At 35.5% G+C, this 144179-nt stretch overlaps 2 protein-coding genes and 3 pseudogenes across 2 annotated transcripts; 3 read left to right on the plus strand and 2 right to left on the minus strand.

Annotated features, from left to right (window-relative positions):
- Nucleotides 1-22483: 22483 nt before the first annotated feature.
- LOC132297818 (small nucleolar RNA R71) lies at nucleotides 22484-22582 on the plus strand (annotated as a pseudogene).
- A 45429-nt stretch (nucleotides 22583-68011) lies between these two features.
- On the plus strand, nucleotides 68012-70247 carry LOC132287030 (protein RICE SALT SENSITIVE 3-like). The gene is made up of 7 exons (XM_059789494.1): nucleotides 68012-68248; nucleotides 68437-68490; nucleotides 68593-68766; nucleotides 68858-68966; nucleotides 69092-69133; nucleotides 69407-69463; nucleotides 69566-70247. Exons 1-7 carry the CDS (start codon nucleotides 68112-68114, stop codon nucleotides 70052-70054), a joined length of 1062 nt encoding a protein of 353 aa, XP_059645477.1. The 5' UTR covers nucleotides 68012-68111; the 3' UTR covers nucleotides 70055-70247.
- A 3095-nt stretch (nucleotides 70248-73342) lies between these two features.
- LOC132294950 (threonine--tRNA ligase, mitochondrial 1-like) lies at nucleotides 73343-97523 on the minus strand. Its single transcript, XM_059793003.1, has 20 exons — nucleotides 97225-97523; nucleotides 96767-97004; nucleotides 96595-96654; nucleotides 95342-95431; nucleotides 92376-92450; nucleotides 92131-92259; nucleotides 91948-92037; nucleotides 89250-89338; nucleotides 89071-89167; nucleotides 88896-88982; nucleotides 85361-85445; nucleotides 82227-82321; nucleotides 81511-81543; nucleotides 81335-81421; nucleotides 78947-79039; nucleotides 76043-76135; nucleotides 75746-75967; nucleotides 74923-74994; nucleotides 74305-74376; nucleotides 73343-73765 (listed from the first exon to the last, which is right to left on the minus strand). Exons 1-20 carry the CDS (start codon nucleotides 97503-97505, stop codon nucleotides 73670-73672), a joined length of 2184 nt encoding a protein of 727 aa, XP_059648986.1. The 5' UTR covers nucleotides 97506-97523; the 3' UTR covers nucleotides 73343-73669.
- On the minus strand, nucleotides 92461-95329 carry LOC132294952 (uncharacterized; annotated as a pseudogene).
- LOC132294951 (uncharacterized) lies at nucleotides 93959-94531 on the plus strand (annotated as a pseudogene).
- Nucleotides 97524-144179: the final 46656 nt, after the last annotated feature.

The raw sequence follows: 144179 nt of genomic DNA on the forward strand, positions 1-144179 counted from the left end.
CACTAGGATTGCTAGTTTATGGCAACCAAGGTGTCTAAAATCACTTTTAGAATGATGAAGGGGTATAGAGTTTTGTTTGGGTTGTCACTAAAATTAGGAATTGAAAAATGCATAAAACAAAAATGTGCTAGGAAGTAAATAGATAAAGACAATAAAGAAGGGACTAGAGAAGTGAATCCACTACCTATCAATAAGCATGCTAGGACATGATTTACTTGGGGAAATAACATATATATATGACCATGGAATGCAACAACATAAAATTGCTACATTTCCTTCAAGAAATTTATGAAATCAATAGGTAAGAATTACCTATCAAAGCATTACATGTTTTGGTTACCTAAACTAGGATGTAACCTTGGACATGCTCACTAAGCTAAAGATTATTAAGCCCCTAATCTCATAATAAAAGCACATGAAATAGAAATCAAGAATAGTCTATCAAAGGAAGGCCCTAAGTAATAGATTATCAAACTTCCTAAATATCATGCCAATAAATACACTTCCATGAACTCATCTCCATTGTCACTATGAAAATGTAGCAATGTAATCATAAGAGAAAACAATCTAAGATAAGATATTTAACTCAAAATAATCATTTATAGGCATTGAAGTTCATTACATCATGTAAGGTGCTCGAGCTCATGGAAAAACCATATATATACATTATACCCCAAAATTAAATCAAAACTAAGCAATGCTTACAAAATAGGGCTTCATCACCTCCCTAGATAGGGAGTTAGTTACCCACGGATACAAGGAATGAAGAAGAAGAAGAAGCCTCCATCTCCATTTTCGCACCTAAGGCTTCAAGAACACACCAAACCCTCAAACTCATTATTTCTCTCTCTAACTTAGCACAAATGTGAGATGCCCCCAAAAATATAAGCTTCCAAACTCTTATGTAGGCAAAATCCTCCCTCTAACCACTCAATTTCGAGCTCCAACTACCCTAGAAGCCATCAGGACCACAGAAATTGCTTAGGGGACAATATGCAACTTGAAATCAGGAGCAGGTGATCTGCTTTCTGCAGATCGGCGGGGACCCGCGGGGCGCTGGCGGGCGCCCGCAGGTCCTTAGAATCCGAGGGAGCACACTGGGGTGTTTGGCGGGCGCCCGCGGGGCTGCGGCTGGTGCCCGTGAGACACTGCGGGGCCCCGCGGATGACAAGAGGCTACTGGCCCTTTTGGCTGGTGCCTGCAGGGCTCTGGCGGGCACTCGCGGTTACTTGCCTTCCATACATTCAACTCCTTTCTTGAACCACTTAAGATTGGTCTGTCGATGCGATCTTCAATCTGAGCACTATGCTACAAACTTCACACGTATGATGACTCAAGAAGCTTGGCCCAAAAGATGGTCCCTAGCAACAGCATACTTTGATTCTTTAAGAGTTTGTCAAAACCGTTCCTTAAACCCTATTCAGGGGAACCAACCTGAAAATAGAAGAAAATAAACAAATAAATCTAAACTATACATTATAATTAACTAATGCAAATAAGGGTGCTTGAATATGCAATATTCGGCGCTTATCACACCCCCACTTACATTTTGCTAGTCCCATAGCAAAACCAAAATATAGAACCTAACAAAAATGACAACATATGAAATGCTGACAACATGCGTCAATTATGAAGTGCGAAAATACCTACAAAGCTCAAATATAACTTGGAATAACAGAAAATTGGAGACAGATTCATTAAGCAGACTACCTTGCATATATGAAGCCTTGATAAACAATATGGCAAAACACATTTCAACTTTTATGCATTAATCATCATTGTCTATATAAACACTTCAATTGTCATTTCTTGAATAAAAATGAACTCTAACTTCAGTGAAAGTGAACCGGATTCCCAATATGCGACTTTTACCCTCTTTTTCCAATCACAGGAACACAAGCCTTCAAATCATTGAATTTCCTTCTAAATGAGGTCACTAAGGCATGACTTTATTCACAATACAACTTTTGTTACTTGCTGAAAATTTATTATATAACTCAGAATGATACATATTATGGTTGTGCAATGCCGAAGTCCTTTAAGCTTTCTAACCAACCCATGTTGCAAGTGTTAGGCCAACAACTCCCAAACCGGATGGCTTTAGGGTGCTAAGTGCAGAAACACTCCTAGGGCTTAATAACTCGAATTGGCAAGGCTACGAACTCCAATGAACCATATTTATTTATTTATCTTTTTGTGAATGACCGTGCAATGTTTAAGTCCCTTAAGCTTTTTAACCAACCCATGTAGCAAGTGTTAGGCCAACAACTCCCAAACCAGATGGCTTTAGGGTGTTAAGTGTAGAGACACTCCTAAGGCTTAATAATTCGAGTTAGAAAGGCTACAAACTCAAACTGGTCATTGTTATTAATTACTTTTTTTTTTTTTTTTTCTTAACTCAAAATGTTCCAAAGATAATCATCCATTAGGGTCATCACCTCAAATTAGCTAAGTCATGGTCAAGGTTAATTGGGTTGTATACCTCACAATAAGGTTCCCGGTGTGCATCTGTGCAATGTGAAGCATAGAAGAGTATGAAATCCGACGAAAATCTAATTGAAGCATTTATACAAACCGATATGAATCAACATGGTCGTTTCAAATTTTTCTTTATTTTCAAAATTATCATTTGCCTCTATACACAAAGTCTTAAAACACATGTTTCAATCTCCAACAGGTTCCATGATTACACTATCATTGCTTCCAATAAAATGATTTTATTAACTTATATGCGTCAAGTTACAGTCATGCAAGCAAAAATAGTATCTCAAAAATGCAACAATGCACCCCCAAACTTAAATGTCACATTATCCTCAATGTGGGAAGACAAAGAATGAAAATGAATGAAAGAGAGGGTACATAGAACAATAATACCAAGGGAAAGAGGAAATTCAGTGGCGCGGCAAAAATAAGCCACCTCAGAAATTCCATGAGCATGCCCCCAAACTTGGTTTCAAAAACCTGTCAAAAGACATCTATACACAGCAAGTATCATATGAATCCAAAAATGATTATAAATAACTTCAATTTATGTATCTAAAAACTAATATCCATACAAATTAGCAAAAGTAATGCAGTTATAAGTTTAAAATAAGAACAGGAAAGCAAATGCCAAACACGGCCCCAAACGAAGTCTAAAAAGTACTACTAAAAAGGGAAATAAAAACTAAAATCATAAAGTCACTCCATCAACGGAGTGGAGGAGGAACCACCAAGCGCGCCGGGTGCACAGTCAATCAATGTCTAGAGCATGCCTTTCAAAACTTGGTGACTCTCCTAAGTCATCTTAACGGTGCTCTCTATGCTTTCGACGCGCATGTGAAATGCATCAAGGCAAGCACTGAGATTATAATAATGAGCTTGAGTCGTGACAGGCAGCGACGGCGCAACAGGGGCAACCGGAGCAACGGGGGCATCATGAACAGGGGGAGCAGGAGCCATAGGGGGAGCTGGTGCACCCCAATCAAATGCATCCCCAATGTGGGCCTAACGGGACGTCTTAAGTTAGGCAGTGCTCGACTTCCAGACCCCAAGGGTGAAATCAAACACATCTTTGTTTTTCTCCTCATGGCGTGGGGGCCTAAACCCTGCATTCTTGAGCAGCCGGGTGACAAGATATGGAAATGGAAATGCCCAAGTGATGGCACTGCTCGACCTGACCAAAATTAATTCATTGTAAATCTTGAGGATTTGGTCCCAGACAAGCTATGGGACATAAAACCAATGCTCCTTTTCAGCGACATAGAGGGCTTGCAGAAAAATCCCTTAATGCTCGGAATGGCCTGGCACAGGAAGGACGTTTTTGGCCAAGATCGAGTCCAGAAATCATAGTCGGCACGGAAAGAAGGATTTATTGGTACTTGTGGTTCGATTGCCGGTGTATTGATTATGGCAAATCTCCCCCACAATGTCCGACAATAACAACTGAGTCGGACCTTCAACATAAAGGGGCAGGCCCGCATCATCCATCGGCGATGCTAGTGGGCAAGCTAAAGCCGCAGCAAGATCATCGAGGTTAAATTCGAAAGCCTCGCCATCAATGGTGGTCTCGATGATGTCTGACTTTGCACAGGAATGGAACAAGTTTGAGTAAAACTAGTGGACCACACGCGGATAGTATGCACTAGCACGTGGCTTAAAAAAAGATGTAAGGCCACGCTCCCTCAATTCATGAACTGCCCATGCCGTCTCTGGATTGTTTTCGAAACCATGTTCGATGTCGAATCTGGCTTCGGTTTCGATTGGCTAATCAGCCCAATTTGGCGTGGGAGGCACATTGGAAGGCCCCTCGGATGAGTGAGCACGCTTTAAAGATGGTTTGGGTGCCATTGGAATGAAAAAGCTGGTTCAGGAATTTCGACGAACACCTGGCATGCACAAAAATGGGGAAGAAAGAAAAAATGATGTTAGAATGAGAAAATCACAAAATTTGAACCTGCAAATTACATGCAATCATCACCCAACAATCACCAATCCTCCAATGATAGAATCCCAACCTCCATGGATCAAGAATTCAGAGAAAATGAGTGTAGAGGAAGCTTACCCAAATCGGGAGAAACAAAAGCCCTTTATGCTTGATGATGGATGAACTTGAGGGTGAGAGTGAGATAGAAGAGGGAAGGATGGACAAAAGAAGGATAGAGATGGGGAATGAAGAAGAGAGGAAGGATGGAAGGTATGGTGGACGGGTTTTGGGTTTTGGACGAGGGTTGAGAGAGAGAGGAGTTCTAAACTAAATGGAATGGGCTTTACAAACCCATTTAAAATGGGCAGCGATGGGCAGAGGGCGCCCACGGGGCGCTGGCAGGCGCCCGCGAGACGGCGTGAGCTCACTGCCCACATTGGCAGGCGCCCGCAGGGCAACTTCAAATGATGCCTTATGCAGCTTATTGAAGCCTGCAAGGGCCGGGATGAAATCGAAGACAACCTAAACATGAACTTAAAGCGCTTGGAGATCCTAGTAAGCGTATAGAATCGTCAGAACTAGATTAGGTGCTCAAGGTCACAAGTGACGAGGCCGTTTGATATACGCCAAAATAATGTAGTGAATGAACGGTTCAAGAAAAGCCTTTTGAGTCAAGTTTAAATTTATAAAAACCACTACCAAAACTACTACTAACGTAGCAAGAGTGAGTAGGGATCGTCCCAAGGGATTATACGTGTTGGAATTTAACTTCAACTCTAGCGCATCACAAGATTGCAAAAGATAGAGATTGGTTGATTAAACTAGAAAACAATTAATTAAAATGAAAGTAAAATAAAACAAATTAGAGATAGGGGTTTAAGAGATATGAAGAAAGGACTTAGGGTGTTGGAATCACCACTAAGCTCATATAATTAACCACTTGCTTTCCATTAATGGGGAATACATTGTTGTGAACAAAATGCGACTACCAATTGTAATATTAAGCATCGACCATCTAATTTATGTATGAATTGTCTACCTAAACTAAGTGTAGCATAACCCATCAATTTTAAGCATGACCCATCTAAGTAGCAACAATCGTAGCACACATCAATCTAGAGAATAATGGAATTCGCAATAATAAGCCATGGAATATCTAAGCAATCATAGATTGTCTACCTACCTACAAGTATGAATTAAATTGTAGAACAACCCATTAAGCATAAGTATAAACCATCAAATTAATTGACAAACCCATTCAATGAAAACCCATGCTTAGCCATCACTAGATTTTCAATCAACCACACATAGACATGCAATTAATATAGAAAATCTAGTGTAGAGATCAATTCCCCAAATAATCACACATAAGACAACATGTAATTAAAATAGAGAATCAATAGAAAGAATTAATCCATATGAATCATGTAAGAAAAAATTCCTAATTTAATCACATATAGACATGTAAATAAACTAGAGAATTAATAGGAAGAATTAAATCAACAATCACAAGGCTAGAGCACTAATCACAACAATATATATATAAATCCCTAAAAATAGAAATACAAGGGTTTAGATTACACAAGACTTAGGGCTCATCCAAGCCCTAAGTATAGATCTAGCCAATCATGGAGGAGGTGGATGTGGTCATGGAATCAAGCTCTAAATATAGCTCTATCCTCTTCTTCCTCTTCTTCTTCTTCTTCTTCTTTGAAGCTCCAGAGATAGAGAGAGAGTGTGGTCTAGAGATGGATCTTGAGATGTACCTCCACTTCCCTCTTTTCTTCTAACCCTAGTCTCTAACTTTGCTAGAGAGAGAAATAAAAAATACCGTGTAAAAAATAAAAAGATAAAAAGCTTCTTTACAAATGGGTCACTTCCCTTTATATAGAAAGTCCTTTTCTTAGTCACTAAGTCAGGAATATAGCCCCAAAAATATCTAATCCCGTACTATGTGATAGGTGGACTTTTGGGCGCGCACGGAATAAGACAGCTCGCTGCCAGTAATGTTCGATCGATCAGAGAAAAAGTTGGATCGATCAGAGAAGTTGGATCGATCAGAGAAAAAGTTGGATCGATCCAAGTTGGCAGTTTTTCAGCATTAGCCTCCTTTTGCTCCAAATCAGTCTCTTTTTGCTCCGGATCATCGCTAAGACTTAGTTTGACTCCAAAAAGGCCTTAAGAATCCATTTTTAGCCCATTTTAACATTATTGACCTGAAATAGACAAAAACACAAATAAGTATTAAAACGGGTAAATAAGATAGATAAAGGTCCTACAACACTTAAGCTTAAAGGGTTTAAAAGTGTATTTTTCAGCGCTCATCACACTCCCAAACTTAAATATTGCTAGTCCCTAGCAATGAACTACAAAGTAATGAAATGAAATGAACAACTAAACAACTATAACTAGAAAGCAATGAAATGATAGCGCCACTTTCGTAGGGAACACGATTGCACTTAGCACATGCAACAAGCCTTTTAAACCCCTAGGTCATCCCTAGTGGATGAGTGAAGTCTCATGAGGGTTTCTAGAAATGATACCCACAAACATTAAGCTCATTCTTTCAAAAGAGGTACCAATATTACAAACAAGCATTGGGAGAAAACTACCTCAAGTATGCACTTTTTTAACTCTTTCCAAGCAATCTCCCAAAATCTCAACATCAAACAAGCAAATATGGTCCTCCACACATCAAGAAAATGATCATGCAAATCAAAACAACTCTAGAATCCTTTTTGAGTGGTCCGGCATCAATGTGTTGCTATCTTAGCCAACTAAAGAATTAATCACATCCTTACCCTCAAACTAGCATACAAATCTAGTACTGATCATCAAGATAAAAAAAGTGGACCTTTTATTAAAGCTTATTGTTCTAGGTGCGCTTATTATTTTAACTCGATTTTTTTTTTTTTTTTAAATAGGATCAAAGATGGAAGCATGGTACAATGTGTTGATCTCTTAAGCTTTCGAGCGATTCATGAGGTCGAGCTTAGGTTAATGACTCTCAAACCAGACGGCTTTAGGGCACAAGGAGTTCAAACACCCCTACGGACTTACAAGCTCAAATCAACTAGGTTACAAATCAAGACAACCTCCATCTAATCATTTCCCACTTCTCACCTTTTGGGAGAAGTCCTCACTTTTTATTGCTTTTGCAACTTCTTCTTTTCTTTTTCTTCTTTTCTTTTTCTTTTTTTTTTTAAGCAAGTTCAATTATTAACTTAGAGTTTGGGCCCTCCACCTTTCGGCGCGAGAAGTTCAATGCTTGATGAGGCTAGAATCCCGGCTACTTAGTGAAAAGGGGTTGTTATCCACCTTTATCAAGAATGAAAGCTTTCAATGCACTACTAACTCAATTGGGATATAACCAATTCAATAATCAACAAAGCATGTACCCCATATATGAATGCTAGTGTACACCAGTGCTAGTGTAGAATTCTAGAATGAATCTTAAAACAATCACAAAATCAGGATGATGTGGACCACAAGTGCAAGCAAGATATCAATCTTTCAAAAAATTTACTCCTAAATGGCATCCACAAGGCATACAAGGAGTATTGGACTCTCAAGTCAAGCAATTTTTAAATTTTAAGCAATATAGTCCTCAAAAGATCAAAATCATTGCTAATATGGATCTCAAATCTCAATCATGCAATTAAAGCTCAACATTAAGTAGAATGGAAAAAAAAGACACCTTACCCCCAAACTTAAACCGCACATTGTCCTCAATGTGCAATGAGAACAATGGAAAAGATGGAAAAAGTATACCGTGGTGGCAAAAGCATGAAGCCCGGTAGTGATCCAATTCGAAAGACATCTCCCCCAAACTTGGAATCAGCAACCTGCTTGATTAACCACACTAGCAAACTCACATCAAATATCAAATGGGAGAAGATAAGTAAATCAAGCATTCTAAGGCAATATAGCACAAGATGAAAAGGAGATATAAGATTAAGCCCTAGCTAAAGCATAAAGTGTGCATGACTACACATAAGGGCACAATGGTGAAATTTTTTTATATTTTCTTTTTATGAAAGCAAGTATATACAAAATATAAGAAAAACAAAGAATAAAATGTATGAACAAAATGCAAAAAGAAAAATAAAGAAGGCAAAATGCAATGAAAGAATACGTACAATGCAAGAAATGAAAAGCAATATGTACAATGCAAGTATATACAAAATTTTCTTATTTTTTGTTTTTTTTTTTTATTTTTTTTTATTTATAACATAACAAGTATGTACACACACACAAAAATAAAACAAATAAACATGCAAGAAATCAAAATGCAAGCAAATAAGGGATGCAAAAATTTATTTTTTTTTTATTTATTTTTTAAGAAAATATGTACAATGAAATAAAATGTAAGAAAAATAAAGAAATAAAAATGAAAATGAACATGTATGAAACAAGAGATAAATGACACAATGTGTCATTTGGGTGCTAAGTTTAATATCTCTAGCAAAACGGAATGCTACTTTGAAAAACCGTCTTTCTTTTTCTTTTTCTTTTTTCTATATATATACATTTATTATTATTATTATAATTTTTTTTATTATTATTATTATTTTTTTTTAAAAAAAATAAAATAAAATAAAATAACTAAAATAAACTAAATAAAATAAAAGAAATATTTTTGGGATTTTTGAAATATAAACAAAAATAAAAATACAAGAAAAAGTAAAAATAAATTTTCAAAACCTGTAGAGATGCTCGATTGATCTGACAAAATGCTCGATTGATCTGACAGATAGGTGAAAATATACAGGTTTTTGGGTTCAAAAATTTTCTAAGTGCTGGAACTTAAGATCGATCCAATATTGAAGTTAGATCGATCGAAGAATTTCAGATTGATCTTGAAACATTTTCGATCGATGGGACAGAGAGCTTAAATATGCAGGTTTATGCAGGCTTAAAATTTTTCTAAGTGTTGAAACTCAAGATCGATCGAACTTGATGTTTGGATCGATCGAAGGTCTTCTGATCTATCTAACTAAGAACTGAGATCTGAAGATTTTCTTGGATCGATGAGACAAAGAGTGATTTGGATGCAGGTTTGCTGTAGGAATGAAGTTCGATCGATCGAACTCTCATTTAAGATCGATCGAATTTATGCAAAATGCTCAATTTCAACATGAAAGCTCATGCAATCCTTATCACAGTTCCTAGCAATGCATCTGAACCCAAAGCAAATATCTAGGCTTCGCAAGAAAAGAAATTTAAAATAGAAATGAGGGAGGAATAGGGTTGTGAAACTCTACGAATACTAGTGTTTAACGTCTCTAGCAAGACGTTGAGTCAACTTACTAATCAAAAGAATCAAAAACAGGATATGAAACATTCTTATTGACCCTCTTTTCCATTTTCTCATTTAATGTCCTACTTACGACAATAAAATCATCCTCCAAAAGAATGACTTGAAAAGAAATGAAAGAGATGATATTGTTCCTTTCATCCACGGTCTTGAAAACAAAATCAATCATGGTTAGCCTTACCTCAATTTTATGCTCTTAAAGTGTATTCAAAGAATCACTTTCTTTGTGAATTGGCAAGTCAATGTCTTTCAAAAAATCATTTGGAATATCAAGGAACACCTTCTCTTCATCCCTCTTCTCTTCCTCAAAAATAACCATCTCCTCACCTTCCAAGTTAGCTAAGGAGTCCATTAGAGAGTTCACTTCATTTTTAGAGCTTTTAAAGTCAAAACCACAATTTTTATACATTTCAAAAAGGCATTCCTCAAGAGGGTCATTGAAGATAATAGAAGGAAGGCCCTCTTCAACAAGTTCCTCCTCCTTCTCTCCTACCTCAAGTGTGGTCAACATATCCTCACTCTCTAAAGCAGCTATGTCATAGATAAAATCATAATCAAAACAAGGAAAGTCCTCATTAATCATGTTATACTCTATTGGATTAGCCACTAACTCACTTACCACTTCCTCCTCTATACAAGATAGAGTGCTAGGCATTAGCTCACTTGTTTCATTTTCCTCTTCGCTTTCATCATCATCATCTATATACATTAAAGTTCTTGCCATTTTTTCATTTTCCTCTTCCTCCTCCTCTTGACGAGAAAGAGTACTTGCAATTTGCTCAACTTGATCTTCTAACTTGGCTAAAGTTTGAGAATGAGAATTAATAACTGGAGTTGTTAAATATGCACATCAATTAAAGCTAACACTTTTTCTTCAAATCCGGGTGAATACTTAGAATGTGGTGGAGTTGGTTTATCATAAAATGGTAAGGGAAGGGGGGCAATAGTTATAAGAAAGATTAAATGAGTGATCAAGTCCATAATAAGATGATGCATGAAATGAATTGGACTTGATCTCATAAGGATTAAAATATGATGGAGGAGCATAAGGTGAAGGGATATAATTTTTCCCCAAACTTGGATCAAACAATTCCTCCATTCACAATTAAAACCCAAATACAACAAATAATGGCCTCAACAAGGGCTTATACTTGGACAACAATTTAAGCAATAAAATAAGCCTCAACAAGGGCTATCACAAGCATACAAAGAAGTGAAACGATTAAAATACAAGAGTTCCAAGAATTGCTCACAACGGTCCTTTAGCACTTCAACACCAAATTTAGCTTTAACCTCCAATGATTGCTTCAAGTTCCAAAGTTTGCCTACCTTGTAATCAAGTACCTAATTGAATAAATAATAATGAGAACAAGAGAAAAGAATATACAATAGAAAATAAAATAAAAATAGAAGCAATCAAATGAACACTATTGTCTAGTTTAATTCCAACAAAACCGTTAATCCCCGGCAACAGCGCCAAAATTTGACGAGGCCGCTTGATATACGCCAAAATAATGTAGTGAATGAGCGGTTCAAGAAAAGCCTTTTGGGTCAAGTTTAAATTTACAAAAACCGCTACCAACACTACTACTAACGTAGCAAGAGTAAGTAGGGATCGTCCCAGGGATTATACGTGTTGGAATTTAACTTCAACTCTAGCGTATCACAAGATTGCAAAAGATAGAGATTGGTTGATTAAACTAGAAAACAATTAATTAAAATGAAAGTCAAATAAAACTAATTAGAGATAGGGGTTTAAGAAATATGAAGAGAGGACTTAGGGTGTTGGAATCACCACTAAGCCCGTGTAATTAACCACTTGCTTTCCATTAATGGGGAATACATTGTTGTGAACAAAATGCGACTACCAATATTAAGCATCGACCATCTAATTTATGTATGAATTGTCTACCTAAACTAAGTGTAGCACAACCCATCAATTTTAAGCATGACCCATCTAAGTAGCAACAATTGTAGCACACATCAATCTAGAGAATAATGGAATTTTGCAATAATAAGCCATGGAATATCTAAGCAATCATAGATTGTCTACCTACCTACAAGCATGAATTAAATTGTATAACAACCCATCAAGCATAAGTATAAACCACCAAATTAATTGACAAACCCAGTCAATGAAAACCCATACTTAGCCATCACTAGATTTTCAATCAACCATACATAGACATGAAATTAATATAGAAAATCTAGTGTAGAGATCAATTCCCCAAATAATCCACATAAGACAACATCTAATTGAAATTGAGAATCAATAGAAAGAATTAATCCATGTGAATTATGTAAGAAAAAATTCATAATTTAATCACACATAGACATGTAATAAACTAGAGAATTAATAGGAAGAATTAAATCAACAATCACAAGGCTAGAGCACTAATCACAACAATATATATATAAATCCACAAAAATAGAAGTACAAGGGTTTAGATTACACAAGACTTAGGGCTCATCCAAGCCCTAAGTATAGATCTAGCCAATCATGGAGGAAGTGGATGTGGTCATGGAATCAAGCTCCAAATATGGCTCCATCTTCTTCTTTATCTTCTTCTTCTTCTTCTTTGAAGCTCTAGAGATTAAGAGAGAGAGTGGTCTAGAGATGGATCTTGAGATGAACCTCCACTTCCCTCTTTTCTTCTAACCCTAATCTTTAACTTTACTAGAGAGAGAAATAAAAAATACCATGTAAAAAATAAAAAGATAAAAAACTTCTTTACAAATGGGTCACTTCCTTTTATATAGAAGGTCCTTTTCTTAGTCACTAAGTCAGGAATATAGCCCCAAAAATATTTAATCCCATACTATATGATAGGTGGACTTTTGGGCGCGCACGGAATAAGACAGCTCGCTGCCAGCAATGTTCGATCGATCAGAGAAAAATTTGGATCGATCAGAGAAGTTGGATCGATCAGAGAAAAAGTTGGATCGATCCAACTTGGCAGTTTTTCGGCATTGGCCTCCTTTTGCTCCAAATCAGCCTCTTTTTGCTTCGGATCATCACTAAGACTTAGTTTGACTCCAAAAAGGCCTTAAGAATCCATTTTTAGCCCATTTTAACATTATTGACCTGAAATACACAAAAACACAAATAAGTACTTAAATAGGTAAATAAGATAGATAAAGGTCCTAGAACACTCAAGCTTAAGGGGTTTAAAAGTGTACTTTTCAGCACTCATCAACAAGCCATAGCCATGAGATCCAAATGTTATTGGAAATTTGGAAAAGATGAGACAAGTGCCTGAATAACCTTGAAGAATTTCAGAAGTCGTACAACGACCTTTAAATGACAAAGAAAACCAAATGTGACCATGGAATACAAGATGAGACAATTCTGGAAAAGTGCACATTTTGGTTAAACTTAGTGAATTCCAGGAAAATTCTTGGCAATTGACACTTGGAATAGGGAAGCTCGGAAGATGGAAGAATTGTTTCCCATGAGTGCTAAATTTAACGTCGATAGCTAGACTAACCAAGATCACACATTAGTCCTCGTACATTGGGTCTGTCAGTAGGACTTTCTCTGCTTTGCGGATAGGGACTATGCCATCAACATAAGGTTTAAGCCGTTGGCCATTAACCTTGAAGAGAGATCCATCGGTAGGATTTTGGAGTTCGATTGCACCATGGGGAAAGACGGACGTGATGATATATATATAGACCATCCCACCGTGAACGGAGTTTACTGGGAAAGAGTCTCAATCTAGAATTGAAAAGCCAAACTTTTTGTCCAGGGGCAAAAGACTTGTTGACAATGTGCTTGTCATGAAAAGCTTTAGTTTTTGCCTTATAGATTTTGATGCTTTCATACGCATAATTTTAAATTTCCTCAAGCTCAGTGAGTTGCAATTTACGAGTAGAGCCGGCTTAGTTGAGATCAAAGTTGAGCCTTTTTATGGCCCAATATGCACGGTGCTCTAGTTCAACTGGGAGATGACAAGCTTTGCCAAAGACAAGTCGATATGGTGACATGCCAATGGGCGTCTTATCCAGTAGTCCTAAAGTGCATTATTTAGTCTTAATGACCAATCTTTGCGGTCCAGTTGAACCATTTTTTCTAAAATGTGCTTAATCTCCCGATTAGATACTTCCACTTGACCACTCGTTTAAGGGTGGTAAGTTGTGACAACCTTATGAATGACGGAATACTTAGAAAGGACGGATTTGAGATAACGATTTCAGAAGTGTGATCCGTCGTCACTGATGAGTGCTCGGGGTGTACTGAAACGATTGAAAATATTTAATTGAATGAATTTGACCACAACTTTATGATCATTGGTCTTGGTAGGCTCAGCCTCAAACCATTTAGACACATAATCCACCGCTACAAAAATATACTCATAGCCATGGGAAATGGAAATGGTCCCATGAAGTCAATCCCCCACACATCGAAGATTTCTATGATTAAGATGGGAGTGAGGGGCATTATGTCTCTTCTAGACATGGAGTCGAGCTTTTGGCAATGCTCACAAGATTTACAGAAGTTGTAAGCATCCCAAAATAAGGAAGGCCAATAGAATCCGCTTTGAAGGACCTTATCAGCGGTCTTCTTGGCACTGAAGTGACCCCAGCAAACAAGGGTGTGGCAGAAATTTATGACACTTGTGAATTCAGTTTCGGGAATGCATCGCCAAATAATTTGATCCGGGCAATACTTGAATAACTCTGGATCTTCCCAAAAGAAATGCTCAACTTGGGAGAAGAACCGGTCTTTCTCTTGTTTAGACCATTGGGATGGAATATTTCCTACCACAAGGTAGTTGACAATATCCACGAACTAAGGAAGACTTGAATGAGAAATCTGAAATAGTTCCTCATCCGGGAAGGAATTACGAACCGTAGCAAATTCGGAGGATTTCTCAATAAGTAAGTGAGAGAGATGGTTTGTGACAACATTGTCTATTCCCTTTTTATCCCGAATCTCAATATCAAACTCTTGGAGTAAGAGTATCCATCGGATGAGATGGGGTTTGGTCTCTTTTTTGGCGAGCAAATGCCTTAGAGCGGCATGGTCTGAAAAGACAATGACCTTGGATCCAAAAAGATAAGAACGGAATTTATCCAAGACGTACACTACAGCTAGCAATTCTTTTTCAGTGGTGGTGTAATTTAACTAAGCATCAGAGAGAGTCTTGCTAGCATAATAGATAGTATGTGGAAGCTTGTCCACACACTGGCCCAAAACTGCACCTAATGCATAATCGGATGTATCACACATGATCTCAAATGGAAAAGACTAATTAGGCGGTTTCATGATTGGGGTGGATAAGAGAAGAGTACGGAGCTTCTTGAAAGCTTCCAAACGACAAGAAGATTACACAAAGGCCGAGAGATTTTGCTAAAATCTTTGATGAAGCGACTATAGAAACTGGCGTGTCCAAGGAAGGAGCAGATTTAACGGACATAATTTGGAGGAGGAAGGTTAGAGATTAACTCCACTTTGGCTTTGTCAACCTCAATTCCCCTTTTTGAAATGACATGTCCCAAGACAATGCCCTCTTGGACCATGAAATGACTTTTTTCCCAACTTAGAATCAGATTTGTCTCCTTGTATCTTTGAAGCACAAGGGATAGATTATGGAGACACGAGTTAAAGGAGGATCCAAAGATGAAAAAATCGTCTATGAACACTTCCAAGAACTTTTCAACCATATCCGAAAATATGGACATCATACATCTTTGGAACATGGCCGTTGCATTGCATAGCCCAAAGGGCATGCGTCTATAAGCAAAGGTTCCAAAGGGACATGTGAATGCGGTCTTTTCTTGATCTTGAGGATCAATTACCACTTGGTTATAGCCGGAATAACCATCAAGGAAATAATAGTAGCTTTGGCCAGCTAACCGCTCTAGGATTTGATCAATGAATGGAAATGGGAAATGATCCTTCCTAGTGGTAGAATTTAGTTTTTGGTAGTCGATCCACACACGCCACCCGGTGGTGGTGCGTTGTGGCACGAGCTCTCCTGCTGAATTTTCAACAACAGTAAGGCCAGATTTCTTGGGAACAACTTGAGTGGGGCTTACCCACTTACTATCAAAGATGGGGTAGATGATTCCCACATCTAGCAATTTGATCACTTCTTTCATGACCACTTCCTTCATGTTAGGATTCAACCGGCGCTGCACCTCTCTAGAAGGTTTAGCGTCCTCCTCCATATGGATGCGATGCATATAAATAGAAGGGTCGATTCCTTTCAAATCAGCCACTGCCCAGCCAATAGCTTCTCTGTGCTCTTGTAACACCGCTAAAAGACTATTTTCTTGGTCCTTTAAAAGGTCCGATGCAATAATGACTGGAAGAGTTTGACTTGCACCAAGAAACACATACTTAAGGTGGGCCGGGAGCGGCTTTAGCTCAAGTTATGGCAGAGATTTCAAGGAAGGGACCGGAGGAGTAGTGGAAAGCTGAGAAAGTGGTTCTTTTGGCACCTTCCAAGGAGGAAAGTCCATGATAGCACCAATGTCAAGAAAAGAGGTTACTTCTTAGATGGATTGGTCAATATCAAAGTTTGAGAAGTCAAAGTGAGACATACAAGTTCCAAAGGATCTTTGCTTAGAATGAAGGGGAGAGATTCTTTGACCACTTCATCTACCACATCAATGAGGAAACAATCACCCTCTTCAGAAGGATGTTGCGTTACATGGAAAATGTGGAGTTTGACTTGCATATTTCCAAAGGCGATATTAATCACCCTGGTTTGGCAATTAATTGAAGCGTTAGCCGTAACTAAGAAAGGCTAACCGAGGATCACGGGAATATGCTTCTTTGGGTTATGGACCGATCCTGTGTCAAGAACCACAAAGTCTATTGGGAAGTAGAATTTGTCCACTTTAACTATAACATCTTCAAGAATGACTCGTGGGTGCTTGACCGATCTGTCGGAAAGCTGCAAGACCACGGAGGTTGGCTTTAGATCTCCCAACCCAAGCTGTAAGTAAACTGAATATGGAATTAAATTTACACTAGCTTCTAAGTCAATGAAGGCCCTCTCTATCTTGTTGTCTATAATGACACACGAGATAGTTGGGGCGCCCAGATCCTTATACTTTGGAGGAGCACTGTGTTGAATGATTGCACTCACATTCTCAGTTAATCTTACCTTCTTTGGCAAATGATTTTTGGAAGTGCGCTTTTGAGTGCACAAATCCTTGAGAAAATTTGCATAAGGAGGGATTTGCTTAATAACATCTAAGAGAGGCAAATCTAAAAACAAAGTATGCATAAAAGAGAAATAAAGTATAGTGCATTACATCCAGTGTCTAGGCCAACAGACTGGCCGCAAGTATATAACAGTAGCAAAAATATGGCAGATATCATAGATATATAATAGGAGAAGAAGATATGGAAATATGAAGTGGAGAAGGAAGGACGGGCAGGGCGTGCTCCGCGGATGTCTCTGGATAGATCTCGCAATGCGGCTATGACATCCGTACGTAGTGAAGCAATATATGCCCGAATGGAAACCATGCCATCCTCCAGAGTCTGAAGATACTCTCCAAAGCTGGGTATCTGAACTGAAGCCTCAGGTGCTGCTGGATCGGGAGAATGATGATCTTGAGCCTGCTCCTCATCATGAACGGGTGACCCAACTGGAGAGTGATGCTCTGGGTCCTCTACGGGCTGCTCTAAATCAATGTCTATATGCATGGCAGCCGGATCAACTGGTATATCGTCCGTCGCTTGCTCTACTGCTACTGCAGCTACTGCCTGCTCCATCTCCTCTATCTCAAGCTCCTCAGCTGCCTCTGCAGCATCCTCTTGTAGACTCTTGATAAGAGCCTTGTAGCTCTTATCCCAGTCCTTCTTCTTGAACGAGCAGGCCTCAGCCTCAGTATGCTCCCGGTGCTGCAAAGGATAGCGCTGGTCCCGCAATATCTGTGTAATGAGATGGCCAAATGGGAGATACTTAGCTCGTTTGGACTTAGCCTTGCTTATGTGATCAACATATAACTTCAACATAACGCTCTAGATGAGTGCAGGAATGGATAGCCAATGCCCTATATAAAAGGCGTACAGAGCTGTAAGATAGTCACCGCGCCTCTGTATCTTGTGGCCGGCAATGAAAACATTTTGGAATAGCACCGAATCAAAGAACCAAAGGTCGTCTGGCAGATAAGTGCGCGTGGCAAAAGTCTCGCCAGCTGCATAGTGACCTGTGAGTGCCACTGCCATGTCGATATAGGAAGGCCTCCATAGAGTAGGATATGTAGCCTCGAGATCAGGAGGGTAGACATGTGGACATCGGCAAGATATTAATAGAGTGTCCACAGTGATATTGATAGGGTGGCTGTTAATGGTAGTTTGCAGCTCCCTCAGGTTACTCGGGGCAGGTCAGAGGTTCGGGAAGAATATCCGGACAAACCTCAGGTACACTGGATATGTAACAGGGGCTAATATGGCTAAAATGCCCCTCCGGTCTATGTCATCATATGCTGCTCTGGTAAGAACAAACCCGGAGAAGAAGTCTATATCGAAGATCAACTCATGCGCCACCTAAAGGCATGAGTATCTCGGCAATAGCCTGTCTAAGTCCTGGGTTGGCTGAGCTAGTGGTGGTGATAGAGATGGTATATGCTCAGCCTCAGCATCAGCCTGTGAAGAAGATGCCTCAACCGAAGACTGTAGTCTACTGTCAGCAAATGGAAACTGGGGTGGAGTAGGCTCTGCTTGCTCCTCCTGAATATGAGAGGGCTCTAGCTCAAGAATGGGGTCCTGGACGTGAGATAGACCTGCTTGGTCATCTAATCTCCGCCAAGTTCTACGATGATAATGTCCACGTGCAACAGTCTTGACCCTAGCAATGGCCTGTAAAATATAAGGAAACTCAAAAAGGAAGTCAGTGCCAGTGTAAAAAATTAAAGCATAGTTTATAGAATCATGTATGTCAAATAAGATAGACAAAACAGATAAAAAACATAAATCTATGCAAGTGACAAGAAATAAGTGACATGAGGCGAAGCATGCTAGACAGTATAAGTATGGAATGCACCCAATGTGGAAAATACAGGCATTGGGCATGTATGAGATAACATGAAACACAAGAGATGGTGTGTGAAGTGTGTGATGCAATTCTGTGAAGTTCGATCGATCACAAAAATGTGAGATGGATGTAAGTTTGATCGATCTCAAATAAGTGATATCGATCTATTACAAATCAATCTGAGAAAAAGTTCGATCGATCGAACTGTGAGGTGAAATTCGAAAAGTCATAGATCTGTGACGTGGATGGCACGGGGGCCTCCCGACCAAGTTCGTGGGTTCCTCTACACAACAAATCAACAAATTTGGTCACTTTCCTCGGCCTGTGAACTCCAAAATCAAAAATTAAAATAAAAAATATATAAAGTGATATATATGCATATATATACACATATATACGTAGCTTCAAAGCTTCAAAAATGGCAAGAACATCATCATAACATCTTAGATCTAACATGGAAAGTATTGATGCATGAAGATAAAGCTTGAACCAAAAGAGGGATCTCTGATCTTACCTAAACCGAGAGAGAAGGGGATCGAATGAGAGGGAGCTGAAATCTGAGATCCGAGATGAGGGAGAGAGATTCGTGCACGATAGACTCGCCGGAGCACTCGCCGGAGATGGAAGGGAAGGTTGCAGCGGCGAGGGGAATCTAGGGCTTTTTTGGATCGATCTTTGAATCGATCTGAAATAACCCTTGGTCTCTATTTTTAAAAACATTCCCTCTTTAGTTCGATCGATCGAACTGAAATCTTAGATCGATCGAACTAGTATCAATCTCTCTTCACTAAAAGACAAAATTGTTTTTGAAGCTTTTAAATTTTTGAAAATTAAAAATCAAAAATTTAAAATGAAAAATATTTTTTTGGATTTTTGAAAAATAATAGACAAAAATAAAATAAATACAAGAAATAAAAGTATTTTTTGAAAACTTTGAAAAACCCCTTTTTTTAAATTTTTTTTTTAATTCAGAATAAGATATTTTTTTAATTAAATTCAAAACAAAAGTCAAACTTAAAGTCAAAACGGTAAATCAAATAACACAGATCGATCTCTCCAAGATCGATCTCAGAAGAACTCCGATCGATCGAACATGCAAAAACTTGCAAACATGTTCGAACGATGGGATATAGAGGTCTTTGGATGTAGGTTGGATGCAAGTTCAAAATTTTTCTAAGTGTTGAGACTGCAGATCGATCCAAGATGAAGTTGGATCGTTCGAAGAACTAAAGATCGATCTAGGAACAAGTTCGAACGATGGGACAGAGAGCTGAAATATGCAGGTTTTCTTCGAACGATTAGACAGTGAGGTAATTGGATGCAGGTATGGAGTTCGATCGATCGAACCTCCTTGGAGATCGATCGAACTGATGCAAAATGTTCATTTTCAACATGAAAGTGTATGCAATCCTAATCACAGTTCCCAGCAATGTATATGAACCTAAAGCAAATATCTAGACTTCGCAAGAAATGAAATTTAAAATAGAAATGAGGGAGGAATAGGGTTGTGACACCCTACGAAATGCACTAGTCTTTAACATCTCTAGCAAGACGTTGGGCTTTTTTAGCCCGGATCAAACATCTTGTAGTGCATCCCCTCCTTAATGGGGTGATAAGTACCTTGAATTCCACCCAACAAATAGTTCCTTAGAGAACTTGTTGGATTAGGCTCAAAGGAACTTGTTGGTCCTTTTTCAATGTGATCTTCGGGCTTCCATGCCCTTTCAAAACAAGATTTTGAAATAACTTTCTTGGAATTCAGGGTTAAAGATAACCCTTTTGAAATTTTGGTTTCAAGCAAACACTCTATTCCTTTACATTTATGGTCATGATATTTCTCTACAACATTCACTTCTTCATGCTTGTCAAATGAATTCGGGGTTGGATTAAAGATATTCAACTTCACCTTTATGTGGCCAAACGAGATCTTCATTATCCCCATCCTACAATTAATGTTGGCATTCGCGGTTGCCAAGAAAGGATGGCCAAGGATAACGAGAATTTGGCTCTTAAGATTCGGGACCGGTTCTGTGTCAATGACAACGAAATCAACGGGGAAGAAAAATTTATCAATTTTGATCAATACGTCCTCAATGATACCTCTAGGCTTTTTGATGGATCGGTCGGCAAGTTGCAAAACCACCGACGTCGGTAAGTTGCAAAACCACCGACGTCGGTTTTAAGTCTCCCAAGCCTAATTTGACATACACCGAGTATGGAAGAAGGTTAACAGTTGCTCCTAAGTCTAACAGAGCCCGATTAATGACATGGTCACCAATGACACAAGATGTAGTAGGTGAACCGGGTTCTTTGAACTTTGGAAGAGTGTTATGTTGCAAAATAGAGCTCACTTGCTCAGTCAAGACCACTTTTCTAGGTGCTTAGCTTTTGTTCTTCCTCTTTTGGGTGCATAAGTCTTTTAAAAACATAGAATAAGCCAGAATTTGCTTAATTGCATCTAAAAGTGGAAGATTGACTTTCACTTGCCTAAACACATCAATAATTTCATTTGTTTTAGCCTTTTGCTTGTCAATTGAAATGGATCCTTTTAAGGCATCCGGAAATGGAGCTCTTGGCTCAAAAACTTTTTCAGAATTTTTCCTTGAAGTCTCTTCAACACAAGAAGTTTTGAAATCATTTTGCAAATTTTTCTTTTCAAGATCACTTTTCAAATCATTTTTCAACACATTCTCATTTGAATGATCATGCATATGCAATGAATGAGGAATAGGATGTGAAAAGGGACGGGTGTTAACTTATAGTTGCACCGGTTCACTCTCTTCATTAGACACACCTACTTGGTTGTCAATGATTCTCCCACTTCTCAAGGTTGTCACCACATTGACATGCTCAATTGTGTGACCTTCCGATGAGGAATAAATCTCCACAACGCATTGTTGCTTTGGTAGGGCATTCAAAGACATTTTCCCTTTCTCTCTAGCATTTAAAGTACTAGTTATTTGCCTTACTTGGGTTTCTAGCTTAGAAATGGATTGAGAATGAGAATGAAACAATTGAGTGTTCGCCTCTAGAGTGCCTAGAGCGGTCAAAACTTTCTCTTCAAAAGCAAGACTCTTAGAATTTCCTTGAGAATATGATGGTTGATTAGGAAAATGAGAATTAGAAAATTGATTTCCTTGTGATTGATATAGTCTATATCCTTGGGAACCTTGGCTTTGCATCAAAGGCGGAATGTACTTTCCTTGAAAACTACCTTGGGAAGGGTTTGAGCCTTCCCCTTGGTTTCTCCAAGAGAAATTCGGGTGATTTCTCCAACTAGAATTATAGTGATTGCTATAAGGATTGTTCCTTTGATTAAAAAAAGCTGTATTGACTTGTTTATAATGCTCACTTTGCACATGTCCATGGGGACAATTGGAAGTAGAATGTAAAACACTTGAACAAGTCATACATGATTCATTAGATGTATGCTAGGAATGGTTAGGGATGGAAGATACTTGATTTGCCGAGTTTTGGTTGATCAAGAATTGATCAAACCTTTGAGATAAGGATTTCATCTCGGCGGCTATTTCATTGGAATGGTCAACTTGATGTAAGCCAGCACTTTTCCTTCCACTTGAATTCCTATAATTCTTAGAAGATAAAGTTCGAGGCAAAGAATTTTCACTCATGCTCTCATAAAGAAGCCACACGTCATCCTTATGCCTATCAATATAAGAGCCACCTATGGAAGCATCAACCAAGCCCTTATAATTATCGAATAAACTCTTAAAGAAATATTGAACTAATTGCCATTTGGGCATGTCATGATGTGGACACTTCCTAAGCAATTCATTGAATCTTTCCCATGCCTCATGGAACGTTTCCCCATCCCCGTGTGAAAACTCTCGAATTGAGGTTCTCATGGCATTGGTCTTAGAAACCGGATAGTACTTTTTCAAGAACTCTTGTTGCATTTCTGCCCAAAAAGTTATTGAAAAAGGCTTAAGATTGTTAAACCAATATTTTGCCTTGTCTTTAAGGGTGAATGGAAAAATTTTAAGCCTTAAGACCTCTTCCGGCATGTCCATGTATCTCACGGTGGAACATACTTCAAGAAACTCATCTAAATGCTTGTAAGGTTCTTCACTTGGAAGTCCATGATAATTATGAAGCATTTGAATGGTTTATGGTTTGATTTCATAGTGGTGTGCTCTAAATGGTGGGAATTGAATGCATGTGGGTGCATTATATTCATTAGGTACATAGTGATCTCTTAAAGCAAGGGGAGGATTAGCAATTGGAAGTGTAACATAGGCACCTTGATTGCCTTGGATGATGGGAGGTTGTGGAGCATACATTGGCCTAGGCATTCCCAATGGAACTTGGCCTTGTTGTTGTGGTGGGTGAATGAATGGCCTCAGCATACCTAATGGTACTTGCATGTTATCATGATGCACATGGGGTGGAAGATACCTTGTTGGTCTATGTGACCAAGGTCCTCCACATGGTCCTCATTATGTACTTCCATTGATAAAATGGATTGACTAGAACTTCTTCTTCCCCTAGGGTTTCGAACAACCGATTCAAGCTTAAAATTGAGAGGGACAAGAATAGGTTTCAATGATCTACGACCATGCATGCACAACAAAACACAACAAGCAACAAACAATCAACAATCACTTTACCTTCGCAACAAATCAATTATCAAACTTCCTCCACATACAATGATCCCATACTCCCATGCTATCAACAATATGCAAAGAATAATAAAATTGCCTCCACGCGGGCTCACGATTTATCCAAGAATTAAAATACAAGCCTCCACGCGGGCCGACGATTTAACTAGAGATTGAGTTAAGAAAGAGCTCACAAAGGGTCCTTTAGCACTTCAATTCAATTTTCAATTTTAGCCTTGCAAATTTTTTAGATTTTAGCTTCTTCCTTGCTTTTCCTTAGCTCCTTGCTTAAAATGCTCTTTTGCTCACCTTCTAACTCAATGCATCTAGTTAAACAAGAACCAACATAATAAGTAAACAAAATGAAAATGAAAATAAAGTAAAGACACGATCAAAAGAGTACTAATTCCTAATTGATTTCACAAATACGACGTTGCCTTCAATCAATCCCCGGCAACGGCGCCAAAAACTTGGTGGTGGTTAAAGCCGTCATCGCACCCCAAAGCTTGCAAAGTGATGGACTAAAATGAGTGTGGTCAAGTTTTACATTTATAATTTGCCACTACTACCTTTCACTAAAAAAATAGTTAGAACGAGTAAGGATCGTCCCAAGGGATTGGTGGGCCGTATTAGGTTGTGGAATTGAGATTAGGGTTAGTAGGTCGAGTGATCAAAAGATTAGTTGGTGATTGAATTATACTAAGATGTAATTTAAACTAAAGTAAACAATTAAATACAATGGAGAGAAAATAAGAGAGAGAGATATTGGGATTTAGAGATCACCTCTAAGCATAGCTTTTCTACACCCTTAATGAATGATTAATGAGGGGAAAAACATGTATTGCAACAATAGTGTGTGTGTGTGGTTGTTTCAATAAGCATGGATGACTAATTAAGTATATATTGTCTAAGCAACATAGTGGATAGCACAATATATCAAACTAAGCCTTTAATCATTTCTTTAAGCTCACAATCCAAACACATCACAAGTTAGAGACATATACTACTTGTTTTCACAAGTATGGAACATCAAACAACAAGCATGGATTGTCCTCCCATTTAACATCTAAACTATAACTACACTACAATTAAGCTAATGACATGAAATTAAACTAATTAAACTAAGGGAGAGGCATAATCCATCAAGAAATGAGTATAAACCATCAAATAAACCACAAGAGCATTCTATTAAGCACTATGTCTTGACAATCTCTAGATCTATAGCATTAATACACATAGACATGCATCAACAACACAAGAAATAGAGACAATCACATGAACATCTATTCTAGTATACATAGACATATGGATAGAATGAAATGATCAATTGGAAGCATTAAACCACACAAATCATTGAATAAACAAGATCTATGTATATAAAAATGTCAAAACATATATCACAATACAAATCCCCTAAAAAATACATAAATCAAGATGTAGGAAGCATGCTTAGGGCTAACTCTAGCCCCAAGAGGATGTCTAGGCACTCATGGATTATGTCCTCCAATCCTCAAGGGCTAACTCCATGGTAGAAATTGCTCCCCTTCTTGGTTGATGGAAGAACTCCAAGCTTGTGTCTCTAGTTTCCTCTCCTCTTTTCTTCCTCACTAAGAATATATCAATTGTGTCCAAAGTCTATCTATCTATGTATATCAAGAATGGCTCATATTCCTTATATAGGTAGGTTAAAATGTCACCCCCAATGACCTGGGCTTGTACACCAATATTCCTCCCAATGATTGGATATGAGACAACTTTTAATGAGCTGGAAATTGAATTTTCTCACACTTAGGGAAGTTCGATCGATCAAACTTGCGGCGAAATCGATCGAACATGGCTGAGATCTATCAAACTTTGGCTAGATCAATCCTCTATGGCGGCACCTTTTTAGATAAAGACAAATCTGAGATATTTCGGGGAATGAGACAAAAGTGGTAGGTAGGGTGGTACAACAGGATAAGATGGAATCTTTTCGATCGATCTGAGAATTGTTGGATCGATCAAACTTTGTGGGATCTTTGGATAAGGACAAAATAGCTTGGATCCATCTTGAAATGTCTAGATCGATGAACTTTCGATCAATCTAAATATACTTGTGATCGATCGAACCTGCTGAATTCCATACTTTGCTTCAAACTACTTCCACTTTACTCCTTTCTTTAATTCATCTCAAAATTGCTTCAATTATGCTCTTATTTAGCTGGGTTAGCTTATTTTGGGGATAATCACCTAAAAAGGGCAATAACACGAAATTAGTCTAAAACAGGGAAAGTAAGATAGATAAAGGTCCTAGAATACCTAAGCTTAAGGGGTTTAAATGTGCACTTTTCAGCGCTCATCAAAGTAGGAATAGAATGTGAAACGGAACGGGTGTCAACTTTTGGTTGCACCGGTTCACTCTCTTCATTGGACATACTCATTTGGTTGTCCACAATGCTCTCACTTCTCAAGGTTGTCACCTCATTGACATGTTCGATTGTGTGACCTTCCGATGAAGAATAAGTCTCCACAACACATTGTTGCTTTGGTGGTGCATTCAAAAGCATCTTCCCTTTCTCTCTAGCATTCAAAGTACTAGCTATTTGCCCGACTTGGGTTTCTAGCTTAGCAATGGATTGGGAATGGGAATAAAGCAATTAAGTGTTCGCCTCTAGAGTACCTAGAGTGGTCAACACTTTCTCCTCAAAAGCGAGACTCCTAGAATTTCCTTTGGAATACGAAGATTGGTTAAGGAAATGAGAATTAGAGAATTAATTTCCATGTGATGATTGAAAAGAAGATCTAAAACCTTGGGAACCTTGGCTTTGCATTGGAGGTGGAATATACTTGTTTTAAAAACCATCTTGAGAAGGGTTTGAGCCTTCCCCTTGGCTTTTCGAAAACAAGTTTGGATGGTTCCTCCAACTTGAATTGTAATAAGTGTCATAGGGATTATTCCCTTGGTTGACAAATGTAGCATTGACTTGCTCATGGTTTTCACTTGGTACATGTCCATGGGGACAATTGGAAGTAGAATGTAAAACACTTGAACAAGTCATACAAGATTCATTAGATGCACGATGAGAATGGTTAGGGGAGGAAGACATTTGATTCACCGAAGTTTGGTTAATCAAAAATTGATCAAACCTTTGAGACAAAGATCTCATCTCGGCGGCTATGTGGTGGTTATCGCACCCCGACCCAAAGTTTGTGCACTAAAAGATAGTGGTGTAGAGCTATGATAAATGTGGCTAAGTTTTATATTTAGAAATTGCCACTACTACCTTTCACTAAAAATATAGTTAGGGCAAGTAGGGATCGTCGCAAGGGATTGGTGGGTCGTATTAGATTGTGGAATTGAGATTAGGGTTAGTAGGTCGAGTGATCAAAAGATTGGTTAGTGGTTGAATTATACTAAGATGCAATTTAAACTAAAGTATGTAATTAAATGTAATGGAGAGAAAATAAGAGAGTGATCTTGGGGTTTAGAGATCACCACTAAGCATAGCTTTTCTACACCCTTAATGAATGATTAATGAGGGGAAAAACATGTATTGCAACATAGTGTATGTGTGTGTGGTTGTTTCAACGAGCATGGATGACAAATTAAGCATATATTGTCTAAGCAACATGGTCGATAGCACAATATATCAAACTAAGCCATTAATCCTTTCTTTAAGTTCACAATCCAAACACATCATAAGGTTAGAGATATATGTTACTTGCTTTCATAAGTATGGAACATCAAACAACAAGCATGGATTGTCCTCCCATTTAACATCTAAACTACAACTACACTACAATTAAGCTAATGACATGAAATTAAACTAATTAAACTAAGGGAGAGGCAGAATCCATCAAGAAATGAGTATAAACCATCAAACAAAGCACAAGAACATTCCATTAAGCACTATGTCTTGACAATCTTTAGATCTATAGCATTAATACACATAGACATGCATCAATAACATAAGAAATAGAGATAAACACATGAACATCTATGCTAGCATACATAGACATATGGATAGAATGAAATGATCAATTAGAAGCATTAAACCACACAAATCATTGAATAAACAAGATCTATATATATAAAAGTGTCAAAACATGTATCATAATACAAATCCCCTCAAATATACATAAATCAAGATATAGAAAGCATGTTTAGGGCTAACTCTAGCCCCAAGATGATGTTTAGCCACTCATGGATGGTGTTCTCCAACCCTCAAGGGCTAACTCCATAGTAGAGATTGCTCCTCTTCTTGGTTGATGGAAAAACACCAAGCTTGTGTCTCTAGCCTCCTCATTTCGTTTCTTCCTCCCTTAAGAATATGGAAATTGTGTCTCTATCTACTCTCAAGTATATCTCTCAAAAAGTGGCTCATATTCTTTATATAGGTAGGTCAAATATCACCCCAAATGAGCTGGGCTCGTACACCAATATTCCTTTCAATGATTGGATATTAGACAACTTTTAATGAGCTGGAAATTGGATTTTCTCGTGATTTGGGAAGTTCGATCAATCGAACTTGTGGTGAGATCGATCAAACATGGCTGAGATCTATCGAATTGAAGCTAGATCGATCCTCTATAGCGGCGCCTTTTTGGATAAAAACAAATTTGAGATATTTTAAACTTTGTGGGATCTTTAGATAAGGACAAGAGAGCTTGTATCCATCTTGGGATGCTGAGATCAATGAACTTTTGATCGATCGAACATGCTGAATTTCCACCACTTGCTTCATTTTGCTCCTTTCTTTGATTCATCTTAAGATTGCTTCAATTATGCTCTTATTTAGCTGAGTTAGCTTATTTTAGGGATAAATACCTGAAAATGAAAATAATACAAAATAAATCTAAAGCGGGAAAATAAGATAGATAAAGGTCCTAGAATACCTAAGCTTAAGGGGTTTAAATGCGCACTTTTCAGCGCTCATCACTATGTCATTGGAATTGTCAACTTGATATAAGCCAACATTCTTCCTTCCACCTAGATTTCTACCATTTTTAGAGGACAAAGATCTATACATTGAATTCTCACTCATACTTTCATACAATTGCCACACATCATCCTCATGCTTATCAAGATAAGAACCACCCATAGATGCATCAACCATACCCTTGTGACTTTTCGGTAAACTTTCAAAGAAATATTGAACTAGTTGCCACTTAGGTGTGTCATGATGTGGGCACTTCCTAAGCAAGTCATTAAATCTTTACCATGCCTCATGAAACATTTCCCCATCCCCTTGAGAAAATTCACGAATGGAAGTTCTCATAGCATTGGTCTTTGAAACCGAGTAGTACTTCTTCAAGAACTCTTGTTGTATTTTTGCCCAAAAAGTTATCGAAAAAGGTCTAAGATTGTTGAATCAATATTTTGCCTTGTCCTTAAGGGTAAAAGGAAAAAGTTTGAGTCTTAACACTTCTTCTGGCATGTTTGTGTATTTCACGATGGAACACACTTCAAGAAACTCATCCAAATGCTTATAAGGTTCTTCACTTGGAAGTCCATGATAGTTGGGAAGCATTTGAATGGTTTGTGGTTTAATCTCGTAGTGATGTGCTCTAAATGGGGGCAATTGAATGCATGTAGGTGCATTGTATTCATTAGGCACATAATGGTCTCTTAAAGCAATGGGAGGATTCACAACTAGCGGTGCCACTCGAACACCATGGTTGCCTTGCATAATGGGAGGTTGTGGAGCAAAGATTGGCCGAGGCATTCCCAATAGAATTTGGCCTTGTTGTTGTGGTGGAATGAATGGTCTAGGTATGCCTAATGGTACTTGAATATTTTTATGATGCACATTAGGGTGGAGGATGCCTTGTTGATCTATATGACCAAGGTCCTCCACATGGTTGTTATTCAATTCCTCCATTGGTAAAATGGAGTGATGAGAACTACCTCTTCCCCTAGGATTACAAACAACTGATTCAAGATGCAAATTAGGAGGGACAATAGTAGGATTTAATAACCTGTGACCATGCATGCACTAGATAAACAAATAACAAGCAAATAACAATCACTTCGCCCCCACAACAAATCAATCAACAAACATTCTCCACATACATTAATCCCATACTCCCATGTTTGAACAATATGCAAAGTATAAATAAATTGCCTCCATGCGGGCTCACAATCTATCTATGAAATGAAAAACTTACCACCACGCGAGCCGACGATTTAACTAGAGATTGAGTTAAAAAGATCTCACAAAGGGTCCTTAAGCAACTTCAATTAAACTTTCAAGTTTCAAGCTTTACTATGCTTTGTAAATTTTTAGATTTTAGCTCCTTTTTGTACTTTTGCTTAGCTTCATTTGGCTTCCTTGCTTCCTTTGCTCTTTTCTTTGCTTGACTCTTTTAGCTCAATGCACCTAGCCAATCAAGAACAAACACAATAAGTAACAAAAAAAAAAAAATAAAGTAAAGACACGATCAAAAGAGTACTAATTCCTATTTGTTTCCAAAACACAGTGTTGCCAATTCAAATCCCCGGTAATGGCGCCAAAAACTTGGTGTGTTGTCGCACCAACGTCTAAAAATGTGCACTAAGAGTGTGAGTGTGTAATATGGCCAAGTTTTAAATTTATAAAAGCCACTACTACCTCTAACTAAAAATATAGCTAGGGTGAGTAGGGATCGTCCTAAGGGATTATAGGCGTGCTTACAATGGAAACAATGTATAGGGTTAGTAGGTCAAGCGATCAAAAGGTGGTGTGTTTGGTTGATTAGACTACAAATTAAACTAAACAAGTTCAATGCAAGATAAGAAATTTAAATGAAATATAGAGAAAACAAGAGAGTGAGGTCTTGGGGTCTAGAGGTTACCACTAAACATCACCATTCTAGACATTCAATGTATAATTAATGAGGGGAAACATGTGTTGCAATTTGAGAGTGTGTGATTGATTGTTTCAACAAGTATGGATAACCAATTAAGCATATATTGTCTAAGCAACCTAATGAATAGCACAATACATCAAACTAAGCCATTAATCCTTCCTTTAAGCTCACAATCCAAACATATCACATGGTTAGAGAATAATACTACTTGCGTTCATAAGCATGGAACATCAAACAACAAGCATGGATTGTCCTCCCATCTAATAACTAAGGCAACTACACAACAACTAAACTAAGGGCATGAAAATTAAACTAAATAAACTAAAGGAGAGGCATAATCCATCAAGATATGAGTATGAACCATCAAATAAACCACAATAGTATTCTATTAAGCACTATGTCTTGACAATCTTTAGATCCATAGCATCAACACACATAGACATGCATCAATAACACAAAAAATTAGAAATAAACACATGAACATCTATTCTAGCATACATAGACATATGAATAGAATGAAATGATCAATTAGAAGTATTAAATCACACAAATCATTGAATAAACAAGATTCATATATAAAATAAGTGTCAAGACAAGATTACAACACAAATCCCCTCAAAATACAAAGCATTAGAGTCTAAAAGACATGCTTAGGGCTAACTCTAGCCCCAAGAAGATGTTTAGCCACTCATTGAAGTAGTCATTCAACCCTAAAAGGCTATCTCCATGGTAGGAATGACCTCTTTCTTGATGGAAACCCTAGAAAAATGGAAGAACTCCTAAGAATGTGTCTCTAGCCTCTCATCCTTTCCTTTTCGTCCTTTCTAAGAATGTTTCTAAGTATGTATGTATTGAAGATATTCCAAGCTATGTGTAAAAATGGCTCAAAATCCTTATATAGGAGGCTCAAGTGTCACACTCAATGGTCTGGATTCGTGCACTAGGGCCCTTGCAATGATTACACCATGAGACAACTTTTAATGAGCTGGAATTTGATTTAATTCGCACTTGAGAGGGTTTGATCGATCGAACTATGTTGAGATCGATCGAACTGAGGTGAAATCCATCGAATGCTGCAAAGATCGATCATCCTTGGCTGCGCCTTTTTGGATAAAGACAAATCTCTAAGATATTTTGGGAAAGAGACAAGAGTGGTAGGTAGGGTGGTAGGTGGGGATAAGATTGAATATTTTCAATCGATCAAAGAATGGTTGGATTGATCGGACATGCTTAGATCTTTTGGATAAGGCCAATTGCTTGGATCCATCTTGAAGTGTCCAGATCGATGTTACTCTGATCGATCGAAGGAATGTTAAGATCGATCGAACTTGCTGATTTCCACACTTTGCTTCATTTTGCTTCCACTTTGCTCATTTCTTCCATTCAGCTTGGGATTACTTCTTTTAACCTCTTATTTGGCAGAATTAGCTTATTTTTGGGATAAGTACCTAAAAAGGGAAATAACATGAAATTAGTCTAAAACGAGAAAGTAAGATAGATAAAGGTCCCAGAATACCTAAGCTTAAGGGGTTTAATTGCGCACTTTTCAGCCCTCATCAGTACCAAACGGCCTCCTCTGCTGATTAGCCTGTGGCTGATCCTGTCCTACTTGTGGTCCCCCATTCTGCTGCCTCTGAATATGTGCCCCATCTCTGTGAGCATCTGAACCACCCTTGTGCTTCTTCCAAGACTGCTGTACCTGGAATCTGCCCTTATCATAAGTCGATGTCCATTGCCATTCCCTTTCTCAGCTGACTGATTAGCAGAGTCTCTATCACCCCGTTTCTCACCCCTAATCTGTCTGAAGTCTACGGTCAACTGATACTGCTACAAAGCAGTGTTTACCACCTGAGTATAAGTAGTGTAGGTTGGAATACATGTAATAGATCATTTAATGGACCACATAAGCCCCTTAACAAAGCTAGCACGTTTCTTCTCCTCGGTATCCACCTCCTCTGGGGCAAAAAGAGATAAACGCGTGAACTGCTGCTCATATTCTACCACTGTCATGTTCCCCTATTGTAAATTAAGGAACTCTATCTTCATAGTTGTCCTAACTGCGTATGGAAAGTATTTCTCATCGAAGCGAGCACTGAACTGATCATAAGTCAATGAAGTCTTCTCCTCTGCAGAAATAACTGACTCCCACCACTGGAGTGCATCTCCAACAAGCTTGAAAGTAACAAGCATCTACTTCTGAACTTCTGTGCACTTAACAATGCAAAGATGTCGCTCGATATCCTTTTTCCACTGGTGAGCTGCTTTCGCATTGGTGGAGCCTGAGAATTCAGGTGGGCTCCCCTTTGTAAAAGAACTTCTAGCCTTTTCCCAAGGATCTGTCTTAACCACTGGTGCTGGTATAGGTGCCTGCTGGACCTATGGTTGATTTCGAAGTGTAACTGCTACACCTGCTTTTATAACCTGAGCAATGAGGTCATTTATGTGAGGAGGATACTCTGGATCCTTGCCTTGATTATAGCCCCGATCCTGAGACTCCTGAGTCTAATGTACTTCCTCCTACTCAATGTGCAACTGACCATCTTCCTCTTACTCTTACTCAATTTGCTGACGCCGTAGGAAATCCTGCTACCGACGTGCCGCTCACTACCTATTTCTCTGATTGTCCTATCTTCTTCTAGCGTTAACCATTTTGTTAACAAAGAGATAGACATCAATCCAATTGAAGTGGACTATAAAGGAATACAATTAGTCCTAAACTTAGGCTCTAAACAAAAAAATACGCTACGCGGAAGTCTACATACGAAAGATCCATAAAGACACTTGAACCTGGAGTGCTCTGATACCAACTATGATACCTCTCGATTCTGGAGCCACAGGTAATCAAGTCCGAGCACAGAATATAAGGGATATCAAACAATTAATATTTAAACAAGCATTTAAATACAAAAAGAATAATAAATAAATAAATAGTAAGATGAAGGGAACTAAATAATAAATCCTTATTTAAAAATTCTCAAATAAATAATAATTAAAAATACCATAATAAAATCATCAAATCCTCTGATACCAGTAATTAATTAAACTACAACTCGAGAATCCATACTGTGGACTGCTAATAATCTCCTAACTAAAATAACTGAACTGAAATAAAACTAATAACTAAAACATAAAGAAGAGTCTTACGTAGAGTCAGAAGAGTGAATGACTGTCTCTGCTTGGCACGAACAATCTCTAAGACAGGAACTGACAAACACTTGAAAAATAATGGTGGGTCAGGCCCACAAACAAGTTCTAATGTACTACATCCCAAATAGAGACCCGATACACGTACACATCCTAATTAATTCAACAGTAACTAAATAGTCCATATATAGATATATACACACTAAAGAAACCTTACTAGACTATAGAGTTGTCTCAACCTAAATAGTTAGTAATGTGTAAAACGTACATATAGTGGGTATGAGTACTTAGACCTACCAGGGTACACAACTACACTATATCTAGCTACACATCCCTGGCAATATACGCATCCTAACCACTGATCCTGAGCAAATAGAGACCCGATACACGTACACATCCTAATTAATTCAACAGTAACTAAATAGTCCATATATAGATATATACACACTAAAGAAACCTTACTAGACTATAGAGTTGTCTCAACCTAAATAGTTAGTAATGTGTAAAACGTACATATAGTGAGTATGAGTACTTAGACCTACCAGGGTACACAACTACACTATATCTAGCTACACATCCCTGGCAATATACGCATCCTAACCACTGATCCTGAGACTCAAGCTCAAATCATAACATATAATTATATATGTAAAATCTGTCATATCCAATCATCAAAATAAACTATCGAAATATTATTTTAATAATATATCATCCAACTATTCCGTTGACCTGATTGGAAAATAAGTAGGTCTTAACTTTATTAGTTAATCCATTCCTTTATATGGCCCCATCCCATAATGGTGTATTAATTCACAATATAACCACATAAAGGTTTCCATATCCATATAAAGATGCAAACAACTTCTACATCTAATAATCCACATAAACATGATATAAATCATACTTACATCCTTTACATTTAATTGAGCAAAAATAACAATTCTAAATATCATGCATTTAATTTACCTTATAAGAAATTAACATGTTTCTCAATTAATTGCACTCCTCCACAATCTGATTAAATTCATTTAAACCCAAATAATTGATTTAAATAATTTAACCCAACCCTATTTAATTAATTTAACCCTTTAAATTAAATTTCATACTTAGCATGAGTACTTTAAATCATGAAACACAATTATTAATGAATCTATTTAAATTAAATCAATATTTAATACAAATCCATCAATAAAATATAAAAATAAAAAATAAATGTTAATTTAATTTAATTATCAATATCAATTATTATATCAATCATTACTTACTTTATATCAATCATTACTTACTTTAAAAGAAAAAAAAACAAAATCATGATATCCATCATTATTTCAATCATTGCTTAACTTCAAAAAAAAAACCAAAATCATGAAACTGAATTCACAATGCAAAACTGATACACGCCAAATTCTATCTTGCCTCGTTCGGCATGCTTTCTTTAGGAAAAAAAAATTCTGACTTTACATGCATAAACTGATTCATTCCAAATTCTAATTCGCCTCGTTCGGTGTGCCTACCTTGTGAAGAAACATCAATTTTAATTTCACACACACACACACACAAACTGATACATTGATAAGCGTCAAATATTGCATATTTAAGCGCCTTTAATTGCATGAGTTAAGCCTATTATTTGATCTTTGTACATAGATTACCTCCGTTTTTATGTTTTTGTGTTTTTGCAGATCTAATTGTGAAAAATGAATAAAAATAAGGTTTTAAGGGTTTTTGGAGCACAAGGCATATGGGGCCTAAATATCAAGTGATTTTCAAGAAGAAATGGCCCAAATAGGCAATGGATATAGTCAACATTGCAAAAGAAAAGAAGAAATCAAGCATCAATACCTGGCATCCGGACACAGGACCTCACGTCTGGACGCCAAGCATCAGCATTTCAGTAAAAAGGCCATAACTCTCTGCTCCGAACTCCAAATGACAAACCATTTAATTCTATAGAAAGAGAACTCAGAGATCTATGTTTGGTATGTTTTAATGGAAGCCTAATTCCCATGTTTTAGATGTCAAAAATAGAGCTCAAGAGGACACCAACACGCTACTAGGTGGCAGAACTCAGCTTTGCACTCCTGTGGTATTTTGACCATATCTCTCGAGTTATAAATCCAATTGCTAAATGGTTTAATGATTTGAAAAGCTGACCCATAGCACTATATTTTCTATGTTTAGAGGAAAGTTTAATTTGGACAATTGATAGGTCAAAAATACAGAAGAATAACATGCTAATTCTGCCAACATGCTGAGCTGTCACACTTTGTTTTAGTCAAAGTTTGTTTCCTTGATTTTATGGATGTTTCCATCTCTTTTAGAATTTGAAAGGCTCTGAAATATGATCTCTTTAGAGGGCATTTTTAGTTTATATATCAACCACGCATCATTATCTATCTCTAAGTTAAATTGAGTGAAAGATATGAGAGAGAAATATTGAGAAAGGGATAGGAAGAAGAAGGGGCAAAATTCTGAGCTCATGGAGATGGAGTCTTCATCATCAATGGAGGCTTACACCTTGCACATGAGAGGCTAACTCCCTTCCTAGGGATTTGATGTAACCCTTACCAAGTAATTGTGTCTTGATTGTATCTAAATTTAGGGAACTTTATATATTTATGACAAGTTGTATAATCTAGAGATTACACTTTGATGTATTTGTGCTTTATTCAATATATAATATTGTTGAGACTCTTATCTTGTCTTAGAAATTGTTTCTTCATGATTATGCTACTTACATTCTTAGAGTGACAATAAGGATGAGATTATGCAATGGTTATATTGGCATGTTAATTGAGAATTTATATAAGCTATACTTAAGGAAGATGGACCATGCTACACCTTTAGATTAATTTAGTTAGGTAAATGGTCTATACCAACTGAAGATAATTTATGATAAATAATTGAATTTTATGTGCTGCATTATACAATTGAATGACCTTGATAGGCCATGCCTAAGGAAGATGGTTCATACCACAACCTAGTTTAGGTGGATGAACTATGCCAACCAAAGATGGGTTATGCTTAGTCCTGAAATATATGATTTTCTGGAAGATATTGTAGTTGTCTTGCATTTCTACATATCATGATTACATGTATAAGTTGTTCCCCAAGTTAATTATAATTTGGCATGTTTACAAGGCTTGTGGTGAAGTCATTTCCCTAGCCCTTATCTTTATTATCTCTGGTGCACGTCGTCGCAACACTCCAAATTTGTGCAAAATAGTGTGGCTAAGTTTTAAATTTGTAAAAAGCCACTACTATCTCTAATTACTAAATATAGCTAGGGTGAGTAGAGATCGTCCCAAGGGATTATGAGCGTATTTGCAATGGAAATAATAAATAGGGTTAGTATGTTGATTAAACTACTAGCTAAAACTAAGCAAGTTCAATGTAAAACAAATAATAACAAATAAATGATAGGGGAACAAGAGAGAGAGGTCTTGGGACTTAGAGGTCACTACTAAACATCACCTTTCTAAACACTTAATGTATAATTAATGAGGGGAAACATGTGTTGCAATAATAGTGTGTATATGATTGATTGTTTCAACAAGCATGGATGACCAATTAAGTATATATTATCTAAGCAACCTAGTGAATAGCACAATATATCAAACTAAGCCATTATTCCTTCATTTAAGCTCACAATCTAAACATATCACATAGTTAGAAAAATATACTACTTGCATTCATAAGCATGGAATATCAAACAACAAGCATGGATTGTCCTCCCATTTAAGAAACTAATGCAACTACACTACAACTAAGCTAGGAACATGAAAATTAAACTAAAGGAGAAGCACAATCCATCAAGAAATGAGCATAAACTATCAAATATAGCACAAGAGTATTCTATTAAGCACTATGCCTTGACAATCTCTAGATCCATAGTATCAATACACATAAACATGCATCAACAACACAAAAACTAAAGATAAACACATGAACATCAATTCAAGCATACATAGACATATGGATAGAATGAAATGATCAATAGGAAGTATTAAACCACACAAATCATTGTCTAAACAAGATTCACATATAAATCAAGTGTCAAGACAAGAATCATAATACAAATCCCCTCAAAATACAAAACATCAAAGTCTATAAGGCATGCTTAGGGCTAACTCTAGCCCCAAGAAGATGTTTAGCCACTCATTGATGTAGTCATCCAACCTTAAGGGCCATCTCCATGGTAGAAATGCTCTTCTTCTTAGTTGAAACCCTAGAAGAATGGAAGAACTCCCAAAATAGTGTGTCTCTAGTCTCTAGCCTCTCCTCCTCTCTTTTCTTAGCCTCTAAGTATGTATGTGAATGAATGTTGCTCTTAAAATGGTTCCAAATCCTTATACAGGTAGCTCAAGTGTCACACCCAATGGTCTGGACTCGTGCACTAGGGCCCCTTCGATGATTGCACCATGAGCCATCTTTTAATGAGCTAGACTTTGTTTTAATTCGGACTTGAGGAGGTTCGATTGATCGAGTTTAGATGAGATCGATCGAACTATGGCCAGATCCATCGAAGTTAGGCCAGATTGATCAATCCTTGGCGGCGCCTTTTTGGAATAAGACAAATCTGAGATATTTTTGGGATATTTTAGGAAAAAGACAAAAGTGGTAGGTGGGGATAAGATCAAAGGATTTTGATCAATCAGAGGAAAGTTGGATCGATCGAAGATGGTGAAATCTTTTGGATAAAGACAAAGGCTTAGATCCATCTTGAAATAGGTAGATCGATCACCTCCAGATCGATCGAAGAATTGTTGAGATCGATCGAAGATATGGTTTTTCCACCACTTTGTTTCCACTATGGTCCTTTCTTCCATACAGCTCAAGATTGCTTCTTTTATGCTCTAATTGGGCTGAATTGACTTATTTTGGGGATAAGTGCCTGAAAATGGAAATAACATGAAATTAGTCTAAAACGGAAAATTAAGATAGATAAAGGTCCTAGAATGTTCAAGCTTAAGGAGTTTAAAAGCGCACTTTTCAGCACTCATCACACCCCCAAACTTAAATATTGCTAGTCCCTAGCAATGAACTACAAAGTGAAGGAATGAAATGAACAACTATACAACTATGATCTAGAAAGCAATAAATAGATAATGCCATTTTCGTAGAGAACATGATTGTATTTAGCATATGCAATAAGCCTTTTAAACCCCTAGGTTACCCCTAGTGGACGAGTGAAGTCTCGTGAGGGTTTCCAGAAATGATACTCACAAACATTAAGCTCATTCTCACTAAAGAGGCACCAATACTGCAAACAAGCATTGGGAGAAAACTACCTCAAGTATGCAATTTTTCAACCATTTCCAAGCAATCTCCCAAATCTCAACATTAAGCAAGCAAGTATGGTCCTCCACACATCAAGAAAGTGATCATGCAAATCAAAACAACTCTAGAATCCTTTTTGAGTGGACCGGCATCAAATATGTTGTTATCTTAGCCAACTAAAGAAATGATCACATCCTTACCCTCAAACTAGCACATCCTTACCCCGGCAACGATGCCAAAAAACTTGGTGCGCGTCGTCGCAACACTCCAAATTTATGCAAAATAGTGTGGCTAAGTTTTAAATTTGTAAAAAACCATTATTAACTCTAACTACTAAATATAGCTAGGGTGAGTAGGGATCGTCCCAAGGGATTGTGGGCGTATTTGCAATAGAAACAATAAATAGGATTAGTAAGTCAAATGATCAAAAGATTGTTTGTTTGGTTGATTAAACTACTAGCTAAAACTAACCAAGTTTAATGTAAAACAAATAATAATAAATAAATTATAGAAGGAACAAGAGAGAGAGATCTTGGGACTTAGAGGTCACCACTAAACATCACCTTTCTAGACACTTAATGTATAATTAATAAGAGGAAACATGTGTTGTAACAATAGTGTGTGTGATTGATTGTTTCAACAAGCATGGATGACCAATTAAGTGTATATTGTCTAAGCAACCTAGTGAATAACACAATATATCAAATTAAGCCATTATTCATTCCTTTAAGCTCACAATCTAAACACATCACATGGTTAGAAAAATATAGTACTTGCATTCATAAGCATAGAACATCAAACAACAAGCATGAATTGTCCTCCCATCTAAAAAACTAAGGCAACTACACTACAACTAAGCTAGGAACATGAAAATTAAACTAATTAAACTAAGAAAGAGGCACAATCCATCAAGAAATGAGCATAAACCATCACATATACCACAAGAGTATTCTATTAAGCACCTTGCCTTGACAATCTCTAGATCTATAGCATCAACACATATAAACATGCATCAACAGCACAAAAACTAGAGATAAACACATGAACATCTATTCTAGCATACATAGACATATGGATAGAATGAAATGATCAATAGGAAGTATTAAACCGCACAAATCATTATATAAACAAGATTCACATATAAATCAAGTGTCAAGACAAGAATCATAATACAAATCCCCTCAAAATACAAAACATAAAGGTCTAGAAGGCATGCTTAGGGCTAACTCTAACCCCAAAAAGATGTTTAGCCACTCATTGATGTAGTCATCCGACCCTCAAAGGCCATCTCCATGATAGAAATGTTCTTCTCCTTGGTTGAAACCCTAGAATAATGGAATAACTCCCAAAATAGTGTGTCTCTAGTCTCTAGCCTCTCTTCCTCTCTTTTCTTAGTCTCTAAGTATGTATATGAATGAATGTTGCTTTTAAAATGGCTCCAAATCCTTATATAGGTAGCTTAAGTGTCACACCTAATGGTCTGGACTCGTGACTAGGGCCCCTTCAATGATTGCACCATGAGCCATCTTTTAATGAGCTAGACTTTGTTTTAATTCAGACTTGAGGAGGTTCGATCGATTGAGTTCAGATGAGATCAATCGAACTGTGGCCAGATCCTTCGAAGTTAGGCCAGATTGATCAATCCTTGGCGGCGCCTTTTTGGAATAAGACAAATCTGAGATATTTTTGGGATATTTTGAGAAAAAGACAAAAGTAGTAGGTGGGGTCCATCGAAGATGGTGGAATCTTTTGGATAAGGACAAAGACTTGGATCCATCTTGAAATGGCTAGATCTATCACCTCTAGATCGATCGGAGAATTGTTGAGATCGATCGAAGATACTGTTTTTCCACCACTTTGCTTCCACTATGCTCCTTTTTTCCATTCAGCTCAAGATTGCTTCTTTTATGCTCTAATTGGGCTGAATTGCCTTATTTTGGGGTTAAGTGCCTGAAAATGGAAATAACATGAAAATAGTATAAAACGGGAAAATAAGATAGATAAAGGTCCTAGAATGTTCAAGCTTAAGGGGTTTAAAAGTGCACTTTTCAGCGCTCATCAATCTCATTTTCTTATATTCAAATTTTATTTTAGTAATTTTAGTTAAATTCAGTTTATGTATGTAACAAACAAAACAATCCATCAACTATATTTCACAAATCAAACCAGAAATTAATCTTACAATCTTGATTACCATAAGCTAGCATTCTTTGTGGTTCGACAAACCCTTATAATGGCCTTATTCTACATTGATATATATATATGTGTATGTGTGTGTGTGTGTGTGTGTGTGTGTGTGTATGCGCGCGCGCGCGCGTGCTACTGTTATAAGTGGTAATTTAAAGTGGTACACATTTGTGCACATCAACTTTTGGCGCCGTTACCGGGGATCGAACCCGGGTCACCCGCGTGATAGGCGAGAATACTCACCAGTATACTACAACGACTGTGATACCCCTCAGATCCGAGATACGGGTTAATCAGGCCCAGGCCCAAACCCGAGGGATATAAAACAATTAATATGTTAAATCAAACACGGAATACAAAGTGCAATAAGAAATAAAATTAAATAGCTGGAAGAAACTAAATTAATAAACCTTGAATTATAAATATTTTAAATCCAATAATCCAAACCACCAATCCATATAACTCAGGAATCCCTCTAGAAGACCCCTAATAAAAAGTCTCGAACTAGAAATAAAACATAAAGCTAAACATAGAGAGTGGTCATACGTAGTCGGTGGAATGGAAGTCTATATCTGCTCTGCATAATTAACCTCTAATTCTGGAACTGCCGAGCACCTGAAAAATAAAGGAGTGCGTCAAGCCCACATGCAAGTCCTGATCTATTACGATCTAAACAGTAATCCAATACACAGATACATCCTAGAAAGATTCAACAATATCTAAAGTAGTCCATATATGTATATATAGTACACACTATAGGACGCTCGCTAGTCTAGTAGGTCTGTCTCAGCCTAAATAGAATGCAACATGCGAATACGCACCCGAAGGTGGGTATAGGTACGTAGACCTACTAGGGAACAACACCTATGTCCAGTTATCTATCCTAGGCGATATACGCGCCCTAACCATGGTCCTGAGACTCAAACTCATACCATGGTACATATAATAAATATATAAAGTCCGTACTCCTAATACAAAATATCATCCATCTGTATAGTGGTCTGATATATGTATAACAAATCCATCCTGAAACCATAATAGGTCATTCAATTTATTTGATTGACATGACACAAGTAGGTGATGGACTTAATCTTTATGGCTAATCCATACCTTAATCCAAATTAGGTAGGACTTAGTGTTTTGAACTAATCCATTCCCAATATAGGTAGGTCTTAGTGTTTTGAACTAAGCCATCCCTAATATGACACCGTCCCATACCGGTTCATATATATCCATATAAGTAGGACTTAACCTTTTATGGTTAATCCAACTCATTCCAAATTAGGTAGGATTTAGTAGTTGAACTAATCCATACCTAGTATGTCACCGTCCTATACCGGTACATACAATCATCTAGTTAACATAGTTAACAAACAATATTAAATAATCATCAACCATTATCCATAATTTGCATAAATACCATTTAATACATATAACAAGTCAATAGGAATTGTTACAGAATCCAAACATCACATTTTAATCATTTAAAATGCTAATACAAGTTATAGTATTCCAATCCTCCATAGAATCCTTAAATTGATAGAATTTATAAAACAAACATATCAATTTATTCCCAATCAAGAATAGATGATTTCAAGCACTTACTATTCTTATACTTCTGTTTAAATATAATTAAACAATAAATTGTGTAATACAAAAATTCCAAACTCCAGTACATAGTTTAATGTTCAAAATAGTCGATAAATCAATACAATTATAACAATTTGAGTATCCAATTTAAACCCAAACTAGGTATAGTTAAATATAAGTAATTCACAATACTTATAATACTGGAATAATATTCAATTATACATATTTAGATCATATATAAAAACCTTACCAGATTTCAGTAATTAAAACCAATAAGACAGTGTGCAAGCTACCAGTTTTCTCTTAGGTTCTTCTTGCTCTATTCTTCAATCCAATTATGAATTTATATTTTTCCATCATAATATAAATCTTATATAGTCCTACACATCACTTTAAACCATTTAAACAAAGTGCAGAATCCAGTTTAGCCCAAACAGCCTTTAAAATAAACAAAACTATGCGTTTTAAAAGAGAGCAGGCTCTAGAAAAATTGGAGCCTGCTCTTTTCCATCTAGAGCTGGCTCTAGAGCCGGCTCCACCTTCCTAGGAGCCGGCTCTAAGGAAATTGGGAGCCTCTTCTCCCTCCCCTTAGCAGCCTACGTCTGTTTCATCTTCGTCTTCTCCGATTTCTATGAGTATCAGTCCTCTGTAGTACTTTTAAATCCTTGTTCTAGGTTCAATCTTAGTCCTAGGTAAGTTTAGACCACTGAGATCCAATCCTAACATGTGTAGGAACACAAGTTTTAAACCCACGTTTACAGAACCTCCGTTAGAAATTTTTAAGCAAATTACAATAGATTTAATTCAGATTAATTTAGTGAAATTAAATAATGTTCCAAGCACTTGTTTTAGAGTTCAAACTCAGTCCTAGAGTGATTACAAGGCATCCAAACATCCTACTAATCTCATTTAAAATAACGCTTAACCGTAAACTACAGCAAGAACAAATAGTAGAATATCAACAATTTTTGCAAAGCAGTTAATTCACAAGAGTAAACGAAATTCATACATGCATATAAAACTTGTTATAAAGTTTATTGAAGTCCATTTTATCCTTATTTTAATCCCTGGAGTCTAACTAGGCATGCACAGAACACGAATTAACGAGAAAGAGAATAACAGAGACATGCCTTGAGACTTTGGATTAAAATCCCTAACTATCGTCTCTATCAACTCTGGCAACGTCGGTTGTGTTAAACTACCTCTGCTGCTCCTAATTCAGTCCCAAACTCCTCCTTGAATCCCTCCTTTAATCTCTCAGTTGCTCTTTGTATCTCACGGTCTCTCTGTTTTTACAGAATTTGGCTTAATTTTCTAAAACCCTAAACCACCGTATTGCTTATATCTATAGGTGAATCATGATAACCCTAATCCACGTATAATTAGAGACTAAGCCCTAATTACAATCCTAGCCAGCCCATGAAATCTATGTCGGCTAAAACAAAACCCTCAACCACCTAAATCCTAAAGAATTTACGTATTCTAACCTAACTCACTTAAGGCCATTTATTTTTTTTTTTTTAAATAACCATGACATCAATTGAGTTAATTAACAAATAAGTAACAATAATTAAATAAATAACAATAAAACAATTAAGTAATAATAAAACAATTACACTAAATTAACAAATTAAACAAGTAAATCCAACTAAATAGGAAATACTACAATTAACTTTAAAAAAATGCAATTAAATAAAATAAATAAATTCCAGAACTGTCATTTTAAAATAAGGGGTATTACAACGACCAAGTTGTTAGCACATGCGAGAATGAAGAAATGGTGGATCAAAATGATCAATTTCTTGCCACATATGAAAATGAAGAATTTGTGGTTCAAATTGAGGAAAAGAATGATGAAGAGATTATTTCCCTAAATAATCCTTTGCTTGATACACCTCTTTCAATGGAGAATCCTCTAAAAGCTTGCTTGTCTCATTTTAATTGTGAGGATTTTGTTGTTGACAAATCTATTTGGGAGATAAATTTTTTGCTTGATATTTCTCCACCCATTCACTCTCCTCCTTGGGCAGCATCAAATGTATCTCTCTCTTAGGAGCTTGTATCTCCTCCCATTCCCTCACTTGAGTTACCTAAAAATGTTGAGCCCAAACCACCGGTTAAGTGTGAAGAAGATATGGAAAGTTTGAAGGATATTTTTTCAGAAATTCCCGCGCTAAATATGATCCTTCACAAGTCTTTGTTTGATGTTCCATCACTTGATCAACCATCCCAAAATCCAAATCAATCTTCCCATATTCCAAAGTTCTCAAATGAGGAAGAAGAGTGGGTTGAGGTCTTTTCTTTGCCTACTCCCATTTTTTATCTTCAGTCTCTGTGTCCTCCACTCTTAAAAAAACTTTCTTATTTTGGGAAACATGACTTTCTAGAGAGACATGGTATAGGGTAAACTTTTCTTTGAGATTCCTACATCGTCTAGCTATCGACGTTAAATTTAGCACTCCAAGGAATCAATTCTCTCTATTCCAAGCTTCCTTCTTTCTTTGTTACTATAAACCAAAAATCTCTTAAAATGACTAAGTAGAAACTCCACTTTGTATTCTTTAAGAATCATCTACATTTCCATTTCAGTGGTCATCGTGGGTTTCTATAGTCATATTATGGTTTTGATAACATTTTCGGGAATTTTCAAGCTCATATCCATAGCAAGACCTTGGCACAATTGCGTTCGGACGCCATTTTTGGCGTCCGAACACCACTCTCTGGGCAAACTCGCGTCCAGATGCCAACATATGCTCCACTCGCGTCTGGACGCCAACCCCTAGAAGCTTCTGTGTCCGGACGCCACTTCCCGCGTCCAGACGCCAAAACCTGGCACTCTTACGTCCAGACGCCATCTTCATACACCAAGCATTAGTCCCCAGGAGCAGTACCGACACATTATTGTGAATAAAAATAATAAAAAAAATTCCTTCTTTTATTTTCTTTTCTTTTTGTACATTTATGTATTCATAAATTCAAAATAAAAAAATAACTAATATATATATATATATATATATATATAATAAAATAAAATAAAAAAATTTCAAAGTAGCTTTCTGTCAAACTCTTACCCCCTCTTGAATAATTCTATGTTTTGGGCCATATTTGGCATGACAATTGTGGGTGCACTTTTTGATATGCTCAGATTTTGATTTCTTTCCCAGTTTTAATAAAGCATGACATGTTATTTCAAATTTTTATCTTTATCTATGTTTATGCTTGGTACCTAGTTTATGTGGACAGACTATCAGGTACAAGTTTAGGGGAAGAACTTTGGCAATTTAAATGCGACTGGATGTAATGGAATCACTGTTTCGCACTCGGTAGTTTCTTTCTTTTTACACTTCTATGCATGCTTAGTTTCTATACTTGTTTTCATACATTGAGGACAATGTATCATTTAAGTTTGGGGGTGTTGAGAGTTAACTATTCATATGCATATTGTCATTGTCAGATGTGTTTTTATTGTTAATATGTTAAATATATATATATATATATATATATATATATATATATATATATATATATATTGTATGTTTAGGCTAATGATTTTTGGTGTTGTTGGAACTAAGTTTGGGGGGGGGGGGGATTTATGTGATTAATATAACTTGTATGCTTATATATGATATCAAGGAATGATTGAAAGTTGCTAGCATGATTGTTCTAATGAAAAAGGTCCATTGCATGATTTAAATGTTTTATTTTGGAGTCTTTCATCTCTAAGTGACTTCACAATGCACATTGAGCACACCGGAAATTACATTCCCTTCCTTGTGGTTTTACTTAATTGGCTCCCTAAATTAGTAAGTCGGATGAATGAAATAATCCTTGGCATTGGAAAAAAAAAAAAAAAAATGATGAATAAAACTGCATTCTTTCAACATGTCAATTGATTAAAAAGGAATACAAGAAAAGAATGTAAGCTGCATGATTAGTTTGAATTCGTAACCTAACCATTCCGAGTCATTACGCCTTTAAAAATATCTTTACGCTTAACGCCCTAAGACCATCTGGTTTGGGAGTCGTTGGCTTAATGCTTGTTATATGTGGTGATTAGAGAGCTTAAGGAACTTAGACATTACACATGGTCATGCATAAAATAAAAAATAAATAAATGTGTTCAAATAAATTCATGCAATCGATTATGATTTCAAAAGATAAATTAAGGATGTGAAAGACATTGTATGAGCCATAAAAGGGTTAAAAGTGCATTATAAAAAGAAAATTAAATTTTGGTTCACTTCTAAGGAACTTGAGATGAAATTCTATTATAAATGAGATGTTGAAGATCATGTATGTGGACTATTTTGTTGATACATGAATGCTGCGAATTGAATATTGTTTTGAGATATCATTGTATGCATACTTATTGTAATCTTCATGATAGAGTCTTTCCCCAAAGTCATATGTTTTAATGTATACTAGAATGAGTTGTGTTGCTTAGTGTTTGTGGGTATCATTTCTGGTAAACTCTCACGAGACTTTACTCGTCCTCTAGGGATACCTAGGGGTTTAAAAGGCTTGTTGCATATGCTAAATGCAATCGTCACTCTCACGAAAGAGGAGAAATTTGTATTTCAATTTTGTTTTGCTAAAGGACTAGCAAAATGTAAGTTTGGGGGTCTGATAAACGTCACATATTGCGTATTTAAGCGCCCTTAATTGCATGAGTTAAGCCCATTGTTTGATCTTTGTATATAGATTACCTCAGTTTTTATGTTTTTGTGTTTTTGCAGGTCTAATTGTGAAAAAGGAATAAAAATAAGGTTTTAAGAGCCTTTGGAGCACAAGGCATATCGGGCCCAAACATCAAGTGGTTTTCAAGAAGAAATGGCCCAACTAGGCAATGGTTACAGTCAACATTGAAGAAAAAAAAAAAAAAAAAAAAAAAAAAAAGAAAGTCATCAATACCTGGCGTCTGGAAGCAGGACCTCGCGTCCGGACGCCAAGCATCAGCACTTCGCGTCCCGACACGAGTTGTCGTTAGCTCTGCGCACCTTCAGTAAAAAAGCCATAACTCTCTGCTCCGAACTCCAAATGATGAATCATTTGATTCTTTGGAAAGAGAACTCAGAGATCTATGTTTGGTATGTTTTAATGAAAGTCTATTTCCCACGTTTCAGATGTCAAAAATAGAGCTCAAGAGGACACCAACACGCTGCCAAGTGGCAGAACTCAGCTTTGCACTCCTGTGGTATTATATCTCTCGGGTTATAAATCCAATTACTAAATGGTTTAATGATTTGGAAAGCTAACCCCTAGCACTATATTTTCTATGTTTAGAGGAAAGTCTAATTTGGACAATTGATAGGTTGAAAATATAGAAGAATAACATATTAATTCTGCCAACATGTTGAGCTGTCATACTTTGATTTAGTCAAAGTTTGTTTCCTTGATTTTAGGGATGTTTCCAACTCTTTTAGAATTTGAAAGGCTATGAAATATGATCTCTTTAGAGGGCATTTTTAGTTTATATATCAACCACCCATCATTATCTATCTCTAAGTTTGAATTGGGTGAAAGATAGAGAGAGAAATATTGAGAAATGGAGAGGAAGAAGAAGTGGCAGAATTCTGAGCTCATGGAGATGGAATGTTCTTTATCAATAGAGGCTTATACCACGCACATAAGAGGCTAACTCCCTTCCTAGGGATTTGATGTAACCCTTGCCAAGTAATTATGTCTTGATTGTATCTAAATTTGGGGAACTTTGCATATTTGTGACAAGTTGTATAATCTAGAGATTACACTTTGATGTATTTATGCTTTATTCTATATATAATCTTGTTGAAACTCTTATCTTGTCTTAGAAATTATTTCTTCATGATTATGCTACTTACATTCGTAGAGTGACAATAAAGATTAGATTATGCAATAGTTATAATGGCATGTTAACTGAGAATTTATATAAATTATACTTAAAGAAGATAGACCATGCTACACCTTTAGATTAATTTAGTTAGGTAGATGGTCCATACCAACTAAAGATAATTTATGATAGATAATTGAATTTCATGTGTTGTAACATGCAATTGAAGGACCTTGATAGGCCATGCCTAGGGAAGATGGTTCATACCACAACCTAGTTTAAGTGGATGAACCATGCCAACCAAAAATGGGTTATGCTTAGTCCTGAAATGTATAATTTTCTGGAAGATATTGTAGTTGTCTTGCATTTCTACATATCATGGTTACATGTATAAGTTGTTCTCCAAGTTAATTGCAATTAGGCATGTTTACAAGGCTTGTGGTGAAGTCATTTCCCTAACCCTTATCTTTATTATCTCATTTACTTATATTCAAATTCTGTTTTAGTAATTTTAGTTAAATTCAGTTTATGTATGTGACAAACAAAACAATCCATTAACTATATTTCACAAATCAAACCGGGAATTAATCTTACAATCTTGAATGTCATAAGCTAACATTCCTTGTGGTTCGACAAACCCTTATAATAGCCTTATTCTACATTGATATGTGTGTGTGTGTGCGCGCGCGCGCACGCGCTATTGTTGTAAGTGGTAATTTATAATGGTACACCTTTGCGCATATCATACATACGACTAAAATTTAAACATTGAATAAACACACTTGAATATCATAATCCCAATATATATCAAGCTATTAAATATAAAAATTCATTACAAACTCATTATTAAAACACATAATTTATTTAAAGAACTTAGAATTAATCTAGCATGCATAAGGTATGAATCAAAGGAGAAGAGAATAATTAAAACTTGCCTTTAGGGACTTGATAAATCCCTAGCCTCCTTCTTCCTCTTTCTCTTCTTTCTTTCTCTCTCTCTAAAATATATTACGTGATATATTTCTATCCCCCTTTTTCCAATCCTATAATTATATATGTATAGGCTAAATAATAACCCTACTTCTTTTCCCAATCCAAGTCAGACTAAAAAAAAAAAAAAAAATTAAATACTAAAAAGGTAACTAAAATATATGTTATGTATAATCTATGTATATTCCTTTTTATATATAATATATAAATATACATTAAATTATTACTAAAGAACTTTCCATATATATATATATAATTATTTATTATATATACATATATAACTATCTATGGGTAATTATTCGTACCCATTAAACCCCTTATTCAAGTAATCCATGGGATCCAATTGGTTGGTCCATTACTACTATCCATATCCAATTTCTTAAAAAATAAAAATATATAAAAATAAAAATAAAAATAAAATAATTAAATTCCTAAACAAATAAAAACCATCACATACAATTTAATTAAACAAAGAAATCGAATACACATAATTTTAGCTCACAATTTAATTTAAACAAATAATTCAATTAACACATAAGCAATCAAATCAATTAAATAAGTAAACAATTAGCCAAGAAATTAAATAAACAATTAAAAATGCAATTAAAATAACTAAAATAATACCGAGACTATCCTTTTAAAATTAGGGGTATTACATGATATGAGGGCATTATAGTCATTTTAAGTCTCGATAGGGGTATTTGCACCAAATGGGAGATTTTACACTACACAGGGACTTATTTGTACTAGGGAGGTTTTTTGCACTTGACCCTACTTAAAATGTGAGAATCAAGTGCTAATCACCAACTAGCATACATGTAAACTTTAGGTCAAAAAGTGATAACAACTGATAACAACTGAGATATTTTGTGTTGTAGTTACCCCTTTTTTGGCTACGAAATCTTTCTGGAAGTTTAAGGGTAACTGAATCAGGAACTTGTGTCACATCTATCTTTAGTAATTAATTTTTAAGAATCAAATAAAAATATCTTAATAAATGGCTTATCTTTTTTTGTATTTTTTTATTTATTAACTTATGTAATAACTCACTCCACTATATGGTATGATATTGTCTACTTTGGGCCTGAGCCCACACAGTTTTTCTCTTGAATTTTACCCAAAAGGTCTCATACCAATTGGAATGACACACCTACATATAAGCACTTCACATTTCTCTTTCCCCGGTAATGTGGGATTGTGCACCCGTAACTCGCCAATGGGGCAGCCTGTCAATGTCTCGCACCCGCCCACGACATACTTGCCCACAGGGTCACCACAATCCACCCCCCTTGAAGACCCAACGTCCCCATCGGCACACTTCTGGCTGGGTCAGGCTCTGATACCATTTGTTACAACCCACTCCACTAAATGGTATAATATTGTCCGCTTTGGGCCTGAGCCAACACGGTTTTGCTCTTGCGCTTTACCCCAAATGGCCTCATACCAATTGGAGTGACACACCTACATATAAACACTTCACCTTTCCCTTTCCCAGATAATGTAGGATCTGTCAATGTCTCTCACCCACCCACGGCATACCCGCCCACAGGGTCATCACAACTTACCTTGGTTATTTTTTATTTTTGAAGGAGTGGAACAATTTGGTGATCGACTCTTAATATAATTTTAGAATGACATCAAGAACGATTTGAAAGTTTTGATGAGCGGTTTGAATCGATCTATAGAAGTATGAACCATAGTAAAATCTGTGTAAACGTAGGAATGTAGGATATAATTTGTGTTGGTAAACATTAAAAAGTTTGGCATAAAAAAATAATAATAATAAAATAAAAAATACGACTATAGACATATTCAAATATTATATATATATATATATATATATATATTGTTAAAAAATTAGACCCCCCACATATACTATTGTTCTTTCTCTTATGCCTTAAATATTTTTGTTTCAATTACATTATTTTTTACTATTTATTTAAAAATATATAAATAAAAAGGAATATGAATTGTTGTAGAGAGATGATGATTCTAAAACAATGAAGAGTTAGAGAAATTGATAGATCGGAGAAGAATGGAAAGTTTGTAAATATATATGCATGTGTATTTAGGTGGAGAATTTTAAAAATTAAATCTTAACCATTTGATTGTATACATCCTAACCCTTGGTGTTATATATATAACTAGGAGTCTAGGAGTAACAACTATAACAATAAGTTACAAACTTAGCATCGAATCTTGTTCAATGGTATTTATGTGAGAGTGTGAGAAGTTTTACGATAACGACTCATGCAAAATAGGTTTATATTAGGGGTGATAAAATGGGTCAGGAACCATCAATCCGTTCATATTTGCCTGTTTTTTAATGATTCTGGGTGAATCATATTTAATTTAAGGGTCAAGATGAGTTAAATAATTTTTAACCACTTAATTTAAGAGTCAAAATGGGTACCATATTCATCTCATATTTCACCCATCACATAATAAACACACAACACAAATCTATTCTATATTGCACTCAACTCATTTCTCTCTCTAACATTCTCTCACTCACAATCCCCTCTCTAAATTTGTCTCTTATCAATCCATTCTCTCTAAGTTTCTCTCTCTAGAAACTTCGTCTAAAAAAAATAATTAATTAAAAATAAATTAAAAATTTAAAAACCTTTAGACAAAAAATAATTTTAAAATAAAAAATAATTAAAAATTAAAAAAAAATTTAAAATAAATAAATAACTATTATAGTGTTGGGTGGCCCCATTCCCACCTTCCTCCTACTCCTCTATCCTCTCACATTATTCATTACCTTAACCTTTCTTTCGGTGTCACCAAAAATATAAATAAATGAATATGATACTACAATTTTACACATTTCATAGGTTTTTAAAAAAAAAAAAAAAAAAAAAAAAAAAAAAAAAAAAAAAATTTGTACACTCTACCAAAGACACTGGGTAATGTTCAACATTTCAAGAGTTTAGATAGGAGGAAATTAAGTTTTTAATAATAATTTTTATAACTAATTAAATTTTCATTAGTTATTTTTTAAAAAAAAAAAAAAAAAACATAAGATAATTTAGATTTTTTGAATTTTTTTTACAATAATAATACCTTCTTCTTTTTTCTTATAAGTTTGGTACATTTGAATCCATGGAATAATAATTTTTTGTATCTTTCTTTAAATATTTAATGCTAATCAAATACATGTTCTAACATTTATTTACTTTCATTTTATATCTTTCACTATTAATTTTTATCTAAACAAATTATAAAGTAATAACAAAAACTCTCATGCACATCAGTAAGGCAAAGTTTCTATCATCTATCTACGAGCAAATGAATGGTCTCAAAATGAGGTACTATACTAAGGGACATGGAACACAGGTTCTTTGCATTGTAAACTAATAACCCAAACATATTAGATCGAAGATTCACGTGGCACTCTAATGTAATGTGTTGTACTTGTACCTCTCACTATAAATGCATGTTACCTCCACAGTTAAGTTTTATTTTATTTTTGAAATAATTAAGTTGCGTTTTCTTAAGACACACATGATGAATAATCAAACATATAATATATGTTAAATCATGTTAACATTTAATAATATAAAAAAATTTAAAATAAAAAATTTTAAAATAATGATTAATGGGTCCACGGGTCATAACGGGTTGACCATGCCCATTTTCAACCCGTCTATTTTCAACTCGTTCTGAACAGGTTGAATATGAGTCATGACCCATGTTGACTCATCTATTTTCAGCCCAACCCAAATCCGGTTCAACCCTCCCATTTGCCACCCCTAATTTATATTATTAATATCACCACAATCCATTTCAACGACTAAATTCTTCTAAGCAACAACCGATTTAAAACATTATGTTTATCTAATTTTATAAGTTGATTATTGAATAACACATTGTATCAACATAAACTTAAATTAAATACAAACGAGTATTTTTCACTTAAGGAAGATGCTCTTTCCACCTCCGCTCTCCAATCCATTTTGATCCCCTTATTTAATCTTTAACGTTTTCGGTCTTTTTCATAGCCCCAACTTCAAAAAAAGAGTTAAAAAAAGAAAAAAAAAAATTCTATAAATTATCTATTTTGACCGGACTCAAAGAACAAAACATAAAAAAAAAAAAAAATAGTTTCACTATTGACAAGATTATATATATATATATATATATATATATATATATATATATATATATATATTCTATCTATTAAATAAGTTATTTTTGTTAAAGAAATTATTTCTTTTAAAAAAAAAAAAAAACCCCAAAAAATATTTTTGTTGGAAAAAATGCAAGCGAAATTTGGTGTAGAAAAGTGAAGTACGAATATGCTCCCTGAATTTAAATAAGAAAGAAATAATCATGAACTAGTAAATCCGCATTTGAGAATAAAAAACTAACTTGCAAAAAATAAAATAAAAATTATTTCAAACCCAGTTCAATGTTCAATGTTCAATGTTGAAAAATATATGTTTATATGTTAATATTTAATATTAAACTAGAATTATACTAATATGCTAATCACAATGACTAATATTTAAGTCAGCATAATTAAATAAATCTGAGTGGCATGGGTTGTTGAACCCAATACCTATTCGGGCCGAATCATTGTGTCGGGTGATCTACGGTTCGGGTTGATCTGAACGTGGGTTACATACACCATTTGTCTATAAATACCCTTGGGCTGCCCGTTTACAAAATCAATCTATAGTAATACAATTTTCTCTCATACTTCCTATTTACACTATTGAGTCTCCAGCCTATAGTTGTGTGGGTTTGAGTGTAAGGAGTCAAAAAGAGAATAACGCAGCGTTTGGTTTGCAGTTTGCACCATTATTACACTTTAGCATTAGGCGCAGCGTAAATTGTCAATAAAATTCAATTATAGCCTCTATTTACAGGTTATTTATAATTTTTTATTTTTATTAATTAGTCTAATTTACATATTAAATTTAATTAATTATTCAGAGCAAGCTTATTTTTGTTAAATCTTTTTGCCACCAAATTTGACTCGTGAAGACTTTTTGAATGAAATGAATTTTCTGTGAAGTAGGTATCTATAACAAATTATTGATTATTATGAAAGTACACTTTGTAGTATTCACAGTAAATAGAATTAACTTTTCTGACACTAAAAAAAATAATGAGTGTTTATTGGTAGCTACCTATCAGGAAAACAAAAGAAAGCAGGGTAGCATTTTGAATTGGTAACAAGTTTTCAGCACCACAATTTACACATGAAATTTCTTATTCATTATTTTTCGGGGGGAAAAAAAATTCTTATTCATGACAAGGGTCAACATTTAGCGACAAAAAATCTTCTTGTGATAAAATACTTGGTGACAAAATCAATAAATTGTTATAGTGCCTTCAATTTATTCTGACATTGGATATATTATGACTTATAATTATAGAATTCAAGCATATTAAACTATGATCCACTAGAAAAGATTATATAGCATTGCAATTCACCTTATCAAGCTAATAAATCACATTCCATAAACACAAGCCCATAAGTTGGCTCTAGCCTATAATGGCCCATAAAATAGGTGGTCCAGTAGGCCCACTACTAAGTGGGCCTAAGTTGGTTTGCATGGTTTGAGTGTTGCCATATTTGACATGTTTTGTATAAACCAAATTATTGTACTACACTTATTTCTACGAGTAATGATAGAGAGTTCGAGAATCAGACATATTCGACTAAAGTTATATGAGTAAATAACGATGTTATTAACATCATCTTATTTAATAATATCGTGATGACTTTATACCCCCACTCATATGCAAACTAAGATACATTAGACTTTGCGACTAATTTTTACTTCCTCTATAGCATAATAGATATCATTTTTGGAAACTATAACTTTTTGAGGGGACATACAATTAATGTATTATTTTTTTTTTCAAAATTATTATAATATCCTTTTTAAGAATTTAGTAAGCCTACTTTGAGATGGCTCAAAAAGAAAATTTGAACGGAGAGTTTTGCATTTCTAAACAAGAAAGATAAGCAATCACAAATTAGGGAATGTGGTGTGTGTGTGTGTGTGTGTGAGAGAGAGAGAGAGAGAGAGAGAGCGAGAGAGAGAGAGAGAGCAAAGTGCTTCCTGCCTTCATTATCTTCATGCCACCATGTGCCATCCCTTCTGTAAAGAGAGATTAGATAGCCAAAGTACAAGCTAATGTTTGACATGAAATGACATTGTTGGGGTCCTTGGGGAATTTTAAGAGAAAGAACAAAAAAATAAAATAAAATAAAAAGTTGAAATTTTAGGCATACCATGGTTGGTAGTTAGGAGGAATATGCAAGAAGGTTGCCCATTTTCAGATCTCTCTCTCTCTCTCTAGATTTCTCTATCTCTTTCAAAGAGTGGAGAGGGGGCCTGGCCTGGTTGGGGAAGCAACTTTCTGGGTGACTGATGAAATGGTCCTAGTAAATTAATTGAACCCCACATATCTGAGTCATGTTGTTATCAGTAACTACTGTACATAGATGCCTATTCTGTCTCTGTATGATTATGGATCCCTTCCCTTTCAAAGCTGATATGCTCAAACAAGAGACTCAGAGAGTGCTGTTACTGCTGTATATCTAACATTTTATCTTCATATGATTATTCAAGTGATTGCCAACTTAAAAGTACTCCACATGACAAACCAATAAAGCATTTTGATCAATTCTATGTCTCACATAGTAACCCATTCAATTTGTCTACTTTCACCACTCATCTTCAAAGTCTCTATTTTGCATCTTCCACATGCATGCTTAATTATATATATTGACTTTTTTTTTTTTTTTTTTTTTTTTCAAAAGTTCAATCAAACATACTCACCCACGTGAATTAAATACAGATTTAACCAATTTGCCACCTCAGTCCATTTATCCCTCACTGGATAGTTTCCAGTGAGAGGTGCAAAGGAGAAAATTTCTGTCCTTGAAGAGAAGAGTTTAGGCTACTTCCCATTGGTTAATATTCAAAATTCACCAGTTCATACACTACACACACACACATATGGTGTACTAATAGTAAAAAAGATGGAGTTAGCAAACTTAAGAATGCAGCCGGTATAATCTCTTCACCTTCCGAGGATCTCTCTTCCCTCAAAGGTGAGGTGAGGAATTCGAGTTCAATAACATTTTTGGGTGCACATGAGTATTGGCCTAAAAAAAGAAATTAAAAATCGACATATGCAAATCTAAGAGGCATGCACCCGGTGACACCCTTTTTTATGGTGTGTTTTTTTTTTGGGGTGGGCGGTAAAAACTTATTCTGGTGTATTTCTGCGTATTATCTTTATTGACTTAAATCAGTTTGACAACTACTTTCGTTTTGTGTTTTGTTATTAAATGAAGGGTAAAGTGAGAAAAATACCCTAATATTTATATTTTGGGTAAATAATACCCCTATTGTTCATGTTATGTATATAATTCAGTTAAGTTTGAAAATTTGAGTAAAGAAGAGTTTGAAGTCACTATTTGTTAAAAATTTAGTCATGTGCATTGCATATATATGACATTTAAGATATAAAATTTCAAATACCCATATGTCTTTCGATAATGTCCTTACATATATATACACACACACTGTGAACCAAAGAGAGGGACATTTACCTATTTTTTATTCAATTATAGAGATACCCTCTAATCTTTTCGGTAGTGTCAAATCCTTATTTGTTTTAAAAGTGAATGTTGGAAATTTTTTAAAATGTATAAAGAGTTATATACTTCGTATGTATACCATATAGATGTTTTTTACTGGCGACCCTTAAATGAATGAAAAACAAAACGCAGTGAAAGTATGTTGGTAGTGTTTGTTACATTCTGCACAGTACATACGTACTATTAAAATCTGGAAGTAAGAAAAAGATGTTTTAAAATCTGGAAGTAAGAAAAAGATGTTTTTCAATCGGAAAATGATAATTTTGACGACACTTTCATAACGACAGAAAAATCAACTCTCACGTGACTGTACGTGAATGCCTGTTCCAAATCTCTCTCATCACATATTAAATGCACTACATTTTTCAGACAAAAATACCCTTTTTGGTCTCTCGTTTTCTTCGCCATATATATATATATCTTTACAAAATTCTTTTTCCAGTGAGAGACTCCAACTGATTTTTTTCTTCTCTGTCATCTGAAAAATTACTAAATAAAAAAGAAGAAAGAAACATGATGAACAAGAAGACGTGATAGTAAATATTAAGCACTCATTTAATTCGTAAGGGTCATTGCATATTCTTGATTATGTTTCAGGGAATATCGGGATTTATTGTATTGCCTAATTCTTTTCTTTGTATTGCCTGTTTAGAAAGTAATTTTGATGGTAGATCGAAAAAGAGATATTATTGTAGTTTCACAGCGTTCCACAAGAGGATGTGGAGAGAGAATGCATTATTACTTTATTTGGGTAAAAAGAGAAAAGGATCTTCCCGGGATTCATTGTATTGCATGTTGAGAAAGTAATTTTGATTGTTGGTCGGAAAAAAGATGTTATTTGCAGTTTCACAGCTTTCCACGAGAGGATGCGAGAGATGATGCATTATTGATGTATTTTGGTAGAGAGAGAAAAGGATTTTTCACCTTTTGTTAACAGCTGTATTCATATATTTAGATTTTAAAATAAGCATCCATGTAGAAGTTGTAATATATCAAGTTTTTTTAAGTCGGACGAAATAGCAGTATTTTTTTCAATTATTCAACAACTATAACAATATATTTGACAGTCATTTAAACAAAATTTTTGACAACCATTCAAACCTTTTTATTTTTTCCCCCTATTTTTTCCCTTTGAAACAATGTATAACAAAATTTAGCTACCAACACAATGTTTTTGATTCGAAGTAAATCAAAGCACAACAATAACATTACTTAGTTCTCACATGGAAAATCCAATTCTCAACCAGCCCTTAATAATCAAGGTGTTTGCAGTTGTACCGTACGTTCATAAATTTTCACGAGATAAGGGCATGTGGGCCCACAATCTAGGTCATCCGATGGATCAATACCCTAGTGGGTGATCTCTTTGAAGTATTTCTCAGAGTAGGACCTCTGAGTCATATACAGAAGAAAAGGGTAGAGAGCTAGAGTGCACTTTGTGGGGGGTGATTGGTGGAATGTCCCTATCTCTATCTCTATATCTATATCTATATCTCTCTATATTGAAGTACCCCACGTATCTCAGTCATGTTGTCATCAATCACACTTAGATGCCTATTCCATCTCTCTATGATTGCCAGTCCCTTTCACAGAGCTCTGTTACAACTATTACTATGGCAGCATCACCAAAAAGTCCCCCCACTCCACCCAAGTTGTGCCATCTCTCACTAGAAAGCCGAAGCAAAGAATCCTGCCTAACATGCATGATTGATTTTAATTCAATTTTGAACTTTAAAATCATAAATAAAATTTTTATTCAATGTTATTTTTTGTAATTATTTAATAGGAACTTTTATCAGTGCACCAAATATGTCTTTATTTATTAAATAATTATCAACTAACACTCTACAATAATGAAAATTTATCAATTCGATTTGTCACTTAGGAAACACTGGTCAAGAATTATTAAAAGACACTTATAGCTATATGAATATATGTAATTTTTTTTTTTTTTTTTAGAAAACAGTTCTTACAAATTGTTAAGCAGGAATCTTTTAGTAGAATTTTTTGATTTTTAGTTCTCAAAAAACTAAATCAAATAAATCTTATATTTTTTAGGATATGAATATAGTAAATCAATATTTTTGTGTATTGAGTGGGCGTAGACTTGTAGATAAGCCCACATCTTCTGCGGTAACGATTCTCTATTGTAATGGTGCTCTAATTAATTTGTCAACACGTCTGTTTTATCTTTTTTTCGGTAAATACTTCAATTCTATAATTTTAACACATTTTATTATGTTTTTCAATACATTAAATCTGACTGAAATGTATTGAACACAATATTAATGTAAACAGCAGAAGGATCCCCGCGCCTTCTAAATATGAGAATTTTTTTTTCTTTTCTTTGCATGACAAAAATGTTAAAAATTAGTAGTCAGTGGAGAGGGGAGGGTACAAGGCTGCTCCTAGATACAGGGAGCAACCCGTGAATAACAGGAACAACAGGACACTTGCGCTAGATATGAGACATGATTGTAGTGTAAAACAGTATAAGTACTCAGGAGCATAGAATTATGTAAGGAATGGAAAAGTTGTACAAGTCCGAGTGTTTTTTTATCCCTGTACAGGTCTGAGTTCACATGTTAGGAAAATGTGTGCGACCATTCGATAGAGAATGGTATAACCATCAAACAGTCAAATTTTTATATCAAAATTGATTTACAATACATTACAAACTCCCATCAAACTATAATCTCTTTTCTCTTTGGATTAGATTTGATCAAACTGAGCCATCAATTTTGAATAGTGCTTATGATTTCATTTTAAAGTATTCAGATCATTTATATATTTTCTTGTAGTTGAATTTTTTTAATATGAGTTACATGATATGCATTTGTGAGAATCAAAACAAGAGCTAATAACATTGCATATAATCAAGATCCTTTTTTAGATCATCAATGCTAATTGTAAACTTAGGGTACAAAATAATTAATTATATAATTAAGCTAATTCGACTTTTTTGTTCATGTATAAGCGGACTCAATTTATGTATCATTTTTCTATTCAAATATCACAATAAGGTTACATGGACACTCGACACCCCCATTCTATTTTTTGGTAAGTTGGTGGACACCCTCAAATTTTGTGCTACAAAGTTTTGAGTGTCTTACGCAAATGATGATATGTGAAGTATTGGGGCTGGGAGAGGAGAAAGAATGGTTAGGTGAGAGTTCGAATCCTCGTATGACTACTTTTACAAAATATATATTTTTTTATTTATTGAGAGTTCGAATCCTCGTAAAATTACTTTTACAAAATATATATTTTTTTACTTATTGGACGTAGATAATAAATTATGAAGTTTTTTAAGAAACCGGTGCAAGGATGTAAGAAACAAGAAATACATTTTCTTACACCAAGATTGTGATGACAAGCAATGCCTTCACGTGATGCCTTGAATTTCTTCTCAGTGGACCTGTAAAGTTGGAAATTTGGAATTGGGAAATCATGTTTTGCTGCATTGACAACTTCTTTCACCCCCTCTTTTTGGAATTTTTTTCCTTCTCTCTCCCTTATATGGTGTATGCGTATAACGTGATCTGTCTCAAAGCTTGGAATGACTAGAAAAACCTTGAAGCAACCTCTACAACTTAAAGGACAAAAATACCCTCTATCACTAAATCATAACATTAATGTTACGTTTGGTGTGCAGGAATGGAATGAAATGCAAGTAGGAATGGAATGAGAATGGGAATGGAATGGAATGGTCATTCTCATTCTATTGTTTGGTTGTAAATATGAAATGTGTAGGAATGAAATGATAATAACCATTTTAGTGTTTGGTTTCACCAATTTAAAATTTAGAATGGAATAAATTTTTAATTGAATTATCCAAAATATCCCTCTTAATAACAAATAAATTAAATTAAATTAACGATAATGGTGGTGGTGGAAGGTGGCGGCGGTAGTGGTGGCGACGGCGGCGGTGGTGGAAGGTGGTGGTGGTGGTGATGATAGAAGGTAGTAGAAGGCGATGGCGGCGGCGGTGGCGATGGCGGTGTAGGGCTGTGGCGGTAACGATGGTGGAAGGTGGTGGTGGTAGTGAAAGGCGGCAGTGGTGGTGGTGGAAGGTGGTATAAGGCGTTGGCGATTGTGGAAGGCGATGGCGGCGGCGGCGGTGGTGAAATGTGGCAGTGGCGGTGGTGGTGTAAGGCTGTGGTGGTGACGGTGGTAGAAGGTGGTGGGGGTAGTGAAAGGCGGTAGAAGTGGTGGTAGTGGTGGAAGGTGGTGGTAGCGGTGGTGGTGGAAGGTGGTGAAAGGCAATGGCGGAGGTAGAGGTGATGGTGGTGGAAAGTGGTGGGCGATGGTGAAAGTCGGTGGTGGTGGAAGGCAGTGGTAGTGGTGGTGGTGGTGAAAAGCGGAGATGATTGTGGTGGAAGGTAATGGTGGTTTTTAGACTTGGAATATGAGGAAGGTGTTTTGGGAAGTCAATTTTTTTAAATAAATTACTTGGGAATGGAATGGCCATTCCATAGGTTTAGTTGTGGAATGGATTTTCATTCCCATGAATGAATTTTTATTCCAATGGAATGGCCATTCTCACTTTAAGTTACATACCAAACAAAGGAATGGTTGGAATGGGCATTCCATTCCATTCCATTCCTGCACACCAAACGTAGCATAAGGATTTGGAAGGATTGAAAGCCCATATCACATACATGCATAAAATGCTGCCCCTTCCCTTTCTAGTTTCAACTTTTAACATTTATCTAGTTTCAACTTTTAACATATGCTTCAATATGCAGTGTGAAGGATGAAAAATTGAAGGCAAGCAAAAAGATGAGAGACAAATGTAATAATTATTTGGGAAAAATACAAAAAAAGTAGGACAGTAATTTGGTTATTCTATATATATATATATATATATATATATATATATATATATATATATTTCTCTCATTTGTCTTTTCCAAACATATAAATAGAAGTTATTATTATACTTTCATTTCATTTCCTTTATAATTTATTCAAACATAAATAAAGATTAAACCAATCATGATTTGTTGTATTCTTCATTTGCTAAGGAAAAGTAAAATTACTTACCAAGAAAAAAAAAAGGAAAAGTAAACCCTACCTTCGCAAATCGATAAGGATCGTGGTTGAGATTGCATTATCACTAATGAATCCCATTTATCAATTCAATCTTAATCACTAAATTCTGTGCTGGACCTCTCCAGCACTGGAGAGGATCCTTGTCCTTGCAAATCACACCCAAAAGGTCCAAACATGACCCTTCAAAACCCCACTCTTAATCTTCGCGGCAAAACCTATCAACCAAACCCACCATTGATTTTGAGTTCTCATCAAACCTCCAAAATATATCCTAGATTTGAGTTCTGTTTCGAGCGGATTCAAGTGACAAGATGATCTCTTGTTCGAAGTTAAAGTCATTTTCAAAACATGATCGATCATGTTTTTTATTTACATTAATTTTATTTAAAGAAATAAAATTATTTATCAACAGGCTAGTGGTCTACTAGTATATGATATCCATACTTCTCAAAAGGGGATCCTGAGTTCAAGTCTCAAGCGAAGACAGTGTGTGACTGAAATACTTTACCTTTCATAAAAAAAAAAAATTCATTTTGATAACAACCGACAATTATGTGATGATTTGTCCTGACGGTTTAAAAATGGGGGGGGGGGGGGGGGGGGGGGGAGGGGGACTGAAGGTGGAGGGAGATTTTGTGAAGTTCAGTCACATACATATATGTACATATTTCAAGATCCATTCATTGTCTAGGACTCTGGGATATCTAATCATGTAAATTGTGCTGTTGGGCATTCGGAGAGTTGTACTCTCATTATCTTCTTCATTTTTCTCCTGTCACTTGTCATAAACCCTTTTAATTGGTGAGTTGGAGCTAGAACATGCTATCCAGCTCCTTCAAAAAAATTGGCCTCCCAACTTCTCTCCACTGAGCTCAACAGTCCATTGAAAATGTAGTGATATTCGTGCCCTACAAAAAAGCTAGTGTTTAGGTTCCTCCACTTCAGGGATATCTAACAAGTCAATGTCCATCAATTTTTTCTCTAATCGTTAGAAAAAAAAAATTTCTTCTATTTCATGCATGCGTAGGATTGAAGAAGATGTTATTTCCATCTCTGTAAAATTGCTTCTAACTACCTTTCAAAAAATTAATAATAAATATCTCTCTTTAGTTTTTTTATTTTTTATTTTGGCCATAAATATTCTCAATTTATCAAAAGTTGCCAGAAGTTTGAAATCTGGTGTTAAAGTGGCCAGGTGACAATTGGACTGACTGTAAAGGGTAAAATGGACTGTGTGTAAAGGTATTTTTGTCAAAATAAACAGATCATGTGTCACGTTAAAGTGTCCATTTTAACACCATAATTCCAATTTCGGGCTGCGAAAGGGGAATAATTTGCAACTTTTGGCTATTGAGAGTGTTTATAGTCAAAAGGTAATAAAGGGAGTCTTTTGCAACTCTTTTTTTTTTTTTTCAATAGCATACGGGGTTTAGTACACTTTGGCCTATTAAAGATTACAAGTTTTTTTGTTTTGATTACAAGTTTGGGTGGAGACTCAGTCTTAGGCACTTGACAAATGGAAGTTGGATTGGATTAGGCGACATACAAATGGCTTGGCTCGTAGTCAGAGACGAATCCAATTAAGGCCTGGGGGAGGGGGAATGTGCCCCCTTAAACTTTTAAGATAAGGGGATGGTTCTCTAAGAAGAAATTTCATAAGGAAAATAGGGGAATAATCTAGATCTGCTCTGAATACCGAGGGTAGAGGAATAACTTCTAAAAGATCAGGCTTAGACCGTAGTAAATTGAAAACCAAACACAGGAGCAAGTCGAAAACTAGAACTTGTACGTTAGAACTATGGAAAAGAATGGGCATTTAAGGTTTGATTACCAGGCACTAAAGAAGAAGAGAGAAAAAAAAATTGGAACCTGTAAATGCCGCTACAGAAGAGGTTGTTGATGCTCTGATTTTGAGCATAGATAGTTCGGTTGAGTCATGGTTCTGGACTTAGGTGCATCTTTTTATAATATTCTGCATCGTGAACTCATGGAGAACTATGTCAGTGGTGATTTCGGGAAGGCTTATCTAGCTGATGATGAACCCTTGAATATTATGGGTAAAGGTGATATCCGGAGTAGACAACCTAATAGGGCTATGTGGAAGATTCAGAAATGTGAGGTATGCTCTTAGTTTGAAAAGAAATTTGATCAGTGAGACAACTTGATGATGACGGGCATGTAGTTAACTTCGTGGGTGGTTCATGAAAAATTACTAGGGGAGCCGTGGTTGTGGCTCGTGGAAGTAAGACATGTATTTTTTTACATGACAACAAACACCAAAAACACCGTTGCAATTGCTGATGTTGGCGTTCATTCAAACACGTGGCACTATAAGCTGGGTCAAATGACTGAGAAGGGGATGAAGGTACTTTTGTCGAAAGAAAAACTATTGGATACAAAATTAGTTGAAATTGGTTTATGTGAGGATTGTATCTTCGGGAAACGAAAGAGGGTTAGTTTTTCAAACACTTACAAGACCTAAGACAGAAAAATTAGAGTTGGTTGATACAGACGTGTGGGGACATTCTTTAAGTTTATCTCTTGGCAACTCATTATATTATATTACCTTTATCGATTATTCGATGATAAATGTATGAATTTATTTTCTAAAAAATAAATCTAAAGTATTTAACACTTGTAAGAAGTAAAAGGCCATGGTGGAGAATGAGATAGACTTGAAAGTGAAATATATGAGATTTGATTATGGTGGTGAGTATGAAGACAAAGGCCCATATCACTTTTTTGTTGTTTTGCCTATGAAATATTTGCTATCATTTTAGGCATTAGAAAGGCAAAATGATCAGGCAGGGGGATAATTTGTTACATAAATCAGAATCTCAAATGAGGTAAGTGAAATTTTAAAACCAAGAGGGGGTGTGTGTGAGATATTGATCGACAAACCTCAGAGAAGGTAAGTTGAAATAAAAAAATGGAGTGGGGTCTCCCACTCGACTCCTCCATTCATATTGATAATGTATCACTATGGAGCCGGCCAGCTCAGGGGCAGCTGCCCCCACAAGCCGAGGGTGGCTCCGGCCTGGATGATGGTTATAATGATCCATGCATGAGAGCATGCACATACATTTATGCATGCATGAACAAACGAGAAACTAGTGTAGCTAGGTTTCTACTTTTGGAAGGCCCAAAGAATTTTTTTTTATATATTTTTTTAAATTATTGGAAATTGTGGAACCCATATTATATATCAATACTGTTAGAGGTTGGAAAGATATTATTTTGTTTGCTGGAGAAGACATTCTATCACTCCAAGAAACACTGAAATTTAGATCTTTGGATATCACCAAATACCTAATCAATTATAAGCCTTTTCAAAGGCAACTAATTAACTAAAAGTTGGAGCCTATGTTTATGTTTTTTATTGTGAAGACTTAAAAAGTCAATCTACCAGTCATCAAACAATATGTTACACATTCGAAACATTCCAAATCATTGCTATTACTATAAGAGAAAAACATAAAATAATTAATTAAATTTCCTCATGGAAAGATTATGCTGGGATTGAGGAGAAATTGATTAGATTTGCCTCCCTTTGGGTATGCATTAATTATTGGATGTTATGTTTTATGTCTCATAATCTATCTTCATCATACAAACATCATATATATACACACACACACAAGCTACTTTGTGAGATATAATTAATTTATATATATATATATAAGTATTAAAATAAGACATGAATGGGACATTGGGAAGGATGGGAAGGTCAGAGATTCCACTTCCTTAATGGAGGAAAGGGATGGGGCATTTCTAAATTTTGTTATCTTGACCAAAGACTCTTCTGCCATTCTTCCATACCATACAAACTTCTTCAATTCCATTCCATGTTATGCTATATATGAAAGTAATAAATTAAATTGTCACAACCTAGCCATATAGCAAGCTAGTGTCTTAATTATTAAAATATTTAATAAGAACAAGAATCTAACATATATAATAAGTCCCACTACAAACCATCACCAATAAATTCCAAAGCTCATTCAATTGCAAGACCAACACAAACTCCTTTTGCTTACATCACTGCCTCAGACTTTGTCCCCAACTCTACTATTTAATATGCCTTTGGGGTTGCAGTACATTCATGCACAACAAATTTAATATAAAATTCCAAAAAAAAAAAAAAAACAAATTTAATTTACTACAATAACAGATCCTCTCTAGCTACTTATTTAATACTACAATATTATATATATATATATATGATATCCTCTCTCTCTCTCTCTCTCTCAAGAATGTAGGGTTCCCTTGCTGAGAAGAAGCCAAAGTGAAAATAATAGAGATAACAATGCCAGTCACTGTCAAAAAGTAAAGTATATATTTAAAAACTGGGTTAGGTAATAAACCTTTTCATTTCCTTAATGTTAATGGAAGATTGAGAGCACAGTTTTTGTCAATGAACAGTCAAAGGGAGACTGTGATGGCCTGTCAAACTTCTTTAGTGCAGGATATATGCTACAAATATATATTGAAAGCACTGAGAGCTTCTTTTAGTAATTAGATATATGTGACATACACACACACACACACACACACAAGAAGAGAGAGCCTTCAACTTTCAAAAACAAAGAGAGAGAGATTTCTTAAACTGGGAATTTATTTTTATTAAAGTTATTTTTATTTTATGTTTTTAAATATAGCAACTGTGGTAAAATATAATAGCACTACAGAAATCATCATATATAATTGGGAAAAAGTCCACTGAAATGATATACATTCATCATTATATACATACACACACACATCTTTATATGAGTGTCCAGTTGTAATGTAAAATGAAGAAAACTGAACCAACACATATGGAGAAAGTAAGGAGTGATGATATAATGAAATTCAACAATATTGTGTACAACATGGTTTGCTCTATTGTCAATTCCATTTGACTCTTAAGCTTTTGTAATCATTTAATAGATCGGCCATCTCTAAAATGACCATGGTCCACTTTTTTAACACTTGCACCTAAATAGAGTAGGCATGATATTTTGCCTTGTAAATGTACAGATTAAGAATTAGAGTAAAGTAGATAATCAAAGACCTTGCCTTGATCAGCAAAACAAAAACCTCTGGTGAAATAGATGATATCTTGTGTTTTTTTGTGCTCTAACATGTCAATTCTGGCAGAAATGTCTTAGTACTTGGTACTATAAATTGCCATATATATAGCAAATGTGATTATTGATAAAAAGTTGTAACAATTAGGTACACTTGGAGAGGATGTGTCATGATCATGAAAAACAAAATAAAAACACTTGGTTTTTTGTCCCCTATACAAGTTAATTTAAGGCAGTACTTAACAGTAGATTAGACATGTCAATCAAAATAGGTAAATGTTTTATGAAATTGCATTGTGTAAATAGTGTATTGCCATGACATTTGGAGAATAATTTGTCAAATCACCCATAAGGACACTTTTAACTCATACCTTGTTTATGTGGCCTACAAGGGGTATGGGTTTTAATTGAAAAGAAATCTGAATATAATTTGTCTGCTGAAAAATCAATAGTGGTACAGTTTGTTTTCCATAGCTGTAATTGAATAAATGAAGATATATGGGGTGGTATATGCAGTTTTCATGGACAGAAATGAGTGAAGTGTTGGAAAAAAGAAAATAAGGTTTTTATTTTTTTATTTATATATCTCTAAGGGAACTTAAACTCTCGGCTATCTCCTTTAAAAGATCGAAGAGATATCACTAAATAACTCACCAGCTTAGTTTTTATTTCTATCGAAACTTAAACTTTCGATTTTTTCACTTTTAAAGAAAACGAGGTACCACTAATTGTAACCCGGACAGTAAAAAATAAAGTAATGGTTGAAGAGAAGAGATACATATGTGGTGTCAAAAGAAATGGAGAGTGAGAGGATCTACTCATGATGTGTGTAGAATTATAAGGTTTGGTCCTGATATATGCCTCATAATTGGGATTGAGGGAGGATTTAAAGTAGAGGTAGTTTTGAATGGTGGGTTGAACAAGGGATCTTTGGGAACCGGGCAGGAAAGTGTGGGCCTTAGGAAATCATATTGGTTAAAAAAAATTAAAGCATGATTAAATGCATGTTTGTGTGTTTGTGTGTGTGTGTGTGTGTGTGTGTGAGAGAGAGAGAGAGAGAGAGGTATAAATGTGAGATCTCATTGTTGGTGGCCTTAGCCTTATATAAAGGGAGGATAAGCTGGTGAGCTTTTCCTGCTAAATGTAGAAGAAAGAGTAAAAGAGACTCTCATTGTGCAGAGGACTAATGGAGGAACAACTGAGCCCTTTGGCTGTGACACATCTCCTTCAGCACACCCTGAGAAGCTTGTGCATTCATGAAAATTCTCAATGGGTTTATGCAGTCTTTTGGAGGATCTTGCCTAGAAACTATCCACCACCTAAGTAAGAGCAAAAACAAAATTCATTAAATAATTTAAAGGGGTTTTTGTGATCTATATATATATATATATATACACTACATATATTGGTCAATGCCATAGATGAATTCTCTTTTGTTAACATAGTTAATTGAATTCTCTTTTGTTAACATAGTATCATTTTTTTTTTCCCCATCATTTTGTATCTGATAGGTGGGATAGTCAAGGAGGACCTTATGATAGGTCAAGAGGGAACAGGAGGAACTGGTATTGCTTTGATTAGTTCTTGTGGTGAAATGGATGAGTTGCCAAGCATTTTATATGTGACACTCTGATGCTATATATGTATGTTGTATATATACATGACAGGATATTGGTTTGGGAAGATGGTTTCTGCAATTTTGCTGCCTCGACAGCTGAGATCGACACCGGTGATTGTCCAGGCTCATCTGTCTATGGAAACCGTGAATATCAACACTATCAGGGACTCCAACCAGAGCTTTTCTTCAAGATGTCTCATGAAATCTACAACTATGGTGAAGGGTAAGTGAGAATGTATTACTTTGTTTTCTTTTTATTTATTTACTGATCATTCAATTGGGCCAATGGGGTGATGAATTGACTTTGTTTACAGTTTAATTGGGAAAGTAGCTGCAGATCATAGTCATAAGTGGATATACAAGGAACCAAATGACCATCAAGAAATCAACTTCTTGTCTGCATGGCACAACTCAGCTGATTCAGTAAGCAAATCTCTGATCCATATATATATATATATATATGCTTCCCCATTTTGTAATTTCATGTCTTGTTCCATTTTGATTACATAAACAAATTGTCTGTTTCTTACCAAAATGTTCTTCAACAGCATCCTAGGACTTGGGAGGCCCAATTTCAGTCTGGTATTAAGGTAATTACTTAAACATCACACCCTCCAAAGACTTCAATTATTTCATTGGGGCTTTTTAAATTTTTTTTAAACGATGGTGGTCTCGGGCATCTTAGGTCATTCCATAATCCATCACTGCACGTATATAGTCCCTCCGTCCTATATGCACTCCCCAAAATGCCCTGAAAGTGACGGCAAGGGGATTTACCCTCCCTATTTCCAGAATGTGAGGTGAGATTCTTTGCCATTAGACTATAACTCTAATCTGACCATTCTGATTCACATATCTTGCAGACCATAGCCTTAATTGCAGTAAGAGAAGGTGTTGTTCAGTTAGGAGCGGTTCATAAGGTTCTCTCTCTCTCTTCAAACACATAGTAGTGGTTCTTAGATATCACTCTTTAAGTGGTACTTACATATACATGTTTTGTTATCATTCTTTGGTCTCTCTAGGTGGTTGAGGATTTGAGCTATATTGTGCTACTAAGAAAGAAGTTCAGCTACATAGAGAGCATCCCAGGAGTGCTATTGCCACATCCATCATCATCAGCTGCAGCAGCAGCAGCATCATCATACCCCTTCAAGATGGACAGCTATGGCGCGCCGGAAGCGTGGCACTTCCAAGGCAATCCTCCACCAGAATTATATGACAGGTTCAATCACTCCATGAGAATAACACCCTCCATGAGCAGCCTCGAAGCCCTACTCTCCAAGCTTCCCTCAGTCGTGCCACCGGAGCCATCACATCCCTCGTCGTCGGCCTACTTTGAGGCGCCCAATAGGGCTATGGAAGTGATGGGGGGGATGGAGAAGGTGGTGGCCAAGGAGGAAATGGATGGGGGTGAGAGTAGTAGCTCAATGTCTTCCTATCATCAACAGTATCAACATTTTAACCATGATCTGAATTTGAGTAACTGCAGCAGACCAAATAATGGATTTTGAGTGAGTGGTTATTATTATAGATGTCAGTAGATTATATATATAGGAATTGAATCATGGATTGAGGTCTAACATTGTAGCTTTTTTAATAGCTAGTTTCATTGTAGTGGCTGCTTTTGGCTTTCCTTGCCCTGTAAGCTCTCTTGAGTCTACTTTTAGTACATTTAATATGAAACTACTATTTTTGCTCTTTAAATGTGATCATATTGTTTTGCTGCTTCAGCTAGCGTGACTCAATGTGCTGATTGTGAGAGAGAGATTGTGTAACTAGAGTTTGCCAATAAGACCACCTCATTTTGCCTTTGTGTGAACTTGAATACTCAATTTTGCACAAGAAAAAGTATAGTAGATACGGTTACAACTTGAATACTACATTTTAGGATATGTGTTTTAGGCGTTATATTTTTGGTCGATACCAAAACATCTGTTTTGTTGTAAGAGTATTTTGGGTAAAAATCGGAACCATATTTGGTAACGAAATTTTGTTTTGAGAAATTCAAAAATTTACTTTAATTCATCTGCTATAATATCAAAACATACAATATCGTAATATGGGTTTTGGCCAAAAAATCTGATATGTTATGAACTATTACAAACTAATATCAGCCGTCCTTATAAACATGATATGGGCACAATTTTGAATATCAATATTTAAAAAACAATATCATAACACATGTCAAACAGGTCCTTACCTTTCACGATACAAAGTATAGGAGATACCAATCAACTATAACCACTTTTAACTTAAAAGGTACAAAAAATACATATCAACTAACGATAAGCACTTCGATAAAGGAGATACTAGTCCGCTGGAACCACCGTAAGTAACTAAATGAGTATTTTTATACCACCGAATATAGTATGGTACGATCTCTCTTTCCTAGGAAGCAGGTTGAGAGTTAAAGTACCATTAATAACTAAATATGTTATGGGTATAGATGTATATGACTTAACCTTCAGAAAAAATAAATAATAAAAAAAAATTACTAGTATAATAAAAGAAAAAGACTATTTTATCCCCCAAAAGTAGTGGATTTGTCCTTTGAGTCAATCAAGTGATATCGAGTTCAACTTGATCAACAACTTTCAGACTTCTTGTCCGAGCTTAATCATAATCATGGTTGAGGGTATTCAAGGGATTAATCATACTATTAGACTCCCATTAACAAAAAAAAAAAAAAACTAAAAATTAAATAGATAAAATTAATTAAATGGCTGCCTTGCATGTCAGAGAAAGCTTTTGACTCATGGGTTAGGAAAGAATATGTATAGTGGGACAAACAGTGGATGACCCCACTCACTGTTGAAATCAAGACTGTGCAGTGTACATCCGTGGTACCACCACCTTGAAAATGATGGGTACAACTCTAAAGCAGACAATTTGGCAATGATCCATGCTTGACAAGAAAAAAAAAAAAAAAAAAAAAAAAAACTACTGTACAAATGGACATTTTTCATTCTTGGAGGGATAGTTTCGTTGGAGTAACTAGTGTCCCTTACAGTTGCTTTGCTTGCCCAAATTAAGGTTGTTAGAACCGGGACCTTAAAATGGGGTCGGATCGAGGATAGTTTGGGTTATGAAATCTCTTCACAGTCCTCACTGTTTTTCACTAGCTATAATCAATATTTATCTTTCATTGAAACACATTTTTAAAGAAGTTTACGCAACTTAATTGATAATGTAAACCTTAATGACCGTCAATTTACAATTATGTTACATTTGGAATTACTAATTGATATTTTGAATTTAAAATTCTAATTTCAAAGCACTAATTAGGTACTTCCAGTCTTTTATTTTTTTTTTCCTTACAAAAATTATGTTTTGTATTACTAATTAAAATTAGTGTTTAGGGAAGTAAACCCAATAATTTGTAACAGAATCTACCAATCAATTCATATGCCATATAACAAACATCTTTTTTGTAAAATGCATAAAATCACCATAATATATATATATATATCGGATTTTCTATATATATATGATCTAGAAACAATCCTATGGTCCTACAGCGATTCTACCACAATCCTTCACAACTCAACATATTGTGAACTGTAATAATAAATAAACTAGACATATGCTGAATTTATTAATTAGTAGAACCATTAACCATTACTATAATTAGAACTATTTCAATTTCATGCATACAAACATCAAATAACATATACCGTTTCATAACATTTTAGTATGAGAAACAAATAGCATATATCGATCTGTTTCATGGCATTTACGCATTTTTCATATACAATTAAAGATCATTAGACATGTACTTCATGGCATTTTCGCATTTTTCATATACAATTAAAGATCATTAGACGGTACGCGTGGTGTTGAGAGAAGCAGATTGAAGATAGTCACTTGCCCAATTATTGATTTTATTTTATTTACTTTTACTTTTATATTTGTTTACCTAACACTTGTATAGTAGCAAAGAAATATCCTCCATAAAAGAACCATTGGACACTAAGGAAGGAAGATTTGGTCCATGACCCCAATCCTCTGCATAGTTGAGAAAGAAGCCTTCACCTCCGTATTCCAGTTGGGGATTTTGACATATTGATACCATTCATCGGGACCTCCCACACACAGAATATTATCCGTTTTGTGCTCAAACGATTTCCAAAACGTTTCTACACAGGTAGTGCGCATCCCCGTATAACAGGCACTCCCTTTCAAATAGTCCACACGAACTCTCCCACCATTTGAACCATAGGAGATCAAAATTCTACACGTTGAACGATAGAGCACACGAGTGTTCGTCTCCTCCTTAGAGGCCATAGAATTTGCATGTAGCATCAGTGACAACTTTTTGATGCCGGAGACTTGGCAGAACAAGCAAACGATCATGACAAACATTTTCCCAGAAGCATCTTACATAAGCCCATTGTATCAATGTTACAACTGCTTTCAACACCACCTCCCTCCCTGCAGAGGATGAAAACAATAATGCATCATTCTGACATCTTTCACAGCTTTAGCTTTGAGCCCAACTGTAAGTGCTGCATTATCGGAGAGAATCTGCTTCATTCTGACATCTTTCACGGTGTTAGCATTGACAAAACAATAATGAATCATCGACCAAAAAACAGTGACACCAGAGGGGAAAACTGACTACTTTTAACACCACTCAAAAGATCCCTTACATAGTACCCTTTCCTTTTACTGTTCTCCATCACCGTACACCACCAGTACCAACACTCTCTATATTGGGCATAGAATAAAGAGATGGTAATACGGCAAACAAAGAAATACTACAGGCTGGAATAGAGAAACACAACCTTAGCCTTCTGGAGTAGAGAAACACAATCTCAATTGATGGTATTCAGAAAATGAAAGAAATTCATATTTCGAATTTTTAACAACACTGTTCTTTTGTTGACCTCCAAATTCACAACAAAATAAATACAATAAGGTACTTCCAAGGTCACCCAAACACGAGAAATACGATAAGTTGATTGATCAGAAAAAACTTGATACATAATACATGAGAATTGTGGTTTCAAATAAACGTATTTAAATAATGCTTTCTACAAATAAACGTTTTTAATTATGGGTTAAACCTTTAAGTCATACAAATATCAATCTCACGGGTACCCATTTGCTTCTCCAGAAGCTCGTACCTAGTGAAAAGCTGCAACTTCTTCCTTGAAGTGTTCGAGCAGGTCCTTGATGTTCTTGACCGAATGGTCCGCCTTGTCTCTCACTCTCACACTAACCTGGGAACAAGGCGTAAAAAAAGGAGTTAAATCTCCAAAAGGATATTCCTGTCGATATAAACAGATTTTAGGAATCAAATAATTTGTATTCAAGCAAGCTGATAATAAGGACATAATTTAAGTATGAAGCATCTTGCAACAGTTCATCATATTGTCAAGCCACACATCTATTTTTTCTTTCCCTTTGTTAAATTTCAATGGTACTGTTTTTTTACTTTGTTACAACAGATATTCAAATATATTTAATCCAACTTTCTACATAACTCTGTCCCATGCACCAATTATCAATATATATGTTCATGTCCCAGTAGACAGACTAATAAAGGTACACACCATACACTAGGGCCACCAAGAAACTTCCAACTCTCCAAAAAACAAGGCACCATACGACACGATTTTGCTTCCACGCATATGGGCGAACCAAGAACCTTGTAAAGTTTTCTTAGAGTTCATGTGCACTAAAAAATACATAAACAATACATTCTCCGCATAAACTACACTCTAAAATTATTCACTTTTATCAACGTAAAAGGTCAAACCTGTCCAGTTTTGGCTTCCTCCTCACCAACCACCAATATGTAGTTGTACTGTGCCAACTGACCTTCACGTACCTGCAGAAGCCAAACGATAAGCAAGTTAATAACAGCACTAAAAGTACAAACAACTAGGGGAAGTGATATTAGCCCTATGACAAATCAAATACAACTCTACCTAACCCAAAGTTATTCAAAACCATTTACGGCTCCAACAGAATCAACTTGAAGCAGAGGTTATTTATTATTAATACAAAATCCACTAGAGAGAGAGTGAAAAATTAAGATCATTTGATCGATTCCTGCTAGGTGCGAACAATTCCTTGGAGGGGGGTGTGTGAGTAACCAACTAGGGGAAAAAAAAATTAAGATCTTTCGTGAAGACTTCAGACAAGCATCAGATAAATTGGGATATTTTGTAAAGACTTCAGACAAGCATCAGAAATGCTGTCAGCATTAAAAATTGAAATGGCAATCAGGATCCACCACTAAAAATCTTGACATAAGATTTCACAAAAAGAAACATAAATTGCACCATCACAAATACTCCATCCACTATTATAAGCAAGAACCATAAGATCAACAGAGCATTAAGGTAAGGTCCAGAAGATAGTTTCAATATACCTTTTTCTGGATTGTTCTATCACTTGTATCAACTTCAACATAATAACCCGCTTGATGAATCTGATCCCGCACCTACCAAAATTCAATATCATAAAACATTGTCAACCCTTTGTCTTCAAAAAGATGCACATAAGAAGAGACATAACAATGATGAAGATGACAAATTAGCATTTCTTCAGACCATTGCAGCAATTTATACAGTACTTTTCCTCTTTTTTCCTTCAAAGGGGAAATAACTAGGGAAAACAAAGGACCAAAACCTAAGTATTAGAGAGCAATTCTCACTCTAGAACATGATCAGTTTTCACTTAAAGAAACAAAATCCTAAAACTGCTAAAAGTAACTATCAACCCCACACACGTTTGTTATACGGGAAAAAAAAGCACCAATGTTAAGTATGGGATTCACTTACGTGAAAAGAATATATATATATATTAAAATTAAAAGCTGCAATAAATTAATTTATTAATTTAACAAATGGTACATGTGGCAAAATTTGCAAATTCCTTGCAGTGATTCCAGCTTATCTTAGCAACAAAAGAATATAGGATTTTGTGGATTCAGTTCCATAGCAGAGGAAGTCAATAAGCAGGCAAGATGTAATGTCAAATACAAAAATAACAGATTCAATAGAAACAGATGAAGATCCAACTTATTGGAAGCAAGACACCGTGTATCAAATAGACTCTAGTCCACAACGACTGAAACCAGGGAATAATAACATCTATATGCATCAGACCGTAGATTCCCAGGAAGTAAACAGTGAGCAATCAAATCATAAAACAGGTCAACCACTGAAGTATGCAAATAAATAATATTAAACCTGTAGTGCATATGGCTGTGATTTTTCTGACACAGAACAAACAATCGCATGACGTGGACTCAACCAGAAGGGCCATTTTCCCTTGTAGTGCTCCAGAAGTATAGCAAACATACGCTCAACCGACCCTAGGATGGCCCGGTGTATCATAACAGGCCTTTCCATTTTCTTTTCATCCTCAGCGGAGTAAGACAAGTTGAAACGGGACGGAAGTTGGAAGTCCAACTGTGATAACAAGCAATCATCCATTAAACCTCAATTATGTCACAGAACAAAAGATAGTAAGTAAACATGTCTAACCTGCAATGTTGCACACTGGAATTTCCTATTCAATGCATCAGAAACACTGATATCAATCTTTGGCCCATAGAATGCACCATCACCTTCATTTATCTGTACGACATGACTCAGAAAGTAAGTTTACTAGGACATTAAGATAACAAAAGAGGGAATATATAGAGACAATAATCGATTATGTAATAGCACCGGGTTATGCCTAAATTAGCCAATCACATACATATCCAAACTGTTTCCACTAGCATTCTCAAGATATCCATATTAATTGCTTTTATTTAGATGGTCAACACTCAACAGGTAATTGTTTAAACATTTAGAAACACTAAGGAAAGTCTAAGCAGGTTAGGGTTTTCCACTTGCTGATTGCTCCACCCTACAAGAGCACATATGTGATTGCATATTCAAGTGTAAGTCTAAGCAACATATTTGTTGTCTTTGAAGTAATTATCCATTACATTGTTAATTAACATTTGGACAGATGAATTGAGGCTGGCAAGCATGCATCCCATATCCTAATCCCAACTTGAGCATGCCTCATGACAGGGACTTCAAAAAAGATTAAGGTAAGACTAAAGTTAACACTAAATTTATCCTTCTAGAGAAGTCTGGCCACAGCCCAGCTCAATCCAGTAACATGCACCCCCAAAGATTCCACTTCATTACAAGTATTAACATTTATTTTTCCCAGGCTTGGTCTTATTTCAAAGGACCAGATACTGAAGTAGAATTACAGTTCTTTAATAAACATACTTTCAGTTTCTAAAACTAAATTTTTTTTAAGCTATAATGATCTATAAATCTTTCACAAAAATTTGTTCTTTTAAGAAGCAAAACATTTTATTACAGAAAAGGTACAAAAGCAAAATACAGCAGTATGGCACTCACAAGTTCCATGAAATGTTAAAGCTTTTGCTTGGTCAGTTCACCTTTAATAACTGCTCTTGATCTGTGACTCTCCAGTTGGAGTCATAGGGTCTTCGGGCACGTTTTCTTGTAAGTTATTTTTCTTCATCCTTTTTTTTTTTTTTTCATGTGCACAGTATTAAATCTTCCCAAGCTGCAGAAGCATTATGGTTCTCGATGTGCATCATGTGATTCATGTCAAGGAATAATAGGGAGGCTATCAGCAATTTATACATTTGTGGCCCCTATTGTAGTAAGTTGCCACAAAATATATTCTCCTTAGGGTGGGAAGAGTTGCCCCACTTTATGTCAGTTCTATGATGAAAAGATCATTATTGGAAAGAATAAAAGATGAGATACAAGATCACTCAGTGAACTATTAAGACTCCTTTGCTCTTTGTATGAGGGTATGAAGAAAGTTCAACATTACCATTGATATATTCCTTGTCCCAGGGAAGCATCAACTCAACTTTAATACTCCACAGCTATGTTAAATGGACTACTAAAAAATATGGGAATTTTTTTTTTTGTTAAGTAAGAATTCATTAAAAGTGTTCAAAAGGGGAATGCATCCCTCAAAAACAACAGAAGGCCAAATAGGGCCTCTAAAATTCTCCCTAAAACCCAACAAAAAAGAGTGCTAAGAATGGAGAATTTCAACGACCCAATAGGATTTTCCTTTCCTTTAAAGGATCCCCTATTTCTTTCAACTCTCTTATTATGTTTCTTTTGTTATGCTAATGCTTTTATTATGTTTCTTTGTTATACTGATAACATTATTTTAACTTAGAAAATAAAAATAAAATTATTAAATAATATGCATATCTAGCCGTGCTTGTGTCATCGATTTTGGATACTTGATAAACCTGATGCTTAGACACATACCCACATCCAACCCATGTATCTTTTGTCCATGTAACATAGTTCCACAGCAATATGCGCTAGGGGTGCACAAAGTACCAGTGGAACCATTAGGAACTGGGACCGGTGCTTTGGTTCTGGTTCCGGTTCGGAACTGGTTCTTATTTGGAACCGTTAAGTTACAGTTCCGGTTCCATGTGTGCACCCCTAGGCCAAATAAAATTTGGTGGTAATTTCATTTTCAAAATTCAAGGAACTGTAAAAAAAAATTTCCTTGCTGGGGCTGGATGAATCAATCTATCAAATCTGAAAGAAGATGCAAGTTTTATAAATTAAGTGAAGAGCAAATCTCAAGCTTCTGGGAAGCATGCTTATCTTATGTATCATTTACATTTCATTTCTCAGATGAGGTATATATAACCTTATCATTTGGTTCACTTTCTACTAAAGAGGCGGGAAAAGTTCTAAACCAACACACAATCAATTGATTAGCAGAGTTATGGGGCCATTTCAATCCAATCCATGGAAATTTTCTAAACCAACAGACAATCAATCGAGAACTTGAGTTTGTCTAAACTGCCAAGGGAATGGGTATGGGATGTGTCTGACTCTTTTGGTTGGACATGCACTTAAAAAGCATATCCAATAGTTCAATTTTGTTGCATTATTACTTCAATATTGAACACTATGTTAAAGAAAGAAACTATTTTCTTTAGAAAAAAAATTAAAAATTTTAAAAAATATGAATATGTAGCAGTGTTCATGTATCCTGTTTGGGGATTTGACACATCCGACACGTGGATTCATACCCGCACCAGATGCATGTACCCTAGTCATGTAACATAGAATGGTGTACGACGCACAAAACTGCATTCTTGAAGCCTGATCACCACGTGATTACAGGATTCCTAAAACTAAGCTTCAGATAATATTCATAACATCTGAAAACGGATGAATGATGGAATTTCAATTATAGTTCAAAATGGCAAAAAAAAATACCAAAGATCTAGTGATATTAACACACCATGTAGTGATGAGATCTTACATCCACATTTCCAAACTTGTCAACAAGCAACAAAAAAGAAAAGGTGAATGTAACAAAAGAAAGCTTCAATGTTGGGATCAGATAATTGTGTAATTTACCTGCCATGGCTTCCCAAACTCATTTAATGCTTCTGTAAGAGCAGCTTCTGCTTTTTCCCATGTTTGTAAGTCTCCAAGATATTTCTCTGGCCTCTAAAACACAAAACACATGTTACATAATAAATAGGATCGAGAGAAAAGAACTAAAACAAAAGGCTACTACTATAAACTGCACATGCCCCAAGAGATTCTATAATCAATAACTTGGAACTGATTAAGATTAAAGACATTGCTTGAAACATTTCTAGTTAAATGAACCAACAAGAAGAATGTTTATTAAAAAACATAAATTGCAACAACCAGATCATTTAAACTATAGCCTCAAGCAATCCACAAAAGAATCTCCTTAGATTTACAATTAGAGTCTTGTACCCAGATTGAGTTAAATCGGTATTCACTAGGAAATTTAAATACCTACCGATGAGATTGAATCAACATTTTTGTATCAGTTACAATTTACAACCATTAGTACATCCACACACTTGCCAATTGCGAAATATCTCTCAGTTATTCGGAAACAACCAGTAAGAAGAAATAGGATGTTCAGTTTTCCTGTAGCTCAATTGCTTACATTAATCAGAATGTTGATTATATTAAAAGTCAGTAAGGATAGCCAGAGTGAATTCAAAAGGATCATACAATACAATTAGGTAGCAGAGAAAAATTAAAGTATAAAAAAATAATTTTTATTTCTATAATTACAAATTAAATGGATGATGTAAACCACATACTACTTCGGATCAACTGGCTACAAAGTAAACACTAAAATTATTATTATTATTTTTTTTTGATAAGTAATAATCGATTAGAAAAGCATTTAAAAGGAGAATGTGTCCCTAATACAAAAACAGGAGCTGAACCTAAGGACCTATAGAGTCCAAAAGATCAACTAAATCATCAGTAGAGGAGCAGGTGCTTCCTTTCACATAACAAAAAATAGAGCGAAGAATATGAAGTTTCAAGGTCGCCAATGGCAATTCCTTTCCTTCGAAAATTCTGCTATTCCTCTCTCTCCATATGCACCACCAAACACAGTGTGGAAAAATCCTCCAATAATCGCGAGCGTGGCTTCTCACTAGGCATCCTCTCCATGCGTTAATCAATCCTTTGGAAGACTGAGGCATTACCCAATGTATGCCAAATAAGCCGAAGATGAGGTTCCAACAATCATACGCCACAGGACAGTGCATAAGAATGTGATCCACAGACTCACCATCTCGTTTGCATAGACAACACCAATTAACGATAGTATTGCCTCTCTTCCTCAAATTGTCCAACGTCAGGATCTTACCCTAGACGGTAGTCCAAACAAAGAATGCTGCTCTAAGTGGAGCTGCGGTTCGGTTTGCTTTTCTAGTTTCGTGGTTCAGTGATGGTTTGAAATATTAGTAATCCGTAGTGGCCAGATCGGTTAACGAATTGAATGCTGAAAAAACCGAACCGATCAATAAATTGATCTGTTCAATTTATATATATATATATATATATATATATATATATATATGGAGCATTGAATACAAAAGAGAGTCTGGGAAAATTCAAAGCCAAATGACAGGCCATGTACAAAAAGCCTATGACACCATTTTTTTTTTTTTTTAACAAAGCTATAAGCCATGTGCAAAAGTTTAGAAGTGTACATAAAAAGTAAAAAAAAAACAAGATGCCCCACCCACTAGTCAAGCAAGCGTGCGCCTTCAATAGATGCTCCTCTCCTACTTGCCTTGAGCTTGGTACCGGGTAGTGAAGATTGCAGCGAAATTTTCACTTCTTCATATCAGTTTCTTTCATTTTAAAGTACACACTCTCACATAGGAGAGTTGTCTCTCATCAGCCAAAGCTAGAGTACAGCAGATCTCATTTCTTCTCCGGCAAAACTTTTTTCTTCTTTGGTCTTCTCCGGCAAATCTACTTTCTTCTCTGGTAAATCAACTTCACAACAGGGCAAATATTCTTTCTTCTTCAACAAGTCTTCTTCCTTCTCTACTCATGGCAGCATCGTCGACCTCCGATCTATTGAAAACGTGCAATCCGTAAAACCGAACCGATCCAATCCGTTATTTCACGGATATAACGGATTGGTTTGGTTTGGTTCGGTTCGAGTATTCACACGGATCGGTTCGGTTTCACAATTTACCAATCCATTAGAGACCGGATTGGATTACCTTTGACCCCTAATCCGAACCGTGATCAGCCCTAACGAAAAGGACCTAAATTTAATACCTTTAAGGTTTTTCATTATATTGTAGACACCATATCTATGCGAACAAAGCAGTGAAAGAATAAGTACATTAGTGCTACAGGAATCACCATAACCGTACTATATGCCACTCCTACACTTGAATTAAAGACTAATAACTTTAAGCATAAATGAGGACATTATGATTTTACCGTTGAGAGCTTCAAGTCAAAAGTGAAGCCAAATATATCATATATGTAACTGATGAATTCTAACACACCCCTGACTTCATCTTTTATCTGAAAAAGAAAGCAAAACATTGATATTATGCAAATAGAAAAAGAAAGACGTTACAGTCATTTGCCACATTTCAATAAGTTCATCTCACCTGGGACTCCCTGCAGAAGATATGTGCGTCATCCTGTAGCATATCATAGTGTCAGAAAAAAGTAGCTTCGACCATCCACAAGATAGTACTAGGGAGATAGAGAAAACATAAAGTTAACAAATTGAAATGTTCCCAGCACAGACCAGCTAGGTCCAAAAAAACTGACATTGAGAGTAGCAACCCCTGCATCCTTTATTCTTTCAGACAAATAAACTAAAGACTACACTAGTCAGTTGAGACTTTTTCTGACACAGTAAGAGCAAGTAAATTGAGGCAGTTAGTAATTTAGGACCTGTATGGTTCAGTTTTCTGAGAATAGTTATCAGTTCTTTGAGAACAGAAAAATTAGAAGGAAAAAAAAAAAATGCTGTTTCGGTGCAGGCCGCAAGAGCGGTACCAAATCGAGGCAAACCATTGACAGTTTCTTAAAACTATTTTCTGAAAACTCAGTTAAAAAAAGGCCCGTCTTCAGAGAAATAATTTTCATAATCGCTATAAGCAGTTTTCTACTTTCTATTTTCTGAGTTCTCGAGAACTTTTTTTAGAAAACTGAACCAGACAGACCCTAACAACTGCTGAAATTAGCAACTAAAATTAACAACTACATTCCATTAATATGGGAGGTCAGAAAACTAGGAAAATACCATCGCCAACACCAACATAACTCTTATTCAAAAAAATGCCGTATATGAACCATCACAACTAAAATAGAATACCTGCTGAAATCTCCTGACACGAGTTAACCCAGTAAGTGCACCACTGGCCTCATTCCGATGCAAGACTCCAAAATCAGCCAGACGGAGAGGGAGTTCTGCAAAATTATGCATAAAAATCAAGATGCATATAGAGCAAATGGACAACATGGTACTGCTAGATATAGCAAAACAAACAATAATAATAATAATAGTAACATGGTACTCCTCTATGTTGGGGAAGTTGGACCATAAACATAAAAGACAATGAACCACTACAATCGCAATCCAGGAAAGATAACATCCATAATATACAAAAGCAAACACCAAACAGTCACTATAATTGTAACCCATGGAAAATAACATTCATAGTTTACAAAAGCAAACAATCACTAGACAAAAGCTGCTCACATTGACCCCACCAAACAACATGAAGACATAAATCCAGATCAACAACTGGTTTAACTTTTTAAGTATTATGAGTTGAAAAGAATACTGCAGTTAGCATATAAAAGAAACTCATCAGCAACTCTTGATGAGCCTCTTTTCGCCCATGACAGTGATCTGGTGCCAGTTCCTGAATCTGCTATTTTCCAATTTATTTTCTAGAGAAAACTCCTCCAGCTAGAGACAACCAGAAGAGTAGCACATATTCCATCCAAAAAAAAAAACATGATTTACCATACAAAAAGGCCAAAGAAAAACTCAAATTTTCCTACTGGAGAAGGGGTAAATGCGGTTTTAGCAATTTATTTCTAGAAGTGTGTTGCAATTTAAAACAGATAATAAAGCCTATGACTTGCAAGTAGTAGGAAACATGATACATTCACAAGTACAACAGCAAACATTAATATGAAGAGAGATAACAAAAGCAGACGGATAGCAAGTCAAAGTAAAAAAAGAACTTCAATAGTGGGCTAATTCATGAAGATGGTGTTTTTTCGGCTAATTCATGAAGATGTTGTTTTTTCGGCTAATTCGTGAATTCAACAAAACTCCAAATTTCCCACGGTTTGAGTTGACATTAAATTTGAAAGGTCTGAATTTTTAACATTCTTTAAAGCTTGGCTGACATTTCATCAAATTAATAAAAAATCTAAACAGCCTTTTTCCAGGCTTTGAAATCCAAAAAATTTCCAAATTCGGCCAAATATTCAAAATTTGTGGCTGAATTTTTTAAGTCATGTCGTACTAAATGAACTTGGAAAACCATTCTACAAAAATTTCTATAACTTGTGCATATTCTGTAAATTTTGAACCATGATTGAAAGGAAATATTTATACACAAAAAAAGCTGAGCTCTTGGCAAAAAATGATTCAGATAATAGATCCTTGTTTAGTAAAAGGTGTAGTTGTGTATTTAAAGACCATCTGCAAGAACAAACTCAAACCAAGTAACACCAATACATGTTAAGAGAAACAACCAATTAATTGATATTTTGACTACTTCCTATCAGCCTTCACACACCACTCAGAAAATATCTAGTTAGTTTCCAATTCATCGAGTGGCCTAAAAAAATCTAAGACAGCATAATTTGCTAATGATCATGCGCAAGAGGGAAGAATTGGAGCATATGAATTTTGGGAAGGAAGTGAAGAAACAGGATCAAAGAATGCACGCCACCATTAAGTTCTCTTTACGAGTTAGTGGAACACAAGAGGACTTTATTGAAAATTCAAGGAGTCTGAGACAAGGATTCATCATCACTTTCCAGTTCATCGTTGTAATGGAGGCTGATTCATCATCACCTTCCAGTTTATCATTGTAATGGAGGCTTTGAGCAGGACGATTGGTAGAGCGGATGACGGAGGCGTGTTGAGGGGTTTTTCAGTGTGAGCAGTGACGAGGGTAGCAGTCTCAGTTTTCCATCTCTTGTTCGCAGATGACGCCATTTCCTATGGGGCAGAGAAGAATTATTTCTCTCTAGTGGCTTCTTTTATGTTTTGACACGATATTGTAAGTCAAGATGAAAACGGTGCACCATCCTACTAGCAAGGTAGAGAATTTGGTGGGTTGGGGGAAGTTTTGGATTTCAGGATCTGGTTCCAACCTCTGATTTTGGCATTCCACTTGGATCATCTTCTAAGGCTAAATAAATTCAGATGTTGAGACAGAACACTTGGAGATGATATTGGCTAGGTAAAACTAACAATACCTATCAAATGAGGCAAACTCACACTCATAAAAGCACTTTCAAGGCCTGCCTCATAGTTTATGTCAATTTTTCACAGATGCTGAGAAATTGTAAAAGATCCATATAGATTTCTCATTAAGAAGAATGAACAGTTCAAACATTGTTTGGTTGACTGGGATAGAGTGCGTTAGCGTATTCGGGGCGGGGTCTTTAGCAAACTTTAGACTCTTCAATCAGCTATATATGGAAAGTGGTTGTGGAGGTATGTTGTGGAGAAGAAGAATTTGAGGATGGTGAAGGGAAAGATTAGGAATGCAGGGTCAACTTCAAAAGAAACCACAAGTTTGTAGGATGATGTTGTGGAAGGGCATTAGAGAGGGTTGGGAGGAGTTCTACCATGACACGGTTTATGTTTTGAGCACCTGGGCAAGTGGTATGATGTGTTGTCTTAGGGAGGTCTTCCTCGCTCTTCAGAATTGCTGGGTTGTTTCAAACAGAAATGCTTTTGTTGCAGGGTATATTATGTTTACAGAGAGAGAGTCGTGTGAAAGCCAGATCCGTCAGGGTAGTTGCAATGTTGATCATCGTCATTATAATGCAATTTTACAAGGGACTTCAGGAGTTGTCTTTTCTGGCTTTCTAGGTGTTGGCCTAGGGGGTAGGCAACCGCTTAGTCTTGCAACAAACATTTATCTGGAGAAAAACAGATGCACTTCTACAGATGAATTCCATACTTAAAAGCTTGATTCTGGACCATGCGAGCTGATATTTCTACTGGAGGAAAAATCTGGGGAAAAGCATAGAGCATGCAGGCTCCGCTCCTTGCAGCCATCTGAAGGAGATATCCTTATTCTCCATTTTCCATTGTGGAATTCATAGGGTATTTAAACTTATCATGAGACACCACTTCAGTGCTTTTTGAATATATTAACACGCATTTGTCTACAAAATAAGTTAGATTATAAGCTATATAAGTGAAATATTCAATTAAAATTACATAAGTAGGTACACAGGTAAACCCACCTCTGTATGAACGAACTCTATGGTCAAACATTAGGCAGTGACCAGGACAATTCATCGGCTTAAGTCCAAACTCTTGATTTTCGACCTGCCCCAAAAAAATATTATTATTATTATTATTATTATCATGTCACGGGAAAAAAATGATACAAGAACTTTGGAAAAGAAAAAATGATCCACAAAAAATGAATATGATGAAACCAATCTTTTTCCAGGCAATATACAATCAAGGTTCCATTACATTATAAAGTTTAATCAAGGTTCCGTTACCTTATTAAGTTCTAATTGAAGTAACCTGTTTTTACAAGATGCAACAATTACCAAGTAATGGAACATAAAAATGTGGTGTGGGTGGTAGTGGTACTAAGACATGTAAGGTTGCATGGACTGGGTGGGGTTTAGAGAGGTGGGATTTCTTACAGGGCCATCTATGGAAGAGCATTATGAGGATAAGGAGATTCATCCAAGCATCTTTTCTTAATGCAGGGAAATGGACCAAACACCATTTTCGCATAATGTTTTGTTTGGAAAAATTCAAAGACTTCTAGAATTACCGTTAATGAGGAAACTGCAGTTGTGGAGTTTGCTTCGTCCTTGAGTGAAGGTATGATTTGAACTCCTACCTATAGGAGAATTCTAGGATTTAGTGGTGGACGCAGTGGATGGGCTGCGTGAGATGAGATATTTTTCAAAGATCTCAGAAGACTATCAGATGGAAGGGATCCCATATCAGGGAATTCAGTGTTAGATCCTTCTACAAGGTTCTCTCTGAAAAAACCAAGAGAAATTACCTTGAAAGAGTATCAATAACACAATATTCCCCTTAAGACTCGGGCTTTTCACTTGGCCAGAAGTGTTAAGAGGCTGTTCTTACAATTGACAACTTGAAGCATAAAGTATACAGTATGGTAAACAGGTGTTGCATGTGCAAAAGGTTGTAGATTGTAAATCATCTTCTTTTATATTGCAGATTTTCTACTGAAAGATGGGACCTACCTTAACCGTGGGGTTATGTGGTGATGATAGAGATGGTTGTAGATATGTCAAGGAATTAGAAATGTAGATGCCACTGGCTACGGAAGCATGGGATTTAGGTTAAAGTCAGGACAATTTTTGGAGCATTAGGTAGTATACTGTATTCTCCTATTGATTTTCGACGGGAGGTGAGCCTGTGCTCTTGATTCTGTAAAGCTTTGTACACCATGCATAAAATGACCGCATTCCCCTTTTCAGTGTTTAGTGTTGGACTCAGTGGATGAGCCGCTTGAGATGATATAGTTTTCAAAGATCTCAAAAAGACTATCAGATGGAAGGGATCCCATATCATGGTATTCAGTGTTAGATCCTTCTACAAGGTTCTCTCTGAAAAAACCAAGAGAAATTACCTTGAAAGAGTATCAATCGCACAATATTCCCCTTAAGACTGGGGCTTTTCACTCGGCCAGAAGTGTTAACAGGCTGTTCTTTGAAGCATAAAGTATACAGTATGGTAAACAGGTGCTGCATGTGCAAAAGGTTGTAGATTGTAAATCATCTTCTTTTATATTGCAGATTTGCTACTGAACGATGGGACCTACCTTAACTGTGGGGTTATGTGGTGATGATAGGGAAGGTTGTAGATATGTTAAGGAATTAGATATGTAGATGCCACTGGAAAAGGGCTATGGAAGCATGGGATTTAGGTGAAACTCAAGACAATTTTTGGAGCACTAGGTAGTTTACTGTATTCTCCTATTGATTTCCGAAGGGAGGTAAGCCTTTGCTCTTGATTCTGTAAAGCTTTGTACACCACGCATAAAATGACCGCAATCCCCTTTTCAGTGTTTTTGGGTGGAATTCACCTTCCTTAACCCACTCAAAAAATAATAATAATAAATTAAAATAAAAAACAGAGATGGCATATCAGGACAAAAGGTTGTCCCACGCCTTAAAGAAGAGGGTGGTAGCAATGATAGCTGGTTTTCAAGTTTAATGAGGATCAGGCCTCAATAATACTTCACTTGGAGTCAATATAGTTGGAATAGAAAGAAAAAATGGTTGTGAACTTGCCATGAATATACTGTTCTAGTAGTGTTTCTAAAAGCACAAAAGGTACCATGCAAAGTTAAGCGTCCTGAGTTCACCAAGTTTTGGATGGGCTACGGCTAATTCTAAGCACCATGGAAGAAAAAAGAGGATTAACTTATGAAAGAAAGGCAGCATCTATATAACATTTACAGGAGGTTGGTAGCGGATGGTGTTGAAAAAAAACACCATGGAGGACCTAGATGCAGCTCATAACCTTAACAGAAAACAAATTCAAAGGAGATAAATCTTACAAGTTAGTTCGGTTTCAAGGGCAGCTCAATTGGAATAATACATAATTATTTTTTATATGTAAAAAAAATTAGCTGTCGTGTAGCAAGTGATAGCATGCTTAATTACGTTTTGAATCACAATGAGTCTTATTTTATTTTTTTCTTTAAATTAATAAATTGTTGCTAGTTGAATTCCATTTTTGTATTTCTATGACTAACTTATCATTGACATTTTAGTGATCTTCAAAAAAAAAAAAATTTGACCAAGGCTTTGACATTGTTTTTTTGGTTTTTTTTTCTTTCTCTTTTTTTTTTTTTTTAGACAAGTGGTTTTATTAGTTTATTTCTTAGCTTCCAAAACACACAAGCAGACCTTTTGTCTTTATAATTTTGTAAAACCTATTTAAAAGCCATCCATCACACCTTTTAAGCATTCAGTTTCAGCACCATTAAACTACAAACCGCTAAAAGTTGTTACTTGTAAGTAATGTTCATAGCCGCAGAATAGCCCCAAATTTTGCCTTGCTTTGTAATAAGTAATAATGCCCAAAATCATATCACATCTTTACACCATACAAAACCAAAGACTCCACATCTTACCAACCTTCAGCCACAAATCAACTAATTATAATCAGCCTAAAAGCCTTTTTAGCTTTAACAATATTAAATCTTGGTGCCAAAGAACGTAGAAGACCATTTATATGCGCTTCCTATATCAGTCCCTAATTATTAAGCATTGTGCCACGTATATTCTTCCATTATAACGTGTAAATGTTTCATCTTCTTTTCATTTCTCAATTGTACGTATTTCACATAGAAATGAAGTGTACCTTTTCAAAATAAATATATAAGCTCTAAATGATGCAGTGTACCCATAAAGAAATTGTCTTACATATTTTGTTTACAATTACATGGGTTGAATTTGCTTAATCTTCAGAATACAAATTAATCGGTTTGAAACACATTTCTACTTAAGTCCCCAATATTTTTTAGGTCATGTTATCTCCACAACTACTGCCCTGTTGGGTAACTACAAGTAGAACTAATATAAGTCGCCACTTAGTTTGTTGGAAAGTTTGTTTACTTTGTAGCCCAAGGCAGTCTTCATTCAAACCCAAAACAAATAGCAGGCACACACAAAAATGTAGCAATGATGGAAGAAGCATTGAGAAATAATTTGAATGTCCAATAGCTCTCATTAACAGAATTATATTCGCAATTTTAACCAAAGAAAAACTAACCTCAAACACAAACATATTCTCCTTGTAATTTGCAGCATGACCAGAAGTTTCCCAGAGTTGCATGTTATACATATTTGGTGTCAAAACCTGCCAAAATCCAGAACCAATAAATACTCATATTTGGTGGGAGTCCTATACTTTTGCAGTACAGCAACTTAAGATATAGACCGCTAACCTCTAGGTAACCTCTCTCCCTATATTGAGTTCGTATAAAGTCCATCAACTTATTGTATATTCGGGTACCATGTGGAAGGAAGAACCAACTTCCTGGGCTGTGTATCATACAAGATGGTACTGGTGGATATCATGGACAATCTTGAATTCAAAGTAATGTAAATTGATTTAAACTCATACCTAAGCGGGTGATTAAAGAAAAGCTCCTGATCTCTACCCAATATTCGGTGGTCATATTTCTTTACTTCTTCCAGCCAAGCAATATATTCCTGCAATAATGGTATTTGTAGCATACTAGCAAGTGAATAATGTCATTTAAAAGCAAGCACATCACATGTTAAGTGGCAAGACTTTTCAGCCTTGAAAAGACAGAGATTTGCCATCCGCATTAATAAATTCCAAGTGAAAAGATTAATTCAACCATGAAATGCAAGTTAATTTTAGGAATTAACCTCAAGCTTGAAGTCATGTTCTCAAACTTCATAAAGGTATAAATGGGGCATGAGACATCTTTGATCTTCACCTTTGATATGCTCACCAAGGTTAACTCTCTCTCTCTCTCATGCAACTATCAGCTTATATAAATCATTTTCGTGTTTTAAAACTGCCCATCACCATTTTTTCCAAACACTGAATCTCTTGCAAGCCAAAATACTCCATTTCCAAGTTTCTCTCCTTTTAAAAAAAAAAAAAAAAAAAAAAAAAAAGAACTCCCTCCCTCTGTTGTATACATCAATCAGCTTGATTCAATCAAACTCGTGTTTTGAAACTTCCCATCACCAAGTTTTCCAAATACTTTTTTTTTTGATAAGTACCAAGTTTTCCAAATACTGAATCACTTACTCTGCAAACCAAACTATTCCACTTCCAAGTTTCTTTCTTTTTTTAATTTTTGAAAGGAACACAAAGATTAGAGATAAGGATAAGGTTGTGAAAGACTCCACAGCACTAGGATTCACTCAATTGAGTTCCCTCATGCAATATTACTCTAGCTAGAGGTCATTCCATCAAAATTCTAATTTTAAGTGATAATACGAAACAAAATTTAAACACTCCCTAACAACAAATCCATTTTCACACTGAAGCGAAAGGTGCCTAGAACAATTTGGTATGCCACATACTTTTAAGAATAGGAAGAAAGGTTCGGTGGTAGGGGCTGTTAGGAAGAAGTATCATGCATTGTCATTTTCAGTGAACAAGCATGTGCCGTGGTCTATAGTGTTGTGTCACTTCAATGAAAGGTTCACATTGGTATCGATATTGAAGTTGTGGTTGTAGATTGAAGATTGATCCAAAAGATAGCATCTATGTTTTGCATAAAGCTCCATCAATCACAATTTTAAAAAGGCAAGTAACCTAAAGACCATGGGATTTGGAATTATTAATTAATAATTAAATTGATCTAGAAAGTTCCTTATTGATCTCTAAAATTTCATTAAAGTTTGTTTATAATCAGTAGTTCAGTAAACTAATTTGAAATTAATTTAAGCTTAACTGTGAAGTTAGAAATTGAATGTTATTAAGTTGCAAACGAATTCAGAAACTATAATATCGGATAGAAAGCTTAGATTTTGAGTTTGATTTGAAAACCAAATTAAAAGCTTGATTTTGGTAAGAATTTCAAGCTGTGAAACTGACCTTTATGCATTCAAATTTTCATTAAAAAAATTTACTTGGAATCTCGTCGAGGAGATTTATAGTTTCAGAAACTAGACTCAATAAGCTTCCCGATAATATATTATATGCCAAATTGCATCTATGAAACCTAGACTTCGATTGATCAAACTCATTCTATGGAGCTACGATCAAAGCCTCGATCGAGTGAATATCAGTCAGTCATCAGTGGAGTTGTTTGAATCGATCGAAATTGGCTTGGATTGCTCAGTGAAAGCCCATAGTCAATAAAAGATGTGTTTTCAAATCAAAAGAGGGCTCTGAACTTTCCAAAACTCGCTTAAACAATTCCTAATCTAATCAATCTCTAGTCTCCAAGAAGAAACGCGTAGAAGACACAATGAGCTTTATTTTTTTCATCCCAAGTAAGGTTTTCATACCAAAAAAACTGTTAAGTGATTAAGTTCTAAAGTAAGAAGCTTCATTAAAGTGTTGAAAATTGATCAACCAAAACTTCTATACATTTGAAGGTGTCCAATAGAGGAGATCAATCACAAGTGGAAGAGCAACTCATGTGTTGAAAATAGCAGCAGAATCCAAGGAGGAACATCTGAAATGAGCCTAGATTCAAGGTAACTAGGTGTTTTCATGGTTTTAGAAATTATCTAGAGAGTGGATTTGATCGGCCTGGAGTAGGTCCCGTGATTTTTTCCCTTCGGAGTTTTTCATGTAAATCTTTGTCTTTAATTTACTTTATTGCTTTATGATTTGGACTTTTGATTGGTGATGAATTAGAAGGGCATGATAAATTGGCTTAAATTAGTTTAAATTGAAAAAGTGTCTGGAGGCACTGTTCTTAGAAACCATATTAGCCAATTAAGCAGAAAAAACTGATCTGGAGGCACTGTTGTTAAAACACATATTAATCAATTATGCAGAAATAACTTATCTAACAAATAAAAAAGTTCCTTCTTGGATAGAAAGGAGCCTCTCTTAGATTCCATGGTGTCACTCTACTTCCCATGAGCTACCTTAGCCGCTGTTATGAGCTGATATATTTAAGGTTGCTCTTTTAGCATTACAAGTTGTATTTCCTGTTAGGGTCTCTGCGTTTTTATGACAATTATAGTTCAATCTCTTTTTTTTTTTTTTTTCTTCTTTTGTCTCAATGGATTCCTCATCCTTCTCAGCCTTTGTGTCCTTTCCCTCTAATAAGATCCTTTCTTTATTATCCCCGAAAGAAAGGAGAATGGGTGAAAATTACCTTCAAGCTTTTTTTATCAGGATATGATATCCCATAAACTCTTTGTAAGCTTTCACGATCTTTATTCCCCCTCCAATAAGCTGATGAAGCCTGAATATTTCAAATGCAGAAGAAACAATCAAAATAAGTGCAAAATACAAATTTGCTGCATTCCAATCAGTACTACTACTGTACACAAATCACCTTTAAACAAGCAAATGCTTTAACAAAGGATGTATTTGGTATGTGTGGTCCACGACACAAATCAACTAAGGGGCCACATCTGTATACTGTGATAGTTTTGTCTTCTGGTAATTCATTGATAATTTCAACCTGATAGAGACAATAAAAAAGAAATTAATTAATAATATTGTCAATTATAATACAAACATGAAAGATAATTAACAGAACATACATTCTTTATGATGTAAAAATGAAGTTTCACTTACCTTAAATTTATTTTCAGAAAACATCTCAAGAGCCTGCTCCCTTGATACTTCTATGCGCTCAAAAGGTTGTTTTTCCTAGACAAAAAGCATATCAAGTAACTTGCATTATGGATGAATCCTTCTCAATACATGTAAGACTCTAGGGAAGATCAATATGTTGCTTATTGCATTAAAAAGAAGAAAACGAAGAATATCGCGCCACTTCAACATTGTTAAGATCTTACATTTATTGATTCAGTCCTCAGTCAAATCAATATAAAAAAGAAATCTACAATTATATTATGAATCTAATGCTTGATGAGTTGACGTCGTATAAAACAAAAAGATCACACTAAACAACCAATTAGGTATGAAACAGTACAAATGAAAGAAGTTGGTGCCTAAATATGCTGCAAATATCACCCCATCAGACATTTCAAGCAAACCTAGCACAATTCAACAAGATTCCACTAATCCTCCGAAAATAGTGCAGCTCAATGAAAAGAGTTGACGGGCTAAGAAGTGTAGGACACACAAAACCCTCTGTCAGCTTTATTCCAAGGGAAGATCATGACATTTCGTCAGAACCATGGGAAAGTAAATTAAAAAAATGCCGTTGGGTGTGTATTTGAGAGAGAGAAAAAGAGAGCATGCAGTTGAAATAGATGTTGAAGGATATATTTATGTTGCACCCTCTATAACACCTTAAGCTTTTGGAGTAGATGGTTGTTAACATTTTTTTTTTTTTCACAAAGAGTACATGCATTCCTATGAGGAATTAAATATATTATCCTTATTGAGAAACAGTGGAAAATTTCCAGAAGTGAAAGAAAAATTAAATTATCCCGACGTATGGAATAAGTTCATCCATATAGACCAGTGAAACTAAATCCCAAATAGTAATTGGCATATACTTTTTGACAAAAAGAATCACTTGTACATTTCAAGCTTCAAGACAACACAAGAAAAGTTTCTGTATAATTCAGCAAAGTCCAGTCCATAGCCCACAACGAAATAATCTGGGCACTCCAAGCCACAATAAAACTTCACTTTACCCACAAGCTCAAAGTTAACCTTTCATCTTGTTGGTTTATCAAGGAGAGTGCATATAGATATGGATCATGCTCCTTTAGATTTCAAGTGAGCAATGAGACAAGATCAAGTGTTTCCCATATCTACAATGTCCTCAACCCAAATCCCGTGCTTTCCCTGAATGTCAATCTTCAAATCAAATGAAATCCTCAGAGCTCCATTCGATTCAGTTCCAAAGCCGTACTGTTTCCCTGAATGTCAATCTTCAAATCAAATGAAATCCTCAGAGCTCCATTCGATTCAGTTCCAAAGCCGTACGATTCGGCTCGAACGAAATCGACAGTAATTGGCAACTTGATCTTCCTAACGATGTTGGCCAGGAATATAAATGCACCAGTAGCAACTTCGACAATGACCGGGGCCGAATAAGAGACTGAAGTCTTTGGTAATCTGAGAGGTCAGTTCAGAAACTGGCTGAGAGATCTCTTCTTTGTTCCACAGAATTCTCTCTATGTGGTCGTCCAAAGCCTTATATACATACATATACACAAACTACACACACACATGTATACATGACTTTGGACGACCACATAGAGAGAATTATGTGGAACAAAGAAGAAATCTCTCAGCGTGTTTCTGAACTGGCCTCTCAGATTACCAAGACTTAAGTGCCACAGTCTCTTCTTTGGCTACAGTCATCGTCGGACTTGCCACTGGTGCATTTCTATTCCTGGCCGACATTGTTAGGAAGATCAAGTTGCCAATTACTGTCTATTGCGTTCAAGCCCAAATCATACGGCTTTGGAACAGAATTAAATGGAACTCCGAGGATTTCAATTGATTTGAAGATTGACATTCAGGGAAAACACCTGATTTTGGTCAAGGACATTGTAGACACGGGAAACACTTTATCTTGTCTCATTGCTCACTTGAAATCTGAAGGAGCATCATCCATATCTTTATGCCCTCTCTTTCATAAACCAACAAGACGAAAGGTTAACTTTGAGCTTGTGGGTAAAGGGGAAGTTCTATTGTGGCTTTGAGTGCCCAGATAATTTCATTGTGGGCTATGGACTGGGGACTTTGCTGAACTATACAGAAACTGGACTTATGTTGGGGTCTTGAAGCCTGAAATGTACGAGTAATTCTTTTTGTCAAAGAGTATATGCCAATATCTATTTAGGATTTAGTTTCACTGGTGTATATGGATGACCTTATTCCATACATCAGGGGATAATTGTAATTTTACTTGCACTTTTGGAAAATTTTCCACTATTTCTCAATAAGGATAATATACCTAATTCTTGAAAGTAATGCAAGCGCTTGACCTATTAACTTACAAGAGAGGGGGGCTAAGGATTTAAATATTAAAGTTACACACTCTCTAATAGCAAAGCTTTTGGGTCAAAAGGCAAAGCGCCCAGTCCGTTACAAATGGTATTAGAGTAGGGTAGGCCATGTGTTCAATCCTCAACGACACCCTGATTTAAAATACGTGTTGGGCCAAAATAAGGCCACACGTGAGGAGGCGTGTTGAAGGATATATTTAAGTTACACCCTTTCTAATAGCTTAAACTTTTGGAGTGGATGGTTATTAACAATATCAAATAAGCATCAGCTGTTTTGAATTTGCAGTCCATGGTCATACTTAACTCCTATATTTCTAATAATTAATGTGTTAGCGATAAAGAATGACATCATCAAAATCACTATTATTTTTCTCCATTCTTGGTCAAATGTCTTCAAATGTTATAATCTTAACATTCATATCTATTACATTATTACTACTAGACATGAATGATACAATACAGGCAAATATCAAAATGGATCAGTTCCATCTACACCAAATAATAACAACAATAACAATAACAATGCCATAATAACAGCAAGTAAAAAACAAAGTAAAGCTACAACTTCAAAATAGGTTCAACTAAGAAAAGATAAAAGAACAATACCACAACAGCTTTATCGGCCCCAGAAACAATCTGTTTAAAATGATCCTCATTTAAGCCCAGTTCACCATAGAATGCATCATAGTAGAAACCCTAAGGGACCATTTGACAATTCATCAGAAGCTATTATAATTGCACCGTATAACAAATAAAAAAATTATACATGCACAAAGACCCCAGCAAAAGGTGTTAAGGAACAGAACTGAAGATTTATCTACAACACATGGATAAGCACGGAAAATCAAAGCAATAGTGATTTAATCAACAATTTCAGTTATTTTTTTACAAAAAAGTATTAAAATAAGTTGTGTGAAAAGGTCATTTTACATAATGTTGTTAAATAGAAATACAAGGCATTAGGAGCCAATGTAATTATTGAATCAATGGGGGAGAGATCCATGTAATTGTGCCATATTTTATGAGGTGAATTTAATCTTCTGATTTCAGTGAAAAGTCAATTGTAAATGCAAAATATTTTAAGCTTTAGATTTGGCATCAAAACTCAACCACTGAGAAGTGTAGAACAAATTCACAGGAGGCATAGGGCTTGAAGTTAATATTATATAACACTACTGTCAGTTCTTAACTAAAGTTTACCACTAGGTATTTCCATATTTCATCTACGTTTAACCAAGTTAAGACAATGTTACAAACACTTTGAATCAAGGCCAAAGTTTAGTTCATTCCATTTTTAAAAAAGCACATATGTTTTGCCTACATTAAATAATTAATTATTTCGTGAAACTGATGGGGACAACCTAGATGTTGTGTACTCCACGGAAATCCAAAATTCTTATTCTCTGAGTATCCATTCTTTATAAATCGAATCAACCCTCATAAAAAAATTCCACATCAATGAGTAATCGACCAACGAAATTTTACTTTTAAAGTCTTACTAGTAGACAAACAAACATTTTGATATATTTGGGCAGAGTCCATATGCGAAAAAGCAAATATAACCAAATCATGCTAATCTATGATAGACAAGATAAATGCAGTATTTGTACTTAATTTTGAACAAACTAAGTGATCATTTAACGCAATTTGGATATTAATTCAAACTATAAATTGTAAATTATAGGGACTTCACTTGTCAGTAAACACAAAAAGAAATTTTCAGTTTATCATTGTCACTTAGAACTCCACCTTAGCTAACACAACAAAAGTTCAGTACTAGACGAAAAAAGTATCACATTGGGCTCCCCATACAGATGTAAATTTGAATAACGTGAGAACAATAATGAAACATAAGGTACCTCCCCTCTTGTAGTACACGGTCCAATGCACAATTTGCACCCAAACTCCATCTCAAGGGCCTACACAAACCAAATTCAGTCAAGCTAAATATATATATATATATATACACACACACACACACACCCATTTTCTGAACCACATTGAATGCATAAACAGTTAGAAAGCTTGTACCTGCCCGAGAATGTGAGCACTCGAATGCCAAAAGGTGTCGCGACCTTCGTCGCTATCAAATTTGAACAACTTAAGCTCGCAATCGGCTTCAAGGGGCCTCAACATGTCCCAGAGAACTCCGTTAACCTTCGAAATCAATGCACTCGCCCCCAAAGTCTTCGATATCTCCTTCGCTACGTCGAGTGGTGTCGTCGCCCACTTCTTCCCTTCCTTGACTGTCCCATCCGGCAAAGTTATCCTAACACCAAAAAATAAACAAATAAATATAAATACACATATAAATACATACATACATATATATATATGTACGTGTATATATGTATGTGTTTGTTAAGGTTTGGCAAAGAGTGAGAGAGAGTGATTAATGTGATCGCCGGCTATGAATTGGCAATATATATATAGAGAGAGTATATGTATTACATGTGTGTGCAATTGTTTATGAAGGGGAGAGAGAATACTTGATGGGATCGCCGGCGATGGATTGACGGTCGGAGATTTGTTGAGCTTGGATGGATTGGAAGAGAACGATGCGTTTGGGAATGACGGATTGGAGATAAGCTTCGTCTTTGGGGTGGTCAGGAGCGGACTTTGAAGGGCCATTATTCACCTTTTTACCCATCGCTGACGACGGCGGCGGCGGCGGCGGCGGCGGTAGTGAGAACAGGCGGAGAGAAGCTTTATACGGCTGAGGACGGCAGGAGAGAAATGATAATCGCCACCACACTTGTGTACATAGCATTAGTTGGTAAGGTCGTGTTTGCAGAGGCTTAGGGTTTTTATAATTTTGTCTTATTTTTTTAATTTTACTTCGTCTTAGAGTCCTTTCAACGGCGTCGTATTTAGTTTTGCTTGATTGCGTGGTACGGCCTTGGCGTGGAAACCAAGCTATGGGCCTGTGGACTGGGGGTTAAATGATTCTTTGGGCTCTTAGAAGAGATTTTGGACTGACTTAAATGGTTGGGCCTGGGCTTCTGAACCTCAAAGGGGTAAGTACCTGCTTTGACCAGCCATTTTTAAACACTAGGACAAAACTGCAGAAAACCCCTTCAAGTATTCTACTTTGTTGCATGCCCCTTCCGACAAGCTTCCACTGATAAAATACTGTTAAATGATTATGTGGCACACAAGTGCATAAAACATTCCTAAATTATGCTCCGCGTAGCATTTTTATCTTTTATTTAAAAAAATATGTAAAAAATATCCATAATCTTTTCATATTATGCAAAAATACCCCTCAATCAGAAATCTAACATAAAGTAGTGTTGTAATACCCATTTTTTATATTGTGCAAAAATACCCCTCAGTCAGAAATCTGACATTAAGTAGTGTTGTAATACCCATTTTGCCCTTTTACTCTTCCGAAAATGCTCAAGGGTGTATATATGCTACTAATCTCATAGTATAGAGGTGTTATATGTACATTACCTTATATATATATATATCTAAACTTTTTTAAAAAAAAAAAAATTGAAAATTTGTATAATAAGGATTTAAATTTTTTGAGATTTCAGTTTATTATTTTATAATATTTTTTTTTTCGTACCAACACTGTTAAAAAAAATAATAAATAAAAAGGAAAACAAATCTCAATATCATTGTCCACTGATTTTCAAAATTTGGAACAAATTTATTTTCTTTAGTTTACACTTTATTTTCGTTTTTTATTTTATATTTTTATCTTTACTTTTCTTTTATACTTTTATTTTTATATTTACTTGTCAATTACCAATATCCTCCAATATTGTCATTTTCGATTATTTTACAAAATTACTTATTTTTATATATTTTATAAAATGATTCAATAAGGGTAATTTAGTTAACTTAGGGTTTAAATTTGTCAGAGAGACCTATTTGCACCAAATTGAAACTTTAGGAGTATTTTTTGCACGTGAAGCCGGGGCATTCTCCAATAGTGTCTTTTCGGTCATTTTACAAAAGTATTTATTTATATATATTTTATAAAATGGTTCAGTAAGGGTAATTTAGTCAACTTGGGGTTTAAATTTGTCAAATGAATCTATTTGCACCAAATTGAAACTTTATGGGTGTTTTTTGCACGTGAGGGTGTGATATATACTGTAAACATATTTTAGGTGTGTTTTATGCACTTGACTCTAAAAATAAGTGAATAAGAAGACAAAACAACATTTATTTAAGAGTAGTGATACTCACACCGAACACTTGCAATGAATTGCCTAACCGAATAATTTTTAATTGGTTATTTATACCAAATACAACTAAATGGAGGGTTGTAGTTCCTTATTTGTTGCATAATTGGCCAATTAAAAGAGCAGGTTCTTTTTCTTTCTTTTTTTCTTAATTGGTACTTACACATGCATGCCTCCACCGAAACTCGAACCTCTGATCTCCCTTTGAAAAGTAGGAGCTTGGTACCTCTAGGCCACTAGTTCATTGAATACACTATCAACTTTAAATAAAGTATTGAGATAATGACTTGCGTTCATTGCTTCATGGCACGTGATTAGCAATTGGGTGGATTTAGGCGGGCTTAGGACTGATCATGAATGGGCGAGTCAATAGTGGGTTAATAACCCATTATCAATCCATTTATGATGGGTGAAAAAAATGTTCGGTGTTAAATGGGTTACTTAACACACACCCAACCCAATTACCCAAATATTTGTAAATACAAATTGTCAAATTATTTTAATTATTAAATACCAAAAATATATATAAAAATATTTTTATACTAAAGTTATTAATATTTTGGTCTCACTCGTTACAATTTTTTATCCATTTATTTTTTATTAATTTGTTATTATTATTAGTTTTTTTGGGAAAAATTTACTATACAACTTACTTTGAGAGTTATCATAGCCAAAAAAAAAAAAAAAAAAAAGGCGAGAAAATGGAGCAGAGAGATATGGAGAGAAGAGAGAGAAATCGTGGGAAGAGAGAAAAAAAATTGGGGGGGGGGGGGGGGGAAGAAATAGAATGGCATAGTTATCCCACCATAAAAATAAAAAAATAATAATAAAAAAAATTTAAAAAAATAAAAAGGAGTTAGAGAAAGGTGATGAGCGCTAAAAAGTGTGTATTTAAACCCTTTAAGCTCGAGTATTTTATGACCTTTATCTATCTTATTTTCCCGTTTTAGACTAATTTCATGTTATTGCTCTTTTCAGGAGCTTATCCCCAAAATAAGTCAATTAAGCCAAATTAGAGCATAAAAGAAACAATTTTAAGCTAAATGTAAGAAAAGAGCAAAGTGGTGGAAAACAGCAAGTTTCGATCGATCTCACAGTGATCGATCTAGCCTCACCAAGATGGATCAAACCCCTTATCCTTATCCTCAAAATTTTCCATCTTCGATCGATCCAACTTTCTTTTCGATCGATCGAACTTCTTTGATCTTATCCCCACCTACCACTTTTCTCTTTTTCCCCAAAATATCCCAAAAATATCTCAGACTTGTCCTATTCCAAAAAGGCACCGCCAAGGTTTGATCGATCTGGCCATACTTTGATCGATCTGAACATTCTTCGATCGATCTCATCAGAATTCGATCGATCGAATCTCATCAAGTTCGAAATAAAACAGAGTCCAATTCATTAAAAGATGGCTCGTGGTGCAATCATTGAAGGGGCCTAGTGCACGAGACCTGTAATACCCCTAATTTCAAAAGGATAGTCCTCGTATTTAATTTATTGTTTAAAATTGATTTTGATTATTTCTTTGGTTTGATTTAATTGTTTTAATTGTTTTAGTTGCATTTGATTACTTACTTGTTTTAATTTCATTTATTTAATTGTTGCAATTGAAATTAATTATTTAGTTGGTTTGCTTTACTTAACTTAAATGGTTTAATGAGTTTACTTTAATTGTTTAAAGTGAATTGTTTTATTTACAGTTAATTTTGTTTTCCACGTGACTGTATGGAAGGTGGCACGTAGAGTATATTAGGTTTAAGTTATATTAGGTTTAAGTTCAGCCGACATTGTAATTTAACCTAGGTTGTTCTATGGGCCGAGTTATACATGGATTAGGGTTTAATCACTAAGCCTATAAATATGTATGTCACGGTGGTTTAGGGTTTTAGAAAAATAAACGTAATTTCTGTAAAAACAGAGACCGTAAGATACAGAGGGAAAACAGAGAGAGATAGGAGGGGAAGGCTAGATGGGATCAAAGGAGGAAGGAACGTGGTTTTGTGGAACAGCAGCAGGGAGTTTAATAGACAATTCAGAGAACAGTGGTGTTGCGTTTTAAATCTGAACCTCAAAGGCAAGTCTATGTTCTACTCTTTCCCTTAAATCTATGCTCTATGCATGCCTAGCTAGACTCCAGGGGTTTAATGAACGCTAAAATTGAGTAATTATGCATGCTTAGTTAGACTGAAACAGAGGGTGTGTGACTTTGTTTTCATATTTCTGTTTTGAATGATTCTAAAAATTCTTGATGCATAATTGATGTTTAGGTTTAATCTTTGCATGTTAAAACATCTAAAATAGTTTAGTATGGACGTGTGGGACTTAGGTTGAAGCTTAGAGTCTTTAACTATGGAGTTTTAGGGTTCATAGAGGCTGAATAGACGAATAAGATAACTTCAGCACCAACTCAGCCGACTGAGTTGGCAAGCCAACCGACTCAGTTGGCAACCCAGCCGACTCAGTTGGACCGTGACCTGGATGTTGGTTTTTAATTGTCCAGAATTATTTCTAAACCTATTTTAATTAATCTAAATGGGTTTAATGGACTTAAGAAGATCCCAGAATGCATCTTATATCTATATATGCTAAGAAGGTGGATGGTTAGGAAATCCAATAACTTATATGTTGTTTAGATTGGATAGAAGGGTAAATTTAATTGCTCTGCCAATTGAAATTAATGTTTAAAAAGATTAAACAATGTTCATGAAACGTTATGTTTGTTTATCTGAGATGTATGTTAGTAACTTGGAGGGTAAGTTAGCTACATGCTATTTAAACTGTGGTATTGCTTAAATAAATGCAATACTTATCTGTATGACGTGTATCATATTATCTGTGGATTAAATTGATGTATTATTTTTTATATTGCATCATTTATTGGACTGGATGGTTTAATTTTATATCATAATATTTCTATTTTAATTGATGTGTTATTATTTTGTTGCATCAATTGTTAGACTGGATGGATTAATGCACCGGTATAGGACGGTGGCATTTTAGGGACGGATTAACCAAAGAAGTTAAATCCTACCTAACCTAGATTGAGGTATGGTTTAACCATAAGGGTTAAATCCATCTCCTACTTATGTCATATCAATAAAATAATTGAATGACCTACTTGGGTTTCTGGATGGATTGTTATACAGGTATCAAGCCACTATACCAGATGGATGAAATTTTGTATTAGGAGGACACGGACTCTATATATTTATGTTATGGTGCCATGGTATGAGCTTGAGTCTCAGGATCATAGTTATGGTGCGTATATCGCCTAGGATGTATAGCTGGACAGTAGTTGTTGTTCCCTGGTAGGTCTAGGTACTCATGACCACGTAATGTGCGATTTGCATGGTATCTCTACTCAGGCTGCGACAGACCTATTGGACTAGTGAGCGTCCTATAGTGTTTAATATATACATAGATGGACTACTCTAGATATTGTTGAGTCTATCTAGGGTGTATCTGCGTATCGGATTCCTGTTTGGATCGTAGTAGATCAGGACTTGCATGTAGGCCTGACCCACTCTCTTATTATTTTTAGGTGCTCGTCAGTTCCAGGGTTAGAGCTTGGTCATGCAGAGCGGATACAAACTTCTATTCCACCGACTACGTAGGACTGCTTACTTATTAGCTTTAGTTCTTATATCAGTTATTTCATTTTACGGTTGGGATTTTTATTAGGGGTCCAGTAGATGGATTCCCGAGTTGTTAATTGGAGGTTTTGGAGTTAGGTTTTATATTATTATTTTGAGAATTTTCAGTTAGAGTTCTTTTCAGCCATTTTTATTTATTTCTTATTATTTCATCTTGCATTCTGTGTTCATTAAATATTAATTGTTTGATATTTCCCTCGGGTTTAGGCTTGGGCCTAATCAACCCGCGTCTCGGATCCGAAGGGTATCACAAGACCTGACCATTGGGTATGACACTTGAGCTACCTATATAAGGATTTTAAGCCATTTTACACATATACAATCTTAGATATTTACATAATCTTGGAGAAGAGGTTAGAGATTAGATAGTTATACACCATTTGGGAGTTCTTCTATTCATCTAGGGTTTCCATCAAGAAGAAGATCATTCCTACCATGGAGATGGCCCTTGAGGGTTGGATGACTACATCAATAAGTGGCTAAATATCTTCTTGGAGTTAGAGTTAGCCCTAAGCATGCCTTCTAGATCTTGATGTTTTGTATTTTGAGGAGATTTATGTTGTAATTCTTGTTTTGACATTTGATTTATATATGAATCTTGTTTCTACAATGATTTGTGTTGATTAATACTTCCAATTGATCATTTCATTATATTCATATGTCTATGTATGCTAGAATAGATGTTCATATACTTATCTATTAGTTTTGTAATATTGATGCATGTCTATGTGTGTTAATGCTATGAATCTAGAGATTGTCAAAGCATAGTGCTTTAATGGAATACTCTTGTGGTTTGTTTGATGGTTCATACTCATTTCTTGATGAATTGTGCCTCTACCTTAGTTTAGTTAATTTAATTTGCATATCCCTAATTTAGTTGTAAAGTAGTTGCCTTATTTTCTTAGATAGGAGGACAATCCATGCTTATTGTTGATGTTCCATGCTTATGAATGCAAATAGTATAATTCCCTAACTTGTTAATGTGTTGATTGTGAGCTTAAAGGAAGGAATAATGGCTTAGTTTGATATATTGTACTTTTTATTAGGTTGTCTAGACAATATATGCTTAATCAGTCATCTATACTTATTGATTCAATCAATCACACATATTAGTATTGCAACATATATCTTCCTCATTCATTACACATAGTATCTAGAAAGGTGATGTTTAGTAGTGACCTCTAAATCATTTACTTACTTTAATTGCTTTGTATTGAATTTATTTACATTGTAGTTTAATTAACCAATCAAATCACCTTTTGATCACTCGACCTACTAGTCCGACCTTATTTCCATATTAACATTGCCCCTAATCCCTTAGGACGATCCCTACTCACCCTAGCTATATTAGTAGTTTGAGGTAGTAGTGGCACTTTACGAATTCAAACTTGGCCGCTCTTTAACACATTTTAACTTGTTGGTTCACGATGACATTAAGTTTTGGCGCCGTTGTCGGGGATTGAATTGGCAACGCCATGTTTTGGAAACAATTAGGAATTAGTACTCTTTTGATCGTGTCTTTACTTTATTTTATTTTGATTACTTATTGTGTTTGTTCTTCATTGGCTAGGTGCATTGAGAAAGGAAGTGAAGCAAAGGAGAATTGGAAAAGTAAGGAGCTAAGCTAAGCATAAAAAGGGCAAAATTCTAAAAAATTTGCAAAGCATAGCAAAACTTGAAAACTAAATTGAAGTTGCTTAAGGACCCTTTGTGAGCTTTTTCTAACTCAATCTCTAGTTAAATAGTCGGCCCGCATGGTGGCAAGTTCTTAAATTCTTAGATAGATCGTGCGCCTGCGTGGAAGCAATTTAATTTTTCTTGCATATTGTTCAAGCATGGGAGTATGGGATCCATGTATGTAGAGGATGTTTGTTAATTGATTTGTTATGGAGGTGAAGTGATTGCTACTTGTTTTTTGCGTGTTTGTGTTTTGTTTGTGCATGCATGGTCGTAGATTATTAAATCATACTCTTGTCCCTCCTAATTTGAATCTTGAATCCATTGTTCGTAATCCTAGGGGAAGGGGTAGCTCTCATCATTCCATTTCATCAATGGAGGAACAACATAACGACCATGTGGAGGACCTTGGTCACATAGACCAACAAGGCATCCTCCACCCTAATGTGCATCATGACAACATTCAAGTCCTATTAGACATGCCAAAACCATTCATTCCACCACAACAACAAGGCCAAATTCTATTGGGAATTCCTCGGCCAATTTTTGCTCCACAACCTCCCATTATGCAAGGCCATCAAGGTGTTCATGTAGCACCATCGGTTGTGATCCTCCCATTGCTTTGCGTGATCATTATGTGCCAAATGAATATAATACACCCACTTGCACTCAGTTGCCTCCATTTAGAGCACATCACTATGAAATTAAACCGCAAACTATTCAAATGCTTCCTAATTATCATGGACTTCCAAGTGAAGAACCTTACAAGCATTTAGATGAGTTTCTTGAAGTATGCTCCACCGTGAAATACACGGACATGCCGGAAGAGGTTTTGAGACTCAAACTTTTTTCTTTTACCCTAAAAGACAAAGCAAAATATTGGTTTAACAATCTTATGCCTTTTTAGAAAACTTATTGGGCGGAAATGCAACAAGAGTTTTCGAAAAAGTACTACCCGATATCAAAGACCAATGCTATGAGAACTTCCATTCGTGAATTTTCTTAAAGGGATGGGGAATTGTTTCATGAGGCATGGGACAGATTTAATGATTTGCTTAGGAAGTGTCCACATCATGACATTCCTAAGTGGCAATTAGTCCAATACTTCTTTGAAAGTTTATCGGATAATAAAAAAGGAATGGTAGATGCATCTATGGGCGGTTCTTATCTTGATAAACATGAAAATGATATTTGGCAATTGTATGAAAGTATGAGTGAAAATTCCATGCATTGATCATTATCCTCTAAAAATGGTAGAATTCTAGGTGGAAGGAAAAATGTCGGCTTATATTAAATTGACAATTCCAATAACATAGCCGCCGAAGTCAAGTCTTTATCTCAAAGGTTCGATCAATTTTTGATCAACCAAAATTCGGTGAATCAAGTGTCTTCCTCCCCTAATCATGCTTATCATCATTCATCTAATGAAACATGCATGACTTGTTCTAGTGTCCTACATTCTACTTCCAATTGTCCATATGGACATGTGCAAAGTGAGCATCATGAACAAGTTAATACCATATTTGTCAACCAAGGGAATAATCCCTATGGCACACACTACAATGCCGGATGGAGGAACCATCCAAACTTCTTTTGGAAAAGGCAAGGGTAAGGCTTAAACCCTCCCCAAGGTGGTTTTCAAGGAAAGTATGCTCCACCTCCAATGCAAAGCCAAGGTTCCCAAGGTTATAGATCTTCTTTTCAATCATCACATGGAAAACAATTTTCTAACTCTCATTTTCCTAATTAATCATCTTATTCTCAAGGAAATTCTAGGAGTCTTGCTTTTGAGGAGAAAGTGTTGACCGCTTTGGGTACTCTAGAGGCAAACACTCAATTGCTTCATTCCCATTCTCAATCCATTACTAAGCTAGAAACCCAAGTCGGGCAAATAGCTAGTACTTTGAATGTTAGGGAGAAAAGGAAGATGCCTCTAAATGCCCCACCAATGCAACAATTTGTTGTGGAAACCAATGAAGGTTACACAATTGAACATGTTAACGCGATGACAACCTTGAGAAGTGAGAAAATTGTTAACAATCAAATTGGTGTTTCCAATGAAGAAAGTGAACCGGTGCAACCAAAAGTTGACAACTGTAATACTCTTAATTTTAGAAAGGACAGTCTGGGTATTATAATTAATGATTTTAGATTTTACTGCATTTTTATTTAATTATGTGACTTATGTGCTTATTTGCTTAATTGACTAATTGTGTATTTGTATTAAATTAATTGTTTATTTGTAATTGTTTATTTGTTGTCCTTTAATTAATTAATTGTGATGTAATTTAATTATTTGATTAATTGGTGTTTTAAATGACTTGTATTTTATATGGCTTGTGTGACTTAATTGGTTTATATTTTATATGGTCGTATGTATAGTGTAGGTTTAGGGTTTATGAGCCGACTAATAATTTAGTTGGAATTAGAAGTAGGTTTAATAAAGGCCTATATATATAGAACAATATATGTCTACAAGGGTTGGAAAAACCCTATTCACATAATAGTGCTTGAGAGGGAAAAACAGAGGAGCTTGAGAGGAAGCTGTGAGAATCAGTTAGGAATTCGGTCGTGGACTGAAGTTAGTACCAAGGAAGAAGGCGGGGATGGCTTGTGGGATTGAAACCGAGCAGTAGGATGTTTACCAGTCCTCGGAGAATTTAGAGACGACGTTGAAATGTTTCAAACCAAAACTTAAAGGCAAGTTTCATTCTATCTCCTTCCTGTAAACTTATGTTCTGTGTATTCTATATAGTCTCCAGGAAGTTAATTAAACATTTAAAATGGATGTGTCATGCATTATACATAGACTGATAACTGTCTTACGTTTTGTAACCGAAATTGTTTCTCTTGCATAAACTATTTCGATTAGGTTTTAAACTTTAGTAAATTAAATCATAAGGGAATGTGAGGAGTTTCTAGGACTGTTTGGATTTAAATTGGACCCTAAGAAGTTTTAAAACAATTGGGACAGAGACTGGAAACTTCGCCGGAAGCAAAGAAGACGAACGGACAAAGCAGAGAGGGGCTCTCAGGGAGAGAGCCGGCTCCCTAATGGAGGGAGCCAGTTCTCCATGAGGGAGAGACGGCTCCCATGATAGGGGAGCCGGTTCACTTGGTTGGTGCACACCTACGGTTGTTTTTTGAAGGTTTTTGGGTTCCATGGGCTTGAATGTGATTTCTGGAAAGTGAAGGGGGTTTCCAATGTTTAAAATTAACCTATTAAACCCTTAAAATAGTTAGTATATGCTAGTGTGCTAATCTTAGGAGACATCATGAAATATAAACATTTAATTGACATGCTGTCAAGGAAGGAGGAATGTTTAATTGGCTAGTTTGTTTTAGCAACTTAAACGGACTGGTAAGAAATTATTTATGGGATGTTATATCAATGATATATATAGTTTAATAAAGGTCAGAAAGGTTGGTTTAGGATATGGTTATAGACATCATGAGCTTTAGATACTAAGTTACATGCTGTCAAGAGTTGAGGAAGTTTTACTCGCTGGTTTTGTTTTAACCAATTTAAATGGATTAGTATAAAATACTATTAGGGTTTCTATAATGTGCAGTTTAGATTTCTGAGTGTCATTATATCATGCACATGTTTTATAATTGAGGATTAAATAGACGTCATGAGATTTAAATATGGGTAAAGTGCATTAAACCCCCCTGAACTATTGGGGTATGTGCAAGAAACCCCCCCTGAACTATAAAAGTTGCAAAAAAACTCTTGAACTATTGGGGTATGTGTAAGAATCCCCCTGAACTATAAAAGTTGCAAAAAAAACCCCCTGAACTATTGGGGTATGTGCAAGAACCCCTGAACTATATATTTTTTTACAGTTTACCTCATTCGCGCGAATTGAATGACTAAAAGGGACGATGAAGCCGAGGAATTTGTGGCTAGGATTGAAGTGGTAGATGTCGTCTGAGGAGTGTTTGGATAAGCCAAGGAATCTGTTGCTGGGATCAGTGGGTCTCCTGTCATTGCTCCATCATAGCCATTGCACCACCCGCCAGATCCGTCGGCCATATATATCGTACTTCTCTGCACCGTTGCGTTAGCCCATCGCCGTCACCGCTTTGCCCACCGTTCAGCTAACTTTACTCGCCGATCCATTCCACTGTCCATTCCAAGCTCGCCGGCCTATTTCGCCATCTCTATAGCCGAGCACACCGCCGTCCGTGTTTCGAGCACACAGTCATCCACAGTTCACTGCCGAGCCCCCTTGAGCTCGCCGCAGCCTCTACAGTTTACAGCCGAGTCAATCGAGCTCTCATCACAGCCGAGTCCTCCGCGCACAAGCCACCATCATCCGAGACCGAGCCATCCCGCCGACCTCAGATTTCTTTGGTCTCTTCTCTCTCTCTCTCTCTCTCTAGCTCTCTGTTTTGGGTTGTGTTGGATGAAAAATATCTTTTAATAGAAAAAAAAAATGTAAGAAGTGTATAAGTTAAAATGACGCGGGGAGTTATAAAGGTAAACTGGTCTTTCAAAATTTTCAGTGCCAGAAGTTGATGTTATGGGGGTAAATTGCAACAAAATCATAGTTCAGGGGGGTAAATTGCAACAAAATCATACTTCAGGGGGGTTTTTTGTAGTTCAGGGGGGTTTCTTGCAAATGACCAATAGTTCAAGGGGGTTTAATGCACTTTACCTTTTAAATATTAATTTGCATGCCGTTAAGGACTGAGGAGGATTTAATTACTAATCTTTGTTTTAGTAATTTAAACGAACTTGTATGAAAGTATCGTTATGGAATTTTAGTATAATGTGCTCAGTTTATAATTTTGATAATCATTATATCACGCTATGGATGTTAATTGATGAACTGTTATAATTTCTGTTTTGTCAATTGGATGGTAATGACGAATGTTTGTTTTTTTTTTTTTTTTTTTTTGCATTAGGAAGAATTTATATATATACTTGTGGTACTGTGATATGAGCTTGAGTCTCAGGATCATAGTTAGGGTGCGTATATCGCAAAGGATGGATAACTGGATATTGTTGATGTTCCCTGATAGGTCTAGGTGTATATGACCACTGGAAAGTGTGATTTACATGTTACCTTTTATGCAAGCTGAACTACACAATAGGCTAGTGAGCATCCTATAGTGTGTATCTATATCTATATGGACTATTTTAGTTATTGCCGAGCTGTCTAGGATGTATCTGCGTATCGGGTTTATGTATGGATTGTAGTAGGATGGAACTTGCATGTGGGCCTGACCCACTCTTATTTTTTTCAGGTGTTCGTCAGTACCAGGCTTAGACCTTGATTGTGATGAAGCAAATACAGTCACTCACTATTCCGACTACATAGGATTTCCTTTCTTATTTTAGTTTTGGATTTTGGTTTTGTAATTTTTTTTCATTTGGAACTATTAGGGGTCCACTGGATGGATTCCCGAGTTGTACGGATTGGAAAGATTGAATTATATTAATCTATTATTTTGGAGGATTTTTGTTTAAATTTAGAATTCTTTTCAGCGTATTATTTTATTTTTAATTCTTTTGTACTATTGCTTGTTTACATATTAATTGTCCGGTATCCCTCGGATCTGTACTTGGACTTGATCACCCGTGACTCTAGAATCGAGGGGTATCACAGTTGGTATCAGAGCACTCCAGGTTCTAGTGTCCTTAGGAGTGTCTTTCGGTATATGACTTCCGCGTTACGTCTCTTAAAACTTAGAGCCATATTAGGATTCGTTGTACTCTATTTACAGTTCGTTAGGAGGAGCAGCAGATGTCAATTATATTTCATAGTTATAGAATGGTTGACACTAGGAGAAGGATGGGGTCCAAGGCGAAAGCGATACAGACTTAAAGGGAGTAAAGGAGTACGTTATCGAGTTTTTTGCCAGAAGTAGAACTTGGGATCGAATGTTTAGTTCCGGTTGGCACTACTTTTAAAAGTATAAGCCAATGAAGGATTTAGGAATGTGTTTTAGGTCACCGCCTAACGGGACTAACACGACTTCAGTTGTTCTCATAAAGGAGACAAACAAGGAATAGGAGTCCGAAGAAGATTCTAGTGGAGGAGACGTATCCAAGAAAGAGGATACTGAATCTTGAAGATAAAGGATTGTATAAGGGTGATCTTATTCGCTAGTAGTATAGTGAATAATACTAGTAGAGTTTGTGTGGATCAACCTATGTATAGTTAAACTTTCGTATTACCTTGAAGAAAAAAAAAAAAAAAAAAAAAAGTAGATAAAAAAAGAACTCTTCACGGGTTCAAGAATCGGATGGAGTTCTTATTAGAACAAAACAATAATTTTTTATATATCACGTTCCGGAGAGTATGGGGATTAGGTTGTGACGTTCTAGGTTGCTTTATAAAGCTACAATAGACCGTTTGCATTCCGTATATAAAGAGGTTGAGGGTTAAGCCTTTGGAATTTGCTGAGGCAAATGGATTTTGTTTTGAGCTATGGTTTAAAGGATATGTTTCGAGGTTGGATGGTTACCTATGAAACTATAAAAGGGAAATTGTGAACCGATCTGGTAAGGTTGGTTTTAAAAAGGGATTTTCTTTTTTATAAAGAACGATGTTTTAAGTAGGGTTGTATTTGATTTTATTATATGTTCCTTATGTGTTTAGTTTCATTTTCGTCAATTATTCAGGATTGAGAATGTGGTTTAGTTAGGGACATAAGTGTGTGATCAGCCAACTACTGTTTTGGAGGAATAGCGTTACTTACGCTAGGATTGTGAGCTTGTGGTCATTGAATTTGGTAGATATACATAATTCTAGCCAATCTATTGAACCTAGACATGTGTAGTTATGGTATATTTTCAGGATGGGATAATTAAATCAGCAGTACGAGTCAAATAATCTAGTACGATTAGTTTGATATGCTATAATGCCACGATGATTTATCGGAGATACTGACTTTGCTGAACATCTTCTTGAAAATTTCAAAAGTTGTTCCCGAGTCGGTAGGAGGATTTTATATTGATTCAAGTATTTATTTGTTTCGCATCTCTAGACGGGAGATTTGGTCAAGACATTATCATTAATCATGGAGGATATGCTTAGGACATATATCCTAGGTTTGCATGGGTAATTGAAAGTGTTACTTCGTTTTTCAGTTGTTATCTATGCTAGTGTTGGCACAAGGAGGTTAGTGTGGCAATGTTTGGGGTTTTGGATAGTATGTAGTGCAAATCTTTCACTAGTTGGTCTGGCATGGAAGCGAGGTTATATAATAAGACCATTGACTTTCTATAAGGATACATCGGAGCGACATACTCTCTTTTGTAGAGGATTGCGCGCGGTTTGAAGGCGGCAGTCGGATTTTGTAAATAATTGAACTCGTATATTTGAGTTTTCTATCAGGAAATGGTTGGTTGGTATGTCTTCCATATAGAAAGCAATGTGTTCTTTTTTAGGAAGGTCAGTTTCACCTATTAAATTGACTTTTCACGGATTTTGTTTATTAGTTTAGGTAGTCACCTATGGTTTAGCATTATCAACTTGTTAAGCACTGCATGCCTAGGAATTTTGTGTGCCTTTAGAGGACTATAGATTTGTACCCTGGTATAGATACCGAATGCAACATAATTAGAGGCCCCAGGTCGTTTTGTCGACCGTCGGGATTAAAATCTTTTAAATAGGATTATCCCTTTAGTGCGTGTTCCGTAGGGTCATCACAATGAGGTTGAGTCTACCTGGACATAGGAGGATGTCATTCGCTCGCAATTTCCTAAAATCAAAGAAGAAAGTAAGAGCGAATTTCGAGGACGGAATTCATTTTGTTAGGGGGGAAGAATGTAATACCCTTAATTTTAGAAAGGATAGTCTGGGTATTTTAATTAATGATTTTAGATTTTATTGCATTTTTATTTAATTATGTGACTTATGTGCTTATTTGCTTAATTGACTAATTGTGTATTTGTATTAAATTAATTATTTATTTGTAATTATTTATTTGTTTTCCTTTAATTGATTAATTATGATGTAATTTAATTATTTGATTAATTGGTATTTGAAATGACTTGTGTTTTATACGGCTTGTATGTCTTAATTGGTTTATATTTTATATGGTCATATGTATAGTGTAGGTTTAGGGTTTATGAGCCGACTTATAATTTAGTTGGAATTAGAAGTAGGTTTAATAAAGGCCTATATATATAGAACAATATATGTCTGCTAGGGTTGGAAAAACCCTATTCACGTAATAGTGCTTGAGAGGGAAAAACAGAGGAGAGCTTGAGAGGAAACTATGAGAATTAGTTAGGATTTCGGTCGTGGACTGAAGGTGGTACCAAGGAGGAAAGAGGGGATGGTTTGTGTGATTGAAACCGAGTAGTTGGAGGTTTACCGGTCGTTGGAGAATTTAGAGACGACGTTGAAAGGTTTCAAATCGAAACCTATAGGCAAGTTTCATTCTATCCCCTTCCTGTAAACTTATGTTCTGTGTATTCTATATAGTCTCTAGGAAGTTAATTAAACATTTAAAACGGATGTGTTATGCATGATAGATAGACTGATAACTGTCTTACGTTTTGTAACTGAAATTATTTCTCTTGCATAAACTGTTTCGATTAGGTTTTAAACTTTGGTAGATTAAATCATAAGGGAATGTGAGGAGTTTCTAGGACTGTTTGGATTTAAATTGGACCCTAAGAAGTTTAAAAACAATTGGGACAGAGACTGGAAACTTCGTCGAAAGCGACGAAGACGAATGGACGAAGCAGAGAGGGGCTCTCAGGGAGAGAGCCGGCTCCCTAGGTGAGAGAACCAGCTTTCCATGAGGGAGAGCCGGCTCTAGAAGCTTGAGAGCTGGTTCCCATGATAGGGGAGCCAGCTCCCTTGGTTGGTGCACACCTACGGGTGTTTTCTGAAGGTTTTTGGGTTCCAGGGGCTTGAATATGATTTTCTGGAAAGTGAAGGGGGTTTTCAATGTTTAAAATTAACCTATTAAACCCTTAAAATAGTTAGTATATGCTAGTGTGCTAATCTTTGGAGACATCATAAAATATAAACATTTAATTGGCATGCTGTTAAGGAAGGATAAAGGTTTAATTGTCTAGTTTGTTTTAGCAACTTAAACGGACTGGTAAGAAATTATTTATTGGATGTTATATCAATGATATATATAGTTTAATGAAGGCCAGAAAGGTTGGTTTAGGATATGTTTATAGACATCATGAGCTTTAGATACTAAGTTACATGCTGTCAGGAGTTGATGAAGTTTTACTCACTGGTTTTGTTTTAACCAATTTAAATGGATTAGTATAAAATATTATTGGGATTTAATATAATATGCAGTTTAGATTTCTGAGTGTCATTATATCATGCACATGTTTTATAATTGAGGATTAAATGGACGTCATGAGATTTAAATATTAATTTGCATGCCGTCAAGGATTGAGAAGGATTTAATTACTAGTCTTTGTTTTAGTAATTTAAACGAACTTGTATGAAAGTATCATTTGGGAATTTTAGTATAATGTGCTCAGTTTATAATTCTGATAATCATTATATCACGTTATGGATGTTAATTGATGAACTGTTATAATATCTGTTTTGTCAATTGGATGGTAATGGATGGTTTAAATTGTTTATTATTACTTTAGCAATTTAAACGGAGGTTCTATGATTATAATCATATACTGGATGCATAATATGATCTTATCTATATTTGATTTCTATTATGTTTGTCTCTGGATGTTTTTGATGTTCATTTGAGTGTGCATCATTTATGGATCATATGCATTATATACACCGGTATGAGACGGTGGCATATTGAGGATGAATTAGATCAAAACGCTAAGTCCTACCTATTCATACATACGGAATGGATTAACTAAAACAGTTTAATCCTACATGGATGCATGTCCTGTCAACTAAAACAGTTGAACGACATAACGGATATTTGTTTTATTTTTTTTTATATATTAGGAAGAATTTATATATATACTTATGGTACTGTGATATGAGCTTGAGTCTCAGGATCATGGTTATGGTGCGTATATTGCAAAGGATGGGTAACTGGATATTGCTGATGTTCCTTGATAGGTCTAGGTGTACATGGCCACTGGAAAGTGTGATTTACATGTTATCTTCTATGTAGGCTGAACTACATTATAGGCTAGTGAACATCCTATAGTGTGTATTTATATCTATATGGACTATTTTAGTTATTGCCGAGCTGTCTAGAATGTATCTGCGTATCGAGTTTATGTATGGATTGTAGTAGGATGGAACTTACATGTGGGCCTGACCCACTCTTATATTTTTCAGGTGTTCGTCAGTACCAGGCTTAGAGCTTGATCGTAATGAAGCAGATATAGTCACTCACTCTTCCGACTACATAGGATTTCCTTTTTTATTTTAGTTTTGGATTTTGGTTCTGTAATTTTTTTCATTTGGAATTATTAAGGGTACACTGGATGGATTCTCGAGTTGTACGGATTGGAAAGATTGAATTATATTAATCTATTATTTTGGAGGATATTTTTTTATATTTAGAATTCTTTTCAGCGTATTATTTTATTTTTAATTCTTTGTACTATTGCTTGTTTACATATTAATTATCTGGTATCCCTCGGATCTGTGCTCGGACTTGATCACCCGTGACTCTAGAATCGAGGGGCATCACAACACCCATCCCGTTTCACATTCTATTCCTCCTTCATTGCATGTGCATGATCATCTTGTTAAGAAAGTGGTGAAAAATGATTTGAATATTGATATAAAAAAATATTGTGTTGAAGATGTTGTGAAGAAAGATTTTGAAAAGATTTTTGAGCCAATGGCTCTATTTTCGGATGCCTTGAAAGGATCCATCTCTATTGAAAAGCAAAAGACCAAAGTGAATGAAATCATTGAAGTGTTTAGGCAAGTGAAGATTAATCTTCCGCTTTTGGATGCAATCAAACAAATTTCGGCTTATGCCAAATTATTAAAAGATCTTTGCACCCAAAAGAGGAAGAACAAAAGCTAAACATTAAAGAAAATGGTCTTGACCAAGCAAGTAAGCTCCATTTTGTAACACAACACTCTCCCAAAGTTTAAGGACCCCGGTTCACCTACTATTTCTTGTGTCATTGGTGACCATGTTATTAATCAGGCTCTTCTTGACTTAGGAGCAAGTGTTAACCTTCTTTCATACTCGGTATATGTTAAACTGGGCTTAGGAGACTTGAAACCGATGTCGGTAGTTTTACAACTTGCCGATCGATCCATCAAAAAACCCTGGGGTATTATTGAGGATGTATTGATCAAGATTGATAAGTTCTTCTTCCCGGTTGATTTCGTTGTCATTGATACGGAACCAGTTCCGAATCCCAAGAGCCAAATTCCTGTTATCCTTGGTCGTCCTTTCTTGGCAACCGCAAATGCCAACATAAATTGTAGGACGGGGATAATGAAAATCTCATTTGGCCACATGAAAGTGAAGTTGAACATTTTTAATCCAACCCCAAGTTCAATAGACAAGTATGAAGAAGCATATGTTGTGGAAAAGTGTCTTGACAATGAATTTGATAGAGTTGAGTCTTTGCTTGAAAATAAAATTTCCAAAAGTTCATCTTCCAAAATGATTTCTACGAATGTTGTTGCAAAAACAAAGTTTGAAAGGGCATGGAAGCCCAAGAATTGTTTTGACAAAGGATCATCAACCTCTTTTGATTTAAATCCAACCAGTTCTCTAGAGAACAATTTGTTGGATGGGATTCAGAGTAATTTTCCCCCCGTCAAGAAGGGGATGCACAACAAGATCTTTGATCCGGGCTAAAAGAGCCCAACATCTTGCTAGAGACGTTAAACACTAGTGTTTTTTAGGGTTTACAACCCTATTCCTCCCTCATTTCTATTTTACCTTTCATTTCTTACGAAGTCTAGATATATCCTGGGTGCATACACATTGCTAGGGACTTTGATTGAGAATACATGCACTGTCATTTTTGAAGTAAGTATTTTGTGCCTGTTCGATTGATCTGAAAAGAGGTTTGATCGATCGAACATCATCTCTGCATCCAATCATCTCTCTGTTCCATCGTGCGTACATTTCCTGCATATTTTAGCCCTCTGTGTATCGTGCGATCCTTATGTTCGATCGATCTGAAATTCCAAGATCGATCCAGTTTTTCCTTGGATCGATCTTCATTCCATGCTTAGAAATTTTTTTGAACCCACTGAAAATCACCTCTCTGTGTGATCATTCGAGCATGTCTGCAAGTTTGTCACCTGTTGGATCAATCGAGATTCAATCGATCTATGTTCGATCGATCTGGTGCTCATGTTGACCTTTGACTTCTTTTTGAATTTTATTTTATATGTATATTTAAAATATAAAACAAATTTATATTTTATTTTAAAAATTTGAAAATATTTTTCAAAAATTTATTTTACAAAAAAATTCAATTTATTTATTTATTTTTTTTATTTTTATTCCCCTCTTAATTTTAAAAAAATTTAAAAAAAAAAATATTTTGTTTTACTTTTCAAAAATTCGAAAATTTTCAAAAATACTATGTCGTTTTGTAAGTTCGATCGATCTAAGTTTTTTCGTGATCGATCTGATTTCCAAGTGATCGATCTAACTCGCCGGAGATTGTTTTTAAAAATATAACTCAAGGGTTATTTTAATCGATTCCACCATCGATCTCAGACCCTACCTCTCTCCTACCACTATTCCACCTTTTTCCCTACCTTCGGTGAACTTCCGGTAAGTTCTCCAAGCTTCCAAATTCTCTCTCGGCTCGGATCTCATCTCATCTCTCTTAGTCCACTCTTTTCCATCGATTTTGGTAAGCTTTCACTCTTATTTCTTTCCATTTTCGAATTCATCTACGTATTTAGATGTTGCCATGCTTAGATCTGAGCTTCCATGTTTGATTTCTCGCTATTTTTGATCTTTGAAGCATGTATGTATATATATATATATATGTATATATTTTTGTATATATTTTGTCCGATTTCGATTTAGGGGGTCACGTGCCTATTTAAGTGACCAATATTGACTTGTTGAGGTATAGAGGGACCTACGAGCTTACTCGGGTGCCCCCCGTGTTATCTACGTCACAGATCTGTGACTATTCGTATTTTTTATAGAGTTCGATCGATCGAGATCACACTTCTTCTCTAATCGATCAAAGCTCGATCGATCTTATCCATGTCCTGATCGATCCAATTTGGATCGATCTCATCTTTTTCATAATCGATCGAACTTTTCTATATAGCATATCATATTTTGTGTTTCATGCTATCCAATTTATGCCCAATGCCTGTGTTTTTCACATTGGATGCATTCCATACTTATCATGTTCGCATGTTTCACTCTATTTGAACATTCACTATCTATACTTGGCTACATTATCACTTGCATAGATTTATGTGATTTATTCTGAATTGTCTAGCTTAACTTGACAAACATGTTTCTATTTGTGTGCTTTAATTCTATATTTCATATGCTATACCTGTTACTGACTCCAATTGCAAGTGTTTTCTTTCTTTTGCAGGCCATGGCTCGAGTCAAGACTGTTGCCAACCGGCAGTATCAGTGCAGAGTGAGACAGCGAGTAAAGGAACCTGAGGAGTATGAGAAGCCAGCTCCAGCTCAGTCCGAGCACTCTGCCTCTTCTGCATCCGTATCCTCATCTTCCCCATCGGCAGAGAAGACTGAGCATATACCACCTCATTCACCACCACCGGCACAGCCCGGCCAGGTCCGAGACAGACCTATCAAGAGATATTCACACCTTTTAGTGGCGCATGAGTCTGTCTTTGACACTACTTTCTTCTCCTGGTCGATTCTGACTAAGGTGACATATGATAAGATAGAGCGGCGCGGGATTTCAGCTATTCTTGCCCTGGTCGCCTACCTGGTTTACCCGCGGCTCATCCGGTTGTTCTACCAGAATCTCCAGCCTGTCCCGAGTAACCTATCTGAGTTGTGGACTACTATTGATGGCCATCTCATCCGCATCACAGTCGAGACATTGGCCATATCTTCTCAGTGCCCACACGTCTGCCATCCCGACCTTCAATATCCTATTCTGAGGAGGCCATCTGATGTAGACATGGCCGTAGCCCTGACTGGCCCTTACAGTGATGGCGAGACATTCGCCACCCAGAGTTATTTGCCCGATGATCTATGGTTCTTTGATTCGGTACTATACCAAAATGTATTTATGGCGGGCCATAAGATCCAGCGGTGTTCAGATTTTCTTGCTGCCCTCTACGCCTTCTATATAGGCCATTGGTTTTCCATTCCTGCACTCTACTGGAATGTTATGATGAGACTCTACTCTAGTTACATCAGCAAGGCCAAACCCGGGCGTGCCACCTTCCTTCTATTTGCTCACCTGATTACTCAGACCCTCAGAGATCAGCACTACCCTTTCCAATCCGAGGAGCAGCCTGAGTCCGGCGCTTGCCATTATGGCAAGAAGGATTGGGACAAGAGCTATAATGCTCTTATTCGGAGCCTTGAGGATGAGGCAGCCTTGGTAGTTGAGGAGGCGGAGGAGGCCGAGTTAGCAGAGACAGAGATAGAGATAGTAGCAGCAGCAACACATGATCCAGCAGACCCACCGGTGGCTGTAAAAGCGCATATGGAGATTGACTTGGAGCAGGAGCCTCTAGCGGAGTCACCATACACTCTCCGGCAAGGTCACCAGTACATTCTCAGGAGCAGAGTCAGGATGAGCATCAGTCTCCTGACCCAGTCATCCTTGACGCTCCAGTTCAGACACCCGGCCTAGGAGAGCATATCCAGACCTTCGAGGACGCAGTTATCTCTTTTCTGTCAGATGTGGCCTCCCTTAGCACTGACGTGATTATTCTTCGTGCGGACGTCTTGGCTGCGTTGCGAGACTTATCCAGAGATATTCAGGGATCACACCCCGCCAGACCGACCTCATCTACTTGATCTCCATATCTCTCTCTTTATTATTCATATATCTATGATTTTTGACTATCACTTTGATACTATTGCTATATTTTTGTTGCCAGTCTGTTGGCCCGATACTGTGATGTATTTTACACTGTTTCTATTCTATTATCCATGCATGCTATTTTTGGATGTCAAGTTCTTATATTGATATATTTATCTATGATTGACTCCATTATCAAGTACATCCAAGTGACTTCAGTGAGAGAGTGCTGCCCAAATTTTTTTAGAACCATCCTTATTCCTCTCTCCTTAGTTCATTTATTATCCCACTTACACTTGCATGCTACTGTGCACTGTTATTATCCCCTTTGTTATCTGATCAACTTTTATTCCAGTGCCATTTTTTCAGGACCACAGTCAATCTCAATTTTGGGGGGGCTTATACCACCCACTTTAGATATTTGTGTCCCGGCCATTCTTTGCTATAGCTACACTGGTATACTCTTTCCTTTTGTTCTCTTCGCACATTGAGGACACTGTGCTATTTAAGTTTGGGGGTAATAGGTATTCTTTGCAATGTTTGTTTTCAATTCAAATTTTGAGCATGACTTGTGAATTTGAGGGATTTTCTATGATTGGTCCATGACTAGCTATGATTTTGATCTTTTGAGGACTATATTACTTATAATTTAAAAATTACTTGACTTGAGAGTCCAATACTCCTTATATGCCTTGTGGATGTCATTTAGGAGTAAATATTTTTGAAAGATTATCTTGCTTGCACTTGTGGTCCGCATCATCATAATTTTGTGATTGTTTTGAGATTCACTCTAAGATTCTATACTAGCACAGACGCACACTAGTATTCATTTGTGGGGTACATACTTTGTTGACTATTGAATTGGTTATATCCCAATTGGGCTAGTAATGCATTGAAAGCTTTCATTTTGACAAAAGTGGATAACAATCCCTTTTCATTGAGTAACCGGAATTCTAGCCTCATCAAGCACTGAATTTCTCACGCCGAAAGGTAGAGGGCCCAAACTCTGGGTTAATAATTAAATGTTGAAAAAAAAAAAGAAAAAAAAAAGAAGAAGAAGAAGTTGCAAAAGTAATAAAAAGTGAGGATTTCTCCCAAAAGGTGAAAAGTGGGAATTGATTAGCTGGAGGTTGTTTTGATTTGTAGCCTAGTTGATTTGAGCTTGTAAGTCCTTAGGGGTGTTTAAACACCTAATGCCCTAAAGTTATCTGGTTTGGGAATCATTGACCTAACGCTCGACCTCATGGATTGCTAGAAAGCTTAATAGATCAACACATTGCACCATACTTCTATTCTTGATCCTCTAGGTTAGTTAAAATAAATAAAAAATAAAATAAGCGCACCTAGATTAATAAAGCTTTAATAAAAAGGTCCACTATTTGTTTTGATGATCGGGACTAAATTTGTGTGCTAGTTTGAGGGTAAGGATGTGATAATTTCTTTGGTTGGCTTAGATAGCAACATATTTGATGCCGGTCCACTCAAAAAGGATTCTAGTGTTGTTTTGATTTGCATAATTATTTCTTGATGTATGGAGGACCGTACTTGCTTGGTTGATGTTGAAATTTTGGGAGATTGCTTGGTAAGGGTTGAAAAATTGCATACTTGAGTTAGTTTTCTCCCAATGCTTGTTTGCAATATTGGTGCCTCTTTTGAAAGAATGAGCTTAATGTTTGTGGGTATCATTTCTGGAAACCCTCATGAGACTTCACTCATCCGCTAGAGGTAACTTAGGGGTTTAAAAGACTTGTTGCATGTGCTAAATGCAATCATGTTCCCTACGAAAATAGAGTTATCCATTTATTGCTTTCTAGATTTATAGTTGTATAGTTGTTAATTTCATTCCCTTACTTCGTAGTTCATTGCTAGGGACTAGCAATATTTAAGTTTGGGGGTGTGATGAACGCTGAAAAGTGCGTATTTAAATCCCTTAAGCTCGAGTATTCTAGGACCTTTATCTATTTTATTTTCCCGTTTTAGACTAATTTCATGTTATTGCACTTTTCAGGAGCTTATCCCCAAAATAAGTCAATTCAGCCAAATTGGAGCATAAAAGAAGCAATCTTAAGGTAAATGGAAGAAAGGAGCAAAAAGGAGCAAAGTGGTGGAAAACAACAGGTTTCAATCAATTAAACCAATCTTCAATCGATTTCACAGTGATCGATCTAGCCTCACCAAGATGGATCAAACCCCTTGTCCTTATCCTCAAGAATTTCCATTTTCGATCGATCCAACTTTCTTTTCGATCGATCGAACTTCTTTGATCTTATCCCCACCTACTACTTTTGTCTTTTTTCCAAAGTATCCCAAAAATATCTCAGACTTGTCCTATTCCAAAAAGGCGCCGCCAAGGTTTGATCGATCTGGCCATACTTTGATTAATCTCATCAGAATTCGATCGATCGAATCTTCTCAAGTCTGAAATAAAATAGAGTCCGGCTCATTAAAAGATGGCTTGTGGTGCAATCATTGAAGGGGCCTTAGTGCACGAGACCTGACCGTTGGGTGTGACACTTGAGCTACCTATATACGGATTTTGAGCCATTTTTCATTAGATTGTTTAGACAATATATGTTTAATTAGTCATCCATGCTTGTTAATTCAATCAATCACACATATTAGTATTGTAACATATATCTCCCCTCATTCATTACGCATTGAGTATCTAGAAAGGTGATGTTTAGTGGTGACCTCTAAATCTCAAGATCCCTCTCTCTTGTTCTCTTCCCTTTACTTACTTTAATTGCTTTGTATTGAATTTATTTACATTGTAGTTTAATTAACCAATCAAATCATCTTTTGATCACTCGACCTACTAGTCCGACTTTGTTTCCATATTAACATTACCCACAATCCCTTTGGACGATCCCAATTCACCCTAGCTATTTTAGTAGTTAGAGGTAATAGTGACACTTTACACTTTTTAACACATTTTAACTTGTTGGTTCACGACAACACCAAAAGAAAAGAGTAAAAAAATAAGAATAGAGAGAGATAGAAATAAAAAAATATTAATAGTAATAATATTAGAACACCTACACTTCCAATAATATCATTACTATTATGAATGTTGAATTTATGACAGAAAAATGAGAGAAAACATAAGAGAGAAAAGAGAAGAAAAAAAATAACATTTTATTTGAGCGGGTTAAGATGTGTACTCACTCTTAACCCACCATTGACCATTGAATTGAATGGATATCTACTTTTTACCCATTATTGACTCACTCACTTATATTTGAGTACTCAAATGATTTAATTTTAATGAACGGGCTTGAGCGGCTTAATGAGTTTGGGCTTAAATTTCCACCCATATACATGATCTTGTGATAAGCCAAGTTGGGGGTGGCCAAAACACCTGCCAATTGTTTGGAAACAAGAATACACAACTGATAGACAATACTTGTAATGAATTTTGAAACCAGAAATATGAGAAAACGAATTATTTATTTATTATGTGTACTCTTTTGTTCCATTTTGACTATCATATATTAACCACTTAAAAAACATTATATGTATGAGAGGACTGCTAATAATTAATACACTCTCTTACTTTTATGGAACATTAAAATCTTATTTTATAAGACAATATTACCCTCTTTTGTTTATTGACTATTATTCTCTCTCCTCCTTCCTCTTTGTGTATATATATATAACATAGGGATAATTCCATAAAAATGGTGTTTTGGTGGTCAAGTGCCAAAGAGGTGAAGTCAAATTTAAGTTTTCCAAATTAATGGAGATTTATGAAATGCTGACATGAACATGGAAAGTTACTGTAGTTTTTTTTTTTAATTCCTAAACTGTCCTGTTGCGAAATCACCTAACTACCCATTCAATTGATTGCGCCCTCTCTCTTCACCTTTCTTTTATCACTTTAGGGTTTCTTATTGAGTTGTTGCCGACGCCTCTCTACCTCGCCATTGACCCAGCCGAATAAGAGAAAAATCTGCTACCAACGAATACTAACTCCGGCCCTTACTAGATAAAACCTGCAACAAGTCACTTCGGCGACACTTCTCAGGTTCACATGTAGGTGGTTTCTGAGGCTGCTGGATTGCTAGTTTTGTTGTAGAACGCTTCGAGCTACCAGAAGAATCTGTAGTGTCTGCCAACCTTCCCTTCCTTAGTCTTCTTGTAATACTTGTATAAGTTCTCAAACTTCTCTTTACATTTCTTCTCCACTCCTCTCCTCTGATACCCATGTTCCTCGGACATTATCCTGTAAGTAGAAATAAAAGGATTTAAAAAAAAAAAAACAAAAGGAATAGGAATGGAACTATTGATGAAGAGAATTAATACAAAAAAATAAAAAAATAAAAGAATAAAAAATCCTAGTTTGAGCTAAAAAACGAAGATAATATTTGTCATATGCATAAGCCAAAAAAATTTATGTGATAATGATTTTTTGTTAGTACTACTAGTATATAATCGTTCTCACGAATTTTCTAGAATGACTGTTATGTTCTTTAATTACATGAAACTACTAAATGAGTACATAAGCATGCAAATAGGTAGCCATGTCTTTTAGCTAGCCAATAAGCTTGACCATTAATCTAACTAAATTATAAAGAATAAATTACATGATTTGTACTAGTGTTTGAATGATTATGCTTTTTAGGATTTGTATCTACATTGGCCATCCAATTGTGTGCTTTTCAATTTTCAGTAATACTGATTTTTTGCATTTGTACTTGTCTCTGCATAATCTGTTTGTGGTTTTCATAAGTTTTTTTTTTTTTTTTTTTTTTGGTCCAGTCCTAAACATACAGACCCCACTTAGCATATAATTTTAAAAACACTTGCAGAAATGAATAAGATATATGTTGCATGTGTTTTTCATTTGGATGGAGAACTTCAAAAAAATATTAATGGGGAAATTGCCTACATCGGTGGTAAGACCGACAGTTTTATGGTAATAAGAACGACAATGTATGAATCATTTTTTGAGGATATACGAAGTCGTTCCTCTTTCGACATGTGCGGTAAAGTCATATATTACACTCCGGATTATAAGAAGACCGAATTTGTGAGGATGACGGGAGAATCTGGATTTAAAACAGTGCTTGTAATTAATAACCGTATATCAAATATATATGTTGTAGATGCAATGGTTGTTGTTGCACCATGTATAGTGCGATAATAGCATGAGGTAAGACGCACACATATATAAAGTACTATATTTTATGCATGCATTGCATATGGATCTAATTTTTACAATAATTTTTGGTGTACATGCAGAGATTTGGTTGAAGAAGTTGGCAATGTGTCGAATACTTCATTTCCTCCAAGTAATCCACATCAGAGTTCAATTCTGCACATTGATGAAATTAAATCTGCTAGTCAGCTCTTTAAAAGCCCAAATGATTTCAAAGATGCGTTCACATTGTTTGCACTCCGTAACCATATGGGGTTTAAGTACAAGGACAATAGTAGAAAATATTACAGAGTGGTTTGTGCGGTTAATGGTTGTCCATGGAAAGTGACAGCTGGTTGTGAAGACAATAGTGATACGGTGAGAATCATTCGGTTTAACAATGTTCATAACCACAATGCTTGAGACATTTCAAATTATAAACCCATTTTCACTCGAAGGAAATGGGTCAAGTTATTGTGAATAAGGTCAGGGACAATCCTTCATACAAACCCAATACTATTTGCTCAGATTTAGAGAGTGAATTTTCTATTAACATGTGATACCCCTCGATTCCGAGACATGGGTAGATCAGGCCCAAGCCCAAATCTGAGGGAATATCAAACAATTAAAGTATTTAACAAGTATTGAATACAAAATGGATTTAAGAATAAATAATAATAGCTGAAAGAAACTAAATAATAAAATCCCTATTAATTAATCCAATAATAAACCTCCAATGACTAAATCATCTGATACCAGTAATTAATTAAAATTACAACTTGGGAATCCTTCATGTGGACCCCTATTCTAAAATCCAACTGAAATAATTAAAATCAAAACTAAAGATAAAGAAGGAAATCCTACGTTAAGTCGAAGAACATGAACAATCCCTAAGTCTGGAACTGACGAACACCTGAAAAATAATGGTGGGTTAGGCCCACAAACAAGTTCTAATTTACTATATCTCAAATAGAGACTCAGAACTTATATACATCCTAATTAATTCAACAATAACTAATAGTCCGTAAATAATATATACACATTAAAAGAACCTCACTAGACTAAAGGGCTGCCTCAACCTGAATAGTAGGTAACATGCAAAACGCATATATAGTGGGCATGAATACCTAGACCTATCAGGGCACACAACTACACTATATCTAGTTACACATCCCTGGCAATATACGCACCATAATCATGATTCTGAGACTCAAGCTCATATCATAGCATATAAATAAATATATATATATATATATATATATATATATATATATAATTCGTCCTATCCAAACATAAAATAAATATCCGGTATGTCATCCAACTGATTCAGTTGACCTGACATAAAAATATGTAGGATTTAACATTGTAGTTAATCCATCCCGTTATACATGAATAAATAGGACTTAACGTTTTTAGTTAATCCGTCCTTAATATGTCATCAACCCATACTGGTGCATATACTGCATACAATTCATAAATGATGCTACAGTTATAATATCACATCAAATAAATCCATAAATAGCATGATATAAATCATACAGATATTCTTTTGCATTTAATTGAGCAAAATGTAACAATTCTAAGTAGCATGCATTGAATTTATCTCATAAGAAATTAACATGCATCTCAATTAAATTGTACAACTTTATAATTTGATTAAATTCATTTAAATTCAAACAATTGAATAAAATAATTTAATCCTATCATATTTAATTAACTTAACATTTTCAATTGTTAAATTACATACTTAACATATAAACTTTAAATCATGCTTTTTAAATTTTCCTTAATCTAATTTAACAATTTAAAAATCATTAAAATAGATTAAACAATATATATACACATACAATATACAAAACTGTGATACTCCTCCAATCCGAGACATGTGTTGATCAGGCCCAAGCCTAAACCCGAGGGAATATCAAACAATTAATATTTAATGCGAACACAGAATACAAGATGAAATAATAAGAAGTAAATAAAAAATGGCTGAAAATAACTCTAACTGAAAATCCTTAAAAAAATAATATAAAATCCAACTCCAAAACCTCCAATTAATTAACAACTCGGGAATCCATCTAGTGGACCCCTAATAAAAATCCCAACTGTAAAATGAAATAACTGAAATATGATCCAAAGCTAATAAGTAAGCAGTCCTACGTAGTCGGTGGAATAAAAGTCTGTATCTGCTCTGCACGACCAAGCTCTAACCCTGGAACTGACGAGCACCTGAAAAATAAAAGAGTGGGTCAGGCTCACATGCAAGTTCTGATCTACTACGATCCAAACAGGAATTCAATACGCAGATACATCTTAGATAGACTCAACAATATCTAGAGTAGTCCATATATGTACATATTACACACTATAGGATGCTCACTAGTCCAGTAGGTCTGTCTTAGCCTAAGTAGAGATACCATGCAAATCGCACATTACGTGGTCATGTGTACCTAGACATACCAGGGAACAACACCTCTGTCCAGCTATCCATCCTAGGCGATATACGCACCTTAACCATGTTCCTGAGACTCAAGCTCATACCATGGCATCATAACATAAATATCTAAAGTCCGTGTCCTCCTAATACAGAATATCATCCATCTGATATAGTGGCTTGATATCTGTATAACAATTCATCCTAGAAATCCAATTATGTCATTCAGTTATTTATTGACCTGACACTAACAGAAGTCAAACTTAACTTTTATTGTTAATCCGAACCTCAATCCAGATTAGGTAGGCTTAGTGTTTGAACTAATCCATACCTAGTATGCCACTGTTCCATATCGGTGCATACTACACTCTATTTACCATAGTTGACAAATCAGTATAAATAGTTATCAACTACATTCCAAAATAAACACAAATACAATTTAACATGTGTAAAATTGAATCATGCATCTAACAATAGATTTAGGAACCAAATCCTAGTCCTTTAAATTAACAGAATCCAACTATGCAATTACCTCCTCCAAACAGTGTCGTAACAGATGAGATATATAACGGATTTAATTGTCAGTTAATCCCAACTAAGCATACATATAATTAAATAACAGAATGCTTATAACTCAACTGCAAAACATGATTCATAATTCTAAGTCATGCAGAGAAACTTAAATCCCTAAAACAATAAGCCATTACCAGTTTATGTCAACCCTTTTTCCTACAGGTTTACTTTGAACCTTAGGCTAATTCCATCCTAAATTTCTGGATATAAGCTTGCTTCTCAATTCTTATATAAGTCTTAAGCAGTGTATTACATCATTCAGTAGCCTTGAAACAGTTTTAGAAACTCTGTCTCAGCCAAACAGTCCATTAAAAAGTCAGTATACGCAATAACAAGAGAAAGAGAAGGCTCTGAAACTCAGAGAGCCTTCTCTATTCAAGGAGAGCCGGCTCCCTTCCTTAGGAGCCGTCTCTAGATGGTTGAGAGCCGGCTCTCAACCCTAGAGAGCTGGCTCTAGCAATTTGGGAGCAGGCTCCTTCTTTTTTTAGAGCCTGTTCCCACCCCTAAGAGCCATAGGTTGTTCTTCTGTGGTCTTCTCCGACTCCGGTAGTTTCCAGTCTTTAAATTCAGTTTTATTACATGATTTAAGGTCCCATCCTCATCCCAGATTGATCACAAGATAGAGTTATACATCTATGAATTGAATTATAGATCAATGTTTAAAGTAACGACAACTATATAAAAACTGAACTTGTAACAACTGAGAAACAGATTTTAATTCAATGATGCTAGAAACTAATTTAACACGTATGTTTATAATTAAAACAAAACCTTAGGCAGAACGTATACATGTATATTTATAGACTTATAAACCCTAAACCCTAATTCTAATTGTAATCCAAGAATGGAACGTATTCAATAATTAAATTAATAAGTCGGCTACACCTTGAAACCTAAAACCCTAAGTCACGATACACAGGATCAATAAACAGTGAATTAACTAAATGAAACAATTAAGTAATTAAAGTAATTAAAACAGTCAACTAATCCAAGTTATTAATTAAATCAAATACAAACCAATTAAGTAAAATAACATAATAAAACCAATTAAATAATTAAATACACTTAAACGATTAATTCTGAGTAAATAATTTAAAATAACCCAATTAATTCAATTTAATCACCACAATAAAACAATTAAGCAATTAAGCAAATAAAAATGCAATTAAATCAAAAATTAAATACCAGAAATATCACAATTAAATACCAGAAATACCCTTTTAAAATTAGGGGTATTACAAAAACCCATTACATAAATTATATATACTGCAATTTCAGAATTTATCATGCAAATAGGTCCAATAAATTAAATTAAATATCCTGGAATTAATCTAGGTCTGTACAGAATATAGATCAGGAGAAAGAGAGAAAATGAACTTGCTTTAAGGATTTTGATAAAAAAAAAAACCCTAATCTTCTTCTTCCTCTTTTTCTTCTTTCTTCCTCTCTCTACATTATCTCCCTAAAAAATATACTACGTGATTTATTTTCTAACCCCCTTTTTCATACCTATAGTTATATATTTATAGGCTAAATAAAATAATCCTAATCCTTTTCCAAATCAAAGTCAACTTAATAAAGAAAATAATAAATTAAAATATTAAAAAATGTAACTAAAAATATGATACATATATAATCTATATATATCCTTATTATACAAATATAAAAATATATATATCAGATTATTAATACTAAGTTATAATAATATTAATTAATAAATTACTTTTCTTATATATATATATATATATATAAAACTATTATAGGTAACTAAAAATATGTTACGTGTATAATACATGTATATCCTTATTATACAAATATAAAAATATATACATTAGATTATTAATACTAAGTTACAATAATATTAATAAATAAATTACTTTCCTTTTATATACATATCAATATACATAAAACTATCCATGGATAATTATCCTCACCCATTAAACCTCCTATCCAAGTAGGCCATGTGACCCAATTGGTTGATCCATTACTACTAACCATATCCATAAAATATAATAAAATAAATATTTAATTATTTAATCTACAATTAATTACAAATAAACAAAACACATCAATTAAATCAATTAATTCAAATAACATTCAAGCACATAATTTCAATTAATCAGTTAAGTCAAATAAAACATTTAAGCGAATAAAATATTTAATTAACCAATTCAATTAAACACGTAATCAAATAGCCAAATAATTAAGTAAATAAATAAAAATGCAATTAAAACATTTAAAATAATACCGATACTATCCTTAAAGCATTTAAAATAATACCGAGACTATCCTTTTAAAATTAGGGGTATTACATAACATAACATACAAACAAGCTTGGAGAGCAAAGGAGCGTGCAAATCAGATAATTGAAGGGCGTCCGGGGGATAGCTATATTTTAGTACCGTGGTTGTGCCAATGACTATCAGAAGCAATTCCCGAGACAATTAAATATTGGGAGTGCACGGACGATAGGAGATTCAAGTGAGTGTTTGTAGCTTATGGATGCTCTATAAAAGGGTTCAATTATTGCAGCCCATCTTATTAATTGATGCTTGCCATTTGAGTGGCAATTGTAGAGGCACAATGTTTGGTGCAACAGGTTACGATGCAAACGATGGCTTGTAGCCTTTGACTTATGGTATCGTTTCAAGTGAGAACGATGATAATTGGCATTGGTTTTTGAACTTGCTTAAAGAAATTCTAGATGGTCGCAGTGTGACGTTCTTAACTGACAGACATGTAAGCCTGAAAAAATGTGTTATGGATCTTTTTGGCTCTCAATACCACTCATGGTGTGTTCATCATCTGGCGAAAAATTTATCACAATATATTAATGGAAAATCAAGTTTAAAATTGAAGGGTAGGGGCAAAGAAAGTGTGCTAAAGATGCTTGATAATATTGCATATGCTCGGACTGAAGAAGACTATAACAATGCATTGGCAGACATGACAGCATTTCCAGTGGAGCTAAGTGATTGGGTTTTGAAGAATTCACCGGAATAGTGGTCAAATACTAAATTTCCCTTCAAGCATTAGGATAAAATACGCACCAACCAAGCTGAGTCTTATAATGGATGGGTGGTAAAAGAAAGGAGTTTATTAATCATAAGGCTCATGGATCGACACATGCAAAAAGTGACAAAATTTCTATACACAAAAAGTGAGAAAGTGTAATACCCCTAATTTTAAAAGGATAGTCTCAGTATTTATTTATTTATTTTAATGCATTTTTATTGATTAATTGATTACGTGGCTATTTGTTTATGTAGTTATTTGAATTATTTGTTTATTTTAAATGGTGTGTTAATTAAATAATTATTTGTATGATTTTTACTTGATTAGATGATGTGTAGTTATTTGGAAATTAATTTTTAGGAATTAATTGACTTAATTGTTTGTTTTATTTTATTTTATTTTAATGGTCATGGATAGTAGTAATGGACCTAAACCCCATGAGTCGCATGGACTACTTGGCTAGGAGGTTTAATAGGTAAGGATATTACCCATGGATGATTGTACATATATTTATGGGGATATATGTATATAAGGTTATTTTAATTACTATTTATTATTATTAGTTAGTATTAATAATGTTAGTCTTTATATATTATATATATAATTATAATGTTTATATATATATATATATGAAATCACGTTTAGCAGACTTAAATATATATATGTATATATTTTATTTTTCACTTTTCTTTTTGCCTAAGCTAGTAGACTTATTGTATATGTGGGATTAGGGTTTTTATTATAGTATATATATATATATATATATATATGATGGTATGTAGAAGGGTCACAAAGACCCTTATTCACGCAGACTAAGAGAGGGGCAGAGAGAGAACGTGAGAGAGAGAAATCGAGAGGAGGAATGAGAGAGCTCGGCCAGAAGGAGGAGGCCGAACCCTAAGAGGAAGAAGGAGAGTTTTGTTCACGGCTGGACCAAGAACAACAGAGAGTTTGACGGCAGCCAAGTCACCGGAAAAACCAGAGAAGAAGGGAGTTTAAGGTTTTCATTCCGAAACCTTGAAGAAAATCTCTTCTCTTACTCTCTCCCTTTGATTTGTGTTTCTATACATGCCTAGGAAGTTCCAGGGTGTTTAAACAATATAATTGGACAATTATGCATGCTTGAATTGGATTAGAACAGATGAATTTATAATTTTAATTGCATGTTCATGATTCTTAATATTCTTGGGTTTTGATGCATGATTATGTGTTTAAGGTTAATCTTTACATGTTAAAACATCTAAAATAAATTAATATGGGTATATGGGACTTAGATTGAAGCTTAGGACCCTTAACAATGGAGGTTGGACGGATTTACATAGATTGCAAATGAAGAAGACTACTTTCAGCACCAACCGAGCTGACTCAATTGGAACTGAGCCGACTCGATTGGTAACAGAGCCGACTCGGTTGGCAATCGAGCTGACTCAGTTGGCAACTGAGCCTACTCAATTGGAACCGAGCCTGCTCAGTTGGGCCATGACTTGGGTTTTTGATTTTATTTGTTTCGAATTGTTTTAAACTTGTTTTAATTCATTTAAATGGGTTCAATGGACTTGGGGGAGTTCCAGAATGCATAATACACTTTTATATGCTAAGGATATGAATGAGTTGGGATGTTAAATAACCTATACGTTATTTAATTGATTGTATGGATTAATTTAATTGTTTTAACAATTGAAATTAATGTTTAAATAGTTTTAAATAATGATTATGAATCTTTATATATTTTATTTGAGATGTAAGTTAATTACTTGGAATGTAAGTTAATTACATACTATTTAAATTGTTGTATTTGCTTCAATAAATATAAAGGATTATCTGTATATTTTTATTATGCTTATCTCTAGATTATTTGATATATTATATTTCTGCATTATTTATTGGATTGTATGGTTTAATGCACTAGTATAGGATGGTGGCATTCTTGGGACGGATTAACTTATCAGTTAAGTCCTATATATTTGGATTTATAAGGGAATGGATTAACTAGAAAGTTAAATCCTACTTATTTTTCATATCAGGCTATTAATTAATTAGATGACATACTGGATGTTTATTTTATGCTTTAGATATGATGGATTTTATATATGTATAGTTAGATTCCATGATATGAGCTTGAGTCTCGGGATCATTGGATAGGGTACGTTTATTGCATGGGGTGGTTAGCTAGCTATAGTGGATTATGGTGTGCCCCGGTAGGTCTAGGTACTCATGTCCACTATCGGTGCGTTTTGCATGTTGCCTATTATTCAGGTTGAGGCCTCCCTATAGTATAGTGGGAGCCCTTTAGTGTGTATCTATATATATATACAGACTATATGTTACTGTTGGATTGACTAGGATGTATACGTGTACCAAATCTCTGTTTGGATTATAGCAGAGTATAACTTGTTTGTGGGTCTGACCCACCTTTATTTTTTAGGTGTTCGTCAGTTCGGGTCTTAGAGTTTGTTCGTGCTGAGCAGAGACATCATTCATTCTTCCGACTCTATGTAGGATTCTTTTTATGTTCTAGTTCTTGGATTTATTTCATTAATCAGTTGGATATTATTAGGGGTCCACATTATGGATTCCCGAGTTGTAATGATATCGGAGGTTTTGGATATTTTATTTGCGCCATTTTTGGGAAACCATATTTAAGGTCCTTAGAACCTCTTAGGATGTTACTAAATGATTAGATTGGGTTGTTTGGACCTCATGTAACTTTTTTAGAGTCATTTTTTTTCTTCTCATTGGGTGAAATGATTATTTTATCCCTATTTTCAAATTTTATCCGTTTTGACCCTAGTTTCTGCATTTGCCTTCTTGTTGAGTCTCGTGACTTCTTACACGATTATTTTGTTGTCTTATAGGTGTTGTTTAACCCTAGGGACCTCCCCTTGTTTTGGCTTCTGCATTTCAGACTCGATATCAGGTCGGATTTTAGTCTTCTTAGTCTCTTTCAGTTTAAGTACCGGATTATGGGATTCGGGACGTCACATGAATTAAAAATTTAGGGGCATTTATGTCATTTGAAATCTCAGAGGGTGTCATTATCCAAAATTATTGCAAATGACCAATAGTTTAAGGGGGTTTATGCACTTTACCCTAAATAAAATTGGCCTAGACTTTAACCATAGGTTGCATAAGACTCAATCTTAGGACATTGTCGTCATTTTATTAATTAAAATTCTAACAAAACTTAAAAATTGAAAGTTTTTCAATATTTTTATAAAATTGCATGTTTAAAAGGGTTTCCATGTAGACCTGTCAACGGGTCGGATTCGAATAGGATCTGGTATGATCTGATCCGAATGCGATAAGTATTTTACTCGATCTGATCCGAAAATTCAACGAATTTTTTGTAAGTGAATCCATATCAGATTTGTTAATAAACGGATATCCAATCCGATAAAAGTGTATATATATTTTTTAAGAAAAATAAAAGAAATTAGTGTCAAAAGGGAACAAAAAATAATGATTAGAAAAATAATGATAGAAAACAAAAGATAAATAAAATATGAAAGGAAAAGAACAAAGAAAATAGATCATTTACTCTTTGTTAATGAATAAATATTATGGCATTATTAATATGTATATTAGGAGATTTATTAGTATGTGGGTAAGAACACCACACTATTGTACATATAACATTATGATTACTTTTTTTTTTTTTTTTTTTTTGTTACATCTAATATAAATTTGATAGGAGTATTGTATATATGTAATATAAAATATTATATACATACATATATATATATATATATATATATATATATATATATATATATATATTTAATCGGATCGTATCGGATTAGCATAAATTCATATCCGATTTGTTAAGAAATCGGATTATCGGATTTGGATTATAAACAGGTTATCGAGTTTTTTGGTCAATCCATATTTGAATAATCGGATCAGATTCAGATCAGAATCCGATCAAATGACATGTCTGTTTCCATGGTCTTTCAAAGCAAAATAAAGTTCCTGAAATTTTTTTTTACGTCCTTAAAAAGCCAACCATTATTTTTTTTCAAAAAATTGTCAAAAACTATTAAATTGGAAATTTTAAAATTAGTGAAAAATGCTATGTTTTAATCAAAATTTTAGCACTTCCTCAACCCAAAAACATTCTAGAAATCATGTTTTTCCATGGCCTAAAAAACCTTTTCATAGTGGATTTAATCCAAATTTGTTTCGAATTCAAACCGTGTCACCGTTTTGCACTAGTTTTAGACCCTTTAGGTTAAACCTCATTTTTTACATCATAATTAATCATTTTTCTGACTGTCACCGTTTTGCACTAATTCTAGATATTTTTCGACCTTCTAAGTTAAGCCTCATTTTTCACATCATAATTAATCATTTTAAGTTCTTTTATATCATAAAAAATCATATATATATAATAATTAATCATTTCTCATTGACTCACTCATCCTCTTCAACTTTCCACCACAGTTTGTTCATTGGATTAAGGCTTGCATTACCTCACCCTCTTACACAATCTCTGTTAATGGTGAATTTACTGGGTCAATTTGGAGTTCCACATTGACTCACTCATCCTCTTCAACTTTCCACAACAACTTGTTCGTTGGATTATGGCTTGCATTACCTCACCCTATTACACAATCTCTGTTAATGGTGAATTTACTGGGTTTTTCAAGGGTGCAAGGGGGTTGAGACAAGGGGATCCACTATCCCCTTTCTTGTTTATAATTGTCATGGAGGTCCTATCCCTAATTATCTCCTCAGTTACTTCACAATCACTATCATTCAAGTTCCATTGGAGTTGTAAAAAAAAAATCCATCACTCACCTTATTTTTGCAGATGACTTGTTACTTTTCTCTCATGGAAGTCTTCAGTCAGTAAGTATCCAAGACAATGCTATCAGTATCTTTTCTTCTATCTCTGGTCTTAATATCAACAAGTCCAAGAGCTCTCTATTCTTCTGTGGTGTGGATCTAGCTACCCTGAATTCCATCTTAAATTTGCTTGGGATTGGAATTGGATCTTTTCCAATTAAGTACCTTGGTGTGCCTTTAATTACAACAAGACTAAGGGCTCATGATTGCAAGGCATTAGTTAATAAGATATCCAGTAGAATTAACCATTGGACAAACAAATCAATTTCTTATGCAGGAAGGATCCAACTAATCCAATTCATCATAATAAGCATGCAGATGTACTGGGCTAGTATGTTTATGTAGAAACTACCTTTGGTCTGGCAATAGTCTCAACAATTAGAAAGCAAAAATTGCTTGGCTTCATGTGTGTAGACCTAAAGGACTGGGTGGGCTTGGAATTCCAAATGTGGAACTCATTAATAAGGCTTCCATGATGAGGCATCCGTAGAAGGTTATTACTGATTGCGAGGATAGCTCTTAGGCTCAATGGATTATTGACCATTATTTGAAGAACAAATGTTTATGGGAACTAAATATACCACAGAATTGCTCCTATAATTGGAGATCTTTACTGTATCTTAGACCATCTTTTAAGAGACTGATTAAAGAAAATATTAGGAATGCAGAGAGTATTACCTTCTGGCATCACAACTGGTTAGAGGATAGCCCTCTCTGCAGTAGCTTTTCGCATGCCCAAATCAATGCTTTTGGAATTCCTCTCAATGCTAGATTGAATAGTTGTTTATCTGAAAACTCATGGATCTTCCCTAAAGACGTGATCTTGCTGCTGCCAAGCTTAAACCAACTTCCCCCTGCTAGTTCAGGTATTGATATATTCATTCACTTGGAAGCTATCACCAAATGGCAAATATTCTCTTAAGCATACAATTGAGGCACTAGTTATCCCCACATCTCCGGCGCCATGGTACCAGCTTGTTTGGAATTCTCTGTCAATCCCTAGACATAAGGTCATCCTTTGGTTGCCAGTTCTCAATAAGTTACCCACACTTGACAGCAACTCCATGGCTTATAAGCATATCCCAAATCACTGCACACTGTGCCTTTCCTTTTGAGAATCACTGAATCACATCTTTTTCTCCTGCTCATTTACTACTCTAATTTGGTCCTATTTGCAAAATACATGTGGCTTCTACACAAGATCACAGTGGAATGACTTCATTTTTTGGGCTTCACATCGCTGGTCATCCAAAAGCATTGCAAATGCTATAAACAAATTAGCACTTTCAACATCCATTTATCACATCTGGGCAGAGAAGAACTCAAGAATCTTCAAAGACATTTCAAGTTCTCAAAACTCTGTCTTGTTTAAAATCACAACCTCCATCAGAGAACGACTTCTGCCTCTATCATTCAAGGATGGTGTGGCTGTTTGGCGTGCCCGTCATGTTTGGTGTCGTGACCCTGGATTTTTCAACCCAGTGTCCTGTGATGAACCGAAGATTGACCCGATAACGGATCCAGATGCGGAAACAAAAGAACAAGACAATGGTCTCTCAAGGTATAACACACCTCTAAGACCCTAAGATGACCTTCCATGAGGTCACGGAACCCAAAGGAATTAGCCGGAAGTGAAAGCTAGATTGAAAAGGTCACTTGGTACCCTATAGCACCAATGACAACTAAATGAGCAAGATCTAGTTCAAACTAGACCATGTACGCCATTAGATGGCTCAAACAAGATCAAAAAGGTCCTGTGAAATAAAACAAATGAACTTAACATGTCTAGGCAACAAACCAAACAAAACCCACAAGCCAGCTCCATTTCGGTCGACTAAAATGGAGCTTCAGTCTGCCGAAATGAGCTAGGAAAAGAAGGGGAAATGAGCCTTCAATTCGGTCTACCAAAATGACAAACTGGTCGACCGGTTTGTGGCTCTGAGACAAAAAGGGTGCTTCAATCGACCGAAGTAGAGAACGGTCGACTGAAATGAGCTTCAAACAGTGAAAATGGCTACTGGAATTGGAGTTTTTGCTGAACAATTGAAATTCAAAGGGCATCGGTCGACCGAAACAAGCCATCGGTCGACAGAAACAGGTCAAAAATGTGAAGAATGAACCTGCTATGCACCAATAATGAAAAGAAGTTCTTAAGTCCCAAATGGATCCCCCATAGCATGATCAAATTGCATTATATGCTATTGTATGATGATGTGAACATACACGCGAGTGTAATACGATATTTTAGACATACTACAATGGCCTACGGCCTCATTACATTTCATTTATAAGATTTTGCATGCTAAACCTCCAAAGTTGGAAAAATTACATTTTTAAACAAAATATAGCGCCAAATGAGTACACGTGTAAATATAAACATGCTTGGCCTCATGTTATATATGTCAAATACATTACAAAAAGTGTACTTATGTACACATTACACATTTAGAACAAAATTACAAGTTTTGTCATACAAGGCTACAAATAGGATTTCATGCCAACATTTTCATGAAAATGATACTTCAAGTCTACGAACTTCCATGGTGTAGTGTGCATCCCAAATCAAGGTCCCTGTACTTGAAAAATGTCTCCACTACGTGGGTGAGTAACATAAAGTTACTCGTAGGAGATGAGCATGCATCGACCTAGCATTTTACAATTTTATCACCTTAAGGTGAAACATGTTAAAGGGGCTCATGCTACCTAACGTCTATGTCAAAGTGAGACTTAGGGATCATCCTAAACTACTCATGCAATTTAAAGTGAACAACGGCATATAAGTATACATGCTTAAGTATACTAGGCAATGTTAAAACATGTTATACAACATACAAGTATACATTTCCAACTATACTAAACCACATTAAGACAAGTCATGTAATGTCTAAGCATATTCACACAAGTATGCATTTTATATGAAAATCTTGTAAATCAAGTATATCGACACAAGTATACTAAGCTAAGAGAGATACGCCTAAAACAAGTATACACGACACAAGCATACTAAATGAAATCTAAACTCATGAAGCAAGTATACAAGTTCAAGTATACTAAATAGGATTCAAATATCCAAGGTAAGCATCAATTCTCAAGCCACAAGTAATCCATGATTAACAACTTGAAATTAAATGTGAAATCAAATAGTGGAAAGACTAGGACATGTGGTTGCTAGACCAAGCAAGTATTTTTGGGTAATTACGACTCACAAGGTACCACATAGTGCGCAATTATGACTTAGAAGACTCTTGTCTCCGTACTAGAGCCAAACCCTAGCCATCATATAAATTATGTCCTTACAAGCTTTCCAAAACCAATAAGTTCAAAACTTATACAAAATCAAATGCAAGTTACCACATTCCATGCACAAGTAAGGTTGAATCCACACAATTCATGTCCTAGAATTCAACTCTAAATAGCATATGACATGTCATATCCTCAATATGCAATTTATACACAAAACAAGAATATTTTACAACAACTGAGCCATATTACCATCTTAAGCCACAAGTATTAAATAAGCTACAATTTAGTATCAAGCTTTCAAGGTAAACAATTGTAATATTCTAACAAGCTATATGCCTACACAAGATATATTTAAACAAGCTATTTAAGACAATGATATTACCTATCACGCTAAGTCAAATTACCATCTTTAGAGATTACGAGTACTAATTCTACAACAAGTTAGTAGCACGCTCACAAGGTGATTAAACATATTCCATTTCAAAGGATTATCAACCTAACATGAAAAGTCTCTAGATTTCAAGTCAATTCCAAATAGGCTCAAATTAATATATGTTAAAGGTCATAACATGGTCTTCACATATATCATACCCAAAATCAATTTAAGCAATTACAACACTTAAAGTAAAATTAATTAAGCTACTTAATTAATTTTCCTCTAGATTTTCAAACATATCCAAATGTCTTCAATTTAATATATGTTAAAGAACTCACCAAGGCCTACTTTAATATCACATTACAAGTTAATTTCATGCTTGTTACAACTATGTGAATTAATCTTTCACAAAAGATAATTATTAAATAAATTTTGCAATTCTTATTCAAATGCCCCAAATTTAATATACGTCAACAAGTATACCAAGGCCTAAATTTCTAGCATGCCACAATTTGATTCTAAGTTGCACAACATCATGAGAATTAAATCTTATACAAAGAAATAATTAAATTAAATTTCTAGAACTTAAACAAGGCATGCTTGCAAGTTATATATGCTCATAAAACAATCAATACAACTCAAATAAAAACCTATAACATCCCCTACCTCAATTTGAGATGAAAATCTCAAATCCCCACCGAATTGAAACCGCTCCAAATCCGACGAAACTCCTAGGTTTTGTCGGGGACAACACAATGAACATGAATCCCAAGGAAGCCCCATGAAAATCACAACTTGACTTCAAACCCGAACTCACAAAATGGTCAGAATTGGGTTCTAATAAGGGTGAAAGATGCGCGTCGTCAAGACAAGCACTAAACGCTAAGGCACTACGATGTTTCAACAAAGGGAGGTGGCCGGAAAATGAAGAAGAAGGGTGGCAGCCCTTTGGCTGCCGGCCAAGAGAGAGGAGAGAGAGAAAAAAAATCTGATTTTTCATCTTTAAGTCCCCTATTTATAGAAAAACCCTAAAAGTGCCTCGAAAGGGCCCCGCGAGGTCCGAAAAAGTGGAATTTGAGCAGACGCGCTCAAACGGTGAAACTCCATGAACGAAAAAGATTCAAAATGAGAAAATATGAACAACGGAAGAAACAGCGTCAAAAATCGAGTCCCGAGCAGAGAGATATGCCCTAAACAAGTTTGGTAGCAATCGGGTCCAAAAACCCTGAAACTGGAGAAAAATGACCAGAAGGAGATTCTATGAGTACACGACTCGACGAAATGTGAAAATGAATCCCGTACGAGGTTTCAAGCTCAAAATAAGGTATTTTGCAATAACTTCCGTTAATTGCACAATGGCCCCTGCAAAAAGGGTTAACTGCAAAACTGCCCCAGAATGAAAATATCTTCCAAAAGATATTTTCTTAGATACCCCTAAAATAAAATATCTTCAAAATATATTTATGAAAAACACCACAAGAAAAGAAAAAGATTCTGAAAAACTATGCATCCATACCCCTATGGACACTGGGAGCAACCAGAGTACTTTACTGCAAAAGTAAAGATACGTATTTTGTGGAAACCACTTAGAATGAAGATACATGAAGTCAAAAACCAACTCCAAACACAAGGACTGAAGTTGTACCAACAAAGTGACAAACGAGGAAAAGACAAAATAGGGAAAAGGACAAAACAGGGAAAAGGACGAAAAGTGAATAGTGTCAAAAAACGAAAAATGTAGAAATGACTTGGTCCTTAAAGGAAATTGTCAATCTAAAGGAAAGAGTCTCAGAAACCATTTCCGAGCACTCAAGACGACACTAAGCGACAATAACTAAACTTAGACAAGAAATTTCAACGAAAAAAATTTATCCGTGAAATTCTGAGGAAAAAGAAAAGGAAGAAAATGATTGGGTCATTACATTTGGGATCTTCCTTCTTCCTTCATTCATCCTCCCCCTCGACCTCTAGATGGGTCCTCTCTATAGCTCTGAAAGCTTTGGAAGCTTGTTGCTACTTGTTGCCTGCTATGGCTTGCTTCATCGGATATGATCAACAACTTACGGTTGTTTGTTGGTTTGATTGGGCCTCCTTTGGGGTCATTTACTTTTTTTTGTATTTTTACTCTATGCCTTGTACATTCTGCACATCTATAAAATTGCTTGACTTTTCGAAAAAAAAAAGAAGAAAAGTTCAATTATAAGCTGAAATACTACTAAAGCTCCAAAAGGACCCTTTCGGTCTTCAAAGATGTTATTTTCAAAACTAAACCATTTTTTTTTCCAAAAAAAAAAAAAAAATTAGAATCATTAAAGCTTATTTTGATTTTTTTTTAAAAATACATTACTAATGACCCTTTTCAAAACTAAAAAATTTTAATTTAGCATCATTATTGTTTAGGATTATGGTCACATTATTGCACATTTTCATCATTCACTAGAAGTATGTTTTTTAGTCACATTCATATACATTTTAGGTACGTTAGGTTATGATCACATTCACATTATTAAACACATGGTCATTAGATCTCCGGGTACCAACTTAAGACTGTACTCTATCAAATTTTCTTTTAAAAAAATTGTTCAATGCATTTTCTTTTGAAAAATCCTATCAAAATTCATAAACATTTTAAAATAACTTTTATATTCAAAATGTTTTCATTTCACACTAATAGATTTCACTTTTCAAAATGGAACTATACTGAAATTGAGATAAAGTACTATATATCAAAAAAATGTCCTTTTTAACTTATGTTGGACTTGATTTTCATCTATTCTAAGGAGGGATACATACATAGCTTAAAGCATCCTTGGGTTCATTTCCACAATAAAATCTATTTATTTTGTCACCTAGGCCATTCCTGAATAGGTTGGCTTGTGTTGTTATTTGGTCTGTTACAATATGTAGGTTAATAATTCACATTCATTGTAAAATACACGTTTTTAGGTTTTCAAAATATGTCTAGTCTCATTTCAAAAAGGTTAAATCAATCGAGAATCTCATAGGGTTCTACATGCACTCACGTAGAGAATTATGTGATATTTAACAAACATGCTTATATATGAATGTATGTGGTGCCTAACACATTTATCATGTATAATTAGACCTTCACATTTATTAATTGAGCTTGTTAAACCACATGGATCTACATAGTAATTTTTTTTTTTTTTTTTGGTTAAAAGGTAAAGCTTGTGTATAGAATAAAAAGAATGTACATAGGGCCAATAAGAGGGGAAACAAAAGAAAACCAAATAGACTACAATCTTGTACATAGAATAGAGAAACTCAAAATGACAGCACTAATTTGCAATGTATTCTAATTTGCATAGAAGCACAAGACCAAACTTGGACATCAAAATCTGTAGCTGCAAATCATTAAGCATCCACCACTGACTTCACAAAGTTCATTCCATCAACAAGAGTTGTGTGTGTGACCATTCAATTCCTTTTGTTACGATAGCAGCAGGGCTTGTCCACTTGCTGTGGAGCACCCTTGTTGGAAAGGGTTTGAAGTTGTGAGAGGGAAGAGATCTTTCCAAGTTCAGAGCTTGTTTAGATCATGGTTGTTGCTAGTCTATCCTTTACACAACTTTTGACTTATGCAATGATACGGAGGGTGGAAGTTGATTGATTTCTAAAAGCTCTTACATTCCTTTCCATCCAAATAAAGTATACTGCAGTAGCCCACAACAACTTAAGCACCAGAAATTCAGCTAATACCCAGTGTGAAGAACACCATTGGATCATTTTACCCCAATAGTTTGGACTGATGTAGAACCCTGCCACTTCTTGAACAAACCGCCATACTTGAGATGAGAATTCACACTTGAAGAAAATGTGATCAATTGACTCCCAAGCTGAGTTATATAGGTAGCAACTGTTTGTGTATTGCTTGTATAGGACTGGTTTGGCATCCAATGTGTAAAGTCTTCCCCTAACAGCAAGCCATAGGATGATACTGTGTTTAGGGATATGATGTTTAAACCATACCACTTTGTGCCAAGGGAATATTGGTGATGGAGCGTTGAAGTGCTTCAAGGTTTGAGCAATTGAGAATTCTTTGTTGGGACTAGGTAACCAATCAACTTAGTCTAGATTAGGAGAGGGATGAGGTAGCTCCTGAAGTAGAGACAAAAAACTTCTAGATAGAAGAATTGGTGCAGCTGGATAGTGTTGGGTTGACCCATTGGTTATTGGAAATTAGGCTATCAACTAAGATATTATTATCTAGTTGAAGAATTTCCAACCACTAAGCCCCAACTGCTGAACAATTGGTCCATTTGGCAGCCAGTAGTCCAACCATAGTCTAGTATCCTTCCCTACTCCCACTCTATATCTAAGCAGCCCTCTTGCCATTGTCCTCAGCCTCAGTAGTTTTCTCCATAATCCTGAACTCAAACTTGAGGGTTTAAGTGCCCATAAACTCTTAGTTTTAACTAGATAATCATGAGACCATGCAACCCATAAACTCTCATTTCTTAAGCAAATTTTCCAGATATACTTCAGGTTAGAAACTTTATTAGACAATTCCAAATCTGTAAAACCAAGCCCTCCATTACATTTAGGTCTACACAGAGCTTGCCAAGCCACCTTTGCTCCCTTATTCTTTAGGTCTATCCCATTGAAAAAGCTTCTAAGCAGTTGATTAATTTGCTCAAGGATCTTTTTGGGAAGCATGAAAATTTGTGACCAATAAGCTTGAATTGAACTTAGAACTGATTTAACCAAAATAGATTTGCTTACATAAGATAAAAACCTTAATGTCTAGTTCCCAATTTGAGCTGTGATCCTTTCAATAAGGGTTTGACAGTCCCTAACCTTGATTGCTGAAGAAGAGAGTGGCAAACCAAGGTACATTACAGGTAAAATGCCGCTTCAAACTGCAAAAGAGATAGAATGGCAACCTTCAAACCATTATCCACCCTAGAAAAGAATACTTTGGATTTTTCCCTATTAAGCTGCATTCCTGAGATGTTGCAGAAATGATTTAGTGCATCCATCAACACTTGAATTGAGTCCAAGGTTGCATGAAAGAACATCATAATATCATTTGCAAAAGTGAGGTGAGTGATTGCCAGCTTCTTGTATCTCCAATGGAACCTGAACCTTGGGTTACTCTCAATGTGGCTGTTAATACATAAAGTCAAAATTTTCATTGCAAACACAAACAACATGGGTGAGAGAGGATCCCCTTGCCTAATACCTTTCATTCCTTTAAAGTACCCAAACAATTCTCCATTAAGAGAAAGTGAAAAAGATGATGTGGTTATACATTAAGCTATCCAATTGCTAAAAAGGAGCAGGGAAACCAAACAGATGAAGAGAGTCCAGGATGAACTGTTAGTGAATGGAATCAAAAACCTTCTTTAAATCAATTTTAAGGGCACAGTTTG

This window comes from Cornus florida, unplaced genomic scaffold (assembly GCF_030987335.1).
Source record: "Cornus florida cultivar Cherokee Brave unplaced genomic scaffold, ASM3098733v1 CherokeeBrave_3.0.0_Hap2_Chr02, whole genome shotgun sequence".
Taxonomy (NCBI): domain Eukaryota; kingdom Viridiplantae; phylum Streptophyta; class Magnoliopsida; order Cornales; family Cornaceae; genus Cornus; species Cornus florida.

Bases quoted from the DNA above. Each gene is read 5' to 3' on its own strand.
- LOC132287030 (XM_059789494.1), top strand. From the start codon at position 68,112: ATGGAGGAACAACTGAGCCCTTTGGCTGTGACACATCTCCTTCAGCAC. The intron at 68,767-68,857 runs GTAAGTGAGAAT...CTTTGTTTACAG, and splicing joins ATCTACAACTATGGTGAAGG to TTTAATTGGGAAAGTAGCTG. The intron at 69,464-69,565 runs GTTCTCTCTCTC...TGGTCTCTCTAG, and splicing joins AGTTAGGAGCGGTTCATAAG to GTGGTTGAGGATTTGAGCTA.
- LOC132294950 (XM_059793003.1), bottom strand. From the start codon at position 97,505: ATGCTATGTACACAAGTGTGGTGGCGATTATCATTTCTCTCCTGCCGT. The intron at 92,260-92,375 runs GTAAGTGAAACT...TGTCTCTATCAG, and splicing joins TTTCTGAAAATAAATTTAAG to GTTGAAATTATCAATGAATT. The intron at 74,995-75,745 runs GTTTAATATTAT...GAATTTTGGTAG, and splicing joins CACAGCCATATGCACTACAG to GTGCGGGATCAGATTCATCA.